Here is a 144,179-nt window from a genome sequence, read left to right on the forward strand (position 1 = left end):
TCTGTTCTAGCTGTTACTAGAGACAGAATTTCCCTAACAACAGGCAATGGACAACAGGTTGCAGTGAAGGGAGACACCTAGTGGTCAAGTATGGGTAAAGTGATTCAAAAATATGCTGGGGTATGATTAGATATCACTATTTTATCAGTGGATGTCGTATCGCTTATCCACATGAATCCAGGACACAAAGTCTCCAGCAGAACATTACCCATCATACACGTCCGTCCACATGATGGAATACATGATCCATGACGTCACTAAAGTTGCCATGTAGACCTGGTCTAATATTGTCATCTTTCGTACTTCATACTGTAATAGTACCCACAGAAACAGCTGGGAGACAAAGAGTTCAATGATGTGACTATGACAATGTGGCCATTCTCACTGACCCAGAATAACCAGCAACAGCCTCACTAATGAATGTAAAAGGCAGAGTAATGCCAGGGGACCTTTGCCCTTTGTATCTCATATTTATTTAAATTGGAGGCATCTCTGCAAATTTTTTCAATTTGTGAACCTTTATTATTTTTTTACGTGAACATTAAAGAATTTGACAATATCTTAAAAGAAACAGGGTCTGTCTGGCAAATTGTCGCTGGGGGCGAGCATATAGCTCTAGACCACGAGTAGCCGCCAGTCATTAGGGTATGTTCATAGGAAATGGAAAGAAATGTCACTTGTATGCTGGGGAACTGGGGAACAGTAACTGGCAGGCCCGGGAGCCAATGGCTCCTCATTCTGCCAGTGTGTCATTATTTAAAGAGTACCTGATGATACGTCAAAAGTTATTGATTACATTGGGTCTCACTGCTCAGACCCAATGTGATCAGGAGATATAGGGAGAGGGTGCAGTGGCCATGCAATCCACTACCCAGCTGTACCTCCTGATCTGCTCATTCTAACCATATACAGTAGGTCTATAAGGAATTGAATTGGCAAGTGGCCAGGGAGTGGATCACACTGCTGCCATGGTCTCTCCTTGGCTATATCTCTTAACACAGAAGGTCTCAGCAGTAAGAACTGTTGCAATCAATAACTGTTGATATGTCTGATGACTAGAGATGAGCGAACCAGACGGATTTCTGGTTCGTAGGAATCAGAAATCTCGGCTACTGACTCCCGCTGCCTGCTCCCTCCGTGCAGCGGGTGGATACATCGTAAGGAACGCCTAGAAAACTGGGATACAGCCAATGCCAGGTTACAGCCAGGTTACTTATTGTACAGGAGCAAAACTCCCGGATTACATTTTATTGTGATACTGTTTTGTTAAAGGGGTTTTCCAATTTTAGAGATACATGATGGATGGATGGATAGATAGGAGATAGATAAATAAATAAATAAATAAATATATATATATATAGGAGATAGATAGAAGATAGATAGATAGATAGATAGGAGATAGATAGAAGATAGATAGATAGATAGATAGATAGATAGATAGATAGATAGATAGATAGGAGATAGATAGATAGATAGATAGATAGATAGATAGATAGGAGATAGATAGATAGATAGATAGATAGGAGATAGATAGATAGATAGATAGATAGATAGATAGATAGATAGATAGGAGAAAGATAGATAGATAGATAGATAGGAGAGAGATAGATAGATAGATAGATAGATAGATAGATAGGAGAGAGATAGATAGATAGATAGATAGATAGATTACAGGAACATTACAGCATTTCACATAGAAGCCACAAGAGTGATTGTCTCTCTGACAGTGGAAACGGACAAATACTACCCCCCTCCCCCCCGTCCCCCCTACCAGAGTATATAACCAGGCAGGTGGCAGCTGTGCAGGGTTGGGGGTCAGGCCTGTGATTCACACCTCACATATCTGCACGTTACTAATATACATCTGCTGGCATTTAGATACGGCCGGTGTGGCAGCCGGGGCAGAGGTCAGTTCATTAATTCTGCATATAACTTCATCTAAACCAGAAAATCCAAGAGAATTGGACATACATTTATTATCTGGGTTAGAGAAAAGTTTTTTTTTTAATAGAGTATGAAGCCGATGCATCGAAATGTTCCCTACATTATAGACCCATCTGGTTCTGTGCACACTTGTGCTTCATGTATGGTTAGGGTTGCATCCTTTGTTCTGACCCTTTTCTAAGGAAGGACCTGACTACCTGACAACCATGGCGGCAACTATTGCAGTGTCTTCTAACTTTAAACATAATAAGCAAGTGATAAGTGATATAAGTCTCTACTCCATTCCTTGCTGCTCAGATAAGTTCTACATTCTACTACATCCTTCTTCTAGTCCAGGGTTGGAGAATCTGCTTAAGGGCCCCCTGGCATTTCCATTCTCCTACTATACCTTCAGTTGGAGATGGTGCTGATTAACTTTTATGTTGGTAATTGCTTTTCTTCAGGATTTCAAATACATGGTTGCTTTTATGTTTAACAGCGCCTCACCTGTCCATAGGTTGTGTCTGGTACTGCATCTCACCACCATCAATGTTAATAGACCTGTAATACGGCATAACCTGAAGAAAGCAGCCACATTTTTCTCATCCGGAACACTGTCTTTTATTGCATTACTTATTTCTAACGCTACTTCAAAGATCTTTGTTTTCTAGAGTCGGCGGTGCGATCCCACCTCATAGTCCCTACAGCTTAATAGCTATTCATCCCTTAGCTGAAGATATGAAGCAAAAGGACGTCGGAGCAACAATACCCTCTGTGGAATGGATTTCTATACAATGGGAAGACGATTATTCTATCAGTATAAATGGATTTAATTCACGGTCGGCTGAATGGGACTTTATATTCGTCAGGAAATTATTATATTTCAAAGCTTTCAGGTATGAACCGAGCGAGGTGGACGTGTATGTGAGAGGCTGCGGTATAAGTGACCTATTGTACTTGGCTGAGTGAAGGCCGTGTTATCAGAAATACATAAGTCTGAATAGTTACTTGAATTGTTCTTATGTAATGCCGAGATGAGGCTTCATTCACATGTTCAGTAGTTTCTCAGGACGGTATATAATGTCTGCAATCATCCTCAATCTGCAAAAAAATTCATCCAGAATGTATACGTATTGCATCTGTAATCTGTATTTTTTGTGGCTCCGATTTCTGCTGTCCTATCTCAGGGTAACATAAACTAGTCACAGAGAAGCTGAACAGAATGATGTATCACTTACATTGTTCTGTGCAGCGGATCCAGAGATATCCTCCTGAATAACATGTACAATAAGTAGTGCAATAAGTGCATGTGCTCAGTAGTCCTGGATATTCATGAGCAACAACATACTCCGCCCACCAGCTGCTGATTGGCAGTTATCTATCTATGCTGTGTATAGGCAGTCAATTGTCAATCAGCAGCTGGAGGGCGGGGGAGGGGTGCGGCACGAATCACATTCTCCTGCATATTAGGAGAACAGCTGAACAAAATGATGTAAGTAATACACCGATCTGTTCAGCATTTCTGTCACTAGTTTATGCCGCCCTCTTTAAGGCGGCATAAACCTAGTGACAGATTCCCTTAAAATAAGAGAGAATAGTTTAAAATGATTTTAAAGATTTGCAGATGTTTCATCCGTAAAAATGGCAGATCTGCAAAAAATTACGGACACTCCCATAGAGTTCTGTGAGACAATTTGTGCCGCAATTGTGGTCTGAACTAGAGCTTTTCTGTAATTTTTGTAGATTACGGATCCATAAATATACGGACAGTGTAAACAGACCAATAGAAAATAATGGGCACTAAATTTGTCTGTAATTGCGGATCCGCAATTATGAAGAATACTATGGGACGTGTGAATGAAGCCTAATTCTGGGTAACCACCTGGCCATGACCCTATTACTATGGCTATGTGTGCTAATAAGATGCCCCAGGGGCATACTGTGTATATTTATAAACTTTATACCACACTTTAAATTTGTCACCATTTCTAAGATCTCCGCTGCCGACGTCCTGAGGCTAAAAGTCTATACATATCAATTAGTTTGGTGAGATTGTATCTAACAACAATTTGGGCTTCTTTGGGCGCCTTTGTACTGAATTTAATTTGTCACTGTGTTTTCTTATGAGAAAAGTAAGGAACCTAGTCTGCAAAGTCTGTGCAAGTCCTATACATAGCTGGCTGTGCTGATTCTTGTGGAGACACAGTCATCTTTCCTTTAGTATTTCAATCAATCCAAAGTTAAGTAGAACTATACAATGTGCTATCTTGTTAGGATCACTTAAAGGGGAAGTTAAACAAAAAATATTTTTAATCAACTGGTGCCAAAAAGTGCCAGAGATTTGTAATTTACTTCTATTAAAAAAATCTCAAGTCTTACAGTACTTATCAGCTGCTATATGTCCTGCAGGAAGTGGTGTGTTCTTTCAAGTCTGGAGAGCAGGAGAGGTTTTCTATGGGGACTTGCTGCTGCTCTGGACAGTTCCTGACACGGACAGAGGTGTCAGTAGAGAGCACCGTGACAGACTGGAAAGAATACACCACTTCCTGCAGGACCTACAGCAGCTGTTAAGTACTGGAAGACAATTTTTTTTTTGGTAGAATGTGGTAGCCCAGGGGTGCTAGTTGTTGTTTGCAAGGGCAAATATTGGGATACGGCTGCGGCACTTGTCACGGGGCTCAGAGTGGTAAATTGGAATCTGATGGCGGAGTAATCTCAAAGACCGGAGGAGTCATTAGGTCTTCTTCACACAAAGATAACTTTATTTTTTTTCTTCCTTCTACCTTTAGTTGCTTCCTCCGCTCCACTCCCTTTAAACCTGGTGTCCTTTTAAGTCAAAGCAGTTTACAACCCAAGACCCGGCAGCACATGTCACTTGGCTTGAGATCTCTTGTCACATTTCCCAGGCTGTGGTCTCTCCTTCATCAGAGCCCAGAAAATCCATCTAATCTCATTACACATGTCTCAGTCTATTAGGTGGAGGAGGAAATTGAATTTCTGTCCACGATCCTTGCGTCCGGCTTCCTATTCCAAAGTATATTGCTTACAAGAGCAACTGAATGATAATGGAGCACGAGAGAAGCTCATTTCCACCGGCTCCATATGGTGGACTCTATAATATAGTCATCACCCGTGTTACTCCTATCATTTACTGACATTCCAGAGTCATTTTGCGGACAGAATATTGAAATTTATTCCTCATTGTTCTAAACCTATTACTGTAATATCAGAAAGTATTTGCCCCCTCCTACTTGTCACCTATTATTGTATATCATCGCAATGAGCTTCTTTTCTTTATTAGTAATGGTCATGCCAGGGCTAAAGTATTTAAAGGGGTAGTTAACCAAAAAATTTTTTCTTTCAAATCAACTGGTCCCAGCAAGTGCCAGAGATTTGTAATTTACTTCTATTAAAAAATCTCAAGTCTTTCAGTACTTTCCAGCTGCTGTATGTGCTGCAGGAAGTGGTGTATTCTTTCCAGTCTGACACAATGCTCTCTGCTGCCACCTCTGTCCATGTCAGGAACTGTCCAGAGCAGCAGCAAATTTCTATAGAAAACCTCTCCTGTTTTCTGGACTGGAAAGAATACACCACAGACTGCAGGACATACAGCAGCTGATAAGTACTAGAAAACTTAAGATTTTTTTAATAGAAGTAAATTACAAATCTCTGGCACTTTCTGGCACCAGTTGATTTGAATTTTTTTTTGTATGAACTACCTCTTTAACACTGCACACTGCACACTCTATACACTATGGGTCCTTGATACCCTTAGTAATAATAACAACTACTGCTGCGCTTTACAGGACAGTACAGCAGAGGTTTATGACATCACTTCCTGCTCCGCAGCTATTGGCTAAAACTTCCCCTCACAGGCCCCTACATGAACTCCTTCAAATGGTTTTATAGATAGAATTCTGTAGGTGCAGGAATATTCTAAGGCTGCTTGGTTGCTAGGGATGTGCTGTCTGACAACCTACTGATAACACTGTGGTTGTTAGGCAGAGTATTCATAGCAACCAGATTGTCAGACAGGTTTTAGGTCAGTTTAATGGGGGAAGTTTAATAAGTATGCTGGTCTTTACTTAAAGGGGTATTCCCATCTTCAAAACTAGATCTAAAACATTAGGTAATTAAAAATTAAGAAACTTTGCAATTGGTTTTTATTACCTTTTTAGCTCTGACTTCCTGCTAGGCCCTCTGATGTGTAAAAAGCTGGTTGCTAGTTTTCCGACCACTCTTATCAGGAGTAGCCTGGCCCGAGTGAGCATGCTGTCCTTACAGGCTCCCCTGCCGGCCGCCTTATCTACAGTAATCCATCACACTGATAGCTCCCAGCTCTATGAAGCTGTCAGAGTTGGTGTAGCTGAGCTAAGCACAGAACAGCAGAGCACAGGCCAGCAACCATCATGATGCCAGACTTGTGCTGAAGTGGGGCAATCTTCAAGCCATATGCAAGATGAAAAAGGGAGGTGGTGACAGAGGGGGAACCCTCAATTTAACCATTTAGATGCCATGGTCAGAATTGACTAAAGCATCTAAGGGGTTAAATGGCTTAGACTTAGTCAATGTGTTAATTAGATTTATTCTAAGGTGCCCAGGAGGCCAATCTATGTCCTTGTTTTTTTTGTTTAAGGGGAAATCGCCAGTAGCCCTATATGTCCCTATATACCCGACAGTTCTGCACTGTTTATGTAAATTGTAGCTTATGCACATTAGAAATAAACTAAAAACATCAAACATCCGTCCTGTATACCTGTAGTGTATAGTTGAGGGGGTCCTGTATACCTGTTGTGTGTAGTTGGGGTCGGGGCTGTATACCTGTAGTCAATAGTTGAGGGAGGTCCTGTATACCAGTAGTGTAAAATGGGGGGGGGGGGCTGTATATCTGTACTGTATAGTTTGGGAAGTACTGTATACCTGCAGTGTATAGTTGGTAGAGGTCCTGTATACCTGTACTGTATAGTTGTGGGTACTGTATACCTGTAATATATAGTTGGTGAAGGTGCTGTATGCCTGTAATGTATAGTTGATGGAGGTCTTCTATACCTGTAGTTTATAGATTAAGGGTCCTGGATACCTGTAGTGTATAGTTGGTGGAGGTCTTGTATACCTGTAGTATATAGTTCGGGGGTCCTGTATACCTGTAGTGTATAGTTTGGGGGTCCTGTGTACCTGTAGTTTATAGTTGGTAAAGGTCTTGTATACCTGTAGTATAAAGTTGGTGGAGATGCTGTATACCTGTACTATATAGTTGGTGGAGGTCCTGTATACCTGTAGTATATAGTTGATGGAGGTTCTGTATACCTGTAGTGTATAGTTTTGGGGTCCTGTATACCTGTAGTGTATAGTTGGTGGATGTCCTGTATACTTATAGTGTATTGTCTTGGGGTCCCGTATACCTGTAGTGTAGAGTTTGGGGTCCTGTATACCTGTAGTATATAGTTGGTGGAGGTCCTGTATACCTGTAGTGTAGTTTTAGGGTCCTGTATACCTGTAGTGTATAGTTTGGGGTCCTGTATATCTGTAGTATATAGTTGGTGGAGGTGCTGTATACCTGTAGTATAGAGTTGGTGGAGATTTTGTATACCTGAAGTATATAGTTCGGGGGTCCTGTATACCTGTAGTATATAGATGGTGGAGTTCCTGTATACCTGTAGTGTATAGTTTTGGGGTCCTGTAAACCTGTAGTGTATAGTTTGGGGGTCCTGGAAACTGGCAGCATGGATATATGCATATTGGTGCTGTCAGTTTCCCTTTAAGACAGTAGAGAGTTGCCAAACAGTTTGGGTTCAGCAACGGTCTCTGAACCCGAGTGGTGCCCATTTGACTCCCGGCATCTAGAGAAATTAGATGTCGCCATGTTTTCCTCTCCTTAGGGCGGCATCTAACTTCTCCAAATGTTGGTAGTCAAATACTAAGGGGGAGATTTATCAAAGGATGTAAAATTTAGACTGGTGCAAACTACCCACAGCAACCAATCACAGCTCAGCTTTAGGCAGTGCTGAAAGGCAGTGGGCAGTTTGCACCAGTCTAAATTTTACATCCTTTGATAAATCTCCCCCTAAATGTTTGGGTTCAGAGAACGTTGATCAACCCTAACTCCCTGCAACTACTAAATGTGCTGGAGCAAGAAACCTAACTAGTTTCTTTCCCACATTCTGGAGAGAGGATTCATGGCCGGGAGAAGTCTTCAGGACTGCCTGGCCTGGTTGAAACAACTGATCAGAGAAGGTGCACCACGTGAGTCACTGGATGTAACTGCACTGATCTGATGCTGTGTAAACAAATATAACTACATTTCTAAACATTGCATCAAATCTGCAACCGATGTACATGTGAATGTACACTAACTTTTCCACTAGAGCTTAATATGCTATTTTACATTAGCCTAAGTAACCAACGTTCCTGTGTTAATATTTTGGTTTGCCCAACTTTGCTTGAACTTTGCTAAGCTCACTTACCATTCCGCTCAGCAATGGCTGAAGCTTAGAGGGAACATTGGTCACAGCGGGGGTCTGTGAGCAGTGATGCAGCGCTGTAGGGGCATGGGGATGGGTAAGTATAGATTCCTAATATTCCCCCTGCCCACACTGCATTTTTTGTTTTCATCGGAGAGATAGCGGCGATCAGCTGACGCCGCTCCTATTGCACGGGACGTTGGCCAGCAGACCGTGGGCCAGAACGACGGCCAGTAGTTTTTTCCAACATGTTGAAAGACAAGGGTCAGCCGACATTGTGCATGTAGTTATTACACCAAGCAATTATCGGCCATAATGGCTGATAATCGGCCTAACACGGACGATAATCGCTTGGTGTAAAAGGGCCTTTAGTCAACCAATTGGCACTTTTATGGCTTTTGCACTGTAAAGGCATCTGCTACCTATCTATTACCGTTACAGTGTTGTAATATGAGGCAGACCATAGTTTCGATCCACGGTCCACCCCCCTACGTAACCAAACCTAACACATTTTCATTGTCACCTTTCCAATGCAACAGGTCAGCAAGTTCCATATCTACAACCATCCGACTCGTGATTTATCTTTTCGCAGCTGCTGTTGACTTTTGTTGCTATTTTGTTCCCCCTGTAAAAATAACCTGCTCAGTCTATTCTTGGAGCCCGGTGTGGAGAAAAGTGCGGCCATGTGCGACAGGAAGATCACTTACACTGGAAAACTTGACTCCGATGATTTTGTGATAAGAAGCGCTCGTGAAAACCCGTGAAGAACGTGGCTGTCCAAATGTTTAGCCAGAGAACGACTAACAGGATGTAAATCTGTTCAAATAAAATGGCTTTTATACAAAAATCACCTACAGGTGGCGCCATTGTAAAAAAAATTTAAATAGTCTGATGGTTTCTTTAAAAGTTTATGACCGTAACAGTTTTTTATTTGACTATTCAGACTATATAATACTTTACAACTTGTCTACTTTACATTGTAACATACACAGACGTGACACGTGATGAAGATATCAGACATTGGGGGAGATTTATCAAACATGGTGTAAAGTGAAACTGGCTCAGTTGCCCCTAGCAACCAATCAGATTCCACCTTTCATTCCTCACAGACTCTTTGGAAAATGAAAGGTGGAATCTGATTGGTTGCTAGGGGCAACTGAGCCGGTTTCACTTTACACCATGTTTGATAAATCTCCCCCATTGACTGTCTATCTTAAAGGGTCCTCCTCTTTAGACAATCCTTACTTATTAAAAGAGTCACTTGACAGTAAACCAATCAAAATGTGCACAAGTTATGATCTATCCACAGAATAGGGAATAACTATGAGATCGAGAGGGTCCAACACCCTATGATCTTCAGAAGGGGAATCCCAAATGGAGCGGGGGTCTTGCATGCACGCCATTACTCTTTTATATCTTTAGATTAATGTAGTTTTTGGTTATCTTTACCTAATTCCTCTTGAATTTCAGGGTCCCCATACTCGAGATTGCAACAACCTCCTTGATCTCTTAGTTATGGCTTATCCTGTGGGTAGGGCATACTGTAGCTTTTCACGATGAGAAAATCCCTTTAATCTTTGTAACTGCACTCGATCCAGATGAGGAGAATAAGGGCCTTATTCCACGGGACGATTATTGTTCGCATAATCGTTAACGGCCGCTATTGCAAAGGACCTGAAATCGCTCACCCATTTACAAGGAACCATTATCGTTACCTATGATTGTTCTTGCGGTCGTCTTGTCGTCGCTATTGCGGTCGTCACTACCGCGAACGACCGAACAACGTCTTATTCGATGCGAACGATTTGTGAACGAGCGACGATAAAAATAGGTCCAGGTCTTATTAAACAATCAACGATTATCGTTTAGATTCTAACCACTTAACGATAATCTGAACGATAATCGTCCCTTGGAATAGGGCCCTAAGGCATTCCTGCTGGAATCAAAATCAAATCATGTCTGGCCTCCCAACTGTTGCAAAATTACAATTCCCATCATGCCGGGACAGCCAGGCATGATGGGAATTATAGTTTTGCAACAGGTGGAGGGCCACAGGTTTCCCATTCATTCTATAATTTTTTTCTATGACCTGAATATATCCTGTTAAAGCATCTAAATGTGGCTGTGGGCAGTCAGGACATGATGGGAGATGTAGTTTTGCAACAGCTGGAAACCAAAATATGGGGAACTCTGGTCTACAATTATAGCTCAAGTAGTAGCCAACGATCGGCTCACCAGTAGCCGAGGTGCCCTGGGGAAATAAAAACAATCCAAACAAGAAATCCCGGCACTTACTTTTTGCAATGAAGAAAGTTGTTATTTATTCACACATGTGGTCCGCTGCATGCGTTCCGACCGTGAGTTCTCATGGTCGGAACACATGCAGCGAACCACATGTGTGAATAAAACACAACCTTGTTCCTTGCAAAACGTGAGTGCCGGGATTTCTTGTTTGGACTACAATTATAGCTGTAAGCATTACAGATGAGTGAAACTTGAGCGTGTTCAGGTCCGTCTAAGCCCGAGTATGCAGCATTTGATTACCAGTGGCTGAAGAAGTTGGATGCAGCCCTAAGGCTGCCTCAAAAACATGGATACAGCCATAGGCCTATGGCTGTATCCATGTTTTCCAAGACTCCTTAGGGCTGCATCCAACTTCTCCAGCCACCGATAATCAAATGCTGTACACTCGGGCTTAGACGGACCTGAACACGCTCAAGTTTCACTCATCTATAGCAGACACCTATTCCAGGTATTATTTACCTCTGTAGAACCCATTTCCTTATCATCCGGAACATTCTGCAGCTACAGTGATTAGGTTGCCTAGCAACCACTTCACTTCCTGTCTGGGGGACCACCATTTTTTTTTCCCCACTGTCTTTCCATGCTACACAAACGTGATTTAATCATAAGGACTAAATTCACACCCTAAAATTATCGTATCGTATTTATGAGCAACGTAATTCAGCAATTCTCTGTCCACAACATTCACTACAATGGGGGATTCATCAGGAAATACAAATAACATTAGAACCAGGTCAACCCAGGACACGGCATTGTATGATAAATATCAGAATATTCTAATACCGGCTATAAATATACATTTTATAAAAGCAATATTACCTCTTATGTATAATAACACAAGGTAGCATGTTACACTGAGTAATAGGTAGGAGGGAGCTCTATGACTGCAGCACCAGGTATCAGGGAGCTCTATGACTGCAGCACCAGGTATCAGGGAGCTCTATGACTGCAGCACCAGGTATCAGGGAGCTCTATGACTGCAGCACCAGGTATCAGGGAGCTCTATGACTGCAGCACCAGGTATCAGGGAGCTCTATGACTGCAGCACCAGGTATCAGGGAGCTCTATGACTGCAGCACCAGGTATCAGGGAGCTCTATGACTGCAGCACCAGGTATCAGGGAGCTCTATGACTGCAGCACCAGGTATCAGGGAGCTCTATGACTGCAGCACCAGGTATCAGGGAGCTCTATGACTGCAGCACCAGGTATCAGGGAGCTCTATGACTGCAGCACCAGGTATCAGGGAGCTCTATGACTACAGCACCAGGTATCAGGGAGCTCTATTACTGCAGCACCAGGTATCAGGGAGCTCTATGACTGCAGCACCAGGTATCAGGGAGCTCTATTACTGCAGCACCAGGTATCAGGGAGCTCTATGACTGCAGCACCAGGTATCAGGGAGCTCTATGACTGCAGCACCAGGTATCAGGGAGCTCTATGACTGCAGCACCAGGTATCAGGGAGCTCTATGACAGCAGCACCAGGTATCAGGGAGCTCTATGACTACAGCACCAGGTATCAGGGAGCTCTATTACTGCAGCACCAGGTATCAGGGAGCTCTATGACTGCAGCACCAGGTATCAGGGAGCTCTATTACTGCAGCACCAGGTATCAGGGAGCTCTATGACTGCAGCACCAGGTATCAGGGAGCTCTATGACTGCAGCACCAGGTATCAGGGAGCTCTATGACTGCAGCACCAGGTAGGAGTGAGCTCTATGACTGCAGCACCAGGTATCAGGGAGCTCTAGGACTGCAGCACCAGGTATCAGGGAGCTCTAGGACTGCAGCACCAGGTATCAGGGAGCTCTAGGACTGCAGCACCAGGTATCAGGGAGCTCTATGACTACAGCACCAGGTATCAGGGAACTCTATGACTGCAGCACCAGGTATCAGGGAGCTCTATGACTGCAGCACCAGGTATCAGGGAGCTCTATTACTGCAGCACCAGGTATCAGGGAGCTCTATTACTGCAGACACAGATATAATGAAGCTATACCACTGCTGAGACAGGTATAAGGGAGCTCTATGACTGTAGAAACAGGTATAATGGAGCTCGATCACTGCAGAACAGGTATAATGGAGCTGTACTATTCTTCCTTGTATCTATAATTTTTCTCTATACCACCCAAGAAATATATATATTAACATGAAAAAATATGGAATTAGCAGTCACCCATCAACAATCTCACAGCCATACATCGGTGCCATACAGTCACTAGCCTAACGCAGCAATGTCTCCAGGGGCAGACATGTCCTTATTCTATATATGACACAGATCAGTGCATGATACTTCTACTAGTTGAGCAGACAGCACTACATCCATGCAGTTACTGCATAAGTGATTTATAAGTGTCCTCTCCATGGAAAGTCACGTAGTACAGGACAGTTCTGATGGACGGTGACGTCCGGGGACAGCTAATGCTATGTCTTCTTTGGTTTTGTGCTTTGGCGGTTTTTCCGAGAGCTGGACGGGATGGGCTGGGCCTTCTCTTTGACGGGATTTGGCTTCTTTTGCTTTGGAGGGTTAGGTCTTAAGGACGGTAAACCGAGTATTTCGCAATACTTGTTGCACTGGTGCAAGGCCTTGAATTGATCGATGAACGAGACAGAACAGTTTCCTTTAAATCCTTTGTATCTGGAACATAGAGAGAGAGAAGAATCTGGGTGAAAAAAGGTCCCGATTATAAGACAGAGTAGACCCTAATACAGAGTACCCCAACCCAAAACTGCAATTCTCATCATGCAAATAAGAATCCTATTAAGTTCTGCTCCTTCTGAACTTGGGAGTCCAGTGGGCGGGTCCTAATTAGTTATTGACAGTGAGTGCAGTAAGGTTAGGACCGCCCTCTGGACATATACTAACGTAACTTCTGATAGGTTGCTGCCCATGGTGAGACTAACAATTCCTACCATACTTGATATTATCTATTCAGTCTCTTTCCCCCAGTTCTGAGCTGCTGCTTTCTGCTAATGACACAAAAATCTGTGTTAGAACTTTTCTCTCTGTCTCCCCCTCCCGGCTGATGTGAACAGGTCCCTATCAGGCTGTATCTGCAACTTTGTAACGTCTTTGTAATGTTGGGTATTCTGAGGTTAAGTTGCTAATGAACTCACTGTGATTATCCCTCCCAGCATTACAAAGAAGCTACAATGTTGCAGATACAGCCTGCCAGGGACTTAATTACATCAGCTGTCTCAGAAGGGAGGGGGAAGGAGGGGGAGACAGAGAGAAAGGCTCACACACAGATTTTTGTATCTTCAGCAAAAATCTGAAGCTGAAAACTGGGGGAAGGAGACTGAATAGATAATAACAAGTATGGAAGGAATTACTCGTCTCACCATGGGCAGCAACATATAAAAGTTATGTTTGAGTGGAATATCCCTTTAAGGCCTCTGGCGGTAGCTTGGCAGCGGCCAGGAGGATTGTAGTTTTAAGTGTTGGTCAATTAAATTCCTTTTTACTTTACATAAACAAACGGATCATCAAAGCTTCAGCTGTAAAGCCTGTGGACAGATAACATCGTGTCTTACTGCTGCTGAATTCATTATCGGCCGCGTTCAGTCAGCGTTCATTAAACCGTCACCATAGGAGACTGGAGCATTCAGGGCTTCACAGCTGTGACTCATAATCCGCTCCCTAATAAATAGTCGGTAATTCTGAAGATTTTCTATCTGCAGCAATAATTGATGTGTTGAGTACATGACCTCTAACCTGCACTATGGCCCATGGCTTGCTTAAAGGGATTGCTCATTTTTTAATAAATACAGAGCTTTAGCTACTGTAATAATAGCATATATGATTAAGTGTATCAATATAGGATGTTGGACCTAGAGGGAGGATGCTGTGGTGGTATGGGATATACAGTACATCTGAATATTCACCTGCTATAATAATGTATTACATTACTCTCTGCTCCAGACATACTGAGCTCTATGCAGTCCTAAAGTAACAGGAAGCTGAATGCATTTATCCCATCACATTCAGCTTCCCGGAAGGGACAGATGTCACAGGGGTCTGGGGCTATGAGTTATGCAACAGACAACCCATATGATTTAGCCCTCCACCAAACTAGATTACCATTCTCAGTCTCATCATTCTCATTTACTTTTCCCTGGTTTACCCAGAATTGCTGACATTGACTCCTTTATTGTACTTCCTTAGACCACCAGGGATACTGATACTAACCTCTCTACTGTTCTAGACCACCAGGGATAGTGACATTAACCTCTTTACTGTCCTAGACCACCAGGGATACTGACATTAACTTCTTTACTGTCCCAGACTACCAGGGATACTGACATTAACCTCTTTACTGTCCTAGACCACCAGGTATACTGACATTAACCTCTTTACTGTCCTAGACCACCAGGGATACTGACATTAACTTCTTTACTGTCCCAGACTATCAGGGATACTGACATTAACCTCTTTACTGTCCTAGACCACCAGGGATAGTGACATTAACCTCTTTACTGTCCTAGACCACCAGGGATACTGACATTAACTTCTTTACTGTCCCAGACTACCAGGGATACTGACATTAACCTCTTTACTGTCCTAGACCACCAGGTATACTGACATTAACCTCTTTACTGTCCTAGACCACCAGGGATACTGACATTAACCTCTTTACTGTCCTAGACCACCAGGGATACTGACATGAACCTCTTTACTGTCCTAGACCACCAGGGATACTGACATTAGAGGGGTATTTACATCTTGACAAGATATGCCCTATCTACAGTATCCATAGGCATAACTAATAGATTGTGGTGTGTGGGTGTGGATGTTGGGTTAGCGTTTGTGACCATAACCTCCTTTCTGAACTTGATCACCAGGAATGCTTCTATTAACCACTTTTCTGTCCTAGACCACCAGGGATACTTATATAAACCTCTTTTCTATACTAAACCACCAGGAATGCTTAGATTAACCTCATCACTAACGAAGACCACCAGGGATACTTAAATTAACCTCTTTTCTGTCCTAGACTACCAGGGATACTTACATTAACTTCTTTGCTGATCTTAACCCCTTCACTTACCTAGACTACCAAAGATGCTTTCTTTAACAATTGTTTTGATCCTAGACCACCACAGATGCTTACATTAACCCATTCACTGACCAAGACCACCAGGGATGTTTACATTATCCTCCTTTCTGTCCTAGACCACAAGGGATGCTTTCATTATCCTCATTTCTGTCCTAGACTGCCAGGGATGCTTACATTAACCTTTTCACTTACCTAGACTACCAGGGATGTTTTCCTTAACTTCTTCACTGACCTAGACCACCAGGGATGCTTACATTTGTAGACTATCCTCATTTCTGTCCTAGACTGCCAGGGATGCTTACATTAACCTTTTCACTTACCTAGACTACCAGGGATGTTTTCCTTAACTTCTTCACTGACCTAGACCACCAGGGATGCTTACATTATCCTCTTTTTTGTCCTAGACTGCCTCTTTTCTGTTGTAATGTGATCTAAATCTAATTGAAATATCTTTTCTTATCCAGATCATGAAAAGAAGCCTGTCACAACATGAATGACCCCCCACCACCACCACCACCACCAGACCTCCACCGAGAATAACTTGTCAGAGAAGTTTTCTCCTATACAAGTTGCGAAGATTTGTAGAAATTCTCTCCCGTTAATGAACAGCTCGGAGAGTCACGATTTCCAGATTTAGAATGATACGGATCTGGGATTGTGGAAGTGAATATAACATCCTGACAGGGAGGATGAGAACATAATGAAAGAGCCGTCAGTGATGTCTCAATATAGACGTGAGATCTTTAGCAATGACTTACTCTCCTTACTGCAGGACTGGTAATAATGAGGAATATGAAGGAATTCTCCGGGATGGGATTACCTCTCTGTACCTTACTCTATCTGGGGACCTAGATTACCTGAGTCTGCTTTGTCTGCAGCAGCTGATACTCCGCCTGACAGTGCCCATTCTCTGCCATATGTAGACATTACCTGTCGGCTGCTCGGCTTTCTGCCCTCCTCTAAAGGTTATCCAGACATTATTCTTCCATCCCCATAGAGTATAATGAATTACGAGGAGCTAGAAATCACCGGACTGTATATTCGTTAACATCCAGAGGCAGAAATGACTTATTACATATAACACTGTACGGCGTTCAGTAGGTTTATCTTTAGGGAACAGTATATGTCGCCATTATCAGGGTTATTTTTCAGGGAGGAAAAGAGATCCATAACATCCTCTAATATAATAGCTCCTATGTAATACATAGCGGAGGATAACTACAGGTCCTCCATACTTTATACAGAAAGAGGTGTGGGCAATGTTATCTTAGCAGTGCACAGTATGGCAGTATTACGTGAGCACTGTATTGGGGTAAATGGCACTATTATTTTGTTACTGAATACTATTACGTGAGTACTGTTTTGCTATTATTATTAGGTATTATTTAGACCCTACATGCTGGTAATGTTTACGTACTGATGGAAACTGCAGGGTGGTACTGTTTAGGTAGTTTAGGCTGGTGCTATCTAGGCAATGTATAGTGGTGCGTGCAGGGTAGTACTGATTAAGGACTGCAGGTTGGTACTGATTAAGAACTGTAGGGTGGTACTCACTAAGGACTGAAGGTGGCACTGACTAAGAACTGCAGGGTGGTACTGATTAAGGACTGCAGGGTGGCACTGATTAAGGACTGCAGGGTGGCACTGACTTAGGACTGCAGGGTGGTACTGATTAAGGACTGCAGGGTGGCACTGACTTAGGACTGCAGGGTGGTACTGATTAAGGACTGCAGGGTGGCACTGACTTAGGACTGCAGGGTGGTACTGATTAAGGACTGCAGGGTGGCACTGATTAAGGACTGCAGGGTGGCACTGACTAAGGACTGCATGGTGGCACTGACTAAGGACTGCAGGGTGGCACTGACTAAGGACTGCAGGGTGGCACTGATTAAGGACTGCAGGGTGGCACTGATTAAGGACTGCAGGGTGGCACTGACTAAGGACTGCAGGGTGGCACTGATTAAGGACTGCAGGGTGGCACTGACTAAGGACTGCAGGGTGGCACTGATTAAGGACTGCAGGGTGGCACTGATTAAGGACTGCAGGGTGGTACTCACTAAGGACTGCAGGGTGGTACTGACTAAGGACTGCAGGGTGGTACTGATTAAGGACTGCAGGGTGGCACTGACTAAGGACTGCAGGGTGGCACTGACTAAGGACTGCAGGGTGGCACTGATTAAGGACTGCAGGGTGGCACTGACTAAGGACTACAGGCTGGTAGTGTTTAATCATGGTATGGTGGTACAATTTAAGGACTACAGGGTGGTACTGATTAGGCACTGTACAGTGGTACTGTATAGGCACTGCAGAGTGGTAAGGTTTAGCACTATACAGTTAAGGACTTCAAGGTTATATTGTTTAGGCACAGTAGGGGGTCACTGTTTAAGCACTATATGGTGGTACAGTGTAGGCATTGCAAGGTGGTACTCCTTAAGCACTGAATGGTGGTAAGGGGTACTCTGGCAACTCCCCCCCCCTCCCCCCGAACAGATTAAATTTAGGAAATTACAAATCTCTATAACTTTCTGACACCAGTTGATTTGAAAGAAAAAAAAAAAAATCTGGAGTACCTCACACTGAAGATTTGTGCTCTTCAGGCACTACAGTGGTATTTTAGCATTATGTGGTAGCATTATAAATAATTTTTTCTAGACTAGTATCAGAGATATGAGTGTAGACCTGATCCTTCAAGAAACCTCATAGCCAGAAGTCACACAGGGTGAGCTCAGGTACGCGAGGGGGCCGTGTTGTTGGGAAATAACATCTGATCACCCGCGCATCTGTGAAAGCCTCCGTTTATGCAAACCACCTACTGGCAACTTTTTGAACTTTTTATTTTTATTTTATTTAATAAATGGTGAGTACATCATAAATGACATGCTACCATGCAGAATGATTACCAGTCATTACTCACCCCTTGCCCATGGTTGCTATGCCAACATCTGTCAGCTTCATCCCGACACCTGCGGGGTAAACAGAGAAGGGGATTTTTAACAAATACCAACTATATTTTATCTATACTGTATTGTGTATTAATATACTGCCATGTGGTGTGCCCCTCCTGGGGGAGAGGTAATAAGCAAAGGGAACAGAGTGCACTACATTGCATTATACATAGTACAATATACTGTGCAATACTATCTGTCTATCTATCTATCTATCTATCTATCTATCTATCTATCTATCTATCTATCTATCTCCTATCTATCTATCTATCTATCTATCTATCTATCTATCTATCTATCTCCTATCCATCTATCTATCTATCTCCTATCTATCTATCTATCTATCTTCTATCTATCTATCTGTCTGTCTGTCTGTCTGTCTGTCTGTCTGTCTATCTATCTATCTATCTATCTATCTTCTATCTATCTTCTATCTATCTATCTTCTATCTATCTATCTACTATCTATCTATCATCTATCTATCTATCTACTATCTATCTATCATCTATCTATCTATCTATCTATCTATCTCCTATCTATCTATCTATCTATCTTCTATCTATCTATCTCCTATCTATCTCCTATCTATCTCCTATCTATCTATCTATCTATCTCCTATCTATCTATCTCCTATCTATCTATCTATCTATCTATCTATCTATTAATCTATCTATCTATCTATCTATCTATCTATCTATCTATCTATCTATCTCCTATCTATCTATCTATTATCTATCTATCTCCTATCTATCTATCTATCTATCTATCTATCTATCTATCTATCTATCTATCTATCTATCTATCAATAGGATAGTAGCAGCACTCCTTGTACCTCGATTTCCACAGGTGCCAGCAAGCTCGAACTTGACCACTGCTCTGCGTAAATACGTAATGGATAGCTCGCAGCACTCCACTTAAAATGTTAAACAAGTGTCTTTATTCCATGTTAAAACGTGAAATCAAAAGTTCAGCACAGCACAAATGACAACACGACGTTTCGGCGACTCATTCACCATTTTCAAGCGCTTGACATGTGTCAGCTGAGATGGTGTAAAGCTGCTGTTGTTGGCGTAAGGAAAGCATGTCCTCTGATGGAGGAATGTCAGAGAATTGTACTCTTCCATTCTTCCAGTACTTATCAGCTGCTGTATGTCCTGCAGGAAGTGGTGTATTCTTTCCAGTCTGACACAGTGCTCTCTGCAGCCACCTCTGTCCATGTCAGGAACTGTCCAGAGCAGCATCAAACCCCCATAGAAAACCTCTCCTGCTCTGGACAGTTCCTGACATGGACAGAGGTGGCAGCAGAGAGCACTGTGTCAGACTGGAAAGAATACCCTACTTCCTGTAGGACATACAGTTTGTTTGTTTTTTCAAGAGAAGTAAATAGAAGTAAATCTTCACTTTCACTTTCTGGCACCAGTTGATTTGAAATAATTTTTTTGGGTGAATTAGCCAATGATGTGGAGGTGTTTGTTAACCTTACTGGTAGCAAAAGGGATACCATAACATCATGCAGTGACATTCTAGTGAAAAGGTTTTCTATTGCTTGAAGAAGACCCTTTCAGCCACTGTATAGGGGTCGTAGATGCAAGCAGGTCCATAAACCACATTAAGTTTACTGCTTGTACCTGATCTGCCCAAATTTGGTTCCAGTGCTGATAAATACATGGCGGTCTGTGTAGCAGCACTGACAGAAGCAGAAGAGTCACAGATGGGGTGCAGCTGCACTGACAGGAGCAGAGGAGATAAGAACTCTCAATCTGGTAGTCGACTATGCGAACATTGTATGTCTCGCATCACTAGAAGGGTAATCAATCATAGCCCATTACTTTGAATTAAGGATGAGAGGCCAATACAAGATGTGGCCCAAGTTATGCCACTATAATATTAATTCTGATAGGGGCATTGTTTAATGTAGAGGACCCCTCTCTATATACCCTATTAGTGAATTCTGTGCTGTGGTGGAGAGCGACTATAAAGAGTGTCTCTTGGGCTGGAGCACCTGTCCTGTTCTACAGCTCATTGATGTAATGCACTGTTTCTCCTGTGGTGGCGCTGCAATGACATAGAAAAACTGCTGCTAGGTTTCCCCACAGATCTGAACCGACTGCTGGGAATGTGATTTGGGTTTTCATACACTTTTATCGGCATGGTGAATTATATGCTTACACTTTAATGGGTAAATCTCTTGACTTGTATTATACAGTCCTATTCTATCACCTCTTGTACTGATCTTCTGTCAGCCAGTGATGCCCATGTACATGGAGACATGAGGTTCATGATCTCCCCGTCTGGCAGGAGACCTAAACATTCAGTAATTTATGAAATTAATTCTGCTAGTTGCCTGTAATAGCAGACAGATGGCTGGACGGTTATGATGTGTCTGGTGCCAGTGGTTTCTTCGAGCTGATATCACAATGTTCCCCTGCTGTGAATATTATGTACGCACATCCTCTTTGCTGCCAGATCACTTGTCGCACTGAATAAAGTAATAAAAGTGCCAGTACATGCAGATTCCGAGGAATGAGAAAGAAAGCTGTCTGCATGGGGAGGAGGCATCAATGACTTATTTCAGTAGAAATTAAGTGTAATTCTTATAGAATGCAAGCTTTAAGGGGTACTCAAATGAACTGGTATATAGATTTGTAAATTACTTTTATGTAAAAAATCTCCAGTCTTCCAGTACTTATCAGCTGCTGTATGTCCTGCAGGAAGTGGTGTATTATTTCCAGTCTGACACAGTGCTCTCTACCTCTCTACTGCCACCTCTGTCCATGTCAGGAACTGTCCAGAGCAGTAGCAAATCCCCATAGAAAACCTCTCCTGCTCTGGACAGTTCCTGACATGGACAGAGGTGGCAGCAGAGAGCACTGTGTCAGACTGGATCTAAGAATACACCACTTCCTGCAGGACATACATTAGCTAATAAGTACTGGAACACTGGAAATTTTTAAATAGAAGTAAATTACAAATCTATATAACCTTTTTAAAATGTATTCTTTCAAAAGATTGTGAAGATGTAGTGACAAGGTCATTTTAGTGTACAACTTCCTCCATGGTGCACAGTATTCCTCCTTCTCTCCATTTCAGGTGGGCTGTTTGCCAGTAGTACATACAAAGGTACTTTTCCTTAGTTGTCTAGCCAATCACAGAAAAGCCCTTACTTCTTATGGCTATGCCATGACAAAGCACTGGTTAAAGTGCAGTGGACTGAATAAGCTGGCACTGTGTTGGGGGATGGTTTCAGGACGCTATTAAACATGGCATATGGTGGAAGAAGGACTTACTGGTCCACTGGTTATGTGGTGTCCCACCACGGGTGTTACTCTTCGCCAAAGCCTGTACTTATTGTAAGTGGTGATGAAGTAGTATTAACGTTTTGCCACAAGATGTCGCTATTGCATGTATATGTATATACTTAGTTGATGCACAGCTGTAGAACTGTAATGGTTATTGGTATTGGTATGTAGATCTGTAGACCAATGAGCAGGTTCTCTTCTTCTGTCCTATCACTTCTCTCTTTACTTCTTCTGTTTCTGGCGTCGCACTTCAACATATGGCAAGTGGCCAGCGGCACCTCCGCCATAACACCGCAGGGGGCATGCCACAGTTATACTAGGATCAATGTGAGCAAAAATAAAATAACACAAGGAAGGGTGTAACACTAAGCCCTAAGCGGTTGCAGTGATGAGAGGAACGCCTTGATTTACCTTTTGGGCACCATGTGGATCCATTGGAGGAGGCAGACAAACTTACAGAGTACAAAGTCCATGTTCTCCTCCTCCTCCTGCACGTTGCAGCAGCTAAGCCCCACCCCCAGTGATCTGTCTTTGTCTCTTTAACCTAATGGCCGAGACTTTAGAGCTTTTTTTTTTTCTGGGGTAAGGACTTTGGTAAAGTATGTGACAGATCACATAGTCTATTATATGGAGGGAAGCCAAATGAAATAATAGGAAATATTTTAATAACACATGTAATACAGACATGTTAGAGTTGGGGGGTCTGTTTAAAGTGACTGCAATTGATTTTCATAATGTTATGATCTGTGCTCCTCTGATTTTAACTATATACATTTTTGAGCTGTAGCTAAGGAGGTCATGTACTGCAGAGTATATTGCCACTATGTGAATATTAATATTAATAATAATAATTAATAATGAAGTAGTTATAGATTAATTTGATACATTTGAACATATTCACACATATAAAAATGAATAAATAAAATGCTGCAGTTTTCATTCCGTCCATTAGATGTCAGCACAACAGATATTCAGTCAAAGCATCTCGCTTTACAGTCTGTAGTAAATCTGAATGTTATTATCTCTATATTATTACAGTATATATTGATCAGGATACAGACATGATCAGGATCACATGTCACATGATCTCACCTTGCATATCGGTGACAAGCAGGTTCCCGTTGGTCCTCTCATATACCCAGTGCTGGAAGGTGCAGCACTTTTGTCCAGCTTCAGAATCTTTCCGTAATACATTGATCTCTTTCCCGTCTTTGATGGAATACTTCACAAAGTCTCCTATCAGCTCTTCCTCCACCGTGGCGTAGGGGATATTGTTGGCGGGACGATGGATGAGGAATATAGGGATTATTCTGGGGGGAAAAAACATATGGGGAGTTATTTGAAGGGATTTTACTCTTGTTCTCAGATGACTTCACAAGAGATTCTTACTGCTGTATCTTTTTGCACTATTATATGATCCTGTGATATTTATATGGAAAGTGAACCAGGCAATGGCTGTCATTATGGACTTCCCCTTTAAGAGCACCACACAGCCTGCTTGATAACTGATGAGTATTTGGCGCAAATCAAGTCACACCCACTTGTGTGTTCAATCCCTTTCCTGATCCTTCTATCCTTTCTCTTACTGAATGGGGTTTATATCTAGGGTTGTGCAGACCTGTAGACCTAAAGATACTCATCCACCTTCAAGGGGGAAGATTTATCAAACATGGTGTAAAGTGAGACTGGTCCAGTTGCCCCTAGCAACCAATCAGATTCCACCTTTTATTCCTCACAGACTCTTTGGAAAATGAAAGGTGGAATCTGATTGGTTGCTAGGGGCAACTGAGCCAGTTTCACTTTACACTATGTTTGATAAATCTCCCCCCTTGTACTAAAGTCAGTCGAACCGGCCTCCACCGGCAGGCTTGGCCAGCTCTCCACCAACCGTGCTGGATTTTTACCACCCAATACTTCTGTTCTTGAAGGAAGGAAGGAAGGAAGGCACACAGAGCAGTTTTGCTGCAGCTTATCCCTCCTTTCACCATAGGGAACACAGAGCAGTCTGGCGGCAGCTTATCACTCCCCTCACCATATGGGACACAGAGGTATCTAGCGGTGGCGGCCACCCCCCTCACCATAGGGGACACGGAGAGATCTAGCAGTGGCGGCCACCCCCCTCACCATAGGGGACACAGAGAGATCTAGCGGTGGCGGCCACCCCCCTTACCATAGGGGACACAGAGCAGTCTGGCGTTCATTTGCATGGGAAGATCAGGAGCGATATCTCTGAGCTGACAGTTTTGGAAAATGTATGGCCACCTTCAAGGGGTACTCCAGAGGGAAAAAATGTTTTTAAATCAACTGGTGTCAAAAAGGTATTCAGATTTGTATATTACTTCTTTAAAAAAAATAAAGTCTTCCAGTACTTATCAGTATGTATGTCATGCAGGAAGTGGTGTATTCTCTGTAGGAAGTGGTGTATTCTTTCCAGTCTGACACAGTGCTCTCTGCTGCCACCTCTGTCCATGTCAGGAACTGTCCAGAGCAGTAGAGGTTTTCTATGGGGATTTTCTGCTGCTCTGGACAGTTCCTGACATGGACAGAGTTGGCAGCAGAGAGCACTGTGTCAGACTGGATAGAATACACCACTTCCTGCAGGACATACAGCAGCTGGTAAGTACTGGAAGACTTGAAATTTTTAAATAGAAGTAATTTACAAATCTGTATAACTTTCTAAAACCTATTGATTACAATTTTATTTTTCAGGAGTATCCCCTTTAACATTTCTTAAATCTGAAGGTTTGTTACCATCGTACCCAGTCTAGTTAACCCTCTGTAAGCTAAATAAATTTCCTGCAGGGATGGATCTCCTCTCCTGTTTGCTATGATTTATCAATGGAGGTTGAATAGATGCTTGTGAATATAGTAGTAACAGCTGTGAGAAGCACTAGGTCTATGCACTGACTGCAGGAAACCGGTAAGGACGTAAAACAAAGGATATTACAGAGCCGCAGAATTTTTATTACACCACAAATAAGAATTATTTCCATGAAAGTGAATGTTTGCGCTGAAAGTCACGCTCGCTGCTGCATACTATGGCGCCCAGGTGATTGACAGCTCTCTATTCACAAGAGCCTGGCTGGATAGTTAGGGTTTTTGCTTTCTTTGTAGAATAATACAATGGCGTATAATTATATTTATGATTGTATTTTTTTTAATATGTTCCGGAAAATGAAATGAATAACAATCCCATGCTGCGGCTTATTCTATATAGAGATCCGAGAATCGGTGGCAGCAGTGTGACAACTGCGACACCTGCAGGATGCAAGAAGGTACTGCCCTCCGAGGTGTCTTCTACAGCCTTCTCCAACCTGTGGCTCTCCAGCTGTTGCAAAACTACAATTCCCATCATGCCCGGACAGCCTTTGGCTGTCCAGGCATGATGGGAGTTGTAGTTTTGCAACAGCTAGAGAGCCACAGGTGGTTGGGGAACACTGCTCTAGGATATTCTATTTGGACTTAAAGGGGCTGTTCACCAAACAATTTTTTTTTTCTTTTAAATCAACTGGTGCCAGAAAGTGCCAGAGATTTGTAATTTACTTCTATTAAAAAAATCTCATCTTCCAGTACCTATCAGCTGCTGTATGTCATGTATTCTTTTCAGTCTGGAGATTAGAAGAGGTTTTCTATGTGGATTTGCTGCTGCTCTGGACAGTTCCTGACATGGACAGAGGTGGCAGCAGAGAGCACTGTGTCACACTGGAAAAAATATGCCACTTCCTGCAGGACATACAGTAGTTAATAAGTACTGGAAGACTTAAGATTTCTAAATAGAAGTAATTTACAAATGGGAATAACTTTCTGACACCAGCTGATTTAAAAACCTTTTTCCCTCTGGACTACTTCTTTAAGGTGGCTATACATTCTCTAAAACTGCCAGCTGTTGGAGTACCCCTTTAAACCACTATTTAAACCCAATAGGAAGGTCCAGAGAATCCAGCAAGGGTACAGTAGTTGTCAGTCTTAATTCAATGCAAAGACGGGAAGGACTAATGATACAATACTAGAAACCTCATTGTTAGCCGACGGGTTTCTGGTACCTGTCAGCACCTTTAGTCATGGCCAAGTGAGTCAGAGTGTAGACAAGCATCAGAAATACTCAGGACAACGCTGGTTCTCTTGTTCTTTATGTAACATGTACTATGTCTATTTTGCCTTTTACACTCCTTTGGCCCCAAATTCATCAGGGATTGCAAATAGAGAACTAGGGCACTGCAGAACGTGGCTGCTAATAAAAGGAGCGGTTCTTATAATTGCTGTATGACCGTAAAGGGGGATGTGGTTTATACAACCACTGCTGTAGGCCCAGTATGTCCAGTTGTCAATGGTAGTGTTCGGTAGTGTTAAAGGGGTTGTCCGGCGAAAAAAATTATTCACAGAATAACACACATTAAAAAGTTATACAACTTTGTAATGTATGTTATGTCTGTGAATGGCCCCCTTCCCCGTGTTTCCCCCCACCCACGCTAGACCCGGAAGTGTGGTGCATTATACTCACCGCATGTCGTGTCGTCCACGGTCTCCGATCGTCAGCAGTGACGTCTTCTTCGTAAGTTCGGCGGATCTTCCCGAGTGCCGGCCGCCCTCTGCAGCGTCATCCGAAGCTCAGCCGCGATTGGCTGAGCATAACTGTGCTCAGCCAATCGCGGCTGAGCAGCTGATGACGTGGCCGCGTCATCAGCCGCTCAGCCGCGATTGGCTGAGCACAGTTATGCTCAGCCAATCGCGGCTGAGCGGCTGATGACGCGGCCACGTCATCAGCTGCTCAGCCGCGATTGGCTGAGCACAGTTATGCTCAGCCAATCGCGGCTGAGCTTCGGATGACGCTGCAGAGGGCGGCCAGCACTCGGGAAGATCCGCTGGCCTCCCGAAGAAGACGTCACTACTGAAGATCGGAGACCGTGGTCGGCACGTGACAGGTAATGTATAGCGCACCACACTTCCGGGTACACGGGTGGGGGTGGTGGGACACGGGGAAGGGGGCCATTCACAGACATAACATACATTACAAAGTTGTATAACTTTGTAATGTGTGTTATTCTGTGAATAATTTTTTTCGCCGGACAACCCCTTTAAGCCGATCTGTCAAAATGTTCATGTTCGGCAACGTTATCCAAACCCGAACGAGTGACGTTTGATTCCCTGCGGCTGCAGAAGTTGGATGCCGTCCTAGGGACTTTTTTAATAGAAGTAAATTTCAAATCTCTGGCACTTGCTGGGACCAGCCGATTTAAAAGAATTTTTTTTTTTTGTGAATTGCCACTTTAAGACACCTCCTGTCCCTTGCTTAACCCCATAGGCCTCCTATCCCAGCTAACCTGGTCATGCTGGGCCTTTGCTAGGTCGTCACCGCCTGCTCCATGCCCTTCCTTTCACTTACTGCAGATTTACCTACCACATCTGCTGGAAATTTGTTCCTAGAATCTACTCTTTCAGCAAAGTTAACTTTTCTTGTGTTCCCCTAATAACCTCAGATTGCATTCCCTTGTTCTTGTGCTGCGTTTCTTTACTCTTAAACTTCGTTAAGTCCTTTGAAAAGTATATAAAGGTTTCAATCATGTCCCCCCCTTTCCCTTCTTTCCTCCAGATTATACAGATTCAGATCAATTAGTCTTTCCTGATATGGTTTATGCCTCACACCCTCCACCATTTTTGTAGCCGTCTTTGGACCAGTTCTATTTTATCAATATCTGTGTGTAAATGAGGTCTTCAGAACTGGACACAGTATTCCAGATGTGATGTCACCAGAGCTCTATACAGCGGGATCACAATATCTCCCTCTTCCTACTGGTTATACCTCTAGCTATACAGCCCAGCATACCATTATATATATACAGCCCAGCATACCATTATTTATATATATATATATATATATATATATATATACAGCCCAGCATACCATTATATATATATATACGGCCCAGCATACCATTATATATACACAGCCCAGCATACCATTATATATATATATATATATATATATATATATATATATATATATACAGCTCAGCATACCATTATATATATTCAGCCCAGCATACCATTATATATATACAGCCCAGCATACCATTATATATACATATAAATATACAGCCCAGCATACCATTTTATATATATATATATATATATATATATATATATATATATATATATATACACACAGCCCAGCATACCATTATATATATACAGCCCAGCATACCATTATATATATACAGCCCAGCATACAATTAGCTTTCCCTACCACTTGGCTGCACTGGTGACTCATTGGGAGGTGTTAGAAATCACTATCCCTAAATCCTGCTCTCCTGAAACCTTTGTCAACACAAAAGTGCCGATATGATACTCAGCGGAAGGATTCCTCCTCCCCAAGTGCATTATTTTACACTTATAAACATTAAACTGCAGTTTCCATTGTTTGGACCACTTATCTAGTAATGTTAAATCATTCTTCATATTACTGACACCTCCAGGAATGTTAACCCTAGTTGATATCAATCTAGTTGGGGCTACTTTCTGTCCTCATAAAGGGGAACTATCACCAGGTTACATAAATGTAACCTGCTGATAGCCCCCTATTGCACATAGGGCACCAAGGAGGCAGGTATGTCTCTTACCTTCCTCCTCTGTGCTGTTCCCATGCTGTTATCAGTGTAATCCTCGGTCTGGAGCACCATTAAGAACACTGCCCTGCCCCCAGAGAACTGATCCGGCCCATTGGTGGGCCAGAGCAAATATCCATAGAAAACCTGCTCTGGACAGTTCCTGACATGGACAGGGGTGGCAGCAGAGAGCAGACTGCAAAGAATGCACCACTTCCTGCAGGACATAAAGCAGCTTATAAGTATTGGAAAACTTGATTAAAAAAAAAATAAAAATAAAAGTAAATTACAAATTTGTATAGCTTTTTGACACCAGTTGATTTGAAATAAAATTATCCCTTTAACTATCACACACAGGCTCTCTTTGCTACCTGTCTATCTGATCCTAGAACACTACTACGGTTGTCATGCAAATCTATTGGACAGGATATCAAATTATCTTCCATAATGAAGGGGACACACATTACTCGGCTACTAAATTACATATCAGTACTATCAGTACATATCCGTCATTATGGTAGGTTTCACCTCTTGATCTGTGCCATCTAAACGGAGACTCTAGCCTGCATATTCCCTGAGGAACCTATGTAAAAAAAGATCAAGAAACACGTCGGGTGGTGGGAAATAAAACAAAAACTATTATTATTATTATTATTATTATTCTAAAAAACTAACATGGATATGATACTATTTCACACCAGCAACCTTGACCCACAACTCAAATCTTTTATCAGTTTCTTTTTTCAGATACACTACCCTCCATGAACAGATTCCCCTGATATAAGAAGATTCGCCTCTTGTCCTCCACTAAAATGTCAGAAATGCATTCCAATGCTTCTCTGCAATTTCAAGTAGCTTCATGTGTCTGACGGACGGGCACAGGTGCGTATCCCACAGCCGAGTCACACACAGACTGAGTTTCATCCAACCTTTTCACGTCTGACATCTAAGAACAGCAAATCTTCCATGATCCCTTAGCACAAAAAAAAAAGAACACAAGTCCTTCCCCTGAAAAACAGGGAGTGAAAACAGGGCTACTGTATGCAAAGATCAAGGAGCCGCTGCCTTAAAGGGGTCTCCGATAAACTACTGAAGCTTCCCTCTGGAATCATTATTTGGCAGAGTCCTTTAGATCCCTTAGAGAGTCAATTTTGCAACCAGAAGCTTGCCGGGCAGCACAAATGTGAACGGGTTGGGTAGTGAGTAGAGATTTGTTTCAGGAAACATATACAGTATATATATATATATATGTTATCCAGATTTGTAAATGAATTCTATTTAAAAATCTCCATTCTTCCAGTACTTATTATCTGCTGTATGTTCTGCAGAGGGTGTTGTATTCTTTCCAGTCTGACACAGTGATCTCTGCTGCCACCTCTGTCCACGTCAGGAACTGTCCAGAACAGAAGAGCTTTTCTATGGGGAGTTGCTGCTGCTCTGGACAGTTCCTGATATGGACAGAGGTGGAAGCAGAGAGCACTGTGTCAGACTGGAAAGTATACACCACTTCCTGCAGGGCATACAGCATCTGATAAGTACTGGAAGACCTGAGATTTATAAATAGAAATAAATTACAAATCGGAATAACTTTCTGACACCAGTTGATTTAAAAACATTTCTCCCTCTGGAGTACCCCTTTAAGGTAGCCATACATTCTCTAAAACTGTCAGCTGTTGGAGTACCCCTTTAAACCACTATTGACACCCAACAGGAAGATCCAGAGGATCCAGCAAGGGTACAGAAGGGGTCAGTCGTTATTCAATGCAAAGATCGACGCACTAAAGATACAGTACAAGAGATCGCAGGTTTCTGATACCTGTCAGCACCTTTAGTCATGGCCATGTGAAGACAAGCACCAGAAATACACAGGATAATGCTGGTTCTGTCATAACGTTTATGTTCGGAAACATTATCCAAACCCGAACGTGTGCCGTTTGATTTCCTGGGGCTTCAGAAGTTAGATGCCACCCTAGGGAGTCCTGGAAAACATGTATACAGCCATAGGCCATAGGTTGTATCCATGTTTTCCTGGGCAGCATCCAACTTCTGCAGCCGAAGGGAATCAAACTCCACGCGTTCGGGTTTGTATAACATTGCAGAACACAATTTCGACAGATTGGCTCAACACTACTCTTTGGATGTTTGGAGTGTAAAAAGCCTTTCTGGCACCAGAGTTCATATAATAACAGCCTAATGGATCCATTTTTACAATTTATATACATATAAAAAAAAATGGGGGTGGGTCAGTGACAAAGGAGCCTTAGAATGGATCTGTGATTTCCTGAGCCAACTATGAAGCGGCTGCACAGGTAAAGAATCAGAGGTAATTATGTATTTCCCAGATTTTTTATTATCATGCAAATTAAAGCTCTGACACATTTCGTTGCTTTTTATGTGAACGTTCGGCTCAGAATAAATGCTTAAGAACAGTGAAAAATCAAAGGGATAAAAAAACAAAAACATGCAAATAAAAATCTGCCCCCCCCCCCCAGTGAGTTCGGTTATTTATAGAAGTCTAAAGCATTTACTTGGCACAAAATGTTTTATTTATGTGAAGCAAAGAGCTAAATGAACAGTAAAGTTTTTTTGGTTTTTTTTTTTTTTGGAAGCTTAAAGTGATTTTTTTTTTTTTGCAGAAATCAATAGTAGAGGCGATTTTAAGAAACTTTGTAATTGGGTTTATTAGCCGAAAAATGCATTTTTATCATGAGAAAGCTGTTTGAAGCTCTCCCCCCTGTCTTCATGGTTGTCTATGGAGAGAGGAAGGGTGGTGGGAGATGAGGCACCAAAACAGGACAACAAAGAGTTAATTTACAGCTACATCACCGGGCTATCTCCTCTGAAGTCAGCACTGACCTCTCTGACCTCTGAATACCAGCTTTCACACAGCTACCACTGTGTAATCCTTTGTTCTCTGCTCTCTGCTGCGACTAATCTTCCTCCTCCAGTAGAGCACTACGGTGTCAGAGCCCGCTCACTCTAGCGACTGACTCTAGCCATTTTTCATGTTTCTAATGTATTATGATCATAATGAGGCCCACTGACAAATGGGACCATAATCTAAATACTAGGCAGTAATATCCAAGACAAAGAAGAAAACTGGAGGGCACTCACCGTAATTTCATGCAGACTTTACTCCATACAAAAAATGTTAAAATTTCAGCAGGTTCATAGGTATCGGGCTCGGACACCAACCACTCATCAGCACAAGCTATTATAGCTGTTTCGCGCGCATGCGCGCTTCGTCAGATCTGACGTGCAGTCTGGTACTGCAAAGATTTTTCACAGTTGCTGTTCACTGGCCTTTGGGATCTTCTTTTCAGCTAACGTCACAACCTGGCTGGTTGACAGCCCGTTCAGCCAGTCAGTGATTGGGCTGGGACAGGCATTTTCCTCTGTGTCGTGACATCATCACAACCTGGGGGGAAAATGCCTTCTAGCGGGGTCCTGGAGCCGGTGGGGCAGCGCTTCACGGGCACAGGGAGAGGTAAGTAGTGCTTGGTTGTTATGTTACCCCCTGCCGGCTGACAATGTTTTAAAAATCGACTATTTTTAAAATCAAACTATTGTTCCCCTGGTCATCCAGAGCTGTGCTCGACCAATGAGAAATAAGCATTGTCGATCACCATAGCACGGCTCGGGCAACTGTTTGACTGCAGAAAGTAAGCTTTGCACTAAGGCCCAGAGATCAATATAAGTTCATTACGCCTCGAAATTTCATCAAATAATCATTACGTATCCTGCAGCGTTAATAACAGAACTGAATTCAGTTCTTGCCATTTATCTAGATGGGCCCCCTCGCTGTATAAGCCAAGCGTATCCCCACACCACAGATACCAATCCAGGGGAACGTGCAGAATCGTGCAGAATTCTACTTGTCAGCTCTTTTTCTGGAAGCAATTGGGCCTTATTGTTATTTTTGTACCGGCCAGCGCTCGGGAATACTTGGTTTGTAGACAAGCACTCTGTCAGTATAGTCAGGATTAGGGTATCACTTACTCTGGAACTTTCCCAAACTCCTCCAGCTGTTCGGCTTCTGCTGCATAGATCTTGGCATATTCCCGGGCGGTATTTTGTACATAACATTCCTGTAGAGCAGAGGAGCATATGGCATTTAATAAATGATTATAAATATATAGTAATCTACCAGTCAGGGATGGGGGAGGATTAGCTACACACATCAGGGGTGTATGCACACATCATTCTGACCTACAGCAAACTCTAACTTGTAATATACAGTACATTTGGCACAATTCGCACCACAAAAATGGCTTACATGCCCTGTGCCACCATTTTGGGGCTTCTTTGGCAAACAGGTGTGGCTTGGCAGAGAAGGGATTGTGGTTTAACTGCAGAAAATTTACCAAAACTTTTTTGTCGTATAAAAGTAGATGATCTGAACTTGGACCGCACACACTAAAATGGTGGCAAATTTATCAAAGACATGCCCAGGGCCAAAAGGGCCAAAAGGGTCAAAAGGATGGATCAGCCCACCAACAACCTCTGGATGGGAAGCATACACTGGCACTCTACTCCTGTACACTGAGTGGGGGGCATACACTGGCACTCTGCTCCTGTACACTGAGTGGGGGGGCATACACTGGCACTCTGCTCCTGTACACTGAGTGGGGGGGCATACACTGGCACTCTACTCCTGTACACTGAGTGGAGGGCATACACTGGCACTCTACTCCTGTACACTGAGTGGGGGGCATACACTGGCACTCTACTCCTGTACACTGAGCGGGAGGCATACACTGGCACTCTGCTCCTGTACACTGAGTGGAGGGCATACACTGGCACTCTGCTCCTGTACAATTAGTGGGGGGCATGCACTGGCACTCTGCTCCTGTACAATGAGTGGAGGGCATACACTGGCACTCTGCTCCTGTACAATGAGTGGGGGGCATACACTGGCACTCTGCTCCTGTACAATGAGTGGGGGGGCATACACTGGCACTCTACTCCTGTACACTGAGTGGAGGGCATACACTGGCACTCTACTCCTGTACACTGAGTGGGGGGCATACACTGGCACTCTGCTCCTGTACAATGAGTGGAGGGCATACACTGGCACTCTGCTCCTGTACACTGAGTGGGGGGCATACACTGGCACTCTGCTCCTGTACACTGAGCGGGAGGCATACACTGGCACTCTGCTCCTGTACACTGAGTGGAGGGCATACACTGGCACTCTGCTCCTGTACAATGAGTGGGGGGCATACACTGGCACTCTGCTCCTGTACACTGAGTGGAGGGCATACACTGGCACTCTGCTCCTGTACACTGAGTGGAGGGCATACACTGGCACTCTGCTCCTGTACAATGAGTGGGGGGCATACACTGGCACTCTGCTCCTGTACAATGAGTGGGGGGGCATACACTGGCACTCTACTCCTGTACACTGAGTGGAGGGCATACACTGGCACTCTACTCCTGTACACTGAGTGGGGGGCATACACTGGCACTCTGCTCCTGTACAATGAGTGGAGGGCATACACTGGCACTCTGCTCCTGTACACTGAGTGGGGGGCATACACTGGCACTCTGCTCCTGTACACTGAGCGGGAGGCATACACTGGCACTCTGCTCCTGTACACTGAGTGGAGGGCATACACTGGCACTCTGCTCCTGTACAATGAGTGGGGGGCATACACTGGCACTCTGCTCCTGTACAATGAGTGGGGGGCATGCACTGACACTCTGCTCCTGTACACTGAGTGGAGGGCATACACTGGCACTCTGCTCCTGTACAATGAGTGGGGGGCATGCACTGACACTCTGCTCCTGTACAATGAGTGGGGGGCATACACTGGCACTCTGCTCCTGTACAATGAGTGGGGGGCATACACTGGCACTCTGCACCTCGACACTGAGTGGGGGGCATACACTGGCACTTGGCACGTCTACACTGAGCGGAGGACATATACTGGCACTCTGCTCGTGTACACTGAGTGGGCGGCATACATTGGCACTCTGCACCTCGACACTGAGTGGGGGGCATACACTGGCACTTGGCACGTCTACACTGAGCGGGGGACATATACTGGCACTCTGCTCCTGTACGCTGAGTGGGGGACATACACTGGCACTCTACAGTGACTGGGGGGCATACACAGGCACTCTACAGTGACTGGGGGGCATACACTGGCACTCTACAGTGACTGGGGGGCATACACTGGCACTCTACAGTGACTGGGGGGCATACACAGGCACTCTACAGTGACTGGGGGGCATACACAGGCACTTGGCACCTCTACACTGAGTGGGGGCATATACTGGCACTCTGCTCTGTACACTGAGTGGGGGGCATACACTGGCACATCGCACCTCTACAGTGAGTGGAGGGCATACACTGGCACTCTACAATAAGTGGGGGGCATACACTGGCACTCTACAGTGAGCGGAGGGGCATACACTGGCTCTCTACAGTAAGTGGGGGGCATACACTGGCACTCTACAGTGAGTGGGGGAGCATACACTGGCACTCTACAGTGAGCGGGGGGAGGGCATACACTGGCACTCTACAGTAAGTGGGGGGCATACACTGGCACTCTACAGTGAGTGGGGGCATACACTGGCACTCTACAGTGAGTGGGGGGCATACACTGGCACGCTACAGTGAGTGGGGGGCATACACTGGCACTCTACAGTCAGAGGGGGGCACACGCTTGCACTCTACAGTGAGTGGGGGGCATACACTGGCACTCTACAGTGAGTGGGGGGCATACACTGGCACTCTACAGTCAGTGGGGGGCATACACTGGCACTCTACAGTGAGTGGGGGGCATACACTGGCACTCTACAGTGAGTGGGGGGGCATACACTGGCACTCTACAGTCAGTGGGGGGGCATACGCTGGTACTCTACAGTCAGTGGGGGGGCATACACTGGCACTCTACAGTGAGTGGGGGGCATACACTGGCACTCTACAGTGAGTGGGGGGCATACACTGGCACTCTACAGTGAGTGGGGGGCATACACTGGCACTCTACAGTGAGTGGGGGGGGCATACACTGGCACTCTACAGTGAGTGGGGGGGGCATACACTGGCACTCTACAGTGAGTGGGGGGCATACACTGGCACTCTACAGTCAGTGGGGGGGCATACACTGGCACTCTACAGTCAGTGGGGGGGCATACGCTGGTACTCTACAGTCAGTGGGGGGGGGGCATACACTGGCCCCCCACACTCTGCACAGCAATATCCATTACCTGGACAGCGAGCTTGTAGTTCTTCTGCACCAGTTCGTCGTTGTTCTTCGTCCCGTAGGCTATAGCATTGTGCACTTTGAGCACACACAAATGTCCAGGGTTAAAGACGGGGAACAATCCACACATGACTTTACTCCGGAAGGCTTTTCGGTGGACTCCTTCTCCAAAGTGCAGCTCTTCTGTAGCGATCCGCCCATGAAGATTTCCTCCAAAGTACATGTCAGTGATGAAGTCTTCTCTGAAGAGGAGCTGGTTAAACTCAATCTCCTCTCCACCTGGAAGGACAGAGTTATCAATCATGGACAATATATAGAAACTTCTGGAAATATCACAGCTCTCATCCATATTGTTCCTTGTGTCACGCCTTATTTTTGTTCTTTACGTTAGTCTTTATTATACTGTATATATTTTTCAGTGTGTAGTGTTTTCTCCCTTTATTACACCTATATTTTTTAATTATTATTAGATGGTTTATAAAATTAATATGCATCTATCCAACAGGTGGCAGACCAATGAGTCAGTACAACGGCACCCATACACAGAGAGGAGTGCCGGTAGCCCTGTACCCAGCAGAAAGTACAAGACTCCCGCCATCTTTCACTATGTATAGGTGTCTGTGCACCCTTCTGATCCGACCTTGCTCTGGACAGTTCCTGACATGGACAGAGGTGGCAGCAGAGAGCACTGTGTCAGACTGGAGAGAACACACCACTTCCTGCAGGGCATACAGCAGCTGCTAAGTACTGGAGATTTTTAAATAGAAGTAATTTAGAAATCTATATAACTTTCTGACACCAGCTGATCTGAATATGATATGAATAATATATATATATATATATATATATATATATATATATATATATATATATATATATAATATATTTTATATATATATATATATATATATAAAATAAATATATTATATATATTTTTATATATATATATATATATATATATATATATATATATATATATACATACATATATATATATATATATATTTTTTTTTTTTTCACCTGAGTACCCCTAGTATGTGCACTCTACATTCCGAGCGGAGAACTTGAAGCGGATCTCGCTATGATGATTAAAAACATTGTTTTTCCGATTTGTTGTTGTTTGTTGTTTCCAAACAGCATTTAGGGTGTGTTCACACGTACAGGATCTGCAGCAGATTCGATGGCGCAGATTTGAAGGTGCAGATTCAATGCAAAGTAACTCTGGGCCATCAAATCTGCTGCAGATCTGCTGCAGATCCTGTACGTGTGAACGCACCCCAAATTTGGAAAGGGCTATTTTTTTTTTCTTTATAATGTACAGTATATAATACTATTATATATTGTGTGAGATTACATCAGCAAAAAACATCAGCGGAGCTCGGCTGCAATACCAAACACAACCTCACGGACGCAGGTGGTGCTGTTTCTTGGGGGGAAAAAAAATAAAAAAAAGAAGAGCATCTGGACAACTCTTTCAACTCTCAAGGAAAGTCTCCAGATGGAATCACACCTCCGTCACCCATTATATATAACAGTCAGCTCACCACTGTCAGCTCATCGACGCTGTTTCCGTTAAACCCGCGGAGAATGACTAGTTTTCGGAAAATGAAATTAAGCGGATACTTGAGGCGGCCCAGGAGTACATTCTGTCCACTCCTGAAGACGTGCTGCTGAGGGATGTCTATATTTAGTCTTTTTTTCAGTGCGGAGAGTGAATGATGAAAGCTAATAATGTATCTGGACGGCTCTATCACACTTATGTCTTATGGAGAAATTATATTCTTGGAGAGGCCATCAGATTTGTTTGGCAGAGAAAGTCATCTGTCACCTTGTAAAATGTCCTCTCCTTCTTCTTCTCTCCAAACATCTACTCTTATTATTATTATTGGACTCTGCATTTTCCGGCAGCTGACCGATACCCTGCGTAATAGTCCAGAGAAAAGGGCATGCTCCGGATTACAGCTGGATTATCAGATCTTCTGGATTGTTGGATGTTTCAGAAGTCATCACAAATCCCAGCCATCGTGACTCCATCCAGTGCCATCAAGTCCCCTCCATTTCTCACCACTAGTCTGGATAAAAACATGGCCTAGTAATCCTAGAATTGTCCTATTTTTACTGAAATAAAGGGGGGCCCGATCACGATAGACCCCATTGATCGCGCTGGCCTAGTGAGCATGAGCTTGAATTCTGAAATCCCCAGTGATCGCCAGGATCGGTTGCAGTCAACCATACAATTTCCGTGCAGTGGCCACTACAGGGGACGAGTGGTATTACATGAATGAACCTGTACATTGTCCCCGCCATGTTGTATGAGATGAGCGCAACTGGAGCATAAGTCCAATCGTTCAGTATTTGAATACCAGTGACTGGGGAAGTTGGATGCAGCCCTAAGGAGTTCTGCAAAACATGTATACAGCCAAAGGCCATAGACTGTATCCATGTTTTGCCTGTAAGAAAAGATATACAAATTTGCTATTGTTGTAATCAAACTGACCCATAGTATGAAGCTACAATTTCACCATATTGCCCCCGAATAAAACGGTGCCACTCTTGTCATCAGGTCATGTGTGGTATTGCTGCTCCTTTCCATTAAAGTGAATGGAGCTAAGCTGTAATACCACACACAATCTGAGGACAGGGGTGGCGCTGTTTTAGGAAGAAATTCTCTCTGTTTTCTATTCCTGGATAACCCCTACAGGCAGCTAGAATCCATCGCTTAGTGACAAAAGACTAGTAATAAGTTCTGTAAAGATTATTACACGGAGATACCAAAGCAGAATTAATTTGTAATTTTCATATCTACAAGTAGGCGATAAAATTAATGAACGTTTCATGGAGAAGAAGAAAATTGCAAATGACTGAGATCAATTGCAAATCGTGAAATATGAAAGCCTCGCTCAGCCTTGTACACGACCCCCCCCCCCCCCTGCTTCCCTCATCCCCCTGCACCATAGATGACACATAACTATCAATTATAAAATGTTTCTCTTTCCCTGTTGTCTTGATTCTAAAGCTGAATATATATTATTGTGGGGTTTTATTGTTTCTTCTGGATAGCACAGTGTATTGTACAGGCAGTGTATTGTACAGCACAAATCCCTGCTATAACTTGTGTACCTGAAGCTTCACGAATAGTGTTGAGTAGACCTGTCAAATTGTTCGGGTTGGGCAACATTGTCCGAACCCGAGCATTCAGCGTTTTATTCATCGCAGCTGTACAAGTTGGATGCAGCCCTATGGCTGCTAGGAAAACATGGATTGGATACAACCTACGGCCTATGACTGTCTCCATGTTTTCCAGGACTCCCTAGGGCTGCATCCAACTTCTGCAGCTGTGTGGAATCAAACACCGAGGATTCGTAAAAGGTTGCCTAACCTGAACAGTTTGACACTATTCATGTATCCAAATGGTGGTCACTCAGACCGGAAGATGAGTTGTTGCTAGGTAACATGTCCTAAAAGAAGGCAATATGTTATATGAGAAATAAACATATGTATAGTATGACTATGATATGCTAATACTACTGTGTATATAGTGGATGGAGTTGGATACCAAGGGGAAGATATATCAAGCCTTATATAAAGGAGCAGTGGAGCAGTTGCCCATAGCAACCGATCAGATTCCAGATTTCATTTTTAAAAAGGCCTATGAAAAATGAAAGCTGGAATCTGATTGGTTGCTATAGGCAACTGCTATCATTCCATTGCACGAAGTTTGATAAATCTCAACTCTTGGGTCACGGTGACGGCCACTTGTTGGGGGCAACACAACCCCATACAGTTACCTTAGCCTCAATCCAGTGTGATCACCGCAGTGCTACACCACAGCTTTGGTCAGCCCAAAATCACATTGTAGCCACAGTTGGCTGCTCACTGTGGGTCCAAGTTTTGAAACCCTTAGGCCCCTTCACAATTCAGGAAAATCTATCCGGATTTCTTATCTATAAATCCGTATAGATTTCCTGACCCTCTGGGTTTTACGGGGCATGGACACTCTTTAGGATTTTTCCCTATGGGGGCATCCAGAATTCTGGACAGCTCCTGGAGTTCTGGGTGCATTGCTTGGCAGCCCAGGCCAGCGCCAGTACCCAGGCAAGTAGCGCTGGTTGACGACACTGGCACTTAAAGTCTACATGCTCCAAATCAGCCATTGGCCTCTGCCCTGTCAATCACCCTTCTAGCTGGAGGCAGCAGTATGCCTCTGCCCATAAGAGGCCAGTCTCTCCCTTCCATTGTTGCAACGCGAGCTCGTGAACTCACAAAGCCTAAAGACAGAGAGAAAAGCTGGACAGGAGCACCGCTGAAGCCTGCAGGAAGTGAGTATGCCCCCCTCCATTTTTACAATCAGCAAACACTGATGGTTTCCTGATGGCTCCTGAAAGGCTTCCTGGTCAGTGTATTCTGACTGTAAAAAGGGCCACAGAAGTGTGAAGGGGCCTTACCATTCATTTAGATTTCTCTTACAGTGGCCACTACAGGTGAAATTACACTATTACACACAGGCCATTCAGGTGGTGATGTTTTAGGTGGATGGGCCATAAGAGTTATGGTGCGTTTATCTGACCAATTTTGGAAGCCAAAGCCAGGAATGGATTTGAAAAGAGGAGAAATCCCAGCAGTGGCGTAGCTACCATAGAGGCAGGGAAGGCGGTTGCTATGGGGCCCGTGGAGGGAGGGGGCCCAGGGAAGATAAGAGCCTCCTGTGTCCCTTTGCTTAACCCCTTATTTACTGCAGTGTGTAAGTGACCCAGTGTTTTCTAACATGCTGTAAAACAAAAAAAGGGTTAATACAGAAAACAATTTGCTTTTTGCCTGATTACTCTGATAACCTCTGGCCTCTGTTGTCTGAGTTCCTGCAGAGGTCAGGGGTTATCAGAGCTAATTGTCTTCTGTATTAACCCTTTTTTGTGTTGCAGCATGTAAGAGAACACTGGGTCACTTACACACTGCAGTAAATAAAGGGTTAAGCAAAAGGTAGTTTGCTCCTGCACCTATGTATATAACCATAGGATTCTGCCTCTATATATATATTAGTGTGTAGGGGAGGGGGGCCCCATACAGTTTTTTTGCTATGGGGCCCCATGAATCCTTGCTACGCCCCTGAATCCCAGTCTTATAGTCTGTTTATAGTGTGACCCTGGCTTTGGCTTCAAAAATCTGTCAGATAAATCTCTCTGTGTAAACGCACCATTAGAGTCATTCATTGTATTGGACCCATTCTATTCTATGAGCCAATGTTAATGACTGTATATGCCATGGTCAGTGCATTTGCCTGGAAAAATACAGGACCTGCACTATACCTGCACAGGACCTATACAAACCATATTGTGGTCCAGGCTCCATAGACTTTCTTTCTCCTTCACCAGTGCATGGTCTGTGATTGCCAACTCACTGCCATGGTTGCTACAGCAGCAATTTTTTAAGCTTACGAAGCTATAAAGTTTAAATCCAGGCTTCATAGAAATACATTGCAATCCATTGTATTCTCTATGTGTGGTTCCTCCTACTAGATTAGGTCAGTGTTGGGAGGGTCACATTCCCCTACACAGGGGCGGAACTACCGCCGTAGCAGCCGTAGCGGCTGCTACGGGGCCCCTAGCAACGGGGGGCCCGTGGCCTGGGCCCCCGGAGCTTACTGCCTACAACACCCGGTGGCCAAGCGGGCCTCCCGGGTGTTTAGTGTTCTGATTGACAGAGCGAGAAGCCATAGGCTTCCCGCCCTGTCAATCACTCTTCTGACCGCAAGCAGCATTTGCTTGCGATCACAAGAGTGTTGCCTCCGCCCCCGACAGATCAGCAGCTTCCAGGCGAAGTGTCGGGCAGCGACATCACTGAGGTCAGTGTGCGTCGCGGCGGCTGGGACTTCCGGTACAGGAAGTGACGCGCACCCTGTACCGGAAGTCCCAGCCGCCGCGGCGCACACTGAGCTCAGTGGTGGCGCTGCCCGGGACTTTGCCTGGAAGCTGCTGATCTGTCGGGTGCAGATGAAGAGAGAAGAAGAGACCTGCGACCGACGGGGGATCGTGTGGTTAGATGAGTTGTGAGGTTTTTTATTTTTATCAGAGGGGAACACTGGGGGCTGTATATATATGGGGGATGCACAGCACTAGGGGCTGTATATATAAATATATATATATATATATATATATATATATATATATATATAGCCCCTAGTGCTGTGCATCCCATATATATATAATATATATATATATATATATATATATATATATATATATATATATATATATATGGGATGCACAGCACTAGGAGCTGTACATATATATATATATATATATATGCAAAAAGGGGGTCCGTGGAGCCTCAGTTACGAGTCTCAAAACACGGGAATAGCCAGATATCCCTTTCTCCAGAGAAGGAAGCCCATTGCCAAGGGGTGCCTCCTAGTGGGGAGAGCACCAAACCACCCTGATACGTAGTCCCTCAGGTCCTCACTCTGTAGCGAGCTTTGGGACCTAAATAGGGAAACACCAGGGTGGCCCCTGTGAGTCAAAGTCTAACTCTGTGGCGAGTATAACGACATAAGACAAGGGTTACCAAGGCTAGGCATCCATCCACAGACTGCAGTTTCGGGGTATTTGCCCCTCGTCAGTGTGGAGCAGGATTCTGGCTACTGGGGCAATGATAAATAGACCAACAAAACACAACAATCACTGAACTCAGGGAGAACAGTGAAAAATTTCAATGGAGACTCGTAAATGAGTACTCCATTGGAATTTTTCACTGATCTCCCTGAGTTCAGTGATTGTTGTGTTTTGTTGATATATATATATAATATGGGGATGCACAGCACTAGGGGCTGTATATATATATATATATATATATATATATATATATGTACAGCTCCTAGTGCTGTGCATCTCATATATATATATATATATGTATATATATATATGTATATATATATATGGGGGATGCACAGCACTAGGGGCTGTATATATATATATATATATATATATATATATATATATATATATATATATAATATGGGGAATGCACAGCATTAGGGGCTGTATATATATATATATATATATATATATATATATATACAGCCCCTAGTGCTGTGCATCCCCCATATTTTATATATATATATATATATATATATATATATATATATATATATATATATATACAGCCCCTAGTGCTGTGCATCCCCCATATATATATATTATATATATAATATATATATATGGGGGATGCACAGCACTAGGGGCTGTTTATATATATATATATAGGGGATGCACAGCACTAGGGGCTGTATATATATATATGGGGGATGCACAATACTGGGGGCTGTATATATATATATGGGGGAGGCACAGCACTGGGGGTTGTATGGAGAGGCACAGCACTGGGGGCTGTATATATGGGGGCGGGACAGCACTGGGGGCTATATATATGGGGGAGGCACAGCACTTGGGGCTGTATATATGGGGGAGGGACAGCACTGGGGGCTGTATATATATGGGGGAGGCACAGCACTGGGGGTTGTATATATAGGGGAGGGATAGCACTGGGGGCTATATATATGGGGTAGGCACAGCACTGCGGGCTATATATATATATATATATATATATATATATATATATATGGGGGATGCACAATACTGGGGGCTGTATGTATATGGGGAGGCACAGCACTGGGGGCTATATATATGGGGGAGGCACAGCACTGGGGGCTATATATATGGGGGAGGCACAGCACTGGGGGCTATATATATGGGGGAGGCACAGCACTGGGGGCAATATATATGGGGGAGGGACAACACTGGGGGCTATTGGGGGAGGCTCAACACTGGGGGCTGCATATATGGGGGAGGCACAACACTGGGGGCTATATATATATATATGGGGAGGCACAACACTTGGGACTATATATATATATATGGGGGAGGGACAACACTTGGGGCTATATATATGGGGGAGGGAAAACACTGGGGGCTATATATATGGGGAGGGACAACACTGGGGGCCATTTGTTAGGGGAACAACACAGGGGCAATCTATAAGGAGGATGTCACAGAGGAGGCATCTATAAGGGTAACTACACTGCGGGATGTATATAATAGGGCATGCACAGAGGGGGGGGTGTATTTATTTTAGTGGACTAAACAGATGGGTCATCTATAAGGGGACTACACATAGGGGGCCATATACTACAGGGCAGGGATAGGGAACCTTGGCTCTCCAGCTGTTTAAAAACTACAGCTTTAGCTTTGACTGTCTACACATGATGGGAGTTGTAGTTTTGCAACAGCTGGAGAGCCAAGGTTCCCTACCCCTGGTATAGGGGATGCACAGAGGTTGTCATGTACTATAAACACAGAGGGGCTCTCTACTATAGTAGATGCACACAGGGCCATCTATGTGGAAGACTGAACAAGGGACTATCTATAAGGAGTCAGGGCTACCCATTGAAAGAGGGCTTAAAGGGGCCAAAACAGATGTGCAGTGTGTATAGAGATGAGGATGGTGCCAGAGTGAGGAGCCTAATATGTTTGTCTGGCAGATTCTGTGGATTCGTGGCTCAGAGAAGTTCTCATAATGGCCCAGGACAGATGGAGAAGAAGATGAAAAGGGAAGAACTCCGATCAGAGAAGACGTCCCCTGTGAGTCACTAAATATATTTTCACTGTAATTTATATGTAGTACAGACCCTGTGTAGAGCTGGGTGTGTTGACGGTGTGGTGGTCGGTTGAGGGGGGGGGGGGCCCAATTAAAAGTTTGCTATGGGGCCCAGCCATTTCTAGTTACGCCCTTGCCCCTACATGTGTCTATATGGAACTCTAGGCAAATTATTATTTTACCTTCTGATTCCTGGTTGTGTGCCAGCTGGTCCAACACTGTAAAGACAAAATAAGGAGTAGTCAGCGACAAAAAAATTGTCTATAGGGTATAATAGAGTATATATACAATGAATTACACCAATGTTACCAGGCCCCAACCTATGGTTGTCCAACAAAGCATGCAGAGCATGATGGGAGTTGTGGTTTTGCAGACAACAATAAAACTTGCATGGGCAAGAGTCAGGGTGAATCATAGGGTGCCCTCCCTGCCATGTTTTCAGACTAAATGATTCTGTTTCCCCGGACAATTACCTTCTGCCGTCAAGTGGAATTCGGTGGCCACCTTCCCGTGCATGTTCTTCAGGGTGCAGTTATATAGTCCCTGGTCTTTCTTACTGGTCTGCACTATAGCAAGAGATACCGGAGAATCATCTTTAGAACTGGAATGAGAGAAAGGACTCTGTAATCCTCACATGGAGAAGACACATTGACCGCTCTCCCCTTGCCTGATCTATGACACCCTAAGGCTGTGTTCACATACCCTCAAAATGACGCCCACTTTTATTGGACAGCCGCCATTTAATGGTAAATAATGGACGTTATTCGCATAATCATGTTATTCGTAATTAATGGCGTCCGGAAAAAAAATATTGTCATTTTGACATTGTATGAACATTGAATTGAATGAATGAATAATAGCGTCATACAGTGAAGATAATCAATAATACCACCATAATATTGTTATACACTATAGTACCTACATGGGAGTGTCATACAAAGAACATAAAATAATAACATGTATAAATAATACCACCATAATACATGCTGTAATAAAGTCATACCTATATAGTGTGCTACAGTAAGTGCAGCATCATAGAGCACACCTAATCATACCTCCATTATATTGCCATATAATACACACATAATAGTGTTATACAGAGAATAATAGTGCCATATAATGATCATATACCACCACAATACTGTCATATAGCACCAATGGAATAGAGTTATACATTGAGCACCTAGGTAAGTGCCATACAGCGAATTTATAATAGTGTCATATATGCGAAATTCCAATGTTATACTGCCATGTAGTGTCATACGATGAACATATAATAGTGCCATTGTCAAATAACAATTATACTGTTATGTAGTAACTACACCATAGCGGTAGAGGTAAAACCTCCATTAAAGTGTCAAACAAAGAACATATAGTGCTGCCAAATACAGTTACATCAGTATTACACTGTCATATACTGTAGTACTTCCATAAAAGTGCTATACAGTGAACATTTGATAGTACCGTATGTTTTAAAATACAGTAATACCACCGTTATTCTGCCATATACTGTACTACCATCATAAGCGTAAACACCTACATAAAAGTGCCATACAGTGGGCTTATAATGGTGCCATATATGCTAAAATACAGTAATATCACCATTATACTGCTATATACCGTAGTACCTTAATATTAGTGTGATACAGTGAACTTATTGTCATAAGCACAGAAATATCACTTTATAACAAAATAATATGACCGCTATACTGCCATGTAGCACCTATATAACAGAGTTCTACAGTGCATATATGATAGTACCATACAATGCTCAAATAATACAGCCATAAAACTGTATACAGGGTCTAAGACAGAGAAAGTTTTTTATTTGTTGTTTTTTTTTTAGCAATTTTTTCCAGTATTGGTGTGAGCGCCGGCATCAGGGAACAATGTTGTGGGCTGTCAGGCGGTCAGCTCCGTGTTTTCGCTTTGTGTATCACCGTTCGCCTCAAGTGACTTCTTGCAGCACATAAACCCCATGGGATGATGTGAGGAGATGGAAGTCCTATGGGCATCGGATGTCCCTGAGAACCGGCAGATGGCTAACCCATCTTCTCTCTCCACTATTGGGTTTCATTAGCATCCTACTTATCTGTCAATCACATGTGGTTAAATAAGCTCTAATAAAATAAGCCCCTCCCACTCCAGGGCTGCTGACCAACATGTGTGTCGGCTATTATAATGAGAGATGACATGGCCGCCAAGTCAAGGATATTACTTTTTTTATTTATTACTCCTATTTTTACTTTTTAACATCTAAACATTCTTCCAATGGTTTCAGAAAGTTCTATAGATTTGTAATTTCTTTTGATTTAAAAATCTCAAGTCTTCTAATACTTAAAAGCTGCTGTATGTCCTGCAGGAAGTGGTGTATTCTTTTCAGTCTGACACAGTGCTCTCTGCTACCACCTCTGTCCATGTCAGGAACTGCCCAGAGCAGGAGAGGTTTTCTATGGGGATTTGCTACTGCTCTGGACAGGATCTGCAGCAGATCCGCAGCAGATTTGATGGCGCAGATTTGAATCCGCAGCAGATTTGATGGCCCAGAATTGATTTGCTTTGAATCTGCAGCTTCAAATCTGCGCCATCAAATCTGCTACAGACGGCGCAGATTTGAAGTTGCAGATTCAATGCAAAGTTAGGGTGGTATTACACGGAACGATTATCGTTCGAAAAATCGTTAAATCGTTTGGATTTGAACGATAATCATTTCGTGTAATAGCAGGCAACGATTAAACGAACAACGAGAAATTGTTGATCGTTTAATAGGATCTGGACCTATTTTTATCGTTTGATCGTTCGCTCATCGTTCGCACATCGTTCGGTGGAATAAGAATTCACAGCTGAAACGTACGCAATAGCGACGACTAAACGACCGCAAGAACGATCATAAATAACGATCATTGTTTCGTGTACTTGGGCGAACGATTTCGGGTCGTTTGCCTTAGCGGTCGTTTAGATCGTTAATCGTTAGTCGTCGGAAAATTGCTTGGTGTAATAGTATCCTAACTCTGGGCCATCAAATCTGCTGTGGATCTGCTGCAGATCTGTTGCAGATTCAAATCTGCGCCATCAAATCTGCTGCAGATCCTCTACGTGTGAACGCACCCTTAAGTATTTTAGAGGGCATTTTTGGATCAGCCACCCGTAGTTTTACTGTAGATATCCAAAAGGCGACGTTTCAGACCTATTTTGGACCTTCATCAGGCCATATCTGTGCAGAAGGAGTGTACTGGTGTGAGAGCTTGATGGAGCCATAGTGTTGTAGGGCTGCCCTGCTGCCTATGGGGATGGATGCCCTGAATGTGTGGAGGCCTTATTGTGGCCCAAGGTGGTGCAATAAAGCACTAGGGTAGGCGTCTTTATCCTGTCATTTCATATACTAGGTTAATTCTTTATTTCTTCTTAGAAATAGCTGCATGGATGGTTACAGATCAACTTTTTGTTGCATGGATCAGATCTGCTGTTAAAAATTTTCTAAGGATATAAAGTTGGCGTGTCTGTGCATGGTTAGGCGGTCTTATATAAAGTAAGTGTGGGTGTAGGGTAGGATTGGCTATACGTGACCTTGGGCAGCGTAGTATAAACCACCAGTGGGACAACAATCCCCCTCTACATGTTTACATTGACAGGCTATTATTGGAAGCAATAGAGGTAGGAGCTCAGGTGCAGCTGGCAGCATGTTGGATTCTCAGGGCTGTACCTATTTTCTTTCCTCATGTATACATCTGCCATGTGACCGATGGCACTGAATAAACAGGTGGCCACAGTCTGTATACCATGACTGCAAGGAATCCAAACTGTCTGAGATAGAGGAAGTTACAAAAGTCAGAAACAGCTCCCCTCCAGTGGTGGGGTTCGGTACTGCAGCTCAGTTCACTTGAAATTACCAATGGTAACTATGAACTCAATGGGAAACCAGCTGGTCTTTCAAATTCAGTGAACTTTTATGGTGGTAATTCTTTCCACTATGACACAGTGCTCTCTGCTGCCACCTCTGTCCATGTCAGGAACTGTCCAGAGCAGGAGAGGTTTTCTATAGGGATTTTCTACTGCTCTGGACAGTTCCTGACATTAACAGAGGTGGCAGCAGAGAGCAGTGTGTCAGACTGCAAAGAATACACCACTTCCTGCAGAACATACAGCAGCTGATAAGTACTGGAAGACTGGAGATTTTTAAATAGATGTAAATTACAAATCTATATAACTTTCTGACACCTGTTTATTTAAAAGAAAAAGAATCACCAGAGTACCACTTTAATATGTATCACACAGTTCTTGTATATAATAGTGTAAGATGATAGACCAGGTAAGTAGTGGAATATAGAGGTAGTAGTTCATCTTTGCTGAAGATTAGGAACTCTGTCCTATCGATCTGCATTGTTGCATGGATATCATTAGTCCACTAAATTGGATCCTAGCACTGAATGTATGCAATAGGCATATTACTGTACAGTGTAAATCTGACATTGGGTGTATACGTATGGGATTGTCAGGTGCAGCAGGGAGGTGTTTGCCATTTGGTACATACAGAAGACCTAGGCCCCCAGTGACACACTGTAAATAATGAGAGGTTTCCCTATGTATAGCTGATGACAGGGGGTCTCAGTAATGCTACCCCCCTACTCCGACGCTGAGGCTCATGTTCAGACGCACCTGTCAATACTTGTACACTGTCCATACAGGGGACTGTGGGGAATATCGTCTCCACCGAGAGAGTGGAGAGAATAGAGGTTTAGCCTTCTGCTTCTGGTCTAGTAACATGCCACATTAGATCGCTGGGTGATAACCTACTGGTATAAAGCATTCAGCCATAATATTAAAGGGGTACTCCAGCGTGGGGGCTATTTTGGGATCTAGCCGGGTAGGAGGTGGCTGAGAAAAAAAAAGGGGTCCACTCACCTCCCCGGTCCGGTCCCCGGCCCCTTCCTGGTGTCTGACACGGGCTTGAGACGTGACGTCTCAAGTCCGCTCAGCCAGTTAGTGACAGAGGCGGGATCCGTTTCAAGTCAGCTCAGATCCCGCCTCTGTCACTGACTGGCTGAGTGGACTTGAGACGTCACGTCTCAAGCCCGCGTCACACACCAGGAAGCGGCCGGGAACCGGGGACCGGAGCGCCGCAATACGGGACCCACCGCTGGAACCGGGTAGGTGAGTGGACTCTTTTCTCTCAGCCACCTCCTCCCCGGCCAGATCCCAAAATAGCCCCCACGCTGGAGTACCCCTTTAAACACCTGTACATTGTAGTTCATAACAGCTCTAAACCAGGTGGTGGACCCCATATCCCTGTGATGTCCCCTGTGGTATCAGCATCCTGTAAGGTGTGAGGTGTGGACCCCATATCCCTGTGATGTCTCCTGTGGTATCAGCATCCTGTAAGGTGTGAGGTGCGGACCCTATATCCCTGTGATGTCTCCTGTGGTATCAGCATCCTGTAAGGTGTGAGGTGTGGACCCCATATCCCTGTGATGTCTCCTGTGGTATCAGTAGCAGATCCTGTAAGGTGTGAGGTGCGGACCCCATATCCCTGTGGTATCAGCAGCAGATCCTGTAAGGTGTGAGGTGCTGACCCCATATCCCTGTGATGTCCCCTGTGGTATCAGCAGTAGATCCTGTAATGTGTGAGGTGCGGACCCCATATCCCTGTAATGTCTCCTGTGGTATCAGCATCCTGTAAGGTGTGAGGCGCGGACCCCATATCCCTGTAATATAAAGGGCCCCCCTTTATAAAAGGGGGACACACGGGATTGCGCCCCCACCCCCCCTTTTTTAGTACAAGTTTGGTTTTACATGTATGTGGTAGTTGTTCTCTCCCCCCCCCTTCTTTCTATTCCTACAGGTACCACAAGCCTCAGAGATTCTGCTTAGCAACAGTTAGCGTTGTGATTGGTGATTACAGCTGAGTGGGAATACAGTGAGCTAAAAATAGAAAGGTGCCCTCTGTTTGGATTGGTCAGCTGGCTGAGAGCGGGAGATTTGGAATGGTATTTATAGGGGAGCCGGCTCTCAGCTGTGTCAGTCACAGTAGCTGTACAGAAGAAGCTGCTCCCACTCGCCCTCCCTTATGTTCAAGGACTTTGTCGTGGCACTTTGATAGAGGGGGTATTGTCGCCCTGCTCTCAGGGCGGGCATGTCCTTCTGTTAAGCTATGGCTCGGTTATTTATTTATTGATTTATTTATTGATTAAATTATTTGATTATTTATGATATTGGTGCTTAACAGTGTATTTGCTTACCCTTATTAAAGTGCCACGGCCTTTATATTTCAAATGCTTGTTAGTCTTATTTCAGGGGGGTATTGGGGGCTGCATTTCCGTGTCTCCTGTGGTATCAGCATCCTGTAAGGTGTGAGGTGCGGACCCCATATCCCTGTGATGTCTCCTGTGGTATCAGCATCCTGTGCTGTGTGAGGTGCGGACCCCATATCCCTGTGATGTCTCCTGTGGTATCCGCATCCTGTAAGGTGTGAGGTGCGGACCCCATATCCCCATACCTCCCAACCGTCCCGGATCCAGCGGGACAGTCCCGGTTTTTAGGTCATGTCCCGCTGTCCCGGAACGGCACCCATGTGTCCCGCTGTCCCCCACCCCTGCCCCGGCGTTCGTACCGGCAGCTGCAGCCCTTACACTGTGAGCGCTCCTAATGAGCGCTCACAGCGACACCTACTGGCCGGGCGTATGTCCCTCCTGACGCTGAGGAGGTGATGCACAGGCTTCTGGTGCAGGCTTCCTCTTCCAGCCCCGCGGCGCCCGCACTCCTTTCCTGATTGGCTCAGATGATGTGAGAAGAGTGCAGGCGCCGTGGAGCTGGAAGAGGAAGCCCATAGCTGCCAACAGGTATGACCCGGTAAGCCCCGCCCCCATCGCGATAAGCCCCGCCCCGTGCACCCACCCCACGGCTAACTAACCAGCAGAATACACCGGGCCAGAGGAGGAGAGACGCCATGGACAACAGGAAATATGGTAAGTATAATGGGTCAGTCTCTTACCATATTTCCAGTTGTCCATGGCGTCTCTCCTCCTCTGGCCCTGTGTACTCTGCTGGTTAGTTAGCCCTGCGGTGGGTGCCGGGGGCGGGGCTTACTGCGCCGGGGGCGGGGCTTACTGGGTCATACTGTTGGCAGCTATGGAAGCCTGCACCAGAAGCTCCACGAGATTGAGTAGTAAGGGGCATACTAAGGGGGTACTTAAGGGCATACTAAGGGGGTACTAAGGGACATACTAAGGGGGTACTAAGAAGGTACTAAGGGGGTACTAAGGAGCATACTAAGGGGGTACTAAAGGGCATACTAAGGGGGTACTTAAGGGCATACTAAGGGGGTACTAAGAAGGTACTAAGGGGCATACTAAGGGGGTACTAAGAGGGGTACTAAGGAGCATACTAAGGGGGTACTAAAGGGCATACTAAGGGGGTACTAAAGGGCATACTAAGGGGGGTACTAAGAAGGTACTAAGGGGGTACTAAGAGGATACTAAGGGGCATACTAAGAGGGTAATGAGGGGCATACTAAGAGGGTACTGAGGGGCATACTAAGAGGGTACTGAGGGGCATACTAAGAGGGTACTGAGGGGCATACTAAGAGGGTACTGAGGGGCATACTAAGAGGGTACTGAGGGGTATACTAAAGGGATACTAAGAGGCATACAACATAGGGGCCTTCTAAGGGACATACTGTGTCCCTTAGTCCCCTGTGAGTCACCGAATACCTGCAATACAATCACCTATAAGGTCAGCAGGTGTACAGCCTCATCTACCGCTATATGGTCAGTGCTGAGGGAGAGGACTGCTCTGTGTATAGTGGATGTTATGTAGTAATGGTATAAGGGGGGGGGGGATAAGTCAGTATGTGGTGAAGATCTGGTGATATTATTTGTTTCTTATTTAATGGTAACAGGTGATGCGGTTATGAGGGGCGTGGCTACAGGGGGCGTGGCTATGGGGCGTGGCACATTGCCGTGACTGTCCCTCTTTCCTCTGCGCAAAAGTTGGGAGGTATGATATCCCTGTGATGTCCCCTGTGGTATCAGCATCCTGTAAGGTGTGAGGTGCGGACCCCATATCCCTGTGATGTCTCCTGTGGTATCAGCATCCTGTGCTGTGTGAGGTGCGGACCCCATATCCCTGTGATGTCTCCTGTGGTATCCGCATCCTGTAAGGTGTGAGGTGCGGACCCCATATCCCTGGGATGTCTCCTGTGGTATCAGCATCCTGTAAGGTGTGAGGTGCGGACCCCATATCCCTGTGATGTCTCCTGTGGTATCAGCATCCTGTGCTGTGTGAGGTGCGGACCCCATATCCCTGTGATGTCTCCTGTGGTATCAGCATCCTGTAAGGTGTGAGGACCCCATATCCTGTGATGTCTCCTGTGGTATCAGCATCCTGTAAGGTGTGAGGTGCGGACCCCATATCCCTGTGATGTCTCCTGTGGTATCAGCATCCTGTAAGGTGTGAAGACCTCATATCCCTGTGATGTCTCCTGTGGTATCAGCGTCCTGTAAGGTGTGAGGTGCGGACCCCATATCCCTGTGATGTCTCCTGTGGTATCAGCATCCTGTGCTGTGTGAGGTGCGGACCCCATATCCCTGTGATGTCTCCTGTGGTATCAGCATCCTGTAAGGTGTGAGGACCCCATATCCTGTGATGTCTCCTGTGGTATCAGCATCCTGTAAGGTGTGAGGTGCGGACCCCATATCCCTGTGATGTCTCCTGTGGTATCAGCATCCTGTAAGGTGTGAGTGCGGACCCCATATCCCTGTAATGTCTCCTGTGGTATCAGCAGCATCCTGTAAGGTGTGAGGTGCGGACCCCATATCCCTGTGATGTCTCCTGTGGTATCAGCATCCTGTAAGGTGTGAGGTGCGGACCCCATATCCCTGTGATGTCCCCTGTGGTATCAGCATCCTGTAAGGTGTGAGGTGCGGACCCCATATCCCTGTGATGTCCCCTGTGGTATCAGCATCCTGTGCTGTGTGAGGTGCGGACCCCATATCCCTGTGATGTCTCCTGTGGTATCAGCATCCTGTGCTGTGTGAGGTGCTGCCTTCATGGATGGGACTTGTTTCTACAGCACATCCCACAGATGATCAGTCGGATTGAGACTGACCATCTTCATCTCTTTGTTGTGTTCCTCATTTCTGAACAATGTCTGCAGTGCGGCCCCAGGGCAGTGGCGTAGCTACCAGCATACCTCCCAACCGTCCTGGATCCAGTGGGACAGTCCCGGTTTTAGGGTGATGTCCCGCTGTCCCGGAACGGCCCCCATGTGACCCGCTGTCCCCCACCCCGGCGTTCGCACCGGCAGCTGCCGGTTGCAGACTGCGGCCCTTACACTGTGAGCGCTCACAGCGACACCTACTGGCTGGGCGTATGCTGAGGAGGCCGACAAGGTGATGCACAGGCTTCTGGTGCAGGCTTCATCTTCCAGCCCCGCGGCGCCCGCACTCCTCTCCTGCCTGGCACAGATGATGTGAGAAGAGTGCGGGCACCGTGGAATTGGAAGAAGAAGCCCATAGTTGCCAACAGGCATGACCCGGTAAACCCCGCCCCCACCGCAGTAAGTCCCACCCCCGGCGTCCACCACGGGGCTAACTAACCAGCAGAGTACACAGGGCCAGAGGTGAAGAGACGCCATGGACAACAGGAAATATGGTAAGTATAATGGGTCAGTCTCTTACCATATTTCCTGTTGTCCACGGTGTCTCTCCCCTTCTGGCCCTGTGTACTCTCCTGGTTAGTTAGCCCGGGGGCGGGGTTTACCTTGATGGGGGCGGGGCTTACCGGATCATGCTGTTGGCAACTATGGAAGCCTGCACTAGAAGCTCCACGAGATTGAGTACTAAGGGGCATACTAAGGGGGTACTAAGGGGCAAACTAAGAAGGTACTAAGGGGCATACTAAGAAGGTACTAAGGGGCATACTAAGAAGGTACTAAGGGGCATACTAAGAAGGTACTAAGGGGCATACTATGGGGGTACTAAGGGGCATACTAAGAAGGTACTAAGGGGCATACTATGGGGGTACTAAGGGGCATACTAAGAAGGTACTAAGGGGCATACTAAGGGGGGTACTAAGAAGGTACTAAGGGGCATACTAAGGGGGGTACTAAGAAGGTACTAAGGGGCATACTAAGGGGGGTACTAAGAAGGTACTAAGGGGCATACTAAGGGGGGTACTAAGAAGTTACTAAGGTGCATACTAAGGGGGCAATAAGAAGGTACTAAGGGGCATACTAAGTGGGGACTAAAGGGCATACTAAGGGGGTACTAAGAGGAATACTAAGGGGGTATTAAAGGGCATACTAAGGGGGCAATAAGAAGGTACTAAGAAGGTAAAAAGGGGGGTACTAAAGGGCATACTGAGGGGGTACTAAGAGGGTACTAAGGGGGGGCTAAAGGGCATACAAAGAGGGTACTAAGGGGCATACTAAGGGGGTACTAAGGGGCATACTAAGAAGGTACTAAGGGGCATACTAAGGGGGTACTAAGGGGCATACTAAGGGGGTACTAAAGGGCATACTAAGAGGCATACAAAATAGGGGCATGCTATATACCATGTGGGGGCTAAAAAGGAGGGGTTATATTATGTGGGGGCTATACTATGTGCTTTTGGGGGCTCCTGCACAGGAATGGGTCCTATACTATATAGGGGCTGCTACGGGGGAAGGGCTATACTCTATGGGGACTGCTGCACAGAGGGAGGGTAAAGATGGCAAGAAACACAAAACTGAAGCAGAGAAGACGTCCCTGTGAGTCACCGAATACCGGCAATACAATCACCTGTAAGGTCTGCAGAGCCTGAGTACAGTCTAATCTATATGGTGACTGCTGAGGGAGTGTACTGCTCTTTGTATAGTGGATGTTATGTAGTAATGGTATACGGGGGGGGGATACGTCACTATGTGGCGAAGATCTAGTAATATCCAAGAAGATGTAGGAGACTGCACTTCCAAAAAGAATATCCACTTTATTCACACCAATGCAACGTTTCGGCTCTATGTGTGTAGCCTTTCTCAAGCAGTGAGAAAGGCTACACACATAGAGCCGAAACGTTGCATTGGTGTGAATAAAGTGGATATTCTTTTTGGAAGTGCAGTCTCCTACATCTTCTTGGATATTATATACGAACCTGGGTACGGTTTGGTGAGACTTGCACCCTCATTCTTTTTTTCTTGTGCTGCTGAAACTTTGTTTTTTGCATTTATTTGAAGATCTAGTAGTAATATTTGTTTCTTATTTAATGGCAACAAGTGATGCGGTTATGAGGGGCGTGGCACATTGCCGTGACTCTCCCTCTTTCCTCTGAGCAAAAGTTGGGAGGTATGCTACCAGGGTCACAGCGGTCGCCGCTGCGACCCGGCCCGCCATGAGGGGGGGCCCGCGAGGCCCCCCCTCTCCACTGCACTCTCTTGTGACCGCAAGCATTGTTTTGCTTGTGGTCACAAGAGTCCGGCTCTTACTTTCTCCGCTCCCCGGCTGATTCGCGGCTACCTGGGGTGTACCCTCCTATCCCTGGCAGCGCGCGCATCAGAGATCTCCATGTGCGCCTGTGGTTCTGACTTACGGTGCACAGGGAGCTCTTTGATGCGCGCGCTGCCGGGGATAGGACATGACACCCCCGGCAGCCGCGCATCAGCCGGGAACAGACCAGGAGAAGAGAGGCTCGACAGGGGAACCAATGGCAGGTGAGTTGTGTTGTGGTTTTTTTTTTTGAGAGGGGGGGCCATCTATGAGAAGGGGGAGAGGAGGGCCATCTATAAGGAAGGGGGGAAGGGGGGGGGGCCATTTATAAGGGAGGGGGGGAAGAGGGGGGCCATTTATAAGGGAGGGGGGAAGAGGGGGGCCATCTATAAGGGAGGGGAGAAGGGAGCGCAATCTATAAGGGAGGGGGACATCTATAAGGGAGGGGGGAGAGGGGGCCATCTATAAGGGAGGGGGGAGGGAGGGGGGAGAGAGGGGGGGGGCCATCTATAAGAGAGGGGGGAGAGGGGGGCCATCTATAAGGAAGGGGGGAAGGGAGGGCCATCTATAAGGGAGGGGGCCATCTCTAAGGGAGGGGGGAAGAGGGGGGCCATCTATAAGGGAGGGGGGAGGGGGGACAGGGGGGCCATCTATAAGGGAGTGGGGAAGAGGGGGGTCCATCTATAAGAAGGGGGGGAGGGGTCCATCTATAAGAAGGGGGAGAGGGGGCCATCTATAAGGGAGGGGGGAAGAGGGGGGCCATCTATAAAAAGGGGGAGAGGGGGGCATCTATAAGAAGGGGGGCCATCTATAAGGAAGGGGGGAGAGGGGGCCATCCTCGACCTCCATCCTCCACCTCGTCCACCTCTATATGTCTGTGTGAGGTGATAGTGATCTTTGTACAGTGGATTATTTATTAGCATCAGTGGTGTTAGTCAGTATGTGGTGGTGTTATTTGTTACTTGCTATCTGGTACTGTGTTTTATTGGTCTCAGTATACTGGATTTGGTCAGTAACAATATGGTGGTGATGGTAGTGGTTGTGGTGTGGCGGTAGTATTTTCTTCCTATATACTGGTAATATTGGTCTCAGTGTACAGGATTTCGTCAATAACAGTATGGTGGTAAAATATATGGTGATGATACTTTCTCTTCCTATATGCTGATGTTATTGGTAATACCTGTCTTGGTGTATATGTATATATATATATATATATATAATGTTAGTCCAGGGCCCAGGAGACATTGGCTGTGCCCCTGCCCCAGGGGTATTAGCCGCTGTCATGAAGAGGGGGGAATTGGTGTATACAGTAGTTAGGTAGGTGGTAAGTGTCACAGTAACATCCACATGATGACTTACCTCCTGTGCAGTCTGGCTAGTAACTTGGAATCCTTAGTCCATGTAATAGTGGAATCAGCATGAATTTCTCCAAAATGACAGAATAATTTTAAGTTTCCAGAATAATCAGGAAAAAGTTCTGCCAGGATGCCATGTAACAACTGGGGAGCTGCGGGTAAAATTAATGAATAGGTTATTATCTCTCATATTCTTGAAGGGAGGTAGCAGCATCATAGTAGTTATATTCTTCTACATAGGAGCAGTATTGTAGTTATATTCTTGAATATAGGGGGCAGTATTATAGTAGTTATATTCTTGTTTATAGGGGGTAGTATTATAGTAGTTATATTCCTGTATATAGGGGGCAGTATTATAGTAGTTATATTCTTGTATATAGGAGGCAGTATTATAGTAGTTATATTCTTGTATATAGGAGGCAGTATTATAATAGTTATATTCTTGTATATAGGAGCAGTATTATAGTAGTTATATTCTTGTATATAGGAGCAGTATTATAGTAGTTATATTCTTGTATATAGGAGCAGTATTATAGTAGTTATATTCTTGTATATAGGAGCAGTATGAGGCTGCGTTCACACAACGTACATTTCAGTCAGTATTGCAACCAAAACCAGGAGTGGATTAAAAACACAGCAGGGATCTGTTCACACAATGTTGAAATTGAGTGGATGGCCGCCATATAACAGTAAATAACGGCCATTATTTCAATATAACAGCCGTTGTTCTAAAATAACAGCAAATATTTGCCATTAAATGGCGGCCATCCACTCAATTTCAACATTGTGTGAACAGAGCCTTTCTGTGTTTTTAATCGACTCCTGGTTTTGGTTGCAATATGAGGACCACAATACTGACTGAAATATACTGACTGAAATATATGTAGTGTGAACATAGCCTAATAGTAGTTATATTCTTGTATATAGGAGCAGTATTATAGTAGTTATATTCCTGTATATAGGAGCAGTATTATAGTAGGTATATTCCTGTATATACGAGCAGTAATATAGTAGGTATATTCTTGTATATAGGAGCAGTATTATAGTAGTTATACGGTTCAGGGAAGAAAAAGAGCGCTGCACCTCACACCTATGGCTGATACTAGTGCCCCTAGGCGAAATAAAAAACACATCAGAATTTTGTGTATGAATTGATCAAGCCATACTGCCCCATGTACCATCGTGCAGGTATCTGATACACATGGGTCCCTACACTAAGTCCACACTGTGCCGAGAGGCACTAGTATCAGCCATAGGTGTGAGGTGCAGCACTCTGTTTCTTCCCTGAACCGTATTTTGTTTCTCTTTTCTCCGTGTATTGCACTCCTCCTGGTGAGACCCACATGACCGCAATTAGCAGGAGACACCTGAGTGCTCATGGTTTTAATCCCTCCTGTCTGTCCCATTCTATCTTTGATAGCTATGGTGAGTGCAATACCTCATCCAGACTTGTGCTGTTTGGGGGCAGCTTCCTCCGCCGGCGGTGCAGGCTGGATTTTGGTGTGGCATTTTTGGGTCTGGTCCTGTGGCATGGGGGTTGCAGGGACATTCCATGGCCTCCCTTCCCTGACTGTTCACGCCTGCGGGGGTGGTGGTCGCTGACTGGCACGGTGTGGACTTAGTGTAGGGACCCATGTGCATCAGATACCTGCACACGGTACATGGGGCAGTATGGCTTGATCAATTCACATACAGAATTCTGATGTCTTTTATGCAGCCGAGAGGTACTAGTATCAGCCATAGGTGTGAGGTGCAGCACTCTTTTTCGTCCCTGAACCGTAATATAGTAGTTATATTCCTGTATATAGGAGCAGTATTATAGTAGTTATATTCTTGTATATAGGAGCAGCATTATAGTAGTTATATTCTTGTATATAGGGACAGATGTATAGTAGTTACAGTATATCCTTGTACATAATGAGTCACAACGATATCTACTGATACAGAATACAGTATTTTGGCAGCCAATAGCTGTTTTTGAATTTGCCCTGTCCTGTATATGGAGAGAGTAATGGTTATGTATTTGGGTAGTAATATCTTATGCTGCAGAATTCCTCATCTGACCAGGCATTGCTGAGTCAGCTCTTTCTCAGCGGCAGACATGCACTTGGCTGCTTTATAACAAGTTCAGATGCACAGTATGAATTTCCATTTGTTATTCTCTGGTTCCTGCCAATACCAGATGGCAATACCAGGCCTGGCTTAAACCGAAGAACATTGCATTTTTATAAAATATAGTCAGTTGTTGTTGTTAGTCTAGATCCCTGTGTATCCCATATTTACATTCACCCCTATAAGATACAGCTGAGTCAGTGGAGTACCTATAGGAAAGCATTAATATTACCCAGGTACCTGAAGGTTCTGTAAGCTTCCTCTGGCATTTAAAAAGAATACTCTGGTTTTGGAAATTGTAGAAGTCTTGAAAATGAAAGGTCAACGTTGTATACACTGAGCTTGTGTCAGTCTCAAAAAGTCTGGTGCCAGTAATAGACTCCCTTAGGGACCATGCCAATACCTTCATCCTTTCTGGTGGTTACCAGCCAGGGAGACCTTTATCCCATCACTACAAACCAACATGGCGGCACTGTTGAATACTGCAGCCCATCGCCTTGTAGCTGATACTGAACACAACATATACATAGTGCAACAAAGTGACACAAGAGCCTCTCAAGTAGTCCAAGAGAGTTGTTGGTTCGGGAGAGTTGTTAGTTCGGGAGTGTTGTTGGTTTAGCCCCTTTTCAAGGTGTCCTTACATTGGTCTACTATATAATTGTCAGACCTGTCTCTGCTGACCAAAGATTAGGACAATCCTGTAATCACTCTGTCACTAGTTGTCCGCACACAATAGCAGACAGTGGCCATCGGAGGATTCGATTGTTCTATCTAGTCATCTCAATGAGGCAACTTTCATTCCTCTTCAGTACAGGTCGGCTGACAAGGCCAAACCCAATGCTGTCTGGCGTCCAGCCCTGATTCGCTGTAGTAAAATTACCCATTGACAATTTGTCATGACTTTTTATTATTAAGCCCTTAAGTGACCAAAGCAGCTTTCACACAGTATATAGTGATCCTTTAAGGCCCAGTTAGAGATGAGTGAACCTCGACCATACCCAGGTTGGTGTGAACGTGAACATTCTGCATTTGATTATTGGTGGTTGAAGAAGTTGGATGCATCCCTAGGGAGTCCTGCAAAGCATAGATTTAGTCTATGGCCTATGGCTGTATCCATGTTTTCCAGGACTCCCAACTTCTTCAGTAGTCAAATGCCGAGCATTCATGTTTGGATGAACCTGAGCATGTTTATCAAGCCCTTGTGACGAGCGACCAATACCAAGGCCCTATTGGGATAGATGCTGGTTGCATGGTGGTCCAGCATTAAAAGGGTGTTCCATGCTAAATTTGATGGCTTATCCTCAGGATAGGTGACAATATCAGATTGATGGGGTAAAACTCCCCACTGCACGCAATGGAGCGAGCGGCTCCAGCCACTGACAGGGTTTTCTGCGGCCGCTATTCAATGAATAGCGGCCGCAGAAAACTGACATGTCAGTTTTTTACAGTGTCGCAAGGGATCCCAGCCGGGGGGATTTATGAAGACCTGTGTACAAGTATGCCGGCCTTATATTAGGCCCCGCCCCCTTTTCCCCGTCAGGATTCACTAAGAGGCACACGCCTTTTAGGGAATCCGGCAGGGCGCCCGAACCCGCGCCTGGCGTACTAAATCTACACCTGCTTCCAGCGAGCAGGCGTAAATCATGATAAATGAGGCGCGGAAGGAGGCCACGCCTCCCCGCCTTGTCATGCCCCCCAAGCTTCCCCAGCTGGGGCATATGGCAGGCGTACGCCAGGGAGAAGCGGCAAATCTGCTCCTTTTCTCTGGTGTACACCTCAGGCGGATGTTTCATAAATGTCCCCCTAGGCGCCGCCGCGACTCCTCTCTTCCCCATGCAGCAGCCGGTGTCCATAGGCAGGGACCCGGCGCTGCTGTTACTTCGGCCCCGGGGGGCGCCTCACCTCTCCACGCTCCTGTCCGTCGCTGTGCCGGCCGGCGCGCGCATCCCCGCCTCCTAGGGCGCACGCGCGTCGGCTGTCTCAGATTTAAAGGGGCAGTGCGCTCCTAATTGGTCATGCACACAATCACTCCCTATAAATTCCAGCCCTGCCCCACTGCAGGTGTTGGAGCCTCTACATGCTTCCCATAGCGTTTGGCCCAGCTCCCTGTTGTTCCTGATTCCTTTCCGCTACCTGGTCCCTAGTCCTTGTTCCTGATTCCTGTCCGCTACCTGGTCCCTAGTCCTTGTTCCTGATTCCTGTCCGCTACCTGGTCCCCACTCCTTGTTCCTGGCTCCTGCTTCCCCGTTACACTTTGGTTCCTGTGTTCAGCCTGTCACGTGCGGTCTCACCTACAGACCATTGCCAGTACCATCTCCTGCCTACTGCTCCTGCCACGCCTCGCCTGCCGTCACCAGCAACCAAGCCAGGGGTAGCGACCTGGGGGTCGCCTGCCGCAGCAAGTCCATCCCGCCTTGCGGCGGGCTCTGGTGAAAACCAGCGGCCCCTTAGACTCTGCTCCCTGGTGAGGTCAGTGCCATCGCTGGTGACGGTCCAGTGGATCCACTAGTCCAGGCGTTACAGAGCGCCGACCAGTCAGGTCACTGCTCGCTTGCTCCTCGTTCCCCGCTCGATGACTGTGCTATTACACGCACAGACATTTCACAGGGGCAGCGGGAAGGGCTGCCTTAGATCATTCAGGTTGCCCATAGAAGAGAATATGCAAAAGAAGAGTCTCTGGAGCCTCATCAAAGAATCTTGAAACACAGGGCTAGCCAGATAACGAAACCTGTAACGAAACCACCATATTAAGTGGCCCTATAAGTCAATGTAATGACAAGGGAAAAACCAAGGCCAGGTAACCATCGCCATACAGCTGTTTCGGGGTGTTGCCCCTCATCAGTGTGGAGCAGGATTCTGGCTAGGAGGGAGCAATGCCTAGTAGAGCCATAAGAGAAACAAATCACTGATCTCAGGGAGACCAGCCAAACGACAACAATGCCGGCTGCTAGTGAAAGCGCTCAATGCAGTGAAGTCCTATGTGCATTGCCCCCTGGGAAACATGAATATGCAAAAGAAGAGCCCGTGGAGCCTCATCAAAGAGTCTCAAAACAGAGGACTAGCTAGATATCCCTCCAGGAAGGACCCAGCCAAGGGTCCTTCCCGGATGAAGCTCCACAGGCTCTTCTTTTGCATATTCATGTTTCCCAGGGGTCAATGCACCTAGGACTTCACTGCATTGAGCACTTTCACTAGCAGCCGGCAGTGTTGTCGTTTGGCTGGTCTCCCTGAGATCAGCGATCTGTTTCTCTTATTGCTCTACTAGGCATTGCTCCCACCTAGCCAGAATCCTGCTCCACACTGATGAGGGGCAACACCCGAAACAGCTGTATGTGGATGGATACCTGGCCTTGGTTTTTCCCTTGTCATTACATTGACCTATAGGGCCACTTAATATGGTGACCCTATAAGGGCTACTTGGCTGGGTCCTTCCCGGAGGGATATCTGGCTAGTCCTGTGTTTCGAGACTCTTTGATGAGGCTCCACCTGCTCTTCTTTTTCATATTCATGTTTCTCAGGGAACAATGCACCTAGAACTTCACTGCATTGAGCGCTTTCACTAGCAGACGGAAGTGTTATCGTTTGGCTGGTCTCCCTGAGATCAGTGATCTGTTTCTATTATGGCCCATAGAAGAGAGTAGCGGTCTGCTGATATCACTCCTAGCAGACCGTAGCTATAGTCATTGTTTTTTAAAACATGCTGAAGGGCAACAATCAGCCGACATTGTGCATGTTGTCTTATCGTTGCCTTTTAGCATGACCTATTACACTCAACAAGTAATCAAGTAATTGGCCAAGTACAGCGGATATTCTTTTGGTGTAATAGTACCATTACCGGGAGTCAAAGAGTTCAAGTTCGGAGAACAGTGCCGAACCAGAACAGTTCAGCATCTTCACTCAACATTATTTAAGATTTCTTCTATGACACAGGTTGAAGGGGTCCTAGGGCAATACCATCAATATGTGATGGGTGGGGAACCAACTACCAAAAGAATGGAGGGGCCATGTTGCTTAAGCAAACCTCACAGTTTCTTCAATGTTTCCTTTGCTCAGCTTTGTGTTTAGTGGTAGTAAGGGGGTGACAGTATCACTTTAAGTACCCATAAACCTGACTTTTCCTGACTCTCATATTCACATGCATGAATGACGTAAACCGCTGCCAGACACCTCTATCAGCAATAACAAAAGGATCCGTCACATAGTAATCCATCATTGACTCTTCTCTGACCAACATCTGGTGCCAGAGGAGACTGGGTAGGCCCCCATACACATTAGCCAGTGGGCCAGTTCAATCGATTACATAATTCTATGTTGTATAGCACCCATGGCCAAATCCATATGAAGTATCAGTGTCTGTAATAAACCTATCTCTCTCTCTCTCTCTCTCTCTCTCTCTCAAGTTCTGGATGAGGAATAGAAAACTTCAGAGGCTACAAGGACAGAGTTTCATATTACCTTTTGGCTGAAGGTCTGAAAATAGAATCCATACATACATGTATACACGCCAAGGCAGAATATACACACACAATACAGCAACAGTCTATGGGAAGGGTTATTTAAAGGAGAACTCCTATGTAATTTGCTATGTTGCAGGTATAATTTGTATCCTCTTAGAATAGACTATGGGATAAATGTGGGAACCACCCGTCTATATGTGTATCAGTATTCAGCTCTTGTTAGACTATAATTCCCAGCATGCTTAGGAGTTGTAGTTGTGCAACAGCCGGAGAGCCACAGGTTGTATACCGCTGCTGTACGTGATGAATTCCTATGGAGGGGTCAATTGGATGTGTACTGGCGAGAACATGGCCCCTTATTTCTTATGTAATCACGTACGTTATGTAATAGGGTCTATGGAAACACATTACGTTCCACCATATGATGCCTCTACTAGCCACTGTTTTTTCCCATAAAGTAATGCTAATAGGTGGGACATTACCGCTATGACATGCAAAGGTGGATGCCAATGTGTGTTTTTCATGCAAAAAGCCTCTATGGACCTAGTTAAGATACCAATACTCAGAGCTATGGCATAAACCAATAGTATTCAAACCATTGTATCGATCCATACAACATGATCTGTTATACAGCCATAGGCATGAACCCATAGATCCATCATATTATGGATCTGTACAATCTCTATTATGGCCATGTGCATGAGCCCATATCCATTGTATTACTGATGCAATCAATCCATTGTATTATAAATCCATGTAACACAAACTAGTATACAGCCATGTTCAAGAACAACATACAACACCAACATAAGCAGCCATTATGGATCCATACAATACAATCTCTAATATGGCCATGTATATGAACCTGTAGATCGATCGGACTATGGATCAACATAGCATGATCTGTGATATGGTAATATACATAAACCCAAAGAGCCATCTTATTATGATTCCCTATTATGGCCAGGACCGGGACCCATCGTATTATAGATCCATACAGCATAATAAGGCTAGGTGCGTGAATCCACAGATCTCTTATATAATAGATTCATATAGCATGGTCTGTCATACAGCTGTGTGCTTGAGGTTATTGACCAATAGGGATCTGTGAAGGAGGGGGGGGGGGTAGTCTTCCGGAACATACGGATATTACCAATATTACCTTATTATATTAGAATGACTTTGTATGTCCAGCTTTATCTTTCAGTGACCAGACGTGACGTCCCTCAGGCTAGTCTAGTTCAATGTTCCAATACCCTTCATCATATCTGATACACGTCTATATTCTTAAAGTTACAGTCACTTCTTACCATGACCACATAAACACACAGATCTACAAATATATAAGTGTAACTCTTCTCACCTTTAGTGCTGTCTTTGGTTACAGTTCCCTCAACGCTGTTCTCTCTTTTTATCCTCTTCTCCTCATCAGGGGTGAAGACTTCATTGGTATCCGACGTCTCCGGTTCTTTTTTAGTCTCCTTTTTCTGTTCTTTCCCACTTGATTTAAACTTTTTCTTGACCATTTTGTTTTCTGTGCTCTTTTCGCTCAGGGTTTTAGTGCCCATATAATGTGTGGAGCAGCTGGTTCCTCTACTGGTCTGGTCTAGGGTGCTCGTGTGAGTTTGGCCAGGCCCACTGCCACCCCCTCCTCCCCCTCCTCCTTCCCTAATTGTATGAGGGTCTAGGCACACTTGTGACAGTTCATTGGAATTTGGAATGTAATCCTTGACATGCGGTGAATGTGCTTTTTCTATTTCGGTTATATTATTATACACGTTGGCTGTTGCCTTCACAAGACTTTTAGTCTTCTCGACGCAACCAGCCAAAGATCCTTTGCCAACATCTCCTTGGTAATTTTCCGTAAGAAGTTTATTACTAATTTCATGATCCCCTTTATTTGGGGAAGAATGCTGGTCACTTTTCTTCATATTAATTTCATCCTTGACTTGATAACCCAATGTGCTTTGATCTCCCTTAAATCCACTAGTTCCTTTGATGTCTCCTTCTAGCATACTACTATTGAGAACTGAATCACTGGAATCCAATGATGTCTGGTGACATATATGATGAAGTCTTATGATAGGGTCAACTAAATGAGAGCTGCCGACAAACTGTAGGATTTCGCATTCTTGTGTCTCATTATACACCTTGTCGGCACAATCGTGTTTTTTCTTACAAAAGTCACAATTATCTACAAATTGAGTTTCAACCACGGTTTGTGATTCAATCTCCATATTTTCCGAAGGGACATCCTCATCTGATGATATGGCGTTGATAATACGAGCACCAATAATAACAGCTGGGGACCCCTTCACCTCAAAGAGTGATCCTTCATCCACAATTTGTGCTCCTAAAAGTACAGTGTTTGAAATAATATCCAAAAATTGTAATTCATCATCCGCAGTTTGTGATCTGAAATCCATCATCTCTGATTCATTTTCCTCAAGTGGTGATCCATTATCTAGAATGTTTGATCCTCCGTCTGGAATTTGTGATTCGTTTACCACCATTGGTGATAAATTATCTGAAATTTGTGATTCATTTTCTAAAACTTGTGATTCATAATCCACAATTTCTGATTCATGGTCTAAAATTTGTGATTTATTTTCAACTATTTCCGATTCAGGGTCTAAAATTTGTGACTCATTTTCCACAATTTCTGATCCATTAGTCACAGTTTCTGATTCACTGTCTAAAATCAGCGATTCATTTGCCACAATGTGAGATTCGTCCCCCACAATTTGTGATTCATCATTCAAAACTTGAGATTCTTTTCGCCAATTTTGTGTTTCGTTTTGCAAAATTTGTGATTCACTGTCTGAAATGTATGATTGATTTTCCACATCTGGTGATTTAATGTCCAACATGTTTATTTCATTTTCCATAATTTCTGATTGACAGTTAAAAATTTCTGATTCTGCAATTTGTAATTTGCTTTCAGCAACTTCTGACCCATTCTCCAAAATGTGTGATTCACTGTTCACAATCTGTGATTCACTGTCCACAATCTGTGATTCACTGTCCACAATCTGTGATTCATTGTCCACAATCTGTGATTCGCTGTCCACAATCTGTGATTCACTGTCCACAATCTGTGATTCATTTTCCTCAATATGTGATTCACTGTCCACAATCTGTGATTCACTGTCCACAATCTGTGATTCATTGTCCACAATCTGTGATTCATTGTCCACAATCTGTGATTCACTGTCCACAATCTGTGATTCACTGTCCACAATCTGTGATTCATTTTCCTCAATCTGTGATTCACTGTCCACAATCTGTGATTCACTATCCACAATCTCTGATTCACTGTCCACAATCTCTAATTTACTGTCCACAATCTCTGATTCACTTTCTGTGATTTGTGATTCATAATCCAGTATTTGTGATTCATTATGTATACTTTTATGTTCCTGATCCTTAATTTCTGAAATATCTTCTGTTACGTCAAGTCCACCCTTCACAATGTCAGAACCGTAACCCACAATTTCATATTCCCCTCCATATTCGAAAGATGTTGTCTCTTCAATGTCGTCGTTGTCTTCGGTGATGTCCCTTATATACCCGTTCCTGTCTTCAGATTCTGAACAGCATAGTTTGGTCTCTTCGTTTACCTCAGTCGTTGGGCTTTCTTCATCCAGTTGGTCACAGCCTTGAGGTGATCGAATGTTTTCTTTCAAAAATTGTATTAGCTAAAAAGTAAGAAAAAAAAAATACTATATTAGTCATATTGCATACTTTATTGCATGGGATGCTTTATTGCATTTGCTGGCTTTATCCTTTGGCTATGTTCACACATTGTCAAAATGGCAGTCGTTTTCATTGGACAGCCAGCATGGTAAATGAATGGTAATGGTTAATGGTGAATAACGGATATTATTTGCCATGAAATGACAACCATCCAAAAAACAAATCCCCCCCCCCTTGCTTTCCCGATCGGTGCAGGTCTGAACACTCAGACCTGGACCGATTTTTTTTGTACACCCTCTTTAATATGACCTAGGGATAGAACAGCTCCTTTAGAATCAATGGAGCCGCTTCATTGAGGGGAGGGAATTCCCACAGCCTCCTGTGCTTCTGTCCGGCCCGGTACCCATGAAAAGAATGGTGCCGTACACAGGAACCGGTTCAAAAAACGGACCGCAGCACTGGCTTCCCCGTGATGGTGTCGTTTTATCCATGGGTCATATAAAAGAGGATGTACCTGATGGTACATCCTCTTTAAGTATAAGCCATGAAGACAAAGAGACTGTTGTGCCATATTAACTGGGGTTTTTTTTGTTTTTTTTTTGCCTCTTTTCTGCAAACCGTTAAAAAAAATAGTCAACATATTTTTTAGGGCTTAACAGATGGTTTTATAAAATTGGCCACAATTTAAAGACATTGGCCCAGACTGGCACCGAGGATGAAGGCAAGAAACTTACCTTTATCTTCAGGGCCCTGTTCACTATAGGAATGCTTCTAACCTGCTGATAGTTTCCCTTTAAAGGGTAATGTCTTGCCTGAAACTCTAAACATTAGAGGAATATAAATACAGCACGGCCATAACTATTAGACTATTAGCCAGAGCAGGAGGCACTTTAAGGAGGCCATCTTTTTGGAGGGCCCAATACCTTGGTGCATTATATCGAAACAAGTTCCTGGCAGGCTGTATCTGCAACATTAAAGCTTCTTTGTAATGCTGGGAGAGATAATCACACAGAAGTTATATTAGTATACTTAGACTGGGCGGTCCTAACCTAACTGCACTCACTGCCAATAACTAATTAGGACCGGCTCACTAGACTCTACTGGAAGCTACAATGTTGCAGATAAAGCCAGTCAGGGACTTGAGAGGAGGGAGGAGGGTGAGACAGAGAGAAAGGCTCACGCACAAGTCTTTGGGTTTTCAGCAGAAAGCAGCAGCTGAGAACTGGGGGAAGCAGACTGAATAGATAAAAAGAAGTATGGAAGGAATTGTTAGTATAACCATGGGCAGCAACATATTAAAAGTTATGTTGGAGCGGAATACCCCTTTAACCCTATGGTCGGAATTTATCATTTGTAGCTTCATGGCAGCCACGCTCCTTTTACACAATGTCTAAGGGCCCTGTTTCACCGGTCAGTACCCCCCTGTGTAATATCGCTAGCAGTGCTTGCTTGTTGGCCAATCTGACCTGTTGAAGAATCATTGGTCGTCGGCTACACATCTGTTTGTGTAATAGGAGATGGGCAGCCTATGGCTCATAGTAGGAAAGGGCTGATCCAGCAGCTGGTCATGCGCCCCTAGAGCCCAACTGGTCGTGCCTAGTGAAGAATCTGTAAACGATGGTCGATCACAAAGATCAGCGCTCATTGGCATAGAGGATCGGCTTTATGGTGTATTCACAACGTTTGGAACACATGGGCGGAGCTTAGCGTATCAAGGACATGGCCATGACGGCCTGAAAAATTTATTAAGATTTATGCCTGAAAACAGGTGTGAACTATAGCTGAAATCTACACCAGTTCGGAGCTGGCATAGATATCAAAGTTCAGTGCAGAGTCAGCCAGTGATGCGCTAGATTTATTAATTGGACAAATCTTATGCCAGCGAGTTTTCACTTTAGCCATACGTGTGAAATGCCAGCCTAAGCAAATTCCCCTTCTGTCTTTTTGAAAGACTTTTTATTTAAATCAACCGGTGTAATAAAGTTTCAAAATGTGAAGCCTTCCAGTACTTATCAGCTACTGTATGTCCTGAAGGAAGCGGTGTATTTTTTCCAGTCTGACAATTTGCTCTCTGCTGCCACCTCTGTCCATGTTAGGAACTGACCAGAGTAGGAGAAGTTTTCTATGGGGATTTGCTACTGCTCTGGACAGTTCCTGACGTGGACAGAGGTGGCAGCAGAGAGCACTGTGTCAGACTGGAAAGAATACACCACTTCCTGCAGGACATACAGTAGCTGCAAGATTTGAGATCTTTGAATAGAAGTAAATTACAAATTTCTGGCACTTTCTGGCACCAGTTGATTTGCATGAACAACCCCTTTAAGTGCTAAGGGTTGTAACACCTCCTTACCCCCTCTCGCACCTCTATCTCTGCTTGACAGCTGTCTCCAGCAGGGTCAGCGCTGTGAAGGGGAGAGAGGAGGCGTTACAGTTCTGAGCACTTTAGTAGCTTGGGACCGCCTCCTTGACTCTTTGTATCAGTGAAATACTTTTTTTTATCTATGTTCTGGAATCACAGATGGATATATGAAAGCTACCATATATCTCCTTGCCTTAACAGCTCAGCATTTTACAACGTGACAAGCTGACAGATTCACTTTAAGAAGGCAAAATCCCTTTAAGAAGCTTCACTTCTCCATCACACTTCAAAAACCCCTAATGTGAAACAAAACCAAGAAAATAGAAAAGTTTACTCAATCATGAAAACATTTCTCTAAATCTTTTCATTACCACAATGCCCTTCATCTCCGGCACAGATTCTTATCGGTCTTAGCTGAGAGGAGACGTTCCTCTTATTACACTCGCCTGCCACTCACTGAGGCCTGAAATGAATTGTTTTGCATTTTATATTATTATAATTGTATAAAAAGTTTGAAATAATTTTGAACCAGCGGTTACAATGTGACACGGCAGTCTGTACGTAAATGCCTTGACGTCCTGAGCTTCCTGATACATGAATAGAACGCTAGAATACTACTGAATACTGACACAGCAGCACAGTAGGTGGGAGGGTGCAGAAGTTGCATTGAATCCATAGATTGTAGTGCAGATGTATCTGCCATTCGTAGTCACTGGAAAGCTGGGTGGCTAGAACATATCCTGTGCCGATGCAGATAGAGAGGAGTACAGGACATGTAGCACAGACATAGAGTAGTAAAGTACATGTAATGCAGGTAGAGGGCAGTATGGTATGTGTAGTAGAAGCAGTGATCAGTACCCATAGTACAGAAATAGAGCAGTACAGTACATGTAGTGCAGTTAGAGAATAGTACAGTACATATAGCACTAAAAGGGAGCATTATAGTATGTAGGACAGGTAGAAAGCAGTACAGTACATGCAGTACAGGTAGACAGCAGTACAGTACATGTAGTGCAGGTAGAGGGCAGTACAATACATGTAGTACAGGTAGATGGCAGTACAGTACGTGTAGTACAGGTAGAGAGCAGTACAATACATGTAGTACAGGTAGATGGCAGTACAGTAGGTGTAGTACAGGTAGAGAGCAGTACAGGACATGTAGTACAGGTAGATGGCAATACAGTACATGTAGTACAGGTAGACAGCAGTACAGTACATGTAGTACAGGTAGAGGGCAGTACAGTACATGTAGTGCAGGTAGAGGGCAGTACATTATATGTAGTGCAGGTAGAAGGCAGTACAGTACATGTAGTTCAGATAGTACAAGTAGAGGTCAGTACAGTACATGTAGTACAGGTAGAGAGCAGTACAGTGCATGTAGTGCAGGTAGAGGGCAGTACAGTACATGTAGTACAGGTAGAGAGCAGTACAGTACATGTAGTACAGGTAGAGGGCAGTACAGTACATGTAGTGCAGGTAGAGGGCAGCACAGTACATGTAGTACAGGTAAAGGCCAGTACAGTACATGTAGTACAGGTAGAGAGCAGTACAGTACATGTAGTACAGTATATGTAGTACAGGTAGAGAGCAGTACAGTATATGTAGTACAGGTAGAGGGCTGTACAGTACATGTAGTACAGGTATAGAGCAGTACAGTATATGTATTACAGGTAGAGGGCAGTACAGTACATGTAGTACAGGTATAGAGCAGTACAGTATATGTAGTACAGGTAGAGGGCAGTACAGTACATGTAGTACAGGTATAGAGTAGTACAGTACAGGTAATACAGGTAGAGAGCAGTACAGTATATGTAATACAGTATATGTAGTACAGGTAGAGAGCAGTACAGTATATGTAATACAGTATATGTAGTACAGGTAGACAGCACTACAGTACAAGTCTATGAGGCTTTGTATAAATCCATACAAGGCACGCTTGGTTTTATTGGTTGTATGTCTATCTATCTATCTATCTATCTATCTATCTATCTATCTATCTATCTATGTGTCAAGGTCTATACTATGTGAAGGTGTTATGTATTACACTTGTGTATGGGTATGTGTATACCATCTGACTGTACCCGTCTGTGTATCAGACTCCAGACCGGGTTAGTCATGTCTTAGTCTTATTTAGTCATATGGCCCCTTGGTCACTTGGTATGCTTTTAGGTGGCTGAGTTGTTTTATAAAGATATCAAGAAATCCTGACTTGTCTTTTAAGTAGATGATTCATGAGAGAGTCCTGTGGACACGTCTGACGCCTAGCTGGATATCACATGACACCTCGCCACATAAATCAGACACTTTAATTAACGGTGTTTCCCTTCCCATCAATACTTTTCCTTGTCATCATCCAGAGTTACGAGGGGGGCGAAAAGGATCTGTGACCTTCCCAGAGGATTGTCGCTTCCTTACTTAAACATACTTAAAGGGGAATTTTATTTCATACATTTTATACATTCTGCCTCAGTGAGAACACTAAAAATCATGATCATGATCTTTAGAGGAGCCTAATTATTAATAATGGTCTGTAATATGCCGGGGACCTGATACTGGGGTGTGTAAGATGCTGGGGACCTGATACTGGGGTGTGTAATATACTGGGGACCTGATACTGGGGTGTGTAATATACTGGGGGCCTTATAATGAGGTCTGTAATAAGCTGAGAGCCTGATATTGGGGTCTGCTTGGAGTCTGATACTGGGGTCTATAATAAGCTGGGGGCCTGATACTGGGGTCTGTAATATATTGGAGCCTGATACTGGCTATCCTTATAATGAGAATAATATAGAGAAAATTTGAAAAAAACCACACGCCTGATAACCACACCCACAATAGACTACACCCCCCACAAACAACACCCACAAGAAGCCACACCCCTCGCTGTGAAAGCCAAAGTGTCCCTGGAAATTTTTTTTTCAAATGTTGGCAACTATGTATGTGTGAACTGTATGCAGTTGTATACATTGTATATGGACTGTGTATGTATTGTATGTGGATTGTGTGCACTATATGGATTGTATACACTCTATGTGGACCGTGCACACTGTGTACAAACTGTATGAATTGTATGTGGACTATGCGTACACTATATGTTGTATGAGTATTCATTGTTCACGACTACTTAACGTCTTTTTTTGGAGGTTTGACGTCTATTATTTTAGATATCCGTCATATTGCACTGAAATTACGTCCGCTAAACGTATGCACTGTTTGTAGACGGTGTGCAGATTGTATAGAGACAGTATATATATATATATGGACTGGATATACATACTTCTATATACATGACGAGTGCTCTGTATCAGCCAGCTGCCTATAAAACACACCCAATACTATATCCTAAACCTCATTCCATACTATTTGGGTCATATATGTATATGCCCCATAAAATGAGTCCTTGCATAGATCACATTTCCTGGCCCGGCAGCTGTACGGCCCCCCGGTTTATCCACTATTATAAGTTGTCTGCTATAATTAGGAATGCTCAATGTTTATCCCCAGCCCTTTATCAAATCCCCGAACAGCAGTAGCTGCCACTCACTTTACTGTCTAAATGGTATCATGGGAATTCCTAGAGTGTGGAGCTGCAGACACATTAACACAAACAAATACAGATGTAGCAGTGCTGAGTGTGTAGCAAATCACTAGTCTGTATTCTTGCATAGAGTTATATGATATAGAGTATTTACCTGAGTATGGTCCTCTCCACTGTGCGGTGGATCTTCTGCAGCCATATCTTCTATAACAAGGAGAGGACTTTCTTCTGGGTCACTTGATGTCTCTCCTTCACTTAGGTCTTCATCTTGAGCATAGTCATCTTCAGAATGTATGTCCTCCATAGATGTATGTCCCCATTCTTCAACAGGTTCTGAAGTTTCTGGACCTTCTACATCCAACTCTCCATTTTTGTGGACGTCCTCTATGAGAGGATCCTCTGCGGACTCTTCCGTCATGGTGATGAGACCTTTGACTGAATTGTCTAATACGTTAACAAGATACAGTTCCATGTACGGGTTGCTAGTTCTGGGTTTGAGACATGCCGATACATCTCCTTTGAGACTATTTTCCATGTTGTCCACATCAATCCCAGCTCCTTTATCCTGGATAGCAGATAATGGAAGTTTACATCTTCCTTTCCTTTTCAGACTAGAAGGATTGTCCTCTCGGTGGCCACCTGTGATCACCATCTCTGGTTGCAAGGCTTTTAGGTTGTCTCCCGGGAAGTCTCCTTTTACATCTAGTCTTGGTGGCTCTGAGTGACTGACACAGAGGCTGGTGAAGACATCCATAGATAAAGTGTCATCTGATCCTTGGTTCGCATAAGTCACACCACTCGGCAGTCTATCCCACTCGTTTAGGCAATCCTGGCTTACTTTTGTCTCATCATCCTGGTCAGTTTCCAGTAGAAGGACAGGCTCATTGCCTAGAAGAACATGCTGCCACATTCCACTTTCATAATCCGTCATGACATCAGAGCATTCCAAATAGTTGAGACAATCATCAAAAAAGTCCTCCCCTATAGTCTGATGGTCATCCAACTTTGGCTCGGGGGTTTTGCAACAATATTTAGAACCATGCCATATGCAGTAGAGATGATCAATGCTACCCGTGTGGCACCTCACCCTCTCTGGTGGATTCACATCTACCTGTACTTCCGAGTCCCCATTGGTTGGTTCATTGATGATTAAAATATCAGATTTTTCTAACTCTAATCTGGAATGTTCCGAAACTAAATCATCTTCCTCCAGGATGAATAAACTTTCATTGGCACCCATAGTAGATTCATATAGGTCGTCTCCTACTAAATCAGATGTGGTGTCATCCGAGGTCTGGCCAATGGCTAGTCCGCTTCCTGTCATGAAGACATCCAACAGAAAGTCAATGTTTTTTCGTATTATGAACATATGGTCTGATCAGGTAAGGATGCTCCTCCATGGGTTTTGGAAAGAATCTGTGAAAAGAAGAAGATGGACGCCCTTTTACGATACCGTAACAGATAGAGTACAGGATAACCTTATCAAATCGGAATACTAAGTTCTTTAGGTTCAGGTCTTCACACTTTGCAAGTTTACCTAGAATAAAAGTAAAATGGGTTAATTCTGTTCTGTGTTGTAGGCCTAGGGGTATGCTGATAATAGGCCAGACTCTGGGGATGAAAGTCACTAGAGATGAGCAGCACCTGAGCATGCTGGAGTCTAATTGTTCGGCATTAGACTACCACTGGCTGACAAAGTTGGATGCAGGCCTATGGTTGTATCCATGTTTTCCTGGACGCCCTAGGGCTGCATCCATCTTTGTCAGCCACCGGTATTCAAATGCCAAACTATTGGACTCCAGCATGCTCAGGTCGCATTCATCTCGAGTAATAACTCATGGAAGCTCAAGGGCAAGTATCTACACATATTTTTTTCCCCATGCCAGGTGCCTATTGACATCAATAGGCTGTCCATGCTACCCATGGATATGTCAAGTCCCCCAGTGTGAGAGACACCCTTGATCAAGGGGGTGAAACTCTAACAGAGGTAACAGGACTCTACTAAGTAAATGGTGCAGTCAATTGTTGGTATGTTCTTGTGTAGCATTAAGTGACACAACCACCTTGTCCATATTGTAGCCATTGAAATTCAGTCCTTTATCTGAGGACTGTAAGCATTAAATGGGTTATCCAGACTTAGAAAAACATGGCCACTTATTCCAAAGACAGCAACATTCTTGACTCCAGTTTTGGTGGGACCTGGAAACAAGAGTAGTGTTGTCTCTGGAAGAAAGTGACCATGATTTTCTAACGCTTGATTATTTATTTATTTATTTATTTGTTTCAAATCAACTGGTGTCAGAAAATTATACAGATTTGTAATGTACTTCTACTTAAAAATCTCCAGTCTTCCGGTACTTATTAGCGGCTGTATGTCCTGCAGGAAGTGGTGTATTCTTTCCAGTCTGACACAGTGCTCTCTGCTGCCACCTATGTCCATGTCAGGAACTGTCCAGGGCAGGAGCAAATCCCCATAGAAAACCTCTCCTGCTCTGGACAGTTCCTGACATGGACAGAGGTGGCGGTAGAGAGCACTGTGTCAGAATGGAAAGAATACACCACTTCCTGCAGGAAATACAGCAGCAAACATTTTTGTCTGAGTTCCCCTTTAAGCTTGCTGTGCCACTATATTTAAGAAAAACTAAAGTTGAACTGCTTGAACTTGGTCACAATTAGTGCACTATGGAGCCAAAAATGGATGCGTGCAAGGGGCAACAGGTTCTATCACTGATCTATCTGTAACAGACTGAATAGTCATTAAAGCCCCATGTACAGTCATCCCCCTCCATGCTGAGGAACAGGTGGAAAGTAACACCTGCTAACTGGAAGATTTCTATATTAGCTTGCGGGAAATCCTTCAGCTTGACAACCACTGGGACCAAAGTTTTTTTTAAGCATAGAGGAAAATCTGACAATTCACAAATGTAGCATAAAATTATGAATTTCAGATTTGAGTCTTGTCATAGAGACATGTCGAAAATTTTGATTGGTCCAGGCCTGAGTCTTCAGACCTCTACCGGTCAGGAGAACGAGCTGGGAGAGGTCCGCGCTGCAGCGCATCCACACGGCACAGCACGGCGCATATCTGTACAATTCCCCTGCTCCCAGCATCATATTAGAGATGATGCTGTGTGTGTGTGTGTGGGGGGGGGTTAGCAGTAGTGGATTATAATAGGGGCGTTTCGGGTGGTAGCCCGGGGCCCTGAGCTCCTGGGGGGCCCATGACCACCCAAAAAGACTTATACTTTCAGTGGTGTACTGCCTCCTGGCAACATTTCCGCCATGATTTGCAAAAAATCACTGTGTTTTTATGGCAATTTTGCACAAATCAGGACATCATGACATTATCTATCCTGTACTATGAACGCCAGGCTAGTGCTGCCATAGTTACAATGGGGTGGGGGGGCCCAGGCTTGGTGAACAGCCCGGGGCCTATGGTAAAGTTAATCCGCCCCTGGGGGTTAGACTCCTGTACAGGCTTTCCACAGCCGTGTTCAGCGTAAAACACGGAACGTGGGAATAAGGCCTAAGGGTACTATTACACGGAACGATAATCGGCTGAATCAGCCCGATTCGTCCGATTATCGCTCCGTGTAATAAATACAACGATCAGCCGATGATTGTTGTCATCGGCTGATCGCTGATATAGGTTGGATCCTATAATTGTCGGGCGCCGACCGGCGACTGACAATATACTTTATCTATCCACGCTCCAGGGCTGCTCCTGTGGTCTTCTCCGAGTCCCGTGCGGTCTAGCTTCAGAGTGGCCTGTCAGCTGACAGGCCACTCAGCCAATCACAGGCCGCTGCGGCTAAGCGGCCAAGCTAGAGTGTGTGGGACACGGGGAGAAGCGGACCGCAGGAGCAGCCCTGGAGTGTGGATAGGTAAAGTATATAGTTCAAGCAAGAGCTGCAAGGACATGAGCCCTTGTTAAACGATTATCGGGCCGTGTAATAGGCCCAGTAAATGAGCGCCGACCTAGCAAATCGCTGAGCGTTTACAGGTATCGGCCCGTGTAATACCATCCTAACCCTTCTATCCACTGACAGATCTATTGATGAAGAGTCGGATGCTGCCATACACTGTAGAGAATCTGCCAAACCAGGGTATTCTGATCTTTATTAAATAAAATTTTTACATCAAGTTATATAACTTGCTGCCTTGTGATGAATGAGCAGTCAGGGAATGAATACAGCAGGTGCTGCAAATTTTCTACCTACAAAGCAATAGTCTGCTGTGTACTGAAATAGTCTGCAGGGGGTGCTGCTGGAGAGGAGTGGCAGGAGTGGGAGGGCTGTGATGGAGAACTGAGGGAAAGCAATGTATTCTGGGATTTGTAGCACTGAGCAACTGATCAACTAGGAAGTAGTGAACTGACATGGTAGAGGAAGTGGTAAGATGACATGGTAGGGGAGAGGATTGCATACCTACAAAAATGGTGGTTTCAGAAGTGGAGCAGATTGGTAAGCAATGCTATATTTTCTCCCAAATTTTACTATCCTTAAATTTTATTTTCACCTGAAGTCATAGTATTCCTTTAACTATGTGAAATTGCATGCAGAATAATAGAATAGGGGCATTACTAAGCATATTAGCCTAGAGTTGTATGATACATAGCAGATTGTGCAGTCTGTAAATTTCCAGCACCTGCTGCATTTATTCCCTGTCTGCTCCTCTGCCTGTGGCATCATTCATCACAGAGCAGCATGCTGTAATACCAATTTATTCTTCTCTAAATTTCCCAATATGTAGAGATAATAAATGCTCGTGAGCCCTAGTGCTTGACCTGGCCCAAAGGCCATATAAGAAAGTACATGGTAGGTGGGGATTATGTTATATATTGAATTGGAGCTTGAAAGTTATATACAAGAAAAAATTTCTGTTCTGGTCCCAATGCCATATTAGCATATATCATAAGATAATGCAACATTTACAGGGTACAAATTTAGGATTTGGGTCAATAAGCCTGAGACAATTTGTAAAGACTTAATAAGCCAAGAGCTGAACTGCAATCCCAGACATGACCCATGGACAAGGGTGGTGCGGTTACTGGATTTAAAAAAAAAAAAAAAACTAACTTTTTCAAATAACCCCTTTAAGCCTTGTAAATGCCCCTGACAACGGCCAACAAGCCTTTAATATGTAAGATAATGTAAAAGAAAATCTCCAAATTCTGACCTTTCCATATCCTGGCAAAACAAGGGCAGCGATGAGTTGGGGATTAGCCTGGACTCTGCGGTGCCATGTCAGCATCTTTTCTGATATGTATTCCAGCATAAATCAGTCACTGGGGTATTATAAGCCATCGGGCCGCAGCTACTGGGCACATTGTTAAGCTTTTTGGCCGGTAACATAACACTGCGATTCTTCCGCAAAACACCGGCAAAGTCAAAAGAGTCATTAACCCCTTACTGGCCACTGTATATGTTTATATGGCTGCCGAAAAGGTGTTACATAATGCTCTGATATATGAAGAATGGCAGGGTCACCGATTCAGGGCCCAGCTCCATGAACAATGGGCATACAACAGAGGTGGCATCTGTCACTCTGCGTCTATCGGTCCCAGTGATCGGGTGTTGGATCAGCTGTCATGTGACATTGCTGCTGGGTCTAAAGAGATACTTCATCACATTAAGGACAGCATATCTATCTCCTATCTATCTATCTATCTTCTATCTATCTATCTCTTATCTATCTATCTATCCTCTATCTATCTATCTATCTATCTATCTATCTATCTATCTATCTATCTATCTATCTATCTATCTATCTCCTATCTATCTATCTCCTATATATCATCTATCCTCTATCTATCTATCTATCTATCTATCTATCTATCTATCTATCTTATCTATCCTCTATCTATCTATCTATCTATCTATCTATCTATCTATCTATCTATCTCCTATCTATCTATCTATCTATCTATCTATCTATCTATCATCTATCTATCTATCTATCTTATCTATCCTCTATCTATCTATCTATCTCCTATCTATCTATCTATCTATCTATCTCCTATTTATCTATCTATCTATCCATCTATCTATCTATCTATCTATCTATCTATCTATCTATCTATCTCCTATCTATCTATCTATCTATCTATCTATATCCTATCTATCTATCTATCTATCTATCTATCTATCTATCTATCTATCTATCTTATCTCTCTATCTATCTCCTATCTATCTATCTATCTATCTATCTATCTATCTATCTATCTATCTATCTATCTATCTATCTATCTTATCTATCTATCTATGTAAGGATGAATCCACAGCACTCTAAAATAAAGTGATATTTCAGCATATAAGATGACCGACACGTCAATTGAGTTTGATGGAATAAATTCACCTTTTTATTTCACCGTGGATTCATCCTTACATACTGTAGCTGTGGAGTATTCATCAACGGTCTTATCTGCTGGCACCGACAGATCTCCCCTCTGTTTCCACAAACCTGTTTTGTGTAAAAATGTGCAACCTTTTACCACTTATCTTGGTGCTCAAAATAAACAGGTCAGGGCTCAAAGTTCACGAGGGAATTCCTGCCAATAAACCAGATCTCAAAAACACAAAAAAATTTCCACTTTTGTTTTTGACATTTCATGTAATAACTTAAACTACCATTTTTTTCCACCATTGCCTAGAGCTTGGTGGATTTTCCTATCTATCTATCTATCTATCTATCTATCTATCTATCTATCTATCTATCTATCGGCGTAACTAGGATTCATGGGGCCCCATAGCAAAAAACTTTATGCCCCCCCATCTCAGCACACTCCTGGAAGGAATGCTGCCTCCGGCAAATTGTTGTGAGCCCTACATGTACACAGTCACCCACATAGCCGCTAGTATACTGTACCACCATCTCCCCCTCGTGTACCCTGTCATTATCTTATCTTTTGCAGAACTACAACTCCTATTATGTGATGAAGTCCTGCATATTACCCCACACAACATGCTGAGAGATGTAGTTCTACAGCCTACCCTGTACACCATGGTGGGAGATGTAGTCCTGTATATTACCACACACCATGCTGGGAGATGTAGTCCTACATATTACCACACACCATGCTGGGAGATGTAGTCCTACATATTACCACACACCATGCTGGGATATGTAGTCCTGCATATTACCACACACACCATGCTGGGAGATGTAGTCCTGTATATTACCACAGACCATGCTGGGAGATGTAGTCCTGCATATTACCCCACACACCATGCTGGGAGATGTAGTCCTGTATATTACTACAGACCATGCTGGGAGATGTAGTCCTACATATTACCACACACCATGCTGGGAAATGTAGTCCTGTATATTACCACACACCATGCTGGGAAATGTAGTTCTACTGTGCCACTGCCTCCCCCCTCCTATACTATGTCAACCTCTAATTCGTTACAGAACTTCAACCCCCACTATGAACCGTCAATAGGGCATGATGGCGGTTGCAGTTCAGCAACTTGAATGTCCACAGGCTGCAAAACTACAACTCCCATTATGAACAGTTAGAAGGACATAGTGGGGGTTGTAGTTCTCTGGGGGTAATCTCACCTGTCCTGGTTCCTGCTCTGTCCTCTGGTCCTGTGTGGCTTCTGTGCCCGCCTTCCTCTTCTCTCTGGTCTGTGGGGGGCAGTGATGGTGATGGTTGTTATTCGCCACTGAGGTAGGGGCCCCGCAGGTCATGAGGTTGGGGGGAAGGCTTCACAGGGGCCCCTGGTACATTGGGGGGGGGGCTGGCACACTGAGGGGGTGGGGGGGGATTGGCCCTGGGAAGCTGAGGGGGGACACTATCGGGGGGCTGTTGCTGGGGACACTATATGGGGGGCTGCTGCTCGGGACACTATGGGGGGGGCTACTGCTGGAGACAATATATGGGGAGGGGGGCTGCTGGGGACACTATATGGGGGGCTGCTGCTGGGGACACTATGGGGGGGCTACTGCTGGGGACACTATATGGGGAGGGGGGCTGCTGGGGACACTATATGGGGGGCTACTGCTGGGGACACTATATGGGGAGGGGGGCTGCTGGGGACACTATATGGGGGGCTGCTGCTGGGGACACTATGTGTGTGGGCTGCTGCGGACACTATGGGGGGGCTACTGCTGGGGACACTATGGGGGGGCTGCTTCTGGGGACACTATGTGAGACACAGGTGAGGGGCCGCAGGGGGACACAGGACGGGAGCGGGGGCCTCAGAGGGACACAGGTGAGGGGCTGTAGGGGAACACAGGACAGGGGCTGCAGGGGAAGAACGGGGGCGGGGACTGCAGGACAGAGACGTGGGGGGCGGGAGCCACAGGGGACGCAGAGAACGGGGACGGGGGCCGCAGAGCACACTGCGGCTTCGCATTTGCAGCACCCGGGAGGCCCGCTCGGCGGCCGGGTGCTGCAAGTGTCTTCTCAGGGGGCCTGCAAGTGTCTTCTCAGATCTCCTATCTATCTATCTATCTCCTATATATCTCCTATCCATCTACACAAACCTGTTATGTATAAGAATGTGCAACCTTTTACCACTTCCCTTGGTGCGCAAAATAAACAGGTCAGGGCTCAAAGTTCATAAGGGAATTCCTGCCAATAAACCAGATGTCAAAAACGCAAAAAAAAATTCCCACTTTTGTTTTTGACATTTCATGTAATAAATTACCATTAAACTACCATTTTTTCCACCATTGCCTGGAGCTTGGTGGATTTTCCTATCTATCTATCTATCTATCTATCTATCTATCTATCTATCTATCTATCTATCTCCTATCTATCTATCTATCTATCTATCTATCTATCTATCTATCTACTATCTATCTATCTATCTATCTATCTATCTATCTATCCATCTGTCTCTCTTTATATCTACATACCTCCCAACCGTCCCGGATTTCGCGGGACAGTCCCGTTTTCGGGGTTCTGTCCCGCGGTCCCGGAACGGCCCCCCGTGTCCCGCAATATATGTGGCCCCAGCGAAAAAAACAATAAACCAGTAACTCACCTGTCCTCTGGTCCCAGCAGTTCCTCTCCCGGCAAAGCGCACACTCCCGTCATCCTCCGGGGCGGGCAGCGGAGTACAGAGACACTGACTGTACCGGAAGTAATTCATATAGAGGCTGCAGGTCACTTCCGGCACAGTCAGTGTCTCTGTACCCCGCTGCCCGCCCCGGAGGATGACGGGAGTGCGCGCTCTGCGGGGAGAGGAGCTGCTGGGACCGGCGGACAGGTGAGTTACTGTTTTTTTCCGCTGGGGCCACACTAATGGGGGGATTGGCTACTCTGTGGGGCGCTATATGGGGGCATTGGCTACTATGTGGGGCACTATATGGGGGATTGGCTACTATGTGGGGCACTATATGGGGGATTGGCTACTATGTGGGGCATATATGGGGTATTGGCTACTATGTGGGGCATATATGGGGGATTGGCTACTATGTGGGGCATATATGGGGGCATTGGCTACTATGTGGGCACTCTATGGGGGTTTGGCTACTATGTGGGGCACTCTATGGGGGATTGGCTACTATGTGGGGCACTATATGGAGGGATTGGCTACTATGTGGGGCACTATATGGGGATTGGCTACTATGTGGGGCACTATATGGGGGGATTGGCTACTATGTGGGCACTATATGGGGGATTGGCTACTATGTGGGGCACTATATGGGGGCATTGGCTACTATGTGGGGCACTATATGGGGGATTGGATAATATGTGGGGCACTATATGGGGGCATTAGCTACTATGTGGGGCACTATGTGGGGATTGGCTACTATGTGGGGCACTGTATGGGGGGATTGGCTACTATGTGGGGCACTATATGGGGGGGATTGGCTACTATGTGGGGCACTATATGGGGGTGATTGGCTACTATGTGGGCACTATATGGGGGGATTGGCTACTATGTGGGGCACTATATGGGGGGATTGGCTACTATGTGGGGTACTATATGGGGATTGGCTACTATGTGGGGCACTATATGGGGGCATTGGCTACTATGTGGGGCATATATGGGGGCATTGGATACTATATAGGGCATTTTTGGGGGGATTGGATACTATATAGGGCACTATTCAGTCAGCAGCATGTGGTGACTGTAGGGGAGTGGCTATGGAGGGTTGCTATGGGGGCGTGGCTATGGAGGGTCGCTATGGGGGCGTGGCTATGGAGGGTCGCTATGGGGGCGTGGCTATGGGGACCGCGGCGCACATGTCCCTCTTTGCTCTTTGCAAAAGTTGGGAGGTATGTATCTATCCATCTATCTCATTGGACTATTGGACTCGTAATGCAACAAGTGGGTCACAATGCATCCAGATTATTAGGGTGCCTTCACATGTAACAGACCCGCTGTGGATCCCTGTCCAGTACATTCTAGGGGCAGACAAACTCGCAGCAGGATGGACATCCGGCTGGGAGTATGTCCGCAGCCCGCCCCTTTAACCCCCCCACCGCCAGAGCTTATACATCGCCTTCTCCACGCTTGCTTTGGGGGTTCCTGCCACATCCCACTCGGCCAATCAGTGCGGATCCATTACGTGTGAAGGCACCCTTAGGCTGGATTCACTCGTTCCATGTTTCACATGGAACACAGACGTGGAATTCCTGTAACACAGTACCCCACCCCCGCACTATCTCTGATACGATGCTGGGAGCGGGGAACTATATGGATATGCGTCGCGCTGTAATAACAGAGCCGCGCACCTGCTTCATTACAGCGCGGTGCATATCCATATAGTTCCCCCACTCCAAGCATTCTATTAAAAAAAAGCCATAGAACACAGTTTACATCAGCACCCAGACCCCTTCTGATGAACAGTTTTATTATGTATCATGTGTCTATGACAAGTCATTATTATTATTAATAATATTATTATCATGTTGTATTTGTTATAATGATGATAGGTATAATCACTACTTTTGTTATTATTTTTAATTTTATTTTATAAGGATTATAAGTTTTCTAGTTTTCTTACTACTATTAGTATCATCACCGTCATCGTTATTATTTTTTAACCTATTTTATTTTATTTTTTAACACTTTTATCGCTAAATGCACTGCATCATATCTCTAGGAAAATAGCCATGAGGCCGTGCAGATTTTAGTCTGATTTTATGCGGATTTAACCTTTTCCTTCAATTTCAATTAGGAATATTTACAACAAATCTGTTATATAAATTGGCGAGCTGTTTACAATAGGCTATAAGAGCAAAAACATAATAATGAAAAACACATAGGGGGAGATTTATAGTATAGATTTATCAAACATGGTGTAAAGTGAATCTGGCTCAGTTCCCCCTAGCAACCAATCAGATTCCACCTCACAGACCCTTTGGAAAATGAAAGGTGGTTGCTAGGGGCAACTGAAACAGTTTCACTTTACACCATGTTTGATAATTCTCTCCCTATATGTTTTGCAGCAAAACGCTTTATGGCAACTACACGTCTAATGACTAATATCTATATACTGTATAATGTAACAATATCACAACTTGAATAGAGAACAGAACGGAATGTACAATAAGTTATAGGCGACCTTAAGGTTTCTATGAATACAACACGCCATGCAGCAAGTGACACTTTATTCTCTCAACAACAACAAAATGATGATATTATCCACCATGACACTTTACATCTACCCAATCTAGAGCCGTTCATGCAGCAGAATGAGAGGATTACATACACCCGTCAATGAAATCCATCATCAGGGGGCGCTCTACTTGAGTCATGCCAATGGTAAAGTGCCAGCTCTAATATTATTCCAGTAAGAAACACTTGAATCGGGAAGGATTTCTGGCCGTCTTACCTTATAACTGAGAAGAACTTGGTGAAAAGCTTGTGATGCTGCTCTTACCTTTAATGTCTCCTCTTGATCTATTTTTAATCTATTTGCCAAGTAAATGTAATTGACACTGGTAACATGCGCGCTCTCGGAGTGTAAGCTTACACACCGTACATCACTTTAACATTAGGAGGATTTTACTACGATTAGTAATAAATATCTTGGCGCTCGGCCACAAATAACAGAAATATTTTACTGCTGGGCACTAAGTGGGTATAAAGTGGGAATAGCGGGGGTATGAAGTCACCAAATAACATTATAGGATATGGTACAAGACATAGATGGGGCTGGTATGGCCTAACAGTCAATAGATACTTTATAGATTTTGTATTATGCAATACTTCATTCGTCCTGTGGGGGTGCTGCAGGAAAACTGAGCGCATCGCTGATAGTAACAATCCCACACAGATTACAGGTGATCATTGGGGTGAATTTACGAAATGTAATGCTGAGACAGTAAACAGCTAAAATAGATGGTCTTAGAAGGCGCCAAATTTGTTACAGCAAATAAACACAAATCGATACTATACAGGAGGGGGAAGAGGGAACGGTAACAGACTCCAAACACACATAGGGCCATAAGCCCAAAAGGGCCCCCTCTATCTTATAGCGTCCCCTCCTGCTAGGGGGGTTGCCAATAGTATTAAGTAATCTTAAAATTTTACCTTTATTAGTGAACATTAATAACTCAAAAGATATGTGAAACTTAAAAACACAGCGACTAGTAGTAACTAATCAGTATTTACTGTATATAAATTTTAGCATACACTCTGTGGGCAGCCTATTGTGTCCTCAATAATCAACAGCGATAGTATCCCAGGCTAGCTGGGATACTTAATACGCTATAAGATAGAGGGGGCCCTTTTGGGCTTATGGCCCTATGTGTGTTTGAAATTTGTTATAGCTGCTCATTGACTTCTATATATACTGCGCCCCCTGCTGTACACACCATAGTAATTACAACTGATTCGTGACGTCACGGTTTTTGAGAGAATTTGAAGCCTTCCTGATCTACTAAATTAAAGGAAATAGCAGTATATGTGAATTTCCCATAATCAATGTACATTAGGAATTTGTATAACTCTCCATAAGTAAGAACATATTAAAAAATACTTTTGGATGAACTTCTCCTTTAATACACATAATAAGTACAATTTCTCCAACCGCCTCTAGCCGGGTCAGGCAGTAATTGGCAGAGCATGCTGAAATGGTAAATTCCTAAACAGACCTGAATGAAGGTTGAAGGTTGGCTCCCAACACTAAAAGGTGGTTTGGCCTGACTGGAGATCCACAAAGACGCAGACAGCTAAGAGGTCCTTGAAATTTTTATCCTCTCAAATGTAAAGCTTTTTAGAAGAAATAAATAAAATTATAAGGTCCGGGCAAAGTCCTTACACAGGATGTCTTAGACCGATGTAGTCAGGGGTACCTGACATCCTGGCAATTAGCTCAGGTAACTCCAAAGCTTCCACCTTTTAACCGACGTGTTTCTAGTGCATTACACACTCATCTGAGGGCATGATGCACTAGAAACACGTTGGGTAAAGGAGGAAGCCTTCTTATTGTTTGCACAGTGGATCGATCAAAAGATTTGGTAATAAAAGCTTCTAATAATTGTACTTTATAGATAATGGATTTTCCGTCTCTAGTTTAGTATTACTCTTTTATTAAATGATAATGATCATGAAGATTTATTCACCTGGCATCACTTAAACCCGCTTCAGGGGGTAGAATTGCCGGTATTGCAGTTGTTGAGCGCGGTGATGCTATTACTCAGTCTATATGAAACCGGAGAGGGGCATTTGGACACAGTTGTGTAATGCTGAAAGTATACATTGTCATATATCCTCGATGAAGTATTTATCAACATAGCCCGGATGCTTTCAACACATAGGGCGAATATACGGTATGTCCTTGTAAACTCTGCGTCCTCAACTGAACAATAAAGGAGAAATGTTGACACAGACTGCTAAATGTTAATGAAAATTCTATGTTTTATTACATCTTTAAAAGGACTTCAGAAATTAAAGGAAGAAAAAAAAGTCATGTTGCCAGAAAGTTACATTAGTTTGTAAATTTAAAAAAACTTGAGCCTTCCAGTACTTATCAGCTGCTGTATGCCCTGCAGGAAGTGGTGTATTCTTTCCAGTCTGACACAGTGCTCTCTGCTGCCACCTCTGTCCACGTCAGGAACTGTCCAGTAGCAAATCCCCATAGAAACCTCTCCTGCTCTGGACAGTTCCTGACATGGACAGAGGTGGCAGCAGAGAGCACTGTGTCAGACTGGAAAGAATACATCACTTCCTGCAGGACATACAGCAGTGAAAGTAGTGGAAGACTTGAGATTTTTACATAGAAACACATTTACAAATCTGTATAACATTCTGTCTGATTTAAAAACAATGTTTTTTTCTCCTTTGGATTATCCCTTTCAAATTTCCATATTGAGAATAGGGAACTTGGAGATCAATGTGATTAATGAAATTGAGCTTTAACACGCAAGAAAAACGTATGATTACACAGGGTTGATATGCTATAGTTTGACTGCTGCCTATTCAGGAATACAAATTGTGTATAAAACTCTAACAAGACAGACCTATATGAGGAAATGCTTAAAGAAGTAGTTCACTTTTTTTTTTGTTCGCCCCCCCGATTAGCCGCTGTCATGTATACTTACAGAAGATGATCGGTGTCCCGTTCCCGTCGGTCAGTTCCCGTCCCGCGGTGCCGTTCAAATCGGGCGCGCTCACGTCCGCCGGCTGCTGCGAGTCCTCTTCTCTCACCAGTGATTATACGCCGGAAGTCACTTGCTTCCATGCATTTGCTATGGAAGCGCGTGACTTCCTGCGTTCAAATTACAAGGGAGAGAAGAGGATTCACAGCGCCAGCGGACGTGAGCGCGCCCGATTTGAACGGCACCGCGGGACGGGAACTGACCAACGGGAACGGGACACCGATCATCTTCTGTAAGTATACATGACAGCGGCTACCCGGGGGGCGAAAAAAAAAAGTGAACTGCTTCTTTAATCTTTCTATAAAATATGCTGTGAAACCCCCCCAAAATTATACAGGAGGTAAAATTTTTATATATTTTTTAAATTAGTTTATTATTTTATTTTTTATTTATTTTTATTTTCAATTGGGGGGGGGGAGACTGATTCGCCATTAAGGCAATTACATCAATAACCAATTAATAACACTTATATTTTACCATTTAAAAAAAAAATAAATAAGTTAATAAAAACGCTATACGTACTTGTATCTAGGTCCAGCCTCCTGAAGCTTTTTAGTCTTTTTAGTGCTGGTTGAAAAAAAGAGACTAAACACATGAAGAACCCACCAGTACAGAGAGTGACAGCTTGATAAAGATCTCATTGAGAAGATTGAAACGTTGCACACGCTGGGTGAATAAACAAAAACACTTTTTATTTACTTTATTTCAGAGTGGGGGGTTATAGAAACATAGAAACATAGAAGATTGTCGGCAGAAAAAGACCACTGGGTCCATCTAGTCCGCCCTTTTAGTATTTTCTTCCTTATTATCTTAGGATAGATATATGTCTATCCCAGGCGTGTTTAAATTCTGTTATTGTAGATTTACCAACCACCTCTGCTGGAAGTTTGTTCCAGGTATCTACCACTCTTTCAGTAAAATAATATTTTCTTACATTGCTTCTGATCTTTCCCCCAACTAACCTCTCACTGTGTCCTCTTGTTCTTGAGCTCAGTTTTTTACTAAAAACACTCCCCTCTTGAACCTTATTTAGTCCCTTAACATACTTAAAGGTTTCAATCATGTCCCCCCTTTCCCGTCTTTCCTCCAGACTATACAGATTCAAATCCTTAAGTCTTTCCTGATATGGTTTATGCCTCACACCCTCCACCATTTTTGTAGCTCGTCTTTGGACCCGTTCTATTTTATCAATGTCCTTTTTTAGGTGAGGTCTCCAGAACTGGACACAGTATTCCAGATGTGGCCTCACCAGAGCTCTATACAGCGGGATCATAATCTCCCTCTTCCTACTGGTTATACCTCTAGCTATACACCCCAGCATACGATTTGCTTTCCCCACCGCCTGGTTGCACTGGTGACTCATTTTAAGGCTTTCAGAAATCATTACCCCTAAATCCTTCTCTTCTGAAGTCTTTTCCAACACAGTACTGCCGATGTGATACTCGGATAGAGGATTCCTCCTCCCCAAGTGCATTATTTTACATTTGGAAACGTTGAACTTCACTTTCCACTGTTTGGACCACGTATCTAGCAAAGCTAAATCATTTTCCATATTACTGACACCTCCAGGAATATCCACCCTATTGCACACTTTTGTGTCGTCAGCAAACAGACAAACTTTACCTATCAACCCTTCTCCTATGTCACTTACAAACATATTAAAAAGAATAGGACCCAGAACAGACCCTTGTGGCACACCACTTGTAACCAGTCTCTGCTCAGAATATACACCATTAACAACAACCCTCTGATATCTATCCTTCAGCCAACCACAAATCCACTGAACTATCCAGGGATTTAGTCCAATTTTCTCCAACTTCTCTATCAGCTCTTTATGGGGAACTGTATCAAAAGCTGAAGTCCAGATAGGCGATATCCACAGCACCACCTTCATCCAGCACTTTTGTGGCATAATCAAAGAAATCAATGAGATTAGTCTGACATGATCGGCCCTCAGTAAAGCCATGCTGGTTTGGATCCATCAAATTGTTGATTCTTAGGTGATCCATTATCTTCTTTTTTAGAAGAGTTTCCATCATTTTCACTACTACAGATGTCAGGCTCACTGGCCTGTAGTTACTGGGCTCTTCTCTATTCCCCTTCTTGTGGATTGGTATAACATTGGCTGTTCTCCAATCATCGGGGACATCTCCTGTTAGCAGGGATTGGTTATACAGATCTGTCAGGGGGGCAGCAATCACAGATCTGAGTTCTTTAAGAACCCTGGGATGGATCCCATCCCATCCCTTTAAACGGGCAAGTTCCTCTGCAACTTCAGCCTCTGAAAATACTGGAGCCGAACCCATATAGCTGGAGGCAATGTTGTGTCCAACCATCCTGTGATTGTGAAGGCCGCCTTCTGAAAACACTGAGCAGAAGTAACTATTCAAATAGTCAGCGACCGCCTTATCTCCATCAATAAACGTATTCTCCCCATTACTTATTTTGGGGAGAATACGTTATTATTAAAACTTTTAATATGGGATTGATTTGTTTATAAATTTAAAATATTTTTTTACACACTTTTGTAGTCCTGGAGGACTTCTCTGAGAAATACCATGATTGCTCATAGGGATCAATGCAGTACATATGTATAGCATTGATCCATGATCTGGGCACTGAAGGCAGCTTATAGCAATTGCTGAGTCATGGCAGCAATGGAGGCCTCAGGCTGCCTTTACAACAGATCGGCTTCCTGCTATCACATCACGGGAAGCTGATCCTTTTACTGCTCAAATTAATTTTTTTTTTTTTACAGATGACATTTTTTTTCTTCAAGGGATTAGGACAGTGTCGGACTGGGGTGTCCGGGGCCCACCAAAGGAAATGATCCTAAAGGCCCACTAATGAAGAACAAGTGAGAAACAACATGTCAGTCAGTGTTTGTGCAGGTTCTAAAGCTGGGGGTCCACTGGAGGATCCTCTGTTCCTCTGACACTGCCGGCGTCTGGACGTCCCACTCAGCCAATCAGTGGCTAAGTGGACTGTCCAGACACCAGGAGCCCCTGAAGCAAGCCAGAGCTGGACTGATAATGTATGCACCGAGCTATGGGGGGTTAAGGGGGTTATGGACTTTTACATACTCGCAGCAGGATGACAAACTCGCAGCGTGAAATCTGCTGCAGATCCGTTACATTTGTACGCACCCTTTAAGGGATAATACAGTAAAAAAAAGTTTTCTAATCAACTGGTGTCAGAAATTTATGCAATTCCTTGTATTGCTTTCTACCCCGCCAGCTTGTTTTGTGTATATTTACTAATCACAGCATGTTTTCGTTCCATTGTTGCTGTTTTTCATTTCCAGTAAGGCTGGGATCCGTTTAATAAAAAAAAAAAAAAGGATGAAAAAAACGGATACATTTGTGTGCATTCGTTTTGATCCGTTGTTTCATTGTCTTCCATTATAAGAAAAATGGATCATAACGCATCCTTTTTTTTAGCGTACAAAAAAATATGTGCTAAATTTGGTGCTATCAAGATGTTCAGCGGCTGAGGTCGGTCATTACACAATCACCATCTGCATCATAGCTGAACTTCATTTTTTTTGGCTCAACTGGGAGCATTTCCACATCGTCTGGAAATTGTCTCCCTTCTACCTCCATGTCCTCCACGGTGTCTTGGTATGTCTGCTTCATAGCTTGCTTTACTCTCCTAGGAGCCGTCATTGCCATCTTAGGCGGGTTCAATATCCACGGTGGCGCACTAGGCGCCTCTCTTCACACAACATGCTGACCCCATCCTTTCCTGGATTCATCTGTATCAAATCTGTAACAAATCTTAGAACACCCTACATTTATAAAGCTCTCAGGGTATGCTGGGAGTTGTAGTCTCTGAGAGGACAACCCTTTAATAAATCACTGTGTGCAGAAACTCCTGGTGGCTGCAATCTGTGGGTGACAACCATCAGCCCTGAAGGTCCAGTAATACATCTGTCTACAGCGGCAGCTATCAGAGGATTGTACTACTGTACTACAACTCCCAGCATATCCTGAGGGCTGCAGACTGTCAGTAAATGCTGGGAGTTGTAGTGCCTGCAGCTGTTGTAGTTGGGTCCTAAGTGCATCTTACACTGGATGCTTTGTGCCATATAACAATACATAGATCTGTGCGGGCTCAGTGTAAGGAAGTGACCCCAGAACAGCACTAATAGGGGATAGAACAAAAACATATACCCCTACCATATTATCACCATACTGTCACACTGTTACCATATTATTACCATACTGTCACACTGTTACCATATCATCACCATACTGTCACACTGTTACCATATTATTACCATACTGTCACACTGTTACCATATCATCACCATACCGTCACACTATTACCATATTATCACCATACCGTCACACTGTTACCATATTATCACCATACTGTCACACTGTTACCATATTATTACCATACCGTCACACTGTTACCATATTATCACCATACTGTCACACTCTTACCATATTATCACCATACTGTCACACTGTTACCATATTATCATTATACCGTCACACTGTTACCATATTATCACCATACCGTCACACTGTTACCATATTATCACCATACTGTCACACTGTTACCATATTATCATTATACCGTCACACTGTTACCATATTATCACCATACCGTCACACTCTTACCATATTATCACCATACTGTCACACTGTTATCATATTATCACCATACCGTCACACTGTTACCATATTATCACCATACCATCACACTCTTACCATATTATCACCATACAGTCATACTGTTACCATATTATCACCATACCGTCACACTGTTACCATATTATCACGATACTGTCACACTGTTACCATATTATCACCATACCGTCACACTGTTACCATGTTATCACCATACTGTCACACTGTTACCATATTATCACCATACCGTCACACTGTTACCATATTATCACCATACTGTTACACTGTTACCATATTATCACCATACCGTCACACTGTTACCATATTATCACCATACCGTCACACTGTTACCTTTAACTATGATGGCACTAATGTACTGTAGTGATCACTAGCGCAAACCATATACTAGCCCATTTAGACACCAATGCTACACAGGCTCTGCACACTATATAAGTGATTACATGCAATGCTATTGATATATATATATGAAGACTGAAATTACCAATAATACCACTATATAGGAAGGAAATATTATCACCATACATATTACCGCCATACTGTTACTGACCAAATCCTGTATACTAAAACCAATAAAACACAGTACCAGATAACAAGTTACAAATAATACCACCAAATAGTGACTAACACCACCGAAAATGAATAAAATCCTCTGTACAAAGATCAATATCACTTCATACAGTCATATAGAGGTAGAGCCAGCGCTACACAGGTTCTATACACTATATATATTACAGTGCAGTTACACCAAGTGACTCACAGGGGACATCTTTTCTGATCAGAGTTCTTCCCTTTTCATTTTCTTCTCCATCTGTCCTGGGTCATTATGAGAACTTCTCTGAGCCATGAATCCACAGAATCTGCCAGACAGACATATTAGTCTCCTCTCTCTGGCACCATCATCCTCTCTCTACAAACTGCTCATCTGTATAGGCCCCTTTACACCCTCATTTAGTGGGGAGGCCGACTCTATGTGATCCCCCTTATAGTATATGCCCCCCCTCTTTGTAGCCACCTTTATAGATGGCCCCTCAGTGTAATCCCTCTTATAGATGGCCCCCTGTGTTGTCCCCCTTATAGATGGCCCCCTGTATTATCCCCCTTATAGATGGCCCCCTGTGTATTCTCCCTTATAGATGCCCCCTGTTATCCCCTTATACATGGCCCCCCTTGTTATCCCCCTTATAGATGGCCCTCTCTGTTATCCCCCTTTATAGATGGCCCCCCTGTTAGCCCCCTTATATATGCCCCCCTTGTTGTCCTCCTTATAGATGCCCCGCTGTTAGCCCCCTTATAGATGCCCCCTGTTAGCCCCTTATAGATGGCCCTCCTGTTATCTCCCTTATAGATGCCCCCCCTGCTATCCCCCCTATAGATGGCCCCCCTGCTATCCCCCTTATAGATGCCCCCTGTGCAGATAAAAAGCAAAAAAAAAAAAAAAAACAACTGACTTAACCACTCGCACCTCCATTGGCTGTCTTCTTTTCTTCCCCAGCTGACGCTTCGCTCCCTGCGGGGGTGTCCTGGGGACTACCGGCCCATGCGCGCATCAGGAAGCTCACTGTCCACCGGGGCTGGTACTTACGGTACAGGGAGTGTCTCTAACACACACTCCCTGTACCGGAAGTCCCGGCCCCCACTGAGCTTCCCGGCCGGGTGCAGGACACCCCCTCAGGTAGTGGAGCGTCAGCTGGGGGCCAGATTGCCTCTTGTGACCTCAAGCAAGACACTGCTTGTGGTCACAAGAGTGATTGGGGAGGTGTAGTGTGGCAACGGGGGGGCCCACGGCAGCACTGTATTACTGCTGCCTCAGCTTGGGGACCGGGGCCTACCACAGGATCCTCCGTTCCTCCGGTGGCCCAGTCTGACCCTGGATTACCATGAATCGTAATGTACCTATGGGCAGAATTTCCACATGCAAAGCATTTACAGTAGTAGCAAAGTAAGTATAGTAGCAAAAATAGCTGTGGATCTGCAGCTCGACTGAAAAAAATCCGAAAGCCTGATGCAGATTTTAGTTTTTTTTTGGTTTGCACAAAAATATGCAAATTCTTCACAAATGTTAAAATTTATGCATCTAGACGGAACAAAAAATTTAATGAAAATCTTATCCCGTGGTGCCTGATACCTACCCCTCCAGTTCAGCATATCACTGGGCTTTCTGTGTGTCAGGTTAATAAAAGGTTTTTTTTTTGGTTGTTTTATTTTTACCTAGCCTGGCTACATAAATGTTATTTTTTCCCTTTAAGACCTGGAATAAATTTTTAGCTTCTGAATAAAGTGGTGCACAGTCCAGGGCTGATTCTCATCTTGATCCGTCCTGGCCTGAAGGTCGATAGAAGAACAAACACAGAAGTCGCATTAGATGTCATAGGGATTTCATATGAAACAAATATTGAAGCTGGACAAGGTACATGGAGATGCAATCCAATATGAGGCTGCTCTCAGCCAAGTAGAGGCACTTAGAGGTGAAGAGTCCAGAGGAAATACACCTGCTATTAACTTAATGTGCGCTGGAGCTTTAACTATGAGATTGTTACATAAAAAGTTGCAAATTTATTGGGCAATAAAGGCAGAATACCTATTTATCAGCTGACTGAAGGGGTTGTGGCTCGTTGCCTATTCGAGCCTTGAAGACGTTAAAATTAATAAGGTGCTAGAGCTATGACAGGGATGCACGGAATCAGACCCACACCAACCTGATATAGGTGTCCGTTATCAATAGATTATGTGTTTCTACTGACCTTTGATTAGCCTTTTCTATCAATATCTTATCTTATCCATTAGACTTTGGTTCTGTTAGCAGTAATAAGAACGTATTACAGTAACTAGCCATACAGAAGCCATATCACTTGTAAATACTATGAATTGGGATCAGTTTAAGATACTGTATGCTCAATTTCTTATACAACTTTTATCTGTAGATTGTAACCCCATAAGCAGAGTAAATGCTGTTTTATGAACATTTTTTATACTAGAACCCGGGCTCACTAAGGATCATTTGGTACTGTGCTGGGCCAAGTCAAATAATGTATCAAATAATGGAGTGTACAATTCCACATATGGCCACCAGGTGGCTCCAGAGTCCTTCCGCTAGTGATACAACAGTAAATGATGTATCAACAGTGTGGACTCTTCATTATATACTGCACCCCTATTTGTTTCAGTGTAGCTGACCTGTACTACCAGACAGACATGCTTGTATGGTCAAGTGGCTGAGTCTGCATAAACATTAAGGCAGCCACAATGCTACAGTAAAATTTGTGCATAAGCTTTTCAACCATCTATGATAAAAATTAAACAAAAGGGGACCGCAATGGGGGCACATTATACCCCATTTTATGCCAACCTGTGCCTGATCTATGAATAAACATTAATGGTTGTTTGGTAAAGGAGAAGAAAGCAAATGAAATGTTTGCCTCTTAATATAGCTTTATTATAATCAGATTTACATTATTTTACTTTTTTTTTTTTAAATAATTAGTTGTTGAAAGGTATAAAGGATGTCTAGATGGCCATCAGGATAAACATAAAAAATGTGTGAATTCTGCTAAGTGTGCTGGTATGAAGAGTTTAAGTGGGTGGAGTGGTCCTCTTATTGGAATAAAGATTTGGGTAATGGAAGCATCTGCAATTTTTCTTATCTGTATTAATTTTACATCATTTCTATAGTTTCTCCATATTTGCCCTTGGACATATTCTTGCTCCAGTTCACTGCACCCCTTCATTTTATTGATATTTATTTATAGTTCCAGGAGGTGAATTTATAATTGTAATGTATATTATTACAGACAATTTAATTAAAATAATTATAATTAATATTTTAAAACTTCCTCCAGCTTTCCTGGACTCGTAAATTGCAAATTATATTGAGTCATATTATTCTGACCAGACGCTAATATCCATAGTAAACACCATAGCAGCACAGACAGCAGCTTGATGGCTGGGAGTGACTCCATAAGGTCCTGGTAGGTGTCCCAGGTATCTGGACCCATACTGGTTGCATCCCACAGTTGCTGGAGGAGCCATAGAGTGATTACTACCATCAAGGTGGTTGCACAGAAAATCAATAAGGATCAAGTTTGGAGAATTGGGGGGCAGGGTAATACTTGAAGGTCTCTTGCTTTTCCAACCAATGTTGGATATTTCTAGCCTTCATTTTGCTGGAGGATCCCATCTTTCCCAGGGGAGACTATCAGCCTGTTTGGATATATGCGATCTACAAGGCTGTACTCATACCCACATTGGCTGGGACCGCCTTCAAATGGATGACTGGCCCAGAGAACATCTCCCAGACCATAACGCTGCCATTTGAGTTCTTCCAGCAATGGCTGTAGGGTGTTTGTTCTCTGGTGTTTCTCGTCTGACATGCCAACGTCCATCCAACCCTGTACTGATCATCGGAGAAGACAACTCTGTACCAATCAGTGGAGAAGACAACCCTTTACCAAACATCAGAGAAGACAATTCTTTACCAGTCAGTGGAGAAGACAATTCTTTACCAATCAGTGGAGAAGACACTCCTTTATCAATCACTAGAGAAAACAAACCTTTACCAATCACTGGAGAAGACAACCCTTTACCGATCAGTGGAGAAGACAACCCTTTACCGATCACTTGAGAAGACAACCCTTTACCAATCACTAAAGAAGACAACCCTTTACCGATCAGTACAGAAGACAACCCTTTACTGATCAGTGGAGAAGACACTCCTTTATCAATCACTAGAGAAGACAATTCTTTACCAATCACTGGAGAAGACAACCCTTTACCGATCAGCGGAGTAGACAACCCTTTACCAATCACTAGAGAAGACACTCCTTTAGCGGAGGTGCAGTGACCACCCATGTGCTCCCGATTCCCATACACAGTAGGGATAACTGATCTGTTGTGTTAGACAAATCTGGTAGCCCTCTGCTTCATTTTGGTGCTGAGCTGCTCCCCTGTAACGTGTCAGTCCACCTCACACATCCTCATACTCAATGTTCACCTCTAACATAAGTGGCACATGGTGCTCTGCAGTTTCCATGTAGCTTATTCACAATGGTACCATTTTTCCACTCACCTTGCATCACCAATCACCATAGCACATCTTCAGAATTACCTCCACCCTTGGCCAAGTAGCCAATAATTATCCCTGCTTGCAACTCTGATAAACTCTGATAAATCCCCCTTTTCACCCATGATAACAACGAGGGATATGCGTCATGGACATACTCCTTTGGGTCAGACCCAGTCTGTTTGACTACACTCTTTTAGTAAGCCCCATGCATTTGATCAATGTAAGGACCTTCGCCCAGTTGGGGGCCGATCTGGTAAAATTCCCTAAGTGTTTCGAGATAACAAATGATCTCTTCATCAAAAACACTGCCACTTTCTTTCAGAGAGAACACAGTGCAGGTTGCAATTAGGCTCCATTCACTTCAATGGAACTGAGCAGCAAAACCCTGCCCAAGCTGGAGACAACAGTCGTGTTGTCTCTGGAAGAAAGTGGCCATGTTTTTGTAGCGCTGGATAACCCCTCTAAAGTGATAATACAAAGTCTATTAGAGACATTCCACCCACGTCTTGAGCCTTCAGTGTTACAGATCGCCCACAAGACGTTAACACTAGAGAAAATGAAGTACATTACAATGAAACCTGATAGAAAAAAAGAGGAAATTTTAAAAATTGCTCCATTCACAGTCTCCCTGAGGAAGTTATCTCACGTTATGTAAGCTACTCGCCTGGTTTCACTTTTGCTTTTCTTGCACGGCGTATCATCGTGAGTGCCCTGAAGGTGGCGCAGGCGAGCCCTTACACCATGCATAAGACGTGCAAGCAGGAAGGAGAGACAAGGAAATCCAGCACCTGAGCATTGCTGGCTGCAGAGCGGAGATGTCGTCGGACTCGCAGCAGCAGTTTTATTCCTTGAATATAAATTCTCTCCAGGAGCCCGTCCTTCAAAAAGTGTGCGAGCTGCTGGACCAGACCAGCGACAGAGGATGGAGGAAGCTGGCCGCCACCATCGCCAGGAACAGCCGCTTCAGACTAAGGTAAAGCCTTGCAGATCTCTCCTGTTACATGCAGCACCCGGGGACCTAACTTCACCGATACAACTTGTTCAATTGTTTCCTGTTCACTGGAGCCGGTGACCTGTCACACCTAAAACCGGATGACTATTCTGATTGATTGGGCACTAGAAGGGTCAATGCTTGTCACTAGTGATGAGCAAACTTACAGTCAGCTCAGGTTTGCATGAACCCGAATGCTCGGCATTTGACACTTGCCCAAAGGGCCATCTCTAATCCTTAAAGGTATTGTTCAGTTGTCTGTTACCTCATTGAATGAGGAAAAGTTCTGCAACTTTTAATATAGTTGCATTAAAAAAAAAACAGTAAATTGTGCTTGTAGTCAGTAAATGAAAACGTTCTTGTTTGGATTCATGTTAGTGTGAAAATCCTTAAAATGTTTAAAAAAAAAAAAAAAGTCCTATTCCTTGTCAGTGGAGGTGGCCATGTTGGTTTGATGCTTAATCTCAAGCTCAAATTTATGCAAAACCACAACTCCCATCATGTCCTGAAAGCCAAAGTCTCTTCAGCCGTTGTCGATGATAACTCCCATCATGCTATTAAATGGAAGGCTTTCCAGCTGTTGCAGAACTACAACTCCCATCATGCCCTGAAAGACAAATTCTCTTCAGCTGTTGCAGAACTACAACTCCCTTTGTGCCCTAAAATCTTAAAGAAGACCTGTCACCCCCTGTGCCGGGGTGACAGGCTCCCGACCCCCCGTTACAGCCCCCTATACTCACCTGATCCCGCCGGGTCCCGCTTTTGGATCCGGTCGGGTCACGGAGATATCAGCTCCCGAAGCCCGGCGCGCGCGCTGACAGGAGAGTCCGATGCTCATAGAGAATGAATGGGGAGTCCGATGCTCCGTCATTCTCTATGGGCATCGGACTCTCCTGTCAGCGCGCGCGCCGGCTTCGGGAGCTGATATCTCCGTGACCCGACCGGATCCAAAAGCGGGACCCGGCGGGATCAGGTGAGTATAGGGCGCTCTAACGGGGGGTTGGGAGCCTGTCACCCCGGCACGGGGGGTGGCAGGTCTCCTTTAATGCTGTCAGGATATGATATTAATTGTAGCTGTGCACCAAAAGTGTCTAGACGCTGTTTAACAACCACAATTCCCATCATGCCCTAAAAGGTGCATAAGGCGTTGTAGTTGTAGTAGTCAGGAGTTGTAGTTTTGCAACAGCAGCAAAAACTCCATTTACGGCACTTAGGTTATTGTGCAGTTCTCTTGCCATTTAGAACAGGGATTCAGACCCTATCAGTCAATCCCTTTAAATAAGTATATCATTACCAGCATTCCCCAAGCTGTTGCAAAACTACAATTCCTTCTGGTTGTCACAATGGGAGTTGTAGTTTTGCAGCCACAGAGTTGCGACACAGGTTTAGAGCTTGAACAGGGAATCGGACCCACTAAAAGTGATTTCATGGACAACCCCTTTAAATAGCTGAGGAGCAGAGCTGTAATAATGCAGTAGCGTGCAGCCATGCATCTGTCACGTGATAGAACAGGAATGCTGTAAAGCTTCTATATATTTACTTACATGTACACGTATATTGGTTTACAGGGATACTACAGAATGTTAGTATGGTAGTATTGTCTCCCTCCAGGTTATCACCTGCCATAGCTAAGTAATATTACCCACATGGGATCTGTGATATGGTCATATACCTGGAGGTGATGATAGGAGGAGTGTCCTGTTAATAATTCATCCTGATAACCCTGCGGCTGCGCTCACCGGCAGTTTTCTAACTATTTCCTTCAATGGGGGAATTTTACAGATTGGTGGATGATAAGCACTAGATAAGCCTGGTGATTGGACCATGAGCTGCAATGGGATCTGCCGCCTCTACAGGTCTGCATTCATCTATATCAGGGATAGGGAAGCCTCGGCCCTCCAGCTGTTGCAAAACTACAATTCCCATCATGCCTGGACATGCATATATCTGATATACATGTATAACCTATCTTGCACCCTTTCCCTATTTTGTTCTCATTCTTATCCTAAAAACCTAAAATCCTCTACTCTGGGTCCACTCTGACCACGCTCAGCTCCCTCTCCCCCCCTCCCTTTGTAGTCACAGGACATGAGGGCTGGGTTAGCTGTCTATTGACTTGGTAACCAGACCCCCAGGAGACATTATCTGCATCATCTCCATGCACCTGTGCTGCTTCCATACACTTACATGTGTCCCTGAGCCGAGGTTTCTGTAATATGAAAAGTTATAGTTCTATCTCTGCTTGCTGTCAGTGAATGCCAGCATATGTACCTGTCTTTGTGTCATAGCTCTGTATATTGTAGATGTCAGGCCCGGAATGACAATCTGGCAGATCTGGCAAATGCCCGCTGGGCTGCCGATTGTCAGTCTGTGGGCCACCGGGCTGAAAATTTAATTTGGCACTATTAACAGTGTGTGACAGTTTAGTGCCGGCAGCGGCCCTGACTCCAGCAGCGGCCCGAAGCAGTGCTGCTGCTTAATAAGCTGCTTCAGGCCGTTGCCAGACACTAAACTGTCACACACTTATTGCACACTGCAGAAGGAGGAGAAGCTTACTGTCCAGTGGGTGGCGCTGTCTGCTGGGCCTCCGTGTGGTGCTGTGCCTGCAGCCTCGCTCTGGGAATACACACAGGGCCCCCTGGGAGCTGTGCTGAGAAGTAGCTCCCGGCACAGGCAAGTGACGTCATGCACCGGCGCGTCCTTCAGCCGGAGGAGAGCCACAGCCTGGGAGCCATGTCCCCTCTCCATAGTTGTCAATAGTCTCGGGTATGTCCCGGTAAGCCCCGCCCCCTTCGCGGTAAGCCCCGCCCCTGGCGCCCACCGCGGGGCTAACACAGGGCCAGAGGAGGAGAGAGAAGCCATGGACAACTGGAAGGATGGTAAGTATAATGGGGTCACCAGCTTCCCAGCATTCTGTATAATGGGGTCACTCAGCTTCCCTGCATCCTGTATAATGGGGTCACTCAGCTTCCCTGCATCCTGTATAATGGGGTCACTCAGCTTCCCTGCATCCTGTATAATGGGGTCACACAGCCTCCCTGGCATCCTGTATAATGGGGGTCACTTAGCTTCCCTGGCATCCTGTATAATGGGGTCACTCAGCTTCCTTGGCATCCTGTATAATGGGGGTCACTCAGCTTCCCTGGCATCCTGTATAATGGGGTCACTCAGCTTTCCCAACATCCTGTATAGCGGGGTCACTCAGCTTTCCCAACATCCTGTATAGTGGGGTCACTCAGCTTTCCTGGCATCCTGTATAATGGGGTCACTCAGCTTCCCTGCATCCTGTATAATGGGGTCACACAGCCTCCCTGGCATCCTGTATAATGGGGGTCACTCAGCTTTCCTGGCATCCTGTATAATGGGGTCATTCAGCTTCCCTGGCATCCTGTATAATGGGGTCACTCAGCTTTCCCAACATCCTGTATAGTGGGGTCACTCAGCTTTCCGGGCATCCTGTATAATGGGGTCACTCAGCTTCCCTAGCATCCTGTATAATGGGGTCACTCAGCTTTCCGGGCATCCTGTATAATGGGGTCACTCAGCTTTCCTGCATCCTGTATAATGTAAATATTATAAGAGGCCCAGTTGGAATTAAAGGAAAACTGCTTTATTTGAAGCTGCTGATGGCTCCTAGTAGCCCCTTACCTCCTCTTCCCAGCGTCCCTCCTCCGATGCTTGTAAATCACAATGTTTTTTTTTAACTTTAATCCTAAAAAATCTGTAAATTAGTCTTAAGTGCGCATGAGTGTAGGAGGCAACATGCAGGGGCAAATGGTGCAGTGGGGGCCTAGGAACGCCCACAGGACCCCTAACATTAGCAATGTGATGTACAAGCATCAGTGGAGCGACGCTGGGAAGAGGCGGTAAGATGAAGCTCTCCTGGGGCTTTTCCTGAAGAATAGTTTACAGGGCAGAATACTTTTACCTTTATTAGTATGAATCATGTGACAGATGACAGGAGAGCAAACAGATAATCTATAATTCTTCAGTATTTTGTGTCTGATCACAGCTGTATACTCTTATATAGTCTGCAGGGTGATAATACTTTTCAGCACTTGCGTACACCTGGTATCTGATCATATCTGCATTTTTTTCTGCGTGGCACAGTTGGCGCAATGGGTGCAGGGAGACTTGTATGTGGGCTGGTGGGGTGTGTTTGCCAGGGCTGCTTTTCAGTCCCAGTCCGGCCCTGATAGATGTTCTTAGATTCTGGATGGAACTAGAATGTTTTCATTCACAGTCAGCAAGCAGAGAGCTAAACCTACACTACACCCCCACCCCCTGGTAAACAGATGTCCGTTATGCAGCACATAGCTACACTAAGCGCGCGTCAGCTCTGCTACATCATCAGCTACTATGGAATACATATTGGGGTGATATGTGATGCAAAATCAGTGAAAAAAACAGACCTGTGTTTACTGTGCAATAGTAATGACAGCAGTGGGCAGGTAAGAGAACTAAGAGGGTGAGTACGCAGGGAAATGCATGATGGGAGATGTAGTTTTCTATCTTGGTTATACATCGGCTTTCAGAAAAACTTGTAACTTGCAGCTAGAAAGACAGGAGATGCCTCAAAATACTCAGGGGGACTTGGTGAGTAAGACCAGGTAGCATTTAATTTTTTTGCTCTGAGGTGGATAACCCCTTTAAAGGGGTACTCTGGTTTTAAATCAACTGGTGTGAAAAAGTTATACAGATTTGTAAATTACTTGTATTTTAGGTCTCCCAGTACTTATCAGCTGCTGTATGCTGCAGGACATACAGCAGCAGATAAGTACTGGAAGACGGGAGATTATTAAATGGAAGTAATTTACAAACTTGTATAACTTTTTGCTAAAGCTGTAGTTTTACAGCAGCTGGAGGGCGGACGGTTTGATACTTTAGAGCTAAGCTGTTAGGTCACATGTCTACAGGGGGTGTGGCTAAATGTCTGCTTCACAATATTTATGAATGAAGACAATAGAATGTAGCAAACTCTGAAGGGACTATAAACAGTTTCTTAACCTTCTCAGAAGACGTGAATTGTGACATGTTGCTGAAAGTGAAATCGTACAAAGTGACAAATTCTGTGCATGACAGTCCAGACAGCACTATGTATAACCTGCGGCCATCTTCCTCGCTGTAGATACAGAGCAGGTCGCTTCCTTCCTCTTTTTGTTATTCTTTTTGTAATTCTACATCCCTAAATGTTAGGAAAAAATTGAACTGATTATGTGTGAGATCTGAAGAGATAGAGATGTTACAGTCCATCTTTATCTGCAGTGTAGTTCATTGTTCTCTGCTATCAGCCGGGGTCCGAACAATAACATAAGGTCTGTATCCATCACTGACACATGAGGGAAACCCAAACACTGCAGTCAGTCCTGCAGTCTATTGTTCTGTCCTATGGCCTGAGGCATGGACACAACTATTCTTGGAACCCCATAGGCAAGTCATTGTCATGAACGGGTCACATACAGGCTAGGTTCACACTACGTAAATTTCCGGCCGTAGCGCGCTCCGTGAATAAGCGGCCGGAGATTTACGTTGTTTGCGTACAATGCAAAGTATACGATCTACGGCTGCACAGTTCACACTACGTACGAACTTACGCCCGGATCGTATGCGGCGCCGTAAAAAATGAACCAGACCATTGTTTCGGGACGGAAATGCTGTAACTTACGCCTGTAGCGTAACATGCGGTCCCGTACGGAGTGGTGATTTCTTCTTTTTTCCACTTTGATTTGCCGATCCAAAAGGTTCTGTGGGGTGTCCGGGGCTAGGCGAAGATATCCAAGTAACATACCGGTCAGATCGCTACGTACGCCGCTCGGAAAGCGTACGTAGCTTACGGGCGTAAGTTCGCGGACCGTACGTAGCCGGCCGCAACTTGCGTAAATCCCGGCTGGAGTTTTACACGTATATGTCCGGCCGCGAAAAATATGCGGCCGGACATATACGTAGTGTGAACATAGCCTCACTGTGTAAACAGTACTGGGAACTGGGATACTGCAAATAGCAACATACCAGCGAGCCAAGGTCAGATAGCGGCATTGTATCTAGTGGTCTCTTTCAAAATGGGTGTTAAAGGGAGACTTTCATAATTTTCATGCTGCCTGAACCATGTTAGGACCAGTTCACATGGAATAAAACTGGCAGAAATTCCACAATGGAACTCTCCATCGTGGAATCCCGCCAAACTCCATGAATACTGGCTGTCTATGGGAGGTCTCGCACCTCCTCTCTCCGTGCGGAAGAATTGACATGTCAATTCCTCCAAACGGAGAGAGGAGGTGCGCGAGCCCTCCCATAGACAGCCAGTATTCACAGAGTTTGGCGGAATTCCAAGTAAGAAATTATTCTGCACAGACGTTTGCCCTTCTGAAGTGTTCTGAAGTTGGATGCAGGTTGTCTTGTCGTGTAATAGACTTTCTATAGAGCCATCTATATGAGATTGGGGGTTCTGTAAGTTACCCCAGAAGGGTGATATAGGATGGTAAGAACTACGTCAGTCAATAATTTACATTACAGTCAGTTCTGTACAGCAAATGTTGTTAAAACCTGATAGTTTCCTTTCCCTTTTTTACCTTCTTTATATGGCACCTGCCGGACTCTTGGGAAATCCCTAAAACAACTTCCACATTCCACATAGTTATTCTCTTTAGGAATTTACTGGAAATGACTCAAAGAGGGGATTCCCACTGGAACGGATGCGCTGTAGTCTTTTGAGCACACAGTAGTGTGGGATACCATATACAGAATAATACATATAGAAGATACTATGTAAGAACAGGCCGTAACATTGGCAGGGGGGGGGGGCGACTATATAGAAACAACCCATGTGACAGTAAGATGACCGCCACATGTGTGTTTAGATATTTGTGTAATATAGTGTAGTATAAATTTTTTATTAGGTATTAACGTAAATTTTTATAAGTACTTCCTCCCTATCACTCCTTGTAGGCACATAGGCATGTAGGCACAGATAGTATCGCCTCCCTGTTTCTCCTTGTCCTGTCTCCCCGTTTCTCAGTGTAAATTATGCAGGCACAGTTATGACTGCCTCCCTGTATTACTGTGTAAATGTTTAGGTACAGATAGTAGTACAGATAGTACTTCCTCCTTGTCTTGCCTTGTTATGCAGGCTTAGGTATGAGTACATATAGTACTGCCTCCCAGTAAATGTTTAGGGAGAGATAGTACTATCTCCTTATCTTGTATATTATATATTAGCATAGCTACAATTGCCTCCCTGTAAATTATGTAGGTACAGATAGTCCTGCCTCCCTGTAAATTATGTAGGTACAGATAGTACTGCCTCCCTGTAAATTATGTAGGTACAGATATTACTGCCTCCCTGTAAATTATGTAGGTACAGATAGTACTGTCGTCCTGTAAATTATGTAGGTACAGATAGTACTGCCTCCCTGTAAATGATGTAGGTACAGATATTACTGCCTCCCTGTAAATGATGTAGGTACAGATATTACTGCCTCCCTGTAAATGTTTAGGTACAGATAGTACTGCCTTCCTGTAAATGATGTAGGTACAGATGGTACTGCCTCCCTGTAAATGTTTAGGTACAGATAGTACTGCCCCCCTGTAAATGATGTAGGTATATATAGTACTGTCTCCCTGTAAATGTTTAGGTACAGGTAGTACTGCCTCCTTGTCTTGCCGTGTAAGTTATGTAGGTTGTGCTGCCTATAAATGACACTGGTACAGATAGCAGTAAGTTTACCTGTGAATGAAGTAGGCACAGATAGTGTTGCTTTCCCATTTCTCCCTAGGAAGTGGGTTAAGTATCTTTTTGAAAAGAGGATTACAAAGTATTATTTAGACGTACAGGTCATTCATGTTCCACCAGGAATTCTAGAAACAAAGGATATGCAAAGCAGCTCTCACAACACCCTTTTGATGTAGCTTTCCTTAAAGTCAGGAGTCATAAAACATGACTGGGGATGTAGGTCAAGCTAGAAATCTCTCTGAAAGGAAACATTACCCATCTGTAGGCAGCTGTTTCCGGCTTTTTGCCCCTCAGAGAAGGGTGCTGGCTGGCTAGTGAGACGCCTATTGTAATGGGACCATCTCTCCCTAAACATCTCAGAAACCATGTTACTACACATATCACTGGCCCTAGTCTGGTACCCAATTAGCCATAGTTGTTGGAAGCCCCTAAATGGTGTGAGAGCAGTCTGAAACTAGATGGGAATCCTATTGCTCCTTCTCATTCATCTACACAGAATACAGGCAGGGGTAGGTGTATGGAGGCTTATGTAATGGATCTATTTTTATCCTATCTTAGTATTTTCATATGGAAAATACAGAGGACAAGTAACAAAAGGTTCCATTAGTCATTGATTGGTCCAGGTCTGAGTGTTTACACCCATACCGATGGGGAGAACAAGCCGGGAGAAGATGCGCTGCAGCCTGTCCACTCTCCGCTGTGAGTTAGAAAAGTGTCAGGCTTCATAGAGCTTCATTATAAGTCTGATTCCTTTTTGTAACTCAGAGCTGGGAGAGGAAGCGCTAAAGCACGTTCCTCTCCCCACTTCTAATCGATACAGGTGTGAACACTCAGACCCAGACCGATCGAAACTTTTGACATGTCTCTATGAAATGTTTTTTTTTTTTTGTAACAACAGTGACACTTTAATAGCATCATCATCACCCATCGGAGGATGTATGGCAATGAGAGATAACATTTATCTCCGTTGCTTAGCTCCTTAGATAATATGGTATTTAGGTGATGTAAGAAAGAGAGGATCCTAAAAGAAAGGCCCTATGACTGGTATTGCCTATTAAAGGGATATTCTACCTAAACATAACTTTTGATATGTTGCTGCCTATAGTGAGACTAACAATACCTTCCATATTTATTATCTATTCAGTATCCTTCCTCCAGTTCTGAGCTGCTGCTTTCTGAATAAAATAAATAAATAAATCTGTCCCCCCTCCCATCTGAGACGGCTGATGTAAACAAGTTCCTGATTGGCTTTATTTGCAACATTGTAGCTTCTTTGTAATGCTAGGAGGGTTATTCTGAGGTCAAGTTGCTGATGAACTCAATGGGGGAGATTTATCAAAGGGTGTAAAATTTAGACTGGTGCAAACTGCCCACAGCAACCAATCACAGCTCAGCTTTCCTTTCAGCACTGCCTAAAGCTGAGCTGTGATTGGTTGCTGTGGGTTGTTTGCACCAGTCTAAATTTTACACCCTTTGATAAATCTCCCCCAATGTGATTATCCCTCCAGGCATTACAAAGAAGCTACATTGTTTCATATAAAGCCAGTCAGTGACTTGTTTACATGAGCAGTCTCAGAAGGGAGGGGGGGAGGAGGGGGAGACAGAGAGGAAAGCTCACACACAGATTTGTATGTCTTCAGCAGAAAGCAGCAGCTCAGAACTGGGAGAAAGAGACTTAATTGATAATAACAAGTATGGAAGGAATTGTTAGTCAGCATGGGCAGCAATATATTTCAAAAGTTATGTCTGAGAGAAATAGCCCTTTAAATTCTTTAACCCCTTAAGTTCAAAGCCAATTTTCGTTTTTGCGCTTTTGCTTTTTCCGCTTTAGCACTTGCATTTTTTCCTCCTAGAGACCCATATGAGCCCTTATTTTTGCCACACAAATTGTACTTTGCATTGACAGACTTTATTTTCCCATAAAATATGCAACGAAACCAGAAAAAAATCATTTGCACTGTCAAATTGAAAAAAAAAAAAGGAATTTGTTATGATTTCAGGGAGTTTCGTGTTTGCGCTGTTCACCCTATGGTAAAACTGACATGTTATCTATGTTCCTCACATCAGTACGATTACAAAGATATGTAACTTGTATAACTTTTATTTTATTTGTTGGCTTTTAAAAAATGAAAACTTTTTTTTTTAAAAAACTAAAGGTGCTTAAAATTGCTTTATTCCCATCCTTAGGCTATGTTCACACTACTTAAAACTACGGCCGCTCGCTTCACTGTGGGTTATGGGAAGCTCTGATGCGGGCGCGCGCTGATGCGACCGCATCAGAGCTCTGCGGCCGGAAAGATCATCCGAGATGATCCGGCCAGCATTGGCCGTTCCGTGACCCGTCTGGGGTCACGGAGCGGCCAGTCTCATACGTAGTGTGAACATAGCCTTATAACGCTTTTATTTTTTGGTCTGTGGGGTTCTGTGAGGTGTTATTTTTTGTGCCATGATCTGTACTTTCTATCAGTAGCTTGCTTGCATATTTGCAAGTTTTTGATCACTTTTTATTACATTTTTCTGGATGTGATGCGACCAAAAACGTGCAATTTTGCACTTTGGAATTTTTTTTGCGCTTATGCCGTTTACCGTGTGAGATCAGGAATGTGATAATTTAATAGTTTGGGCGATTACGCACACGGCAATAACAAATATGTTTGTATATTTGTTTATTTATTTATTTATATTTATAAAATGGAAAAGGGGGGTGATTTGGACTTTTATTAGGGGAGGGGATTTTTTATTAATAAAAAAAAACATTTTTACTTTATCTTTTACTTTAACTAGAAGTCCTCCTGGGGGACTTCTATATACACAGCACTGATCTCTCATAGAGATCAATGCTGTGTATATACGCAGCAATGATCAGTGAGATCGGTGATACATTGCTCTGGCCTGCTGCAGCAGAGAGCAATGTATTGCCAATCATTGCGATGTTGAGGCCTGGCCCGGCCAGAAGAACAGACACCCGGGATGTGCGGAGCAGAGCATCTGTACCCACAATCTGACCCCCCCCCCCCCCCCAAACCACTTGTACCTTTGGATAGCTGCTTTTAATCCAAGATCTGTCCTGGGGTCCGTTCAGCAGGTGATGCAGTTATTGTCCTAAAAAAATACTTTTAAACTTGAAGCCCGTGCCAAATGGGAGTATCTGTGCCCTAACTTTGCACCACCCCTCCGTCCCTCCTTCCCACCCTCTTCATCATTAGGAATGCCACTGAAACATTTTCTTCATGCTAAACATTGCACAGGTCCTTAACGATCCAGCCCATGTGCCGGGCTGATACAGGTGGGGAATAGGAGGCAATCTGCCTGGAGCATTCCTAATGATGAAGAGGGTGGGGAGGAGGGATGGAGGAGTGGTGCAAAGTTAGGGCACAGATACTCCCATTTGGCACGGACTGCAAGTTTAAAAGTATTTTTTTAGGACAATAACTGCATCACCTGCCGAACCGACAACAGGACAGATCTTGGATTAAAAGCAGCTATCCGAAGGTACAAGCGGTTTGGGGGTTAATATTGTGGGTACAGAGTTGCTTTAAATGCAGCTGTCAGGTTTGACAGCTGCATTTAGATGCTTAATTAGCCAGCGCGCCGACGGGAACTTGCGTTGGCTAATGGAGGTGCTCCCCGGCTGCAGATAGAAGCCGGGAGCTGCGCCGTTCAGAGCGGGATCCCGGCGGGACCCCTCTCTAAACTCAACTCGCGCCGCCATGACATGCCAGGTACGTCATGGAACGTGAAGGGGTTAAGGCCTCCCATCCACCTTCAATAACTGACGGCCGAATGATCTCTAGACGGTCAGTTACAGTATCTCTCCTGCCTGCTGCCTGTCTTCCCCATAGTGTTCAACTTCCGAACCCAAACTCTCGCCATTTGATTATCGGTGGTAGAAGAAGTTGGATGCAGAACTAGGGACCCCTGGAAAACATGGATACAGCCTGTTGCTTATGGCTATATCCATGTTTTCCCAGACTCCATAGGGCTGCATTCAACTTCTTCAATCACCGATAATCAAATACTGAGAGTTTGGGTTCGGAAAAACCCGAACGTGCTTGAGGTTCGCTAATCTCTAGCGTGGATATATGTAAAGATACTCGCAGTAATAACTTCTCTTCTCCACTTCCCACTTCTCTGCACCACTAAACAGGAAACAAACAGTAAAACTCAAAACTCAAATACCAGCTGCTAGAGCACATAAAAGGTTGTTTTAGGTCATATAAAAAAATAGAAGATATATATATATATATATATATATATATATATATATATATATATACACACACTGTGATTTATGTTCAATTTTCAAGGATGGGACAAGATTTTTGGTACCCAGTGGCCAGGGTTGGAGTTTAAAGAGTCACTGTCGTATTTTTTTTTTTGCAGAAATCAATAGTCCAGGCGATTTTAAGAAACTTTGTAATTGGGTTTATTAGCCAAATCTGCCATTATCTGCATGTAAAAAGCCTTTTCCCAGGTCCCCCCCTCCTTCCTCTTTTTCATCCACTCTGAAAAATCTGAAAATTGTGACTTGTTGCAGGAGTCGTCCCCTGTCTGCTCTATGGAGAGGGGAGGGGGGAGGAGGAAGGAGGGAGTTAGCCGGCAGCAGAAAGCAGATAACAGAGGATTACAGGCACGGAGCTGGGTGACAGCTGTAATCCGAGCTCAGACAGGTCACTGGTGACTGTCACAGAAGATATCCCGTGAGGGATTTGTAGATTAACTCTTTGTTGTCCTGTTTTGGTCTTTTCTTTAGCTCTCTCCATAGGAGAACAATGAAGACAGGGGGGAGAGCTTCAAACTGCTTTTTCATGATAAAAATGCATTTTTCGGATAATAAACCCAATTACAAAGTTTCTTAAAATCGCCTGGACTATTGATTTCTGCAAAAAAAAATTCCACGACAGTGACACTTTAAGCATGCATCACCTATACCTTCTCATTTTCACACAGTTTCTTGCAAAAACTGTAAACTTTACTGAACAGTTTATCAGTAGAGTACAGTGCAGTAGTCCTTATTCACACGGTGCAGAAGAATGCTTTGGGTTTGAGTGATGGTACACAGGTCACTTCCTCTTTAAATAGAGTACCTCTTTACCTCTGATAGCAGGTTGACTTAATACTTTGCTCTAGGTCCTGTTACAGCAGCCCCCCTCCCCAGTCCAAGTGATGGCTTGCAGTTGTTCAGCCAATGGGAGCTGAGCAAGCTGAGTCACCTGACAAGGCAGGGGAGGGGGGGGGGCTGCTGTAACAGGAGAAGGAGCTGAGAGAAGAGCTTGGTGACGACAGTAATTAGGTCTGTGTGAGTCAGGACACTTCCTGGTGGGGATGGAGGGGGGAAAAGGCAGGGGAGGGAGGCAGATAGGTGATTGAAGCATATTACAGAGTTATATAACTTTGTAATGTGCTTCAATTACTGGGAAAAAGTTTTTTATGGCACTTGTCCTTTAAGGATGCTTAGTCCAGTAAAGATTAGACTCTACCAGCAAGACCCTTCACAGCCTTGGCTTGACTGAAGGATAAGAAGAATACAGGGCCGATTTTAGCTTGTCTGCTGCCTGACGCTAGATTAAATTGTGTAGCAACTATTCCCACGTTACCTGAGCTATCAATAAACTTTTTTTTGTCATTTTGTATTATGAGGGTCTGTAGTTGTTGTGCTGTATTATGATGTTCTGCAGCAACAGTGCTATATGCTGGAACTTGTAGTACAACAATTGCAGCTAAAAGATGATGTCTTTATAAAGTAAGAGGCCATTACTTTTAAAGGTTAGCAGTGCTATACAGATATCATAATGCACATAGATTATTGTAATACACCTTGGCTGCTGCAGAACCTCCTCATACACCTCAGATGCCACAGAAGTCTCTTACTTTAAAGAACCAGAATCATCTTTTAGCTGTAAGTGTTGTACTACAAGTTCAAGCATATAGCACAGAGGAGCTGAGAACTGGATTCTGACATAAATGATGAGGCTGTGCACACCAGTGCTACCTGCTGTGCATGAAGTGGCAGCCTGGCCCTCCGGAGACAGCAGGACCAGGGGCGGTCTTGGCATTTCTGGGGCCCCAAGCGAAGTTATGTCTGCCCCCCCCCTCGACACGCACTCCACAACAATAGACTGCATGCACTCCACAACAATAGACCGCTGTGTGCTGCCCCCAGTAGTATATACCCCTTGTGTGCAGCCGCCAGTAGTATATACCCCTTGTGTGCTTCCCCTCAGTAGTATATACCCCTTGTGTGCTTCCCCCAGTAGTGTATAGATGCCTGTGTGCTCCTCTAGTTATATATAGCCCCCCGTGTGCTCCCCCAAAAGTATATAGACCCCCTGTGTGTTGTCCCAGTTGTATATAAACCCCCTGTGTGCTGCCCCCAGTCGTATATACCCCGTGTGCTGCCCCCAGTTACATATACCCCCTGTGTGCTCCCCCACTAGTCTATAGACCCCCTGTGTGCTCCCCCACTTGTATATAGCTCCCCTGTGTGCTCCCTCAGTGGTATATAGCCCCCCTGTGTGCTCCCCCACTTGGATATAGACCTCCTGTGTGCTCCCCACTTGGATATAGACCCCTGTGTGCTCCTCCAGTAGTATATAAACCCCCTGTGTGGTTCCCCCAGTAGTATATAGACCCCCTGTGTGCTCCACCAGTATTATATAGATCCCTGTGTGCTCCCTCAGTAGTATATAGACCACTGTGTGCTCCTCCAGTAGTATATAGACCCCCTTGTGTGGTGCCCCCAGTTATATATATACCCCTTGTGTGCTTCCCCAGTTATATATAGACCCCCTGTGTGCTGCCCTCAGTAGTATATAAAAGGACGCTGGTTGACCTCAGGGAGATCAACCAAAACACCGCAGAGACACCATCACGTGTCTCAACGTCAGTGTATTCTAGAACATTGCCCCCTGGGAAATCAAATATGCAAAAGAACACTGCAGAGACACCATCACGTGTCTCGACGTCAGTGAACTAGCCAGACCTTCCCTCCGGGAAGGAACAACCAAGCCAAAGGCGTTCTCCAGTTAAGGAGACCACCTCAGCAAGGTATCCATCCACAGACAGCTGTTTCGGGGCTTTTGCCCCTCATCAGTGTGGAGTAGGTTTCTGGCTAGTGGGAGCAATGACTAGTAGGTGCATGCAAAAGGACGCTGGTTGACACCAGGGAGATCAACCAAAACACCGCAGAGACACCATCACGTGTCTCAACGTCAGTGTATTCTAGAACATTGCCCCCTGGGAAATCAAATATGCAAAAGAACACTGCAGAGACACCATCACATGTCTCGACGTCAGTGAACTAGCCAGACCTTCCCTCCGGGAAGGAACAACCAAGCCAAAGGCGTTCTCCAGTTAAGGAGACCACCTCAGCAAGGTATCCATCCACAGACAGCTGTTTCGGGGTTTTTGCCCCTCATCAGTGTGGAGCAGGTTTCTGGCTAGTGGGAGCAATGACTAGTAGGTGCATGCAAAAGGACGCTGGTTGACCTCAGGGAGATCAACCAAAACACCGCAGAGACACCATCACGTGTCTCAACGTCAGTGTATTCTAGAACATTGCCCCCTGGGGTCAACCAGCGTCCTTTTGCATGCACCTACTAGTCATTGCTCCCACTAGCCAGAAACCTACTCCACACTGATGAGGGGCAAAAACCCCGAAACAGCTGTCTGTGGATGGATACCTTGCTGAGGTGGTCTCCTTAACTGGAGAACGCCTTTGGCTTGGTTGTTCCTTCCCGGAGGGAAGGTCTGGCTAGTTCACTGACGTCGAGACATGTGATGGTGTCTCTGCAGTGTTCTTTTGCATATTTGCTCAGTAGTATATAGACCCCCTGTGTGCCCCACCAGTAGTATATAGACCCTCTGTGTGTTCCCCCAGTAGTATATAGACCCCCCATGTGCCCCACCAGTAGTATATAGACCTCTGTGTGCTCCTCCAGTAGTATATAGACCCCCTGTGTGCTGCCACAGTAGTATATAGACCCCTGTGTGCCCCCCAGTTATATATAGACCCCCTGTGTGCTGCCTCAGCAGTATATAGACCCCTTGTGTGCCCCACCAGCAGTATATAGACCCCTGTGTGTTCCCCCAGTAGTATATAGACCCCCTGTGTGCTATCCCAGTAGTATTTAGACTCCCTGTGTGCTCCCCTAGTAGTATATAGCCCCCCTGTGTGCTCCCCCACTTGGATATTGACCTTCTGTGTGCTCACCCAGTTGTATATAGACCCCATTCTGCTACCCCAAGTAGTATATAGACCCCCTGTGTGCTGACCCAAGTAGTATATAGACCCCTCTGTGAAGCACCAGTAGTCTATAGCCCCCCGTGTGCTCCCCCAGTTATTTATAGCCCCCCTGTGTCTTCCCTGTTATATAGCCCCACTGTGTGCTCCCCCCATTTATATAGACCCGTGCTGTGTGCTCCCCCTCCCATATAGTATATAACACAATAAAACAAACACTTATACTCACCTGGGTCCGGGCGTCTCCTCTTCTCTTCACTCTTGTGGCTGCAAGGGTTTTCCCTGCGGTCACAAGAGGCTGCGCTCCCCTTGTCCTGGCGCCGATGCTCCAGTGATGTCACTGGAGCACCGACACCACAAGGACAGAGCGGCCACTTGTGACCGCAGGAAAAACACTTCCTGCGGCCACAAGAGTGACTGACAGGAAGGCAGCCAATGGCTCCCGCTGTGTCAGTGCTGCTTCTGCCTGTAACTGTGAGCGCTCATTACGAGTGCTCATAGTTACAGTTCAGATCACAGCAGCGAGCGGGGCAGCGGCCCTGTCTAGCGGTCTTGAGCACAAGAGAAGAGCGGGGCGTGGGGGCCCCCCTGGATGTTGGGGGCCCCAAGCGATTGCTTGGGGTGCTTGGTGCCAAAGACCGCTACTGATTGGTATACACACTGTACATATGAGGTCTGTGTAGAAATAATGGAAGCAGTGAGGGAAGAGCTGGAGATCTTCTGAGAGGTTCAGGACAGGACTTACAGATTGTTATGGTCCTAAGCCTGTGTTTTCTGCCTGCCCTGTAAGAACTGAGCAGCCTGTGGGCTATGGACAGACTCTCCCCTCTTACTCTTTTATCCCCCGACTCAACTGCTGAGAACACTTTATAGGAGCCAGGACACACTAACTGCATGAGTGAAGCAGAGCCCTTCTATACAACCAGGAAGAAGGGGGGGGGGGGTTAACCCTTGGATGACACTGACAACAAACAACAGGACTGCAGGGCAGCTGTATCTCTACTGCCCGGCTTTCCTGCTCTCTGCATGACTTATCTCCTGGTTGCCCTGTAACATAGATGAGTGTCAGGGATTACACTCACCTTAGCTTTTAACTTTGCCCACCAGTGCTGCATGCCAAGAACAGATCGATGGCCTCAGTATGAGCAGCTGTCCGCTCTCAGAATACTGCCCCCTGCAGGCGGGGAGGAGCCTTGTCTGAGGCAAAACGCTATCTGCTTCTCTGCCACAGATTACACAGATGCCGGACACTGCTTGGGGAGGAAGCTGAGACAGAGCACAGGGACAGAGCACACTGTTAGGAGGTCTGGGCTGCAAATGGGAAGATTCTGCCGCCCCCTGCAGGCTCCCAAAATCTGCCGCCTGAGGCGGCATCCTCATTCTGCCTCATGGCAGAAACGGGCCTGGAAGAATACTGTACTCAGAGGAAATTCTGTCTAGGCCATCACATGACACCCATGGGGTGTATGCAGGAGCACAGTCACCAACAAAAAAGACAATTGGCACTGTCCTTGACCAGAAGCCAGAAAAAGGAAATGGCAGAGCAGAGGGGCACTGCGGCAATTAGCAACTTCTCCAAACCCCTGACTTGAGACATGACACAATACATAGCACCCCTGAGACAGTGAATAAGGCAATAGAGTGTGCTGTCCTACATAGTAATATACTTCAGCAATAGGAGAAATGGGCTTCTAGGACACTGCACAGTGAAGAGAGGGTTGAAATTTAGGATACTGGTGATAGTAGTCCTGCACTTACTGTGTGCATATCTCTTGGCTAATGATGGTTGACATGCCCTTGATGATGATAAATAAATAACTAGAGACAGGGAAAGCTTGCAAAGTTGTTAATGTCGCTTACATGATCGTGTCCTTTCAACATGATAAAAGACAAAGATCAGCTGACATTGTGCATGTCAGCTGATTCTTGCCTTTTAACATGTCCATTTACACCAAACGATTATAGTCAGGAATGTCCATTAATCAGCCAAGTACGGACGATAATTGCTTGGTGTAATAGGGCTTTAAGTCTTGTGCAATTGCCAGATCCAGGGTGCACAAACTTTTTTACTGCCCTTCCCAGCTGCGGGGTGCAGAGTCTTACAGGTTATGTAAGCTGCAGGTGTGCTAGCTGAGGATGAAAGGTCCTTGCACAACTGCCTCTAACAGGCTACACATTTCTTCTCATATCTCTCCTGCACTTGAGACTGCTCTACATACGGACTCTTATTTCCTTCTGTATGGATGATGTTTTTCTTATAGAAGGTTTCTACAGTTTTACTAACTTTGTCACAGCCATAGCAGATAACCTTGTCATAGCCATTAAATTGCGTGGTTACAGATTCAAGGTGAAATGTAAAACATTCTGCAATGTAAAACAGCTTCAAACAGTATGAAGTATAAAAGGCACATAAAACAACTGACTAGAAGTAGTGTAATAGAACCTGTGGGACACTGCATACTCCCCTTCTTTGGCATAAGCTGTCCTTTGCACTTTGTAAAAACATAGATCAGCACCCATAAACGAAGACCTCTACTGATCGTAACAATGAACCATTGTTTCCTTTACTGTCTTCCTCACTTCCTTCATCCACTGTCTGCAGTGAATTGAGATGGCTGCATTGTGGTTGTCATTGTGCATGGAAAACCTAGATGGGGATGGACAATGGGAAAACTTAGGAATGGGGCATCAATAAAGCACTGGGATCAGCTAACATTATAAATGCTAAATACATTATATACTTTTTTCTACAGTTCCTTGGAAGTTCATCAGTGTTCTCTAAAAGTGATGGAGCCAGAAGGAAGTCCTGCTCGCAGTCTGCTGAGACTGATGGGTGATCAGGGATGTACAACAAAGGAACTGACAGATTTTTTACAAAGCATTGGCCAGTCGAATGCTATCCAGATCCTAAGTCCCCCAGGTAAGACAGGGGTTATTTGGGAAGCTGTTTTTGAGGATCCCCAGCATCTTTGCAGAATGCAATCTGATCAGCCTCTTTAGGATCTGTACTGCTTCAAGGGGTATTTCACTCAAACATACCTTTTGATATGTTGCTGCCCATAGTGAAACTAACAATTCCTTCCATACTTCTTATTATCTATTCAGTCTCCTTAACCCAGTTCTCAGCTGCTGCTTTCTGCTGAAGACACAAAAATCTGTGTGTGAGTTTTTCTCTCTGTCTCCCCCTCCTCCCCCTCCATTCTAAGACAGTTGATGTAGACAAGTCCCTGGCAGGCTTTATGTGCAACATTTTACCTTTTTTGTAACACTGGGAGGGTCATTTTGAGGTCAAGTTGCTAATGAACTCACCGTGAATGACACTCCCAGCATTACTAAGAAGCTACAATGTTGCAGATAAAACCTGCCAGGGACTTGTTTACATCAACTGTCTGAGAATGGAGGGGGAGACAGAGAGAAAAGCTCACACTTCGATTTTTGTGTCTTCAGGAAAAAACAGCAGTTGAGAAATGAGGGAAGAAGACTGAATAGATAATTACGTATGGAAGGAATTGTTAGTCTCACCATGGGCAGCAACATATCAAAAGTTATGTTTGAGTGGACTACCCCTTTAACCTCTTAACGACGCATGACGGGTATACCCGTCATGCGGCCGTTAAGAGTAAACAGAGAGGGCTCCCGGCGTAAGCCCTCTCTGCAGCCCGCGGTCCCCGGTTGCTAAGTGCAGCCAGGGACCGCGTGTATTAGCCGGCACGGCCGATTGCCGCGGCCGTCTAATTTCTATTCAAATGCCGCTGTCAAAGCTGACAGCAGCATTTGAATAGCAGCTGTGCCCCCTCTCCCTGGTGTCCAGTGGGGGATCGATGCGATCGCGGAGGGGAGATCCGTTCTAATGAGCCGGCCGGGGCTCAGCGTCGTAATGACGCTGATCCCGGCTCGGCAATCTATTCAGATGGTCTGCAGCAGACCATTATAATAGAGCACCGATCTGATGGATCATTGCTCTATTATATACACAGGATTGATCTCAATTGGAGATCAGTTCTGTGTATATAGAAGTCCCCCAGGGGGCTTCATATTACTGTGAGTGAAAGTGAAAAAAAGTGTTTTTATTAATAAAAAATCCACTCCACTGATAAAAGTCTGAATAAACAAATAAAAATAAATAAATAAACATGTTTGCTATCGCCGCGTGCGTAATCGCCCGAACTATTAATTAATCACATTCCTGATCTCGCACGGTAAACGGCGTCAGCGCAAAAAAATCCCAAAGTGCAAAATTGCGCATTTTTGGTCGCATCAAATCCAGAAAAAATGTAATATAAAGCGATCAAAAAGTCGCATATGCGCAATCAAGGTACCGATAGAAAGAACACATCATGGCGCAAAAAATGACACCTGACACAGCCCCATAGACCAAAGGATAAAAGCGCTATAAGCCTGGGAATGGAGCGATTTTAAGGAACTTATATTTGTTAACAATGGTTTTAATTTTTTACAGGCCATCAGATAAAATAAAAGTTATACATGTTACATATTGTTTTAATCGTAATGACTTGAGGAACATATATAAGAACTAAGTTTTTCCATAGGACAAACGGCGTAAAAATGAAGCCCCCCCAAAGAAAAATAATTGTGTTTTTTTTTCAATTTCACTGCGCATATAATTTTTTTCTGGTTTCGCAGCATATTTTATGGAAAAATTCAGCCTGTCATTGCGAAGTACAATTAATGACGCAAAAAATAAGGGCTCATGTGGGTCTGTAGGTGTAAAATGCAAGTGCTATGGCCTTTTAAGCACATGGAGGAAAAAACGAAAACGCAAAAACGAAAGTTAGCACGGTCCTTAAAGGGTTAAGGCAGTATGGTTTTCTCTAGGAGTAGATAGGGGAGAGGGACCCTCAGGTTTCTCTAGGAGTAGATGGGGGCAGTGGCGGATTATAATATGGGCGGTTTGGGCGGCCGCCCGGGGCCTGAGGCTCCGGGGGGGCCCATGCCCCGCCGCTCACATTATAATCCGCCACTGAGTCTTAGTCCCCCAGCTGCCGGGGGTGTCCCGTCCTATCCCCGGCAGCGCGCGCATCAGAGAGCTCCCCATGCGCCTGTGGCTGTGACTTCAGGCGCACGGGGAGCTCTCTGATGCGCGCGCTGCCGGGGATAGGACGAGACTCCCCGAGCAGCCGCGCATCAGCCGGAGGCTGCAGAAGGAGAGAGGCTCGAAGGGGGAACGGACGGCAGGTGAGTTGTGTTGTTTTTTTTTTGGTTTGTTTTGTTTTATCTGCTGGGGGGGACGGGGGACCATCTATAAGGGAGGGGGGAGAGGGGGACAATCTATAAGGGAGGGGGGAGAGGGGGACTGTCTATAAGGGGGGGAAGAGGGGGACCATCTCAGGGCCGGCGTCAGCACCCGGCCAACTAGGGCAAGTGCCGGGGCCCACAGCGCCTCTAGGGGCCCAGTCCCGTCTGTTGCTACTTTTTTTTTTTTTCTCTGTCAGGGAAAAAAAAGTGTAGTAACAGAGAGGACTGGGCCCCCAGAGGTCGCATGGGACAAGAGTCCCAGGCACTTGTCTCTTTGCACAAAACTTCAGAGTGCTGCTGCAACTATGGGGGATGAAGGACCTTTCAGCAGCTATGGTGGATAAAGGACCTTTAATGATGTCACTGGTCATGTGATCGGACACGTGATGGAGGGCAGGTAGGCTCTGGAAACTGTTCTGTTTGTACTGGGGCTTCTAGTTTTCTGTGTACAGGCCCAGCTGTGATACTGTATATATAACAAGAACATGCTGAGACCTCTAGACCAGAGGGCTCAGCATGTCCATGTGTGTATATATATATATATATATATATATATATATATATATATATATATATATATATATATATATAACTGTAGGGGCTGTATACAAGAGAACTGAAAGCCCCAGCATGTCCATGTTGTGTAAATATACTGTATATCACTGCAGGAGCTGTATACAAGAGAACTAAAAGCCCCAGCATGTCCATGTTGTGTATATATATATATATATATATATACACTGTATATCACTCCAGGAGCTGTATACAAGAGAATTAAAAGCCCCAGCATATCCATGTTGTATATATATACTATATATCACTGTAGGAGCTGTATACAAGAGAACTAAAAGGCCCAGCATGTCCATGTTAAATACACATAGCAGGAGCTGTATGCAGGAGAACTAGAGACTCTAGTTCTCCTGTATACAGCTCCTGCAGTGATATATATATATATATATATATATATATATATATATATATATATATATACACACACACATACACACACACAACATGGACATGCTGATACCTCTAGTTCTCCTGTATACCGCTCCTGTCTGTGATATATAGAACATGAACATGCTGGCGCTTCTAGTTCTCTCCTGTATACAGCTTTTGCAATGTGACAATCACAGAGATCAGGAGAAAGATATGCAGCAGCCGCATGTTTCTTCTGCTGCAAATCTTTCCTCGCCTGTATCTCCATGATTTGCTCCTCAAAGGGGCCCGCTAAGGCTCTGTCGCCCAAGGGCCCACAAAAACCTGGAGCCGGCCCTGGACCATCTCCTATAAGATCAGCACCCTCCTCTCCTGACATCCTCTGTGCTGCTGTGTCCTCCCCTATAAGATCAGCCCCCTCCTCTCCTGACATCCTCTGTGCTGCTGGGACCTCCCCTATAAGATCAGCCCCCTCCTCTCCTGACATCCTCTGTGCTGCTCGGACCTCTCCTATAGATCAGCACCCTCCTCTCCTGACATCCTCTGTGCTGCTGTGACACTGTGTCCTCTCCTATAGGATCAGCACCCTCTTCTTCTGACATCCTCTGTGCTGCTGTGACCTCCCCTATAGAGCAGCACCCTCCTCTCCTGACATCCTCTGTGCTGCTGTGACCTCCCCTATAGATCAGCACCCTCCTCTCCTGACATCCTCTGTGCTGCTGTGTCCTCCCCTATAAGATCAGCCCCCTCCTCTCCTGACATCCTCTGTGCTGCTGGGACCTCCCCTATAAGATCAGCCCCCTCCTCTCCTGACATCCTCTGTGCTGCTCGGACCTCTCCTATAGATCAGCACCCTCCTCTCCTGACATCCTCTGTGCTGCTGTGACACTGTGTCCTCTCCTATAGGATCAGCACCCTCTTCTTCTGACATCCTCTGTGCTGCTGTGACCTCCCCTATAGAGCAGCACCCTCCTCTCCTGACATCCTCTGTGCTGCTGTGACCTCCCCTATAGATCAGCACACTCCTCTCCTGACATCCTCTGTGCTGCTGGGACTTCTCCTATAGGATTAGCACCCTCCTCTCCTGACATCCTCTGTGCTGCTGGGACCTCTCCTATAGGATTAGCACCCTCATCTCCTGACATCCTCTGTGCTGCTGTGACCTCCCCTATAAGATCAGCACCCTCCTCTCCTGACATCCTCTGTGCAGCAAGGGACCAAACATTATGTTTATTGGGGACAGCATGGGGGGGGGCAGTAGTGGATTACAATGTGGGTGGATTGACCGGGGGGGGGGGGGGGGGGCAGGTTGGGTGGACAGCCCGCGGCCCAGGGTACATTTAATCCGCCACTGGATGGGGGGGGGGGGGGAGTTGGTATTCTCCAGCTTTTTTTAGGAGTAGATTAGGGGGAGCAAGGACTCTCAGGCTTTCTCGAGGAGCAGATTGGGTGGGACTGGGGAATCCTGGGCCTCCTCTTGTGATATTAATTTATATGGAGGGATCGAGACAGAGCGCCGCCAGCTGAATGAGCATACATAGGTTCCTTTAGTGTAGCCGATTAATGTATTAAACCGCACTGTAATTACAAGACATTGACCCTAACTTGTCAAGAATATACATGACACATAGCTTCTCACTGATAACAAACAATCTATGGAAACCAGGATGTGGCAAACTTTATGAAATAGAAATAAAGAATATATTCAATACTTGTTTTTTTTCTATTGAACTTATTGAGATGTGTCATAGCGAGGCCACTTCCTTCTATTAAACTGCCGCCTTCTGCACGTGAGTAATACAAAGCCCCTGGGGGAGCAGATTTCCTGTGTGACACACTACAAGAACTCCACCTTACTACAGGGATGCAATACACTGCTCTCTCCCTTAGAGATTGTGAATGGTTTCTGATTGCAGGTTGGAAAGGCCTTGGACTCCATGTTACCAAATGGTTTCTAGCTTTTCATTTTCCACCCATGGTCAGAATGATTTAAACAGTATATGCTGGCAATATTGTATGATAAAATATAACTAAAATCTAAAACTAATATAGTATATGAACTTTAGGTATAGTAGACAGCAAGGATATAGGAAGAAAGATATGAAATAGAATAGAAAAATATATACGATAGATAGATAGATAGATAGATAGATAGATAGATAGGAGATAGATAGATAGGAGACAGATAGACAGATAGATAGATAGATAGATAGATAGATAGATAAGAGATAGATAGATAGATAGATAGATAGATAGATAGATAGATAGGAGATAGATGATATGTTTGTAATATAAAATGTTTGGATTAACCCTCATTCACAGCAAGTATAAAAGCATAACAACAGAATAATGGTATACAAGAATTACTATTATATTTTTTTAGGGGTGAAAGTAGTCGTACACCCAGAGTCAATGGCGGTTCGTTCTGGACAAATGGTCAAGCTGTGCTGCGTGGCCACTGAACATCCTGTTGTTAACTACCAGTGGTTCAAAATGAATAAAGAGGTAATGATTCATACAGATTTTGCTGAGAATTTAATTCAGATTTCCTAAAGGCTGAGATTGCCTTTAAATTATTAAATTCTAACTGCAGCCACTAGGGGGAGCTCATGAGTTTATTGCATACTGTTCTATGATTGAGTTTAATGTATAAACTGTATACACTAAGCTTCTAACTCTCTCCCATTGCAAACAACAACTATTTAATTTCAAGGAAAGGTAATCCACTTTAAGTCTCTGACTATTTTCCTGTCCTGTGACGTTAAATACACCAAAATACAATATACTGATAATGCATAATGACAATGTGTGATCACTAATTATTTTATTTTATAACTTAAACCCCAGGTGCAGTATGGTAATTCATCAGAGTTGAAATTTAATCCTGTGAATGTGGATGATGCTGGCTTTTACATTTGCCGAGTCAATGATTCTCAGACATGTGATTTCAGTAACTGGGCCAAACTGGAAGTTATTGAAAGCAATTTGGCATGTCATGGTAAGTTATGCAAACCACCCGCATGTGTGTTCTAAAACAATAAGTGCAACGAGAGACGATTCTTATGTTTTTAATGCTGAAGAAAATTGTAGTTGGTATTTGAATGCCTCATGTTTTTTTTTTATTGTAAATCTGTGAATTGTAGAATATTGTCTACTGTAAGTGTATTTGGTTGTAAAAAGATGAAGATAGCATATGTGTGATGTTAGAGCAAATGTACCAACACAACTATGGACAATTTTTTTCCAGTACATTGTTGGTGGTGGCGCGGTGATCTAGGTGCCGCCAGTACTTGGCATCATTTTCTTCTTTTGCACCGGTCCAGCTCTATGCACTGGAGGTGGGCCCGGTGCCCCCAGTGTGACCCTCCCCTCAGTTATGCACATTCTTTAGAATCAGTAAGGGCCGGGGGAGGGTATATCTTTGCACTGGAGGAGCTGGGCCCACCACTATTGCATAGAGCTGGGCCAGTGCAAAAGAAGAAAAACACGCCATGAAAAAAGGACCACGCCACCGGAATCCCCACGCCATTGCCAACAAGGTACTGAAAAAAAATTGTACGCTATGGTACACTCACTTTAGAACAGGTTTTTATCTTTCAAGCCCACTTAGCATTGCTTCAGGCAAGCTAATAGGACAATATATTATAAATATAACTACTATAATACTGCCTTGTATGTACAAGAATATAACTACTATAATACTGCCTTGTATGTACATGAATATAACTACTATAATACTGCCTTGTATGTACATGAATATAACTACTATAATACTGCTCCTATATACAAGAAAATAACTACTATAATACTGCTCCTATATACAAGAATATAACTACTATAATACTGCTCCTATATACAAGAATATAACTGCTATAATACTGCTCCTATCTACAAGAATATACCTACTATAATACTGCCCCTATATACAAGAATATAACTACTATAATACTGCTCCTATATACAAGAATATAACTACTATAATACTGCTCCTATATACAAGAATATAACTGCTATAATACTGCCCCCTATATACAGGAATATAACTACTATAATACTGCTCCTATATACAAGAATATAACTACTATAATACTGCTCCTATATACAAGAATATCACTACTATATTACTGCTCCTATATACAAGAATATAACTACTATAATACTGCTCCTATATACAGGAATATAACTACTATAATGCGGTTCAGGGAAGAAACAGAGTGCTGCACCTCACACCTATGGCTGATACTAGTGCCGCTAGGCTAAATAAAAAACAGAATTTAGTGTATGAATTGATCAAGCCATACTGCCCCATGTACCTCGTGCCGGTATCTGATACACATGGGTCCCTACACTAAGTCCACACCGTGCCAGTCAGTGGCCACCAACCCCGCAGGCGTGCACAGTCAGGGAACGGGGGCCATGGGACGGCCCTGCGACCCCCATGCCACAGGACCAGACCCAAAAACACCACACCAGAACCCGGCGAGCACCGCCGGCGGAGAAGGTCGCCCCCAAGCAGCACAAGTCTGGATAAGGTATTACACTCACCATAGCTGCGGCTACCATTCTGTGAGAGCAGCAATGGTAAGTGTAATACCATATCCATACTTGTGTCGTTTGGGGGCAGCCTTCCCCGCCGGTGGTGCTGGCTGGGTTTTGGTGGGGCTTTTTGGGTCTGGTCCTGTGACATTGGGGTTGCAGGGCCGTTCCATGGCCTCCCTTCCCTGCACGTGCACGCTTTGCGGGGTTGGCGGTTGCTGACCGACACGGTGTGGAGTTAGCGTAGGGACCCGTGTGGACCAGAGGACCTGCGTGGTGGTACACGGGGCAATATGGCTTGATCAATTCATATACAGACACTCTGGTATTGATTTTTAATATAGGCCTAGCGGCATTAGTATCAGCCATAGATGGGATGTGCAGCGGTTCCATTCTCTCCAGTTCGTGTTTTACAGTTCTCCCTCTCTGAACAGCTCGCACTCCTTTATAAGACCCACGTGACCAAAATTAGCAGGATATGCCTGTGCTCACATGTCTGGACCCTATGTCTTCCCCATTCTGTGAGAGCAGCAATGGTAAGTGTAATACCATATCCATACTTGTGTCGTTTGGGGGCAGCCTTCCCCGCCGGTGGTGCTGGCTGGGTTTTGGTGGGGCTTTTTGGGTCTGGTCCTGTGACATTGGGGTTGCAGGGCCGTTCCATGGCCTCCCTTCCCTGCACGTGCACGCTTTGCGGGGTTGGCGGTCGCTGACCGACACGGTGTGGAGTTAGCGTAGGGACCCGTGTGGACCAGAGGACCTGCGCGGTGGTACACGGGGCAGTATGGCTTGATCAATTCATATACAGACACTCTGGTGTTGATTTTTAATATAGGCCTAGCGGCATTAGTATCAGCCATAGATGGGATGTGCAGCCGTTCCATTCTCTCCAGTTCATAACTACTATAATACTGCTCTCTATATACAAGAATATAACTACTAGAATACTGATCCTATATACAAGAATATAACTACTATAATACTGCTCTCTATATACAAGAATATAACTACTATAATACTGCTCCCTATATACAAGAATATAACTACTATAATACTGCCTCCTATATACAAGAATATAACTACTATAATACTGCTCCTATATACAGGAATATAACTACTATAATACTGCTCCTATATACAAGAATATAACTACTATAATACTGCCTCCTATATACAAGAATATAACTACTATAATACTGCTCCTATATACAGGAATATAACTACTATAATACTGCTCCTATATACAAGAATATAACTACTATAATACTGCTCCTATGTACAAGAATATAACTACTATAATACTGCTCTTATATACAAGAATATAACTACTATAATACTGCTCCTATATACAAGGATATAACTACTATAATACTGCCCCCTATATACAAGAATATAACTACTATAATACTGCTCCTATATACAAGAATATAACTACTATAATACTGAATGGAGCATATATTTAAACATAATCTCCTTCCCTCACACATGAAATCTGTGCCCCCCACCCTGATGGTGATAATCCAGTAGACATCTGTACTGCCCTTTAGGGCCTCTGTATAAACAGGAGACGACCTGCAGCCTCACCAGTGTAGAACCAGCTGTGCTCACCTGAGCTGCCTGAACATGAGTAGAGCGGAGTAATAAAGTGTTCGCTAAGAAGGCTTTAGGTGTCTATGTGATGAATGAGAAGACTTTTGCTTTTCTCTTAGGAATCTCAATGTTACCAGACAACAGACTTCAGATATGTAATCAACCTCAGTCCCAAACCCTGGAGGTAGGGGCCAAGCTGGTGCTGGAGTGTGCCGCCATAGGGAAACCCTTGCCGCGTTATCAGTGGTACAAGAACGGCGTGGCACTGGTGGATGCCACAAACAGAGTGTATATGGTAAATTTTCTTGTTATGCTATATATGTCATAGATGACCCCTTAAAGGGGTTATCCAGCGCTACAAAAACATGGCCACTTTTCCCCCTACTGTTGTCTCCAGCTCAGGTGCAATTTGCAATTAAGCTCCATTTACTTCAATGGAACTGAGTTTCAAAACCCCACCCAAACTGGAGACAACAGTAGGGGGAAAGTGGCCATGTTTTTGTAGCGCTGGATAACCCCTTTAAATCGGTTATCCAGTGCTACGAAAACATGGCCACTTTTCCTCCTCTCTTGTCTTAAGATTGGGTGGGGTTTAAAACTCAGTTCCATTGAAGTAAATGGAGCTTAATTGCAAACCACACTTGAACTGGAGAAAAGAGAGGGGGAAAAGTGGCCATGTTTTTGTAGCGCTGGATAAGGAAACCTAGTTGTCAACCAGTAAGGCCAGTGGTTGCCACTGGTCTGGAGACCATCCCATTACTTTAGACTCCATTTCCAGTATGGACAACTATATATCATGCAGTGTATTTCCAGACTGATGTACAAAGTTAAACCCTGTGTGAACTAAGGCCCCCTAGCTCTGTATTTAGGACCTTGTAATTACATGGAGTAGAGGTTAAAGGGGTCTTTATGAATGCTTTGGCATGTAGTGACCCAGCTTATTTACAACCCCCACTGTTACTCTTTGTAGTCCAAAATCCAACTACATCCCATACTCACTGTAGCCTGTGGCAACCTCTAGTGATGCAAAAGTCCGACACATACCTGGGATACCTTAGAGCAGGTAAACTTCTATTTGAGATCCCATTTACCAGTACTAGCAAACAATGGCTATCTTTCTGGTGGATTTGTGTCATCCAGATACTTCAAAGCTGACCATTCAATTGACAAGGCCACATGCAATACTTTACTTCCCCTGTAGTGGCCGCTGTTGGTAATAGTAATAGTGGTAAAAGCAGAAAGATTGGCGATCAACTGATCACTGTACAGGCTTCTACCCCCCATAAAAGGTTATATTTTTATATGCTTTTTTTATGTGTGTTTTTTTTTCGTAGAAGATTTTTTTTCCATGGAAGATTACTTTTAGTCTGAAGTTCTTTATTTCTCTGGTTTCACAGTTTCCTGCAATGACCACTTCCAAGTTTCTGTGAAACATGAAAACTGCACAAATCTCAGTGCTAAATGGAAACGTATCTGTAACCCTAAACCTAACGTCTTGCTTTATATTTAGGTATCCGCCGTTTCGGCAGAAGATCAGGGCTTGTACTATTGCCGCGTGTTCAACAATAATGAGACTGAGAACAGCAAGGAGGTGGAGGTGGTTGTTGGTAAGTCTACAAGGGCAGGCCTCAATAGTTCAGCACAATGTAAGGAGTGGAAAATTCCTTTAATCCTGCACCTATTTTTATGTCAACATCAGGTGATTGTAACAATCTAGATGATTCATCTCCATGGAAATGCCGGACTGATGGAATTTTAGAATGTTTAGTAGACCCACAGCAATACTACTAGTCAAATGATGTAATACACACACATCTATCCTTTGGATTCTGTTAAAGTGCAACTCTACTTCTGAAAAAAAAAAATTGACAATTTAACTCTACAATTAATGTGGATAGATTAAAGGGGTTATCCAACGCTACAAAAACATGGCCACTTTTCCCCTCTCTTGTCTCCAGGTCAGGTGCGGTTTGCAATTAAGCTCCATTTACTTCAAAGGAACTGCGTTCCAAACCCCACCCAATCTGGAGACAAGAGAGGGGGAAAAGTTGCCATGTTGTAGCGCTGGATAACCCCTTTAATATAAACTGTAGTTGTAGTTACTTTGCACTTGCAGTCCACATCTTGTCTAGTCACATCCAACTCTGCATGGAAAATGTTTCCAGTTTCTCTTGTAGTATCGGTTATTGGTACACAGTGCTGCCTAACCCACCTACCCAACCAACCAACTGGCTGTATAGAGAGCTGCAACCCACCCATGCCAAATTATTCCATAGAAGAGTTAAGGCCCTATTACACTAAATGATTATCGGCCTTAGGCTGAGTTCACACTGTGTTTTTGCAGTCCGTTTTTAGGGTGCGTTCACACGTACAGGATCCGCAGAAGATTTGAAGTCGCAGATTCACAGCAATCAAATTTGGGCCATCAAATCTGCTGTAGATCTGTTGCGGATCCTGTACATGTGAACGCACCCTTAACGTATAATTTTTATGAAAAATTGTATACAACTCGTATTGTATGCAACTGTATTCAATTCGTTTGGATCCAGTTTTCTATTGACTTCCATTATAAAGAAAACGGAAAGAAACAGATTCGTGTTTTTGTTGTTTTTTTTTTTAGCGTACACAAAAACATGGTGGTGGTGGTGGTGTTTTAACAGGGAGCTGCGGGAGGGGCTGCCCAGACAATCATATTTTCTGGGTGTCCCATTGAAGAGAGCAGCGATCTGCTGCCACCGGTCCTATTACAAGGAGCTGTCATTGCTGTCATTATCGTTTTTATACAACCTATTGAAAGACCATGGTCAGCCAACATTGGGCATCTTGGCTGATTGTTGCCTTCTAAAGGGAACCAATCAGAACGGCTGTACGCATCTTGCAGCCGGCTCTCCTGTGGTGGCTTCAAGTATGGTAAAATGCATTTCAATCCAGCGCACAAGACAGGAGGAGAGCCGTGAACTAGTCATCTGGGCTCTGACTAGTCACAGCTCTTCCCATGTCTTACATGCAGGGCTAAAATGCATTTTACCGGAATTGAAGCCTACAGAGCCCGGAACCCCCAACACCACAGGAGAACCATCTGTGAGGTGCTTTGCATCCAGTCTGGAAGCCCAATAAGCACAAATAAACTCCAAACGATTATCAGTTTGGTGTAATATTGCCTTAGGGTGCGTTCACACCTACAGGATCTGCAGCAGATCTGCAGCAGATTTGATGCTGTGTTCAGTTATTTAAATGAAATCTGCTGCAGAAAATCAGCTGCAGATCCTGTAGGTGTGAACGCACCATTAAGCAATTTTTCGTTATCTCTGATTAACGATAAACGATCATGGCCACTTTCTTCCAGAGACAGCATCACTCTTGTCTCCAGCTTGGGTGGGGTTTGCCAATTATATCCATTGAAGTGAATGGAGCTTGATTGCAAACCACACCTGAACTGGAGACAAGAGCGGTGTTGTCTCTGGAAGCAAGTGGCCATCTTTTTGTAACGCTGGATAACCCCTTTAACAATAATTTTATGGTCGGCTCAAAAGATGGGATTAGCGATGTACGAACACATTTTTGTTAGGCATTTGATCGTGGCCAGCATACACATTAGCACTTAAATGTGAACAATATAATGATTTTTTGCACGATAATCTTTCCGTGTAATAGAGCTTGTTATGCCTATAGGACGACCACTCTCTGGCATCATAACTTCATTGGCTGCCTAATGTTCCAGGACTGTTTTAAGTACCCAGGCTGATTTACGTTAGCTTTGCCCCTTTTAAGCAGTGGGTGGGGCTTAGTGTAAAGGAGGCGTGGCCTCAGCATACGCAAAAAAACAAAAGTTTGCCCCAGAAAATCACTTTAAGAGTTGCCTCTGGGAATGCTCCCAACATGTCTGGCAAGGCCCCCAAACCCTCCCCTTTTTGTGGGCCAGTTCATGGATTGTACCACCAAGTCTGGTACTGTTGTAACAAGGGTTGTCCAGGATAAGAATTTTTTTTTCCAAAAACAGCGCCATTCCAGTCTTCAGGTTGCGTGTGGTTTTACAAGCCAGCTCTATTCACCTTGATGGAACAGAGTTGCACCCAAACTGATGAAACGAATGGTGCTTAAAGTGTATCTGTCATGACGCCGGCTGCCGGATCATCAGCTGTGAGATCCTCTGGTAGTCTGGAAGTTCGGGTCTCCTAGGATACCAACACGCAATGACAACGTAATACGCGTGACCTACACTGGATCCAATGGGGGTCATGGGCATTATAGTCTCATTGCAGATTAACAGAGGCAGGGGCGTAGCTAGGATTCATGGGGCCCCATAGCAAAAAACTGTATGGGGCCCCATAAATCCTGTACGCCCCCCCCCCCCCCACCAAACACAGACAATGACGCACATATACACACACAGAGGCACCATTAACATATATACAGATACGCCACTGACATACACACATATATATGCTGTAATGTGATTACACTAGTGCTGATGTATACACCATGAGTAGACTGTACACAGGGAAATCATCTCAGTGTAATAAGAAATACTCAACCAGAAATAAAAGAAAATGCAGCAGATATTAATGGTGGGTTCTTTTATTAGAGCCCATCATTAATAGAAGCTGCTGCAGAACATCTTTGGGAGCAAACACACACATATACACCAGTGCTACAGACATTGCTGACATACACACATATATAGCCACAGATACATACACATACTGACATATAAATATATACACAGATACATATATACACACACTGACATATACATATACCCACAGATACATATATACACTCACTGACACACATACACAGCACTTACAGCTCCCTGGCTTCCCCCTCCTCCTCCTGTAGTCCGGGCTGATTTTCACATAGGTATTTAGGACCTTTGGGTCATGTGACTCAAAGGTTCTTAATCCCTCTCCTGTGCCGCCTGGCAGGTCCTGCTCCTCTGTTCAGCCCGCTCACCCGGCACTACAGTGAGGGGCTGAACAGTGCAGTGCTGGACCCCTGGGGGAACGGGGTACCTACCATGAAGGCAGGGCAGGCCTCCTCGGGCCCCCTTCATGCAGGGGGCCCATAGCAGTCGCCTTCCCTGCCTTCACTGTAGCTACGCCACTGAACAGAGGAACTCGCAGTTGATGATCCGGCAGCAGCCGTCGTGGCACACTTTAAGGACTGTGAGGAACTGAAAATTTTCTGCTCCAATCCACAAAGGCTTAAAGGGGTTTTTCCATCAGCGAAAGTTATCACCTATTCACACTGTGACCCCAGACTCCCATGCATGAGTACCACTGCTATTGGAAACAGTGGGTTTAGGTAACACCAATACCAGGCGCCATTGTACTTGTAGTTTACATCAATGGTGCATTATAATATGTTTTCTATGTATTATGCAGTCTAGACAATGCTCTGTGAGCTCTACAGCCTGGACTCCAGACTGATACATTGTACATAGCTAGTCCTGCTCTAAGCTGAGAAGTGATACAATTGTATCCAGTCTAGACAATGCTCTGTGAGCTCTACAGCCTGGACTCCAGACTGATACATTGTACATAGCTAGTCCTGCTCTAAGCTGAGAAGTGATACAATTGTATCCTGTCTAGACAATGCTCTGTGAGCTCTACAGCCTGGACTCCAGACTGATACATTGTACATAGCTAGTCCTGCTCTAAGCTGAGAAGTGATACAATTGTATCCTGTCTAGACAATGCTCTGTGAGCTCTACAGCCTGGACTCCAGACTGATACATTGTACATAGCTAGTCCTGCTCTAAGCTGAGAAGTGATACAATTGTATCCAGTCTAGACAATGCTCTGTGAGCTCTACCCCTACACTGAAGCACATTGCATATTATATACAGTAGGTGTACACTATAATTTAGATACCAGACAGTCTACCAATGAGCATAGTACAGTATATATCAAGTGGGGTTTGGATGGTCAGAATGGTGATGTGATGTGCTGTGCAGTACCGGCTGCGGCCAGAAGGGGAAATTCATTGTACGATTCAGAAATAAAAAAACATAAATTTATTAAATGTTGTTTTTCTCTTAAAATAAAAGGCAGTGCGAAGCTTTGGACAAATGTCGCAGTGGAGTGCACAGAAGGTAGGGACTGACTGACGGCTGCATGTTCTGGCTACAGAACACATTGATATTGCATGGTGGTGGTGGTCTATCTGGTCTGTCTGGTGATGGTGGTCTATCTCGTGTTGGTCTGTCTGGTGGTGGCATAAAATTGTAGGAGGTCAAGTACTGGAAGGGACGCAATGTCCAGAGCTCAGGATCGCCTAAGCATCATGGGGCATGGGCCGCACTTAATAATAGCAGGATGTGTTTCACTAATAAATGGGGCCCTTTAAGAGCCTACATTCCATGGCCATTTGAGGAGTTTAGGGTGGGGGGTTAAATGTCTTGATTTCGGCTTTATGTTGGTAGCTAATTCTATAGAGTTGAGGCATCCCCAGGTTCAGGGGGGATTCATATAATATGGGGTGCGCTTACACTGCTGTCTATGGTCTCGAGAGAGTAACAATTTTTTTATTTTTTATTTTATTTTGCACCACCCTAGTGATGTCGATAAAATCTAACGCTACACATCATCTAGATACAGCCATATAGAGACCAGACTATACTACATAGTGCCCCTTTACCACCTCTTGGGCCCTGGTAATGCCATACAAAAAAAAAACAAACAAATGTTGCCCATTGAATGCCATACTCTGACCACATACAGCATTATAGAAAGCAGATAGTGTCATACTCTGACTGTATACAGCCTTAGGCCATGTTCACACGTTGTAAGAGACCGGCTGGGTCTGAAAAGATCATCCCGGCCGGTACTGCAGTAACGGCCGGATGATCTTTCACGCTGCAAAGTTCTGATGCGGCGCATCTAAGCACGCCTGCATTATATCTCCTTACAGCACACTATGAAGCTTGGGCCGCAGCCGCTCGTTTCATAGTCTGCACTGACCAACATGTCAGTTCTTTGCAGCGCCGCAAGAGATCCCGGCCAGAGCGTAAACTATGTGTATACGCTCCGGCCATGATCCCATAGAAGATAAGTTTTTGGAAATTCTGCTCAACCCAGCACAGGGACCTGGGACCTTGTACTACCCTAGCAGGACGGGAAGCCTACACTGTAGGGCAAAAAAACGGTCAGATTAGAGAATCTATACATGAGTACGAGTATCTTTTACTTTTGTTCTCCACTATGCTATCCCGGCAGAGTACATTGCTACATTGGACAGGGCCCTCAAGACGTTCCTCTACTCTACCCTGCTGTTACAAATCTTACTATTACCTCTTGCCTGTACCTGCAGTTACAAAAGTGTACTTAACTTGTATTACACTGAAGTTCTTACCAGTAAATCAAGTTATCCTAGTTAAGCTATTGGACTCTGGCAGGGGCGTAGCTAAAGGCTGATGGGCCCTGGTGCAAAATGTTAGCTTGGGGCCCCCCCATCTCCCCCCGATCAGGCAAAGTCCTATCTAACGTTATATCCAATTACTCTAATGTGCCACCATGTTCTAATGCCCTGTCACTGCCTCCACCTCATGTACTGCACTACTGCCCCCTATAATTAATGGACTGTATGTGTCATTGTCTAATCATTGTATTCCAATCTTTGACTCTACAGCTGAAAAACTACAACTCTCATCATGAACTGCCAGTTGGAAACGATGGGGGTTGTAGTGCTGCAACCTGAAGAGCCACATGCTGCAAAACTACAACTCCCATTATAAACTCTCAGCAGGGCATGATGAAGTTTGAACTTCTGCAACCTGCAGAAGTCACCTGATATCACCTGCAGTCCTATGTAACACCACAGATAACAGTGATATCCCTCTGAGTACAGATAATGTAGTAGTCATCTGCAGTCCTATGTAACACCACAGATAACGCAGTGATATCTCTGAGTACAGATAATGTAGTAGATGTCACCTGCAGTCCTATGTAACACCACAGATAACACAGTGATATCTCTGAGTACAGATCATGTAGTAGATGTCCCCTGCAGTCCTATGTAACACCACAGATAACACAGTGATATCTCTGAGTACAGATCATGTAGTAGATGTCCCCTGCAGTCCTATGTAACACCACAGATAACACAGTGATATCTCTGAGTACAGATCATGTAGTAGATGTCACCTGCAGTCCTATGTAACACCACAGATAACACAGTGATATCTCTGAGTACAGATAATGTAGATGCAGCACAAGCTGGAGCTCAACGCGGTAAAGATACGGCCACAGGACATAGCTTGGGCCGCCAAGGCAGATGTCTGGAGGAGGGGGCGCTGGTACTTGCTGTCATCTGATTAGGTAAGAGGCCCAATCAGATGACAGCATGTGCCAGCGGGCGCAGCGGGACAGATTAGCGCAGTGCTTCCCAACCTTTTCCACCTCGGGGCGCCCCTACTAAATGATGTTCTACAAAATAAAAAAACCGTCATACAGTGACTCACCGGTGATGTCTTCTTTGATCTGAGGCGTCACTTTCCCTTTTCCTCTCCATCCGGCCCAGTCCTCCAAGATGATTCCTTCCAGATACGTTTTATCCCCTTAGAACCTGCGAGACAAACAATTTAGGCTCCGCACATTTCTAGCAACTTCCTTCCCTTCCTCCCTCCTGTAGGCTCCCATAGTGACTGCACTGTTTGGTGTTATGTGCAGTAAAGTGAGTAGGAATGTGGGATGCCCCCTGTATGTAGGATTCCCTGCTGTGCCCCCATGAGCTAATAATAGCCCCAGAGGTGCCCCCATACAATAATAATGCCCCCAGAGGTGCCCTCATGAGCTAATTATGCCCCCAGAGGTGCCCCCATGAACAAATAATGGCCCCAGAGGTGCCCCCATCAACTAATAATGCCCCCAGAAGTGCCCCCATGAGCTAATAATGCCCCCAGAGGTGCCCCCATGAGCTAATAATGCCCCCAGAGGTGGCCCCCATGAGCTAAAAATGCCCCCAGAGGTGCCCCCATGAACTAATAATGCCCCCATGAACTAATAATGCCTCCAGAGGTGCCCCCATGAACTAATAATGCCCCCAGAGTTGCCCCCTATGAACTAATAACGCCCCCAGAGGTGCCCCCATGAGCTAATAGTGCCCCCAGAGGTGCCCCCATGAACTAATAATGCCCCCAGAGGTGCCCCCATGAACTAATAATGCCCCCAGAGTTGCCCCCTATGAACTAATAATGCCCCCAGAGGTGCCTCCATGAACTAATAATGCCCCCAGAGTTGCCCCCTATGAACTAATAATGCCTCCAGAGGTGCCCCCATGAACTAATAATGCCCCCATGAACTAATAATGCCTCCAGAGGTGCCCCCATGAACTAATAATGCCCCCAGAGTTGCCCCCATGAACTAATAATGCCCCCAGAGGTGCCCCCATGAACTAATAATGCCCCCAGAGGTGCCCCCATGAACTAATAATGCCCCCAGAGTTGCCCCCTATGAACTAATAATACCCCCAGAGGTGCCCTCATATACTAATAATGCCCCCAGAGGTGCCCCCATACACTAATAATGCCCCCAGAGGTGCCCACATGAGCTAATAATGCCCCCAGAGGTGCCCCCAAGAACTAATAATGCCCCCAGAGGTGCCCCCAAGAACTAATAATGCCCCCAGAGGTGCCCCCATACAATAATAATGCCCCCAGAGGCGCCCCCATACAATAATAATGCCCCCAGAGGTGCCCCCATACAATAATAATGCCCCCAGAGGTGCCCCCATATACTAATAACGCCCCCAGAGGTGCCCCTAAAAAAAACAAACATCCTACTCACCTAATCCGGGCTGTGTGGCTGCAGGCAGCAGCTCTCCTCCTCCTCTTCTGGCTCCATCTTGCGAGCCGCAGGGACGGGACTTCCGGCAGACGTGATGACGTCACATCATCACGCCTGCCGGAGAGGTCACGGCCCGGCCTCCCATAGGCTGCTGGTATGAAGTGCCGGCAGCCTATGGGAGAGAATACAGGAGGAGGACGCTGACAGGTCCTTCTCCTGTATTCTGATCGCTTTAATGTTCCGCCCGCTCACTGTGCGGGCGGAACATCAAAGCGATCTGTGCATCCTGAGAAGCTGCGCGGCCGCAGCTTCTCTGGATGCTCAAAAACAAGTGGCAAGGGGGGCCGTGCGGGCCCCCCTAGCATAGGGGCCCGGTCGCCATGGCGACCCCGGCGACCCCTATAGCTACGCCACTGGACTCTGGTATATTTTGTCGCACCTGCACCTATACACCTGTTCACATTTGGGTTATCCAAACATCAAGCGCAGTGCCAGTTTGTCCGGGGTGGGTTCCAACACCACTTCTGGCCACCATTATAAGTGCCCAAGTGATCCTACACCTACGCAGCAACCACAACACCGCATAGCTACCCTGGCAGCGGCATTAGAGGCTGGTCACTGCTTATCATTAGAAGGGACGGGCCATCAGGGGGCCAGATTGGTGCTGTGGAGGCAGGGCAGTGTTCCAAACGGCCTTACCGGACAAAAGATTACATTAAGGCTGGGTTCACACTACGGGTCCTGGGTCCTCCTGGGTCCTCATATTGCAACCAAAACCAGGAGTGGATTGAAAACACACAAAGGATCTGTTCACACAATGGTGAAATTGAGTGGATGGCCGCCATTTAATGGCAAATATTTGCTGTTATTTTAAAACAACGGCTGTTATATTGAAATAATGGCCGTTATTTACTGTTATATGGCGGCCATCCACTCAATTACAACATTATGTGGACAGAGCCTTTCTGTGTTTTCAATCCACTCCTGGTTTTGGTTGCAATATGAGGACCACAATACTGACTGAAATATACGTAGTGTGAACCCAGCCTAAAACTGCACAGGGATGCTACCGAGGATGAAGGTAAGAGATCTGTGCTCAATAGGGAACTATCGTTAAACTTGCTGATACAGATAATAAGCGCCACCGATAGCAAGAAATGATATGCAGTAACTTTGGATATTTGGATTAGTGTCGATTCCTCCATTCACATCCAGAGCTGCATTCGAAATCCTGCTAGTCTCCTCTGAGCTATCACACTGCTGGATGTTTTTTTGTTAGTAGCTTTTTCACATTATTATTATTATTATTATTATTATGTTTCTGGATTTTGCTGACTTTGTTCACTTTATTTCAGATGAACTGAGCGGCATAATCGACAAAGGTACGTTGTGTCCAGCAGGGGGTGGGCGCTTTATGGCAGCTGCAATAAATGGGAAGCTCTGAATAGAGAAATGTCAGAGGCTAAAAGGAAGTGATGGAGTATAGAGAGTGTAAGCGGAGCTACAGTGGAAGCCTGGTGGTGTAGTGCCAGGCCAGCTGGGAGTAGTAGTGCTTTGTATATGGGATGTTCCTAATCCAATGTCCTGGTTACAATACACAGTCACATAGCTCATTCAAGTTTCAGTTATGCAAAGTGCCAGCAAATGACTTCTGACACTAGATGTCCATAAAACAACTGTAACATTATAGAACAGTCTCTTTGTGGGAATATAGAGACTGAGAGGACACAGTCTCTCAATGCTTCTGGAGGAGTTCACCAAAAAAAAAATCTTTCAAATTAACTGGTGCCAGAAAGTGCCAGAGATTTGTAATTTACTTCTATTAAAAAATCTCAAGTCTTTCAGTCCTTATCAGCTGCTGCATGTCCTGCAGAAAGTGGTTTATTCTCTCCAGTGTGACACAGTGCTCTCTGCTGCCATGTCTGTCCATGTCAATAATTGTCCAGACCAGGAGCAAATCCCCATAGAAAACCTCTCCTGCTCTCCAGACTAGAAGGAATACCTCTTCCTGCACGACATACAGCAGCTGATAAGTAATGGAAGGCTTGAGATTTTTTTAAAGAAATAAATTACATATCTTTGGCACTTTCTGGCACCAGTTCATTTGAATTTTTTTTTTTTTTTTTGTGAACTACCCCTTTAAGTATTGCTGGTAGTATATGTATATGTAGCTTAGTCTGGTAATGGGTGAGGTTTTTGCTAGACAGTCTAGTTAATTTACACTCTAGTGTAGAGAATTCCCACAGAAATGGCAAATGGCAGTGTAGTGAACTGAGGTATACAGTTGAGGGTGCATTAGAGAACATGATTGTGATGTGTAGCAACTAAGCACTAGCTCTAAATTATGGCGTCAAAAGTTAGCTAAAGCAAGAGAGTCCCTGAGGATCTGTTAGCTCTCTCAGCTAGCCAATTTTCCCTGTCTTGAAACGGAACAGGTGTTTGAGTTTAGCTGTAAAATCAGAGTGGATTATGGGCAGTCTTGTATGACTGCGGCGGGGGTTGCGATCAGAGCAGCGGCGGGGGTGGCGATCGGGTGGCGATCAGAGCGGCGGCGGAGATCGAGCCGGTGCAGGGGGCTGCGGACATGCGGGGGGCGAGGCGGCGGGCGGGGCTGCGGGCGGCCGGACTTTCGCATGACGACTGTTTACACGGAACAATCGGCGAATTTTTTGTGAATGACAATTTAAGAACACGTTAAAAGATCAAAATGAACGATTTCTCGCTCGTCGTTTGATCGTTCACTGTGTTTACACGTACGATTATCGTTCGAATTCGATCCTTATCGTGCAAATTTCGTGTAAATGCAGCATTACACAGGCCGATAATCATTTAACGAGGGCTGCAGGGACATCGTTACCGATGTCCTTGCAGCCCTTGTTTAAACACCATACATTACCTAAGCATGTTGCAGGGCTTCTCCTGCGCTCCTTCTTCCTCTATCTATCTCCTATCTATCTATCTCCTATCTATCTATCTCCTATCTATCTATCTATCTATCTATCTATCTATCTATCTATCTATCTATCTATCTCCTATCTATCTATCTATTATCTATCTATCTCCTATCTATCTATCTCCTATCTATCTATCTATCTATCTATCTATCTATCTATCTATCTATCTATCTATCTATCTATCTATCTCCTATCTATCTATCTATTATCTATCTATCTATCTATCTATCTCCTATATATCTATCTATCTCCTATCTATCTCCTATCTATCTATCTATCTCCTATCTATCTATCTATCTATCTATCTACCTATCTATCTATCTATCTATCTATCTATCTATCTATCTATCTCCTATCTATCTATCTATCTCCTATCTATCTATCTATCTATCTATCTATCTATCTATCTCCTATCTATCTATCTATCTATCTATCTATCTTCTATCTATCTATCTATCTATCTATCTATCTATCTATCTCCTATCTATCTATCTATCTATCTATCTATCTATCTATCTATCTCCTATATATCTATCTATCTCCTATCTATCTATCTATCTATCTATCTATCTATCTATCTATCTCCTATCTATCTATCTCCTATCTATCTCCTATCTATCTATCTATCTATCTATCTATCTATCTATCTATCTATCTATCTATCTATCTCCTATCTATCTATCTATCTATCTATCTATCTATCTATCTATCTCCTATCTATCATCTATCTATCTATCTATCTCCTATCTATCTATCTATCTATCTATCTATCTATCTATCTATCTATCTATCTATCTCCTATCTATCTCCTATCTATCTATCTATCTATCTATCTATTTATCTACCTATTCTGATGTATAAAAGTCTCTATTTTCTTGCAGAAACCACTGATGAGCCCCTCTTTGGTAAGTGACATAGCTTTCAGCATACACAGTATGTAATACTCCATATAGTAGTGGCCCCGCAGTCAGCACAGCACATGTCAAAACCGGAACCTAGTATTTATGCAAATGTCGCCAGATGCCATTGACGGCAGATAAGATAATAGCCGCCAGTACTGGGCACAGTGACTCACAGGCTGTGTACATATATACTTAGTGGCAGCAGCTTCCTACTAGCACAGTTCTTTCCTCCTGGATTCACTCTATTAGTTACGACATGTCTGATGAGAAGCTGATTGTATTATTAATAAGTCTGAGCTGTCAATCTCCATGCTGAGACCCCGCCTTCTAATCCAAATCCTGTACAATGTAACATGATAGCAATCCTTAAAGGAGGAGATACAATGTTTCCGCTTTGTTATTCTATAATTGCTGGAAGATTGTGATGGTGACCACATTGGCTGCCCAAGTTTCCCATGAAGCATGTGTGATGTCGCATTGTGCTGGGGATCCCATGTAGCATGTGTGATGTCATACTGTGCCCGGAATCCCATATAGTATGTGTGATGCTTCAATGTGATGGATCCCATGTAGCGTGTGTGATGTCGCTCTGTACACAGAATCCCATGTAGCATGTGTGATGTTGCATTGTACCCGGGATCCCATGTAGCAAAGTGTGATGTTGCACTGTGCTGGGGATCCCATGTAGCATGTGTGATGTTGCACTGTGCTGGGGATCCCATGTAGCATGTGTGATGTTGCACTTTACACAGGATCCCATGTAGAATGTGCGATGTTGCACTGTGCTGGGGATTTCATGTAGCATGTGTGATGTTGCACTGTGCCCGGGATGCCATGTAGCATGTGTGATGTCGCACTGTGATGGATCCCATGTAGCATGTGTGATGTTGCATTGTGTCTGGGATCCCATGTAGCATGTGTGATGTCGCACTGTGATGGATCCCATGTAGCATGTGTGATGTCGCACTGTGATGGATCCCATGTAGCATGTGTGTTGTTGCACTGTGTCCGGGACCTCATGTAGTATGTGTGATGCTGCAATGTGATGGATCTCATGTAGCGAGTGTGATGTCGCACTGTACCCAGGATCCCATGTAGCATGTGAGATGTTGCATTGTACCCGGGATCCCATGTAGCATGTGTGATGTTGCACTGTGCTGGGGATCCCATGTAGCATTTGTGATGTTGCACTGTGTCCGGGGTCCCATGTAGCATTTGTGATGTTGCATTGTGTCCGGGATCCCATGTAGCATGTGTGATATTGCACTGTCCTGGGGATCCCAAGTAGCATGTGTGATGTTGCACTGTCCTGGGGATCCCATGTAGCGTGTGTGATGTTGCACTGTCCTGGGGATCCCATGTAGCATGTGTGATGTTGCACTGTCCTGGGGATCCCAAGTAGCATGTGTGATGTTGCACTGTCCTGGGGATCCCATGTAGCGTGTGTGATGTTGCACTGTCCTGGGGATCCCATGTAGCATGTGTGATGTTGCACTGTGCTGGGGATCCCATGTAGCATTTGTGATGTTGCATTGTGTCCGGGATCCCATGTAGCATGTGTGATGTTGCATTGTGTCCGGGATCCCATGTAGCATGTGTGATGTTGCACTGTGCTGGGGATCGCATTTAGCATGTGTGATGTTGCACTGTCCTGGGGATCCCATGTAGCATGTGTGATGTTGCACTGTGCTGGGGATCCCATGTAGCATGTGTGATGTTGCACTGTGCTGGGGATCCCATGTAGCATGTGTGATGTTGCACTGTGCTGGGGATCCCATGTAGCATGTGTGATTTTGCAATGTGTCTGGGATCCCATGTAGCATGTGTGATGTTGCACTGTTTCCGGGATCCCATGTAGCATATGTGATGTTGCAATGTGTCTGGGATCCCATGTAGCATGTGTGATGTTGCACTGTGCTGGGGATCCCATGTAGCATGTGTGATGTTGCACTGTGCTGGGGATCCCATGTAGCATGTGTGATGTTGCACTGTATTATTGTTGCATTGTTTATAAGATTATATTCATGTTGCACCGTACTCCGGATTACATGCAGCATTGTAATACTGCACCACACCTAGGATTGCATTCATGTTGCATTGTATCTGGGATTCTATACAATAGATGTTGCACTGCTCCTGAACATACATGTAACATATGTGCCGTTGTATTGTATCTTGATTTCCATGTCATAGGTGTGATGTTACACTGATGTTGATGACTACGTGTAGCATATGGGATGTTGCACTGTGCCAGAGATGTGGTTCACTTTACCAGTCTGACTCTCTTTCCAGCCACAGACAAGGTTGCATTGCTGATCGGTAACATGTCCTACAAGAACCATTCCCAACTCAAAGCCCCAATGGTCGACGTATATGAACTTACAAACCTGCTGCGGCAACTCGACTTCAAGGTGGTGTCACTGCTGGACCTCACCGAGGTGGAAATGAAGAACACAGTCAATGAATTCTTACTACTACTGGACAAAGGCGTGTATGGTAAGAACCCTCTATCTATCTATCTATCTATCTATCTATCTATCTATCTATCTATCTATTATCATCTATCTATCTCCTATCTATCTCCTATCTATCTATCTCCTATCTATCTATCTATCTATCTATCTATCCATCCTCTGCAGCCGTTGTGACCCATCATGAACACTGCGTCACTCATCGCCTCCCTTTACTTCCTGTGGTTTTGTTTTGCAAGATACTGTAGTCAGATAATATTCCGCTTCCCTCTTTGCTGGGTTGTACAATGATAGTTCTGTTTTGCCATTTCTTTTTTTGGACTTATCGATTTCTTTATCGTATTTGCACACTACCACCTGCCGCCTGCTCCACCAGAGATATGTTTTCTAAGTTATCTCCCTCCTACTGAAAAGCTACATCTAACCTGTGGGAACAAGTCCAGAACAATACTGACATGACGTATGTACTACTGTATGTACGGGAACACAGTTACTAGGGTATGAATCACTTTACAGGAGGTAACCAGTTCTTTATTGTAAGCTTGTTTATTATGGCACCCTAAGATAAAGTGCCAATATACTGATCATTAAAGGGATTGAGAAATTCCAGGTGCCTGTACGTCTAGGCCTAGAGAACTGCACAGGCTATTGATTTCAATGAGTACTGTGCAATTCCTCATTGCACCTGTGGCAGTGCTGCTATTATATTAAATATATATATAACTATGTATTAAATACATAAATATCATTTTTAAAATATATAGTTTTTAGCTCATTTTGTAATTTTCAATCCATAATCTGAAATCTTGCAGTTTCTATTCTGACCACTAGGCCTAAAACTAAGCCGAGACTTCCTGTTCTGTGTGTGATGGTAAGGAGGAATCTGCTGGAAAGTGATCTGTACAGCATTTCAGCAGAGTGACACCGGTAGATAGAGAAGACATTAGATGATGATCATAGCTCAGCCTCCCCCTCCCTGTGCAATAGCCTTTTGAAAGGTCACAGAGCATGCCCAGTAACGTTTCCCTTTCATGTCAATGTGACAGCTTCTGTCTGTAGTTGTCTATGGTAATGGGGC

General features: G+C 44.5%; 2 protein-coding genes across 3 annotated transcripts in view; one reads left to right on the forward strand and one right to left on the reverse strand.

The window, feature by feature from the left end:
• Positions 1–12,570: 12,570 nt before the first annotated feature.
• On the reverse strand, positions 12,571–85,232 carry ALPK2 (alpha kinase 2). Its single transcript, XM_069963186.1, has 11 exons — positions 85,220–85,232; positions 73,575–74,957; positions 65,191–67,525; positions 57,263–57,410; positions 44,921–45,048; positions 44,630–44,665; positions 35,806–36,080; positions 32,590–32,678; positions 23,081–23,298; positions 18,659–18,707; positions 12,571–13,325 (listed from the first exon to the last, which is right to left on the reverse strand). Exons 2-11 carry the CDS (start codon positions 74,787–74,789, stop codon positions 13,112–13,114), a joined length of 4,707 nt encoding a protein of 1,568 aa, XP_069819287.1. The 5' UTR covers positions 74,790–74,957; positions 85,220–85,232; the 3' UTR covers positions 12,571–13,111.
• Positions 85,233–98,485: 13,253 nt separating this feature from the next.
• The window catches only part of MALT1 (MALT1 paracaspase), a 59,759-nt gene continuing 14,065 nt past the window's right edge, over positions 98,486–144,179 (forward strand). The window contains exons 1-10 of one of the 2 annotated variants that reach the window (XM_069963187.1): positions 98,486–98,679; positions 117,422–117,588; positions 123,247–123,368; positions 123,711–123,861; positions 127,109–127,284; positions 128,500–128,596; positions 133,039–133,083; positions 138,130–138,156; positions 140,610–140,633; positions 142,923–143,126. In XM_069963187.1, the coding sequence (XP_069819288.1) occupies positions 98,522–98,679; positions 117,422–117,588; positions 123,247–123,368; positions 123,711–123,861; positions 127,109–127,284; positions 128,500–128,596; positions 133,039–133,083; positions 138,130–138,156; positions 140,610–140,633; positions 142,923–143,126 (1,171 nt within the window). In that variant the 5' untranslated portion in view covers positions 98,486–98,521. Of the gene's footprint in view, positions 98,680–115,252; positions 115,320–117,421; positions 117,589–123,246; positions 123,369–123,710; positions 123,862–127,108; positions 127,285–128,499; positions 128,597–133,038; positions 133,084–138,129; positions 138,157–140,609; positions 140,634–142,922; positions 143,127–144,179 lie in introns of those variants that run through there. The other variant, XM_069963188.1, reaches the window with a different exon arrangement.

Source organism: Dendropsophus ebraccatus, chromosome 3 (assembly GCF_027789765.1).
Source record: "Dendropsophus ebraccatus isolate aDenEbr1 chromosome 3, aDenEbr1.pat, whole genome shotgun sequence".
NCBI classification, from domain to species: Eukaryota; Metazoa; Chordata; class Amphibia; order Anura; family Hylidae; genus Dendropsophus; species Dendropsophus ebraccatus.

Coding starts and splice junctions, on each gene's coding strand:
- ALPK2 (XM_069963186.1), bottom strand. CDS start 74,789: ATGTTCATAATACGAAAAAACATTGACTTTCTGTTGGATGTCTTCATG. Junction 57,411..65,190: donor AACCAAAGACAGCACTAAAG/GTGAGAAGAGTT, acceptor TTTTACCCGCAG/CTCCCCAGTTGTTACATGGC. Junction 18,708..23,080: donor GCTTGTCACCGATATGCAAG/GTGAGATCATGT, acceptor TTTACCCCGCAG/GTGTCGGGATGAAGCTGACA.